This window comes from Pyrgilauda ruficollis, unplaced genomic scaffold (genome assembly GCF_017590135.1).
Source record: "Pyrgilauda ruficollis isolate IOZ18807 unplaced genomic scaffold, ASM1759013v1 scaffold16, whole genome shotgun sequence".
Lineage (NCBI taxonomy): Eukaryota > Metazoa > Chordata > Aves > Passeriformes > Passeridae > Pyrgilauda > Pyrgilauda ruficollis.
The window spans coordinates 539,741-667,228 of NW_024514764.1; the positions used below are offsets into that span (position 1 = coordinate 539,741).

The 127,488-nt window shown below is 50.6% G+C and overlaps 2 protein-coding genes across 3 annotated transcripts in view; both read left to right on the forward strand.

Annotated features, from left to right (window-relative positions):
- Positions 1 to 13,108: 13,108 nt before the first annotated feature.
- On the forward strand, positions 13,109 to 121,377 carry LOC121350840 (voltage-dependent T-type calcium channel subunit alpha-1H-like). 2 transcript variants are annotated; one of them, XM_041462553.1, is made up of 33 exons: positions 13,109 to 13,215; positions 14,741 to 14,874; positions 18,219 to 18,316; positions 20,956 to 21,115; positions 27,155 to 27,467; positions 37,651 to 37,743; positions 39,530 to 40,307; positions 44,856 to 45,271; positions 69,548 to 69,699; positions 71,145 to 71,330; positions 72,349 to 72,466; positions 73,914 to 74,069; positions 76,962 to 77,052; positions 78,377 to 78,585; positions 81,219 to 81,650; positions 82,932 to 83,032; positions 83,388 to 83,511; positions 83,630 to 83,698; positions 83,796 to 83,980; positions 85,862 to 85,988; positions 86,323 to 86,448; positions 86,929 to 87,018; positions 87,758 to 87,971; positions 96,454 to 96,605; positions 99,365 to 99,474; positions 100,234 to 100,367; positions 101,189 to 101,259; positions 107,591 to 107,669; positions 109,468 to 109,589; positions 110,275 to 110,580; positions 114,362 to 114,545; positions 117,822 to 117,988; positions 118,656 to 121,377. In XM_041462553.1, exons 1-33 carry the CDS (start codon positions 13,123 to 13,125, stop codon positions 119,754 to 119,756), a joined length of 6,891 nt encoding a protein of 2,296 aa, XP_041318487.1. In that variant the 5' UTR covers positions 13,109 to 13,122; the 3' UTR covers positions 119,757 to 121,377. The 2 variants fall into 2 exon arrangements, with proteins under 2 accessions (XP_041318487.1, XP_041318488.1); XM_041462554.1 differs by having other exon boundaries at positions 87,758 to 87,950.
- A 5,595-nt stretch (positions 121,378 to 126,972) lies between these two features.
- The window catches only part of B9D1 (B9 domain containing 1), a 4,025-nt gene continuing 3,509 nt past the window's right edge, over positions 126,973 to 127,488 (forward strand). Inside the window, exon 1 of the mRNA XM_041462506.1 lies at positions 126,973 to 127,043. Coding sequence (XP_041318440.1) covers positions 126,987 to 127,043 — 57 coding nt within the window. The 5' untranslated portion in view covers positions 126,973 to 126,986. The remainder of the gene's footprint in view (positions 127,044 to 127,488) is intronic.

A 127,488-nucleotide genomic window follows, 5' to 3' on the forward strand; every position in this document is an offset into this window, starting at 1 on the left:
TGCCCCATTATCCCATCCTGGCTGTGCTTCCCAGTGCTTCTGTGGGACTGAGCTGCTTCCCAGAGATCATCTGAGGCAAGAAAGGCCCAATTAACTGCCCATTCCAGCCCTCACCTAATTGAGAAGAGAATTGAGGGTTATTTTTACTCAGCCTGAAGACAGCAAAATATTTTCCTCGCTGGGGCCAGTTGTTTGGCACAATCAGAGAGGGAGAATCCAGAAAATTCCAGCTGGGAATCATCAGGTCATGGTAGGGATTGAGGGATTCAGTGATGCCAAGCTTGGTGTTACAGCTGCTGCAACATCCTGGGTGGAAAAAAGGGATTTTGGGATCTAACTCGCGGCTGGAAAAAGCAGTGGCAAATTCCCATGAAGCGCTGAGGGGTTTCTGCTGCTTGCAGCTGGATCTGAGGAATTTTTTGGGGAAGAATTCTGGTTTTCCTGGTGGTGATGCTGTTATTGTAGGGTTTGGGTTTTGCTTGAGGCATGGGAATTTTCTGCTGGATTCGCGGTGGGAAGTGGGTTTGTGGATGTCGTTGGTGTGGTAGGAACCTGGAGGAGGACTGGGCAGATCAATCCAAGGCCTGGATGGGCTTGGAGAAACCTGGGAATGGTGGAAGCTGTCCCTGCCCATGGCAGGAGGTGGCACTGGAGGAGCTTTTCCAGCCCAAAACATCCCAGGACTCTCTGAGCTGGACACAACCAGGCTGGGGACTGAACCCCTTGAGATGTGCAGGTCCTGCTGTCCCAATTGGAATTTGCAACGGGAAACATGGAAAAGTCAGATCCTCCAGTTCCAACCAGGAGAGGAGGAGCCTGTGGCTGTTCCCACCTCGTTCAGGGCATGGATAAGGACATGGGAATCTCCTTGGATTCGCTGTTGGATGCCTTGGAGCTGTGGGAGACACAGGGATTGTCCTGTTCCATCCCACATCCCCACAGACTTCTCCTGGCTCCAGAGCCAGTCTGGAACATCTGACCCGGAGTCTGTAAGGACAGCCATCACCTCCAAATCACATCCCCACAGACTTCTCCTGGCTCCAGAGTCTGGAGATCCGACCCAGAGTCTGTAGGGACAGCCATCACCTCCAAACCCCAGTGAGGGCAGGATCTGTGTTCATTAGGGCTGTAATTAACACTGCTAAATGAGCTTGGGGCCCCCCAGGCCTGCAGGGTGTTCAGCAGGGCCAGAGTTATCCAGGTTGGATGAGAAAATCCCAGAGGAGCCACACACGGAAATGTTCCAAAGAACCTGAAGTGTGCCAGGGTCTGCACTTCCAAATGGCCTCGATTTTGGGAGAATGTAGGCTGGGAAAAGCTCCTGGGGCAGCTCAGACCCAGCACTGGGGGCTGGAGCTCGGGTGGGAATTCCCATGAGGAAATTCGGGCGCTGTCTCTGCCACGAGCTCCAAACCTTGGATCCCTGCAGCTCAAACCTCCCAGAATTAACCCAGAGAAACGGGATGAGGAATTCCCTGCATTTATTAATGGCTGGAACGTGGGGTATTATGTTGGAATTAAATCCATGAGACGTGTTCTCCCCGAGGAGCAGCACAAAGCCTTTCCAAGGATTGCCCTGGCGGCTCCTTCCCGGCGCCTCTTCGGATTTCTCCCAGCCTGGCTGTGCTTGGAAATGAATTTTATACCTGACTTATGTTGGGATTTATATCTGAGAAAAGGAGTTTGGCACAGACAGCTCCAGAAAGTTCAGCCTGAGGTGGGAATTGCTGATTGGAGCTCGTGTTTGTGGCTGGCTGTGCTCAGCCTGGAGCTCCGGGAGTCCTGGGATTCCTTCAGCTTTGATTCCCAGCCTTGTTTTAGCTTTGCTCTGTTACTGAGAGGGCAAAAAATCCTGATTTGGGTTGTTCTTCTTGCACACTGAACTCCCCAGTTCCAGCTGACAGCTTGGAGTGATTCCCTCTTGGAAATCACCCCTTGGAAGGAGGAAATGGAGATCATGAACAGTGCCCTGGCAGAAATTGAGAAATTCAGGTTCACCTTTGCTGGGCCACCAATTCCTGTCCTTCTTTGCTTCCTGGGAATTCCCCTCCTGCTCCATCACATCCTCCCCTCCTGCTGCTTCATCCTCACCTTCCATTTCCAGCCCTGCCTGCTCTAAACCTGGGTGAAATCCACAGGAAAACGCTGGTTTAAGTGCTCTGCTGGATTTGGGCCAGCTCTGGCTGGATTTACACATGTGCTTGAGCCAGGACTAAACCCTAAATGCCATCACTCAGGGCTGCAGCTCGACATTAAAATATCCATCAGTGCTCAGAGCAAAAATCTGCTCCCTGCAGCACCCTCAGGATGCAAACGCGTGGGAAGATGGGACAAATCCAAGGATTTCCATCCCAATTTAAAGCCTGGCTCATCCCAGCCTGGCTGGGACCTGTTGCTCTCTGGGGCAAACATCCCTGGAATTTTACAACTTTTCATTTTATTAATTTTATAAATGATGTTTTGGGGGTTTTCCTCGATTTCAGACACCAAACCTGCCATGATCCCTCCCTAAGGAAACACCCCCAGCCCTGGCACTGCCCCTCTGTGCCAGCTGCAGCTCCCTCAGCCCCCTGCTAACGAACAGGGCCTTAATTAGTGGCAGGGCCTTAATTAGCAGGAGGAGGGAGGAGCTACTCCCAAATTCCTCCTGGATCCAACCCCACATTTCTTTACTCTGCTCCTCCTGTGCCGTTTGTGGCAGCACCTGGGAGGATCCTGCAGGGAAATCCTGGTGATTCTGAGGGACCTGAGGTGGGAGAGCTTGGGAAAAAGGGTGGGAAAAAGGGATTTTGTCACCTCTTTGCAGCTCCCACTCCTCGTGTGGCACCACAGCCTCCTTGTTTGGGTTGCAAACGCTGCAGGGGGAGTTTTTTTCAGGAGCTTTCTTTTATTGCTGTGTGAAAAGAAAAAAAGGGGGAAAAAAAAGCAGCCCAATAACTTTTCCATTAATGCCGAGCTTTGGGAGTCTTTTGTTTGGTGGCTTTGTTTACAAAACCTCTTGGAGCTGAGCTCTGTGAGACCTTCCCTTGGAATTAGGGCTGGAATCAAGCTTGGAGCCATTCCAGGCTTTTTGAGGGGAATCCCACGAATTTTGGGGCTTTTTGGGGGGAATCCCATGAGGCTTTTTGGGGGGAATCCCACGAATCCCACCCAGAGAAACGGGATGAGGTTTTCCCTGGATTTATTAATGGCTGGAACATGGGGTATTATGTTGGAATTCAATCCTTGGGAATGGGGCTGGCTCAGGGAGCAGCCACTGGGCCTTGCTGGTGTTAATGGGGAGGAGCTGCTGGGATGATGGATTTTAGATGGGAAAAAGGGGCTTTTTTTGGGTGATTTGTGGAGTGATTGAACTCATTTGTGAGACAGCACCTGATGGGCACAGATATATGGGAATTGTGGTGAAGGAAATCCCATCTCCAGCAGCATTTTTATCCCAGATTCCCCCCTCAGGATGAGGTCCTGTCCTGCTCAGATCCACCTGGATCAGGCCCTCAGTGGGATGTGCATCCCTCTTTTCCATCTGGCTTTTCCTGGAGCTGTTCTCCAGCTTCAAACCTGGAATTTTGCGTTAGAAACTCCACAGCTGAACCTCGTGTGGCCTGGAAATCTGCTGGCTCCTTTCCCTCACCTCCAAAGGGACGGCCAGGGCTCCTTCCTTTCTTCCAGCTGCACCTTGAGATGGTTTTTGGGATTTATTTTTGGGGATATTCCAGTTGGAGGCTGAAGGAAGAGAGCATAGGGAGAAACCCAGGCTGGTGGGAGCTTTTCCTGGTGGGGCCACCCAGGACAGCTCCTGGGTCACAGATGGCTGCAAAAGTCACTTCCAGGGATTTTCCCCTCTTCCCGCTTTGACATCCTGATCCATTTGGAGGTGGGATTCCAGTTCCTGGCTGGGTGGGAGAGAATTCCAGGGGGTCTCTCCATGGGATCTGGGGATATCCAGGGAGCCACAATGCTGCTGGTGGAATATTTTCAGACTGTGGAGCAGAGGGATGGGGAGTCCATGGATTTGTCCTGGTGACAGATTAAATGATTAAATCCAGGAGTTAAATCCACCAGGTGTGATCCATGCACAGCCGGACTGGAGGATCCTGGTTGGATGTTCCATATCCTGTAACCTCCAGAGCTTTGGGATAAAACCATCCCAAATCCTCATTTTCCCTAAATTAATTCATCCTTCATCCACTTGGAACCTGCCACAGATTCAGCTCCAGCAGGGAACCCAGGGATTCACAGCTGCCACTGTGGATTTCTCCCCAAATTCCTGCAGCCACTCCTGGGAGGAGGTTCAGGACCAATTCCCTGGTTTTGGGGTAGACTGGACGTGGGATCTGTTGTTATCTCAGATATCCCTGCTGCATCTGCCTGTGCCTCATTTCCTCTGGCATTTGAGGCCGTGTTTGTCATCCTGGCAGAGCTGGGATAAAAGGGAATAAATCCAGAGGGAGGAGAAGCACAGGGAGAGGATGAAAGAGCGTTTGGGGTGAGGAGCAGGGAAAGGCATTACTCACACAGAGAATTAAAGATCAGGAGCCTGTCTGGGATCCCACAGCAGCCTGGGAATCCCCAGGATAGAAACAACATCTCTGGGATGTGTGGGAATGTGTTTATGTTGGGATTGTGCTGCTGCAGCTCAGGGATGTGTCACAGCTCCTGGGCGGATTCACCATCCCAAATTCAGCCTGAGAAAAGGAGGGAGAACCTGGGAATCCCTGGGAAATATTTATCCAGGAATCCAAACCTCCAGCAGGGACAGAAGTGGGTTTTTTGTGACAAGGAACAACCACCCAAGCAGGAATTCCAGGAGGTTCAGCTCCAGCAGCTCCTTAGAAATTCCTTTTCTCAGTGGTGTCCTGGTGGAAGATTTGTGGGACCCCACACTGGGGGCACCCCATGCCCAGTGCTGCAGGTTCTGGTCCCTTTGGGGGCTGAGGATTGGGGTTCAGGATCTCTGGGATTCCTTGGAGCTTCAGTGGGATGTGTCCAGTTCTTTCCATTCACCAGCTAACCCAAGATGGGAAAACAGGATGGAAAAAATGAGGTTTCCATCCCACCTGGATTTATCAGGGGATGTTCAACCACTCAGCATAAATATGAAGGGTTTGGGGAGGGTGAAAACCCCAAAGAGCCGCGCGGGGATGATCCCAGGTGTCACCTCTGTCCCCAAAATGTGGCACAGGGACCCTCCATCCCCTGCCAATCCCAGCTCACTCCATCCTTGAGGTCCTTCCTGAGCTCATGGGAATTTGAGCAATTCCTGTGTTACCAAGTCAAAAATCACAGCTGAGAATAAAGCTTGGCTTCATTTTGAGCTCGTTTAAATGTCAGCCCAAACTGCCCCTGGAATCAAAGCTGCTTCAATTATCCTGAAGAAATAATTGCCTCTGTTCCTCAGGAGAATGTGCCAGGGATCCCAAGTGGAGCGTGGAGGGTTTGACTGGGGATTTGAGTTTGTTTTTCCCTCTTTTTGTCACTATTGCAGTCAGGGAAAAAAAATAAACCGAGCTCAAAGCCTCTTTGGTGTCCCAGAGATGCTCTCTTTGAACGGAGAGGTCAGTCCATGGGGTTGCAGGGTGGGATAGGTGTAGCCTGGCAGGGATGGATGCTGCTCATGCAAATCCATCCCAGAATTCTGGGGGAATGGCAGTGGAATTTTCCCAGCTGAATTAAAATCAAAATGAAAAAAAAAAAAAAAATCCCAGGATCCTCCTTCTGCCCCCATGGAGAGGGCAGATCATGAGGAATTCCAGGGTTGTAGGATCACAGGAATGTTATGGATGGAAAAATCCTAGAAATCAGAATCCTGCAATCTCCTGGGCTGGAAGGGATCCCCAAGGATCCAACTCCTGACCCTGCACAGACACCCCAAGACCCAGATGTGTCCTGAGGGTGCTCAGGCAGGGAACAGAAAGCTGAAAAGCTCCAAAATCCCTTTTTTTCTTTTGTCCTTTGTCACCTCTTTTAGCCACACTCACTCCCAGGCCCAGCCCAGCTCGGGAGCTGTGCTGAGCTCTGCACATCCAGAGCCAGGGAAAAGCTGGGAAAAGAGCTCCTGGAGCATGACAGGGCCTGGAGCTGGTCCTGCACGAGCCCTGGAAGCTGGGAGCGCCATTCCCGGGGTGAAAAGGGCATTCCCTGTCTGGATCCGGCTTTGGGAGGGATTTGTCTCCCGCAGCCCAGCACGTGGCTGGAGCAGATGTTGTGCTCAGTGCAGCAGGAACGTGGGGCTGCTTTGGATCCAGCTCCAGCCCGGGGCTGGGAATGCTGCCAGCTCCCCCTTGCCGCTGCCCCTTCCCGAAATTTGGGGCCAGGCAGTGCCTGCTTGGCCTTCTCCTGAATTGCAGCTGTAAAAACCCATGATTTTTTTTCTCTGTTGGGTAATCTCAGGAAGGATCATTGGGAATGGCACGGGGTAAATCCATCTGTCCCTGGGGGTGTGTGTGCCAGGAGCTGGCCCTGGGGTGGCTGGGTGGGCACTGGGAGCTGTGCCCTGGACATTCCCTGGGGAGCAGAGGGGGAAAAATCCCTGGGGAGCAGAGGGGGAAAAATCCCTGGGGAGCAGAGGGGGAAAAATCCCTGGGGAGCAGAGGGGGAAAAATCCCTGGGAGCAGAGGGGGAAAATCCTTGGAATGGAGGGAAAAAAAATCCCTGGAGAGCACATGGAAAAAATCCCTGGGAGCAGAGGGGGAAAAATCCCTGGGACAGGGGGATAAATCCCTGGGAGCAGAGGGAACACATCCCTGGGAGCAGAGTGGGGGGAAATCCCTGGGAGCAGAGGGGAAAAGTCCCTGGGAACAGAGCGGGGAAATCTGTGGAACGGAGGGAAAAAATCCCTGGAACAGAGGGGGAAAAATCCCTGGAGCACATGGAAAAAAATCCCTGGGAGCAGAGGGAAAAAAATCCCTGGAACAGAGGGAAAACATCCCTCAGGAGCAGGAGCTGCTCAGGTTGGGTTCGTGCCCAGGTTAAGAGCAAAGGCCAAGAGAGAATCCCAGAATTATTCAGGAAAAACTCTCTGAGATGGAATCAACCCAGCACTGCCAAGGCCACCGGTGACCCTCAAAGCCACCAAATGTCACCCAGGCAGTGACAGCTCAGCTCAGGGGCACGGGATCAAATCCAGGAGCTGCCAGAGCTCGGGGCTGAGCAGGAATGAATTCCTGCTCCAGACAAACCCCGGGAGCAGCTCTGGGTTGACTTTGATGAACATTTCCTGGGAATTCCACACGTCCTGCCTGGGGGGAAGCGTGGCTCTGCTGACCCTGCCTCCAAAATCCCAATTCCTGGAAAGATTGGCATTATTATTGTCCCTTGTTTTGCTCCTTATCACCTTTTCCAGCCACACTCATTCCCAGGGACGTCTCATCCCCAGCTCGGGCTGTCCTCAGCAGTTTTGGCACCAGGTGACATTTGGCTCTGCTTTGTGCTGACCCTGGGGACAGCAGGGTGACAATTTTGGGACCAGGTGACATTTGGCTCTGCTTTGTGCTGACCCTGGGGACAGCAGGGTGACAATTTTGGGACCAGGTGACATTTGGCTTTGCCATGTGCTGACCCTGCCTCCAAAACCCCATTTTCTTCAATGACTGGCATTATTATTGTCCCTTTTTTTGCCCCTTGTCACCTCTTTTAGCCACACTCATTCCCAAGGCCAGCCCAGCTGGGGCTGCTGGGGACAGCAGTGTGGCAATTTGGGGACTGGCTGTGCTGTGTGCTCACCTGGGGACAGCAGGGTGGCACTTTGGGGACCAGGCTGTGCTTGGGGACAGCAGGGTGGCAATTTGGGGACCAGGCTGTGCTTGGGAACAGCAGGGTGGCAATTTGGGGACCAGGCTGTGCTTGGGACAGCAGGGTGGCAATTTGGGGACCAGGCTGTGCTTGGGACAGCAGGGTGGCAGTTTGGGGACCGGCTGTGCTGTGTGCTCACCTGGGGACAGCAGGGTGGCAGTTTGGGGACCAGGTGACACCCCCAGGACCCCGGTGTCACACCAAGCCAAATCCAGCATCACCTGGCAGGGCCTGAAGGGTTCCTGCTGCCACTGATGCTGAGCCAGCCTCAGGATTAGCCAAGCCAGGCTTAATCCCAGAGCCCAGATCCCGGCTGGGGAAGGAGGGGAGATGATCCCGGCTGCAGGATGAGCTCCTGCCCCGGCCCCTCCTGCCCTGGCTGCTCTCCCAGGTTCGTTCTGCTCTGATCTGCTGCTCATTCCTGCTCTTTGCTCCTGGCCCATCCCGCTGCTCCCTGCGTTGGGTCGTGCTTCCTCCTCGGGATCATCCCTGTCCTTTGTTCATCCATTTGCTTTGCCGTTATTAACGTGATCATCATAATTATCATCGTAATTATCATAATTATTAATTGTCATCATCATCACTGTAATCATTATCTGCACTGCTATTTTATTAGCATGTTATTATTCTATATTACTATTATCTCTTATTATGGCTTTTATATTACTTTTGGTTTGTTTTTGTTTGATTTTGTTCTATTTTATTTTATAAATATTCTAAATTTTAAAATAATTTATTTAGACTAAATCATTCTAATTTATAATAAATTATAACGATAAATTATTACAATTTATAATAAAGTATAATAACAAACTATAGTTTATAATAAATAATAATAAATTTTATAATTTATTATATATAATAATACATTATATATATTATAATTTATAATCTATTATACATTTTCTTTTCTCCCCCTTTTCTGCCCCTTTTCTCCCCCTTTTTTATCTCTTTTTTAATTTCTTTCCCCTTTCCTTTTTCCCTTCCCCCTTCTCACATTCCCCACCCAATCCCGCTGCTCTCAGAGGAGCAGGACATCCCTGGAACGCTCTGGAATTCCCAGGATTTGTGTTTGTATTCCGTGCATTACTCACATCTCAAACCACCCAAACTGAAACTTCCCTTGGCGGCTCCTCCCGTAAACATTTGGTTTTTCTTGGAACCAAACTCGGATTTAGGGCTTTGGGATTTTCCTCAGCCTCGGGACAGATCCATAATAACCAGGATCCCGCCAAATCCCAGGGGTTAAAATCATGGGTTAAGTCTCCAAAATCCCCTGAGTGGCTTAAAAATAATAAGATTATGGGAAAACAGTGCCATGATCTTGCTTCTGTTCAGTTCCTGGGTGTCAGGCCTGTGGCTCCAGCCTCTCTCCCACATGGAATAAAAATTGGGATTAGGAACTTTTCAATGGAGCTGCTCCCTCTGGATTCCCTGGGGATTTGGGAATTGTGTCCTTCATTCCAAGCATGGGATGAAAGCAGTGGATTTGTCACAGTGGTGATGCCATCCCAGATTTTTTTTTTTTTAATTTTTTTTTCTGTGTTTATTTCAGGAATATTTGTAGGATTTGGGAGAGGGATGGTGGAGATCCATAATAACCAGGAGGCTGCCAAATCCCGGTGGATTTGGCAGTGGAAAACAGCAGCTTAAAATCCACTGAGTGGCTTAAAAATAATAATAATGTGGGAACATAAATTCCATAAATCCCACATAAAACTGGCAGGGAGCATCAGGAGAGCTTCCCTGGGAGTGCCAGGAATGGAGCCAACATTTGGGGGCAGAGCCTGGGTTTTGTGGCGCCACTTTTAAACTCGGGACTAAATTTCCGTCTAAGAGCTGCTCTGGATCCCTCAAAGAAACCGGGAGCCCCTTCCCAAAGGGAATCAATCTGGGAATCTGAAATCTGGGAATTTGAGCGTGGCCCAGGTGTTCTGAGATGTCTTTTCCCTGGAATTTCTGCCAGAGGAAGAAATACTGAGCAATCCCTTTGGGCTCCTCTCTGCCCCCAGCGCGGATCCCCCTTGGCTCTTTCCCTTCCCAAGGATTTGGGAAGTTTTGCCCGCCCTTCCCGAGCCGCCGTTGCCATGGCAACTGCCGAGATCCCGCTTTTAGGGGATTTGCCGGGAGGATCCCGAGGAATTTGTGCCATCCCTCACCTTCCCTGACTGCCCTGCTGGAAAAGCGCTCCGGGAACATCCCCAAGGACGTTCTGTGGGAATTCCCTCTCCGGTCCTTGATCTTTGTGCTGCTCCAGGACTTTTTTTTTTTCCCCTCCTCTGCGGGTTTTCCCCTCCTACCAGAATTGGATTTTTCATTCCTGATGGATGTTCCGATGGGGCTCTGCAGGACGCTGGGAATCTGATCCCTAATCCCACCCTGCCATGCAGCATCACCCCCCACCCCACCCCAGGGGATTTTTTGGGATATCTCCACGGGGCTGCTGGAGCCTGGATGGCTTTGGGAGGCTCTGGAAAAGCAGGAAATCAGGTTCAATCCCAGTTTTTGGGGCTCCAGGGGTAAGGAAGGGGAAGTGAACAGAAATTCCCTTCAATTTCTGCCGGGAGGGATCTCAGCCCCATCAGGGCAGAGCTCTGGGAGTAATCCCACTCTCCACTGAGGGATTTTCCTGGCACTAATCCCATGGGAATGAAATAGGGCAGGAGCCAGAGGGGCAGGAGAGGAATTTGGGCTGGAGAGGCTGAGGGAGGACGGGAACACCCCTGGCAATCCTGAGCAGGAACTTCTTCCCTCCCCTTTTCCATTCTTCATCCCAAACAAAACTCTTTTTTCCCTTTTTCCCCTCCCCCTCTTTTTTCCCCCTTTTCCTTCCCCCTCCTCTTTTTTCCCCCCTTTTCCTTTCCTCTCCAAACATCCATGAGCACAAATCTCTGGCAGAGCCTTCCTTTTTCCTCTTGGAAAATCCAAACATCTCTGCCATCCTGAAACCCGCCAAATTCCAGCTTTGGGGTCGCAGGGATGGGGACAGCAGTGGCTCTGCCTGCATTTAAGGAATTAAGGACCTGATTTCAGCTCCAGGGACAATTCTTCTCCTGCTGGTGATTATTTAGCCATAAAAAGCACTTTTAGATCAGTTAGGAGATGGAAAAAAGGGAATTTTTGGGGATGGGATGAGCAGAGCACCTGATCAAAGGTCCAGGGAGCTCCGCAGAGCCTTTGAACAGTTCCAAATCCACAGGCTGTGATTTTTGGGACTTTAAAGGAGGAAAAAAAAATGAGCAAATATAATAAAGGAAATTTATGCAACTGCAGGCACAGGAGCCCTGTTTGTAGGGAATTTCACATGGATCCCAGCACTCCATGGAATATTGGGAATGGGATCTGGCTGTCGTTGGGGGTTTTGGGCAGGATTTGGCTCTGTGGATTATCCCTGGGCTTCCAGTTAGGGAAAAGCATCCAAACAGCTCCTAAAGATGGGAAAGAACAGGAAGAAATCATGGAAGGGAGGGAGAAATTAAACTAACATTGGAATTTCAGCTATGGAAAAATCCCATCAGGAGCTTCTCCTGCTTCATTGCCAGGGTGACTGGGATTTTATTTCATTTATTTCTCGGGTTTCCTACATTTATTTCCATTTTGGATGAGTGGGTTTCCAAGCCTGCCCTGTTGGTTCCCAGCTCCGAGGTGTTCCCAGCTCTGAATTAAATTTTATTTAATTAAATAAATTTTTAAATTAAATTAAATTAATTTTCCAATTAAAGCCCCTCTAAAATAAGAACTGGGGTTTTGGGATGAGGTTTTAGGGAGCTGCAAGATTTAATCCCACTGATTTTTGCCTTTTTTTAAAATCTGGATGAATAAGAATGTGCAAAACCAGTTTGAGACCGAAGCTCTGATCTGCTGCAATAAATTTTATCCTGAACAGATAAAATCCCTGATAAAATATTCCTAAGGAACAAACATGGAAGGTTTTTTTTATCCAGAAATTGCTGTTATCAGAAATAATTCAATCTCTGTGCCTCTCTCTGCCTCCCCCAGGTGAGAGTTTGGAAGCACAAAGGTTTATTCACATCCAGATGTTTCCAATTATTTTCCCTAGAAACAGTTCTCTCGTTCCTGCTTAATTTGTGGAATTATTCCATCTTTTTGTGGGATTTTTAATTGTCCTGCCAGCAGCAAACAGCAACTTTGGGCCTATTTCGCGCTGATGCAAATCACCACTTCCTACTTAGACCAATTAATTATCGGTTAATTGAGCACCGGCGGATGCTGTAAGGAATATGAGGGGATTTTGGAGACTGGAGACATCCAGCTGGGAGCCCTTTCCTTGTTTTTCGTGCCCTCTGGATCCTGAACCCCAACATTCCCACCCTTGGCCCCACCAGCTTGGCTCTGTTTTTGTTTTTGTCCGTCGGGATGTGAAATTTGTCCTTCCTTGAGATGTGGGAATGGGGTTGGAATGGGAGAACATAATTCCCATCAGGATGTGGCTCTCAGAGTGGAATCTGTTGTCCCTTGAGTTTTGGGAATGGGGTTGGAATGAGAACCTCATTCCCATCTCAGAGTGGAATCTGTCCCTCCTGGAGATGTGGGAATGGGGTTGGAATGGGAGAACATAATTCCCATCAGGATGTGGCTCTCAGAGTGGAATCTGTTGTCCCTTGAGTTTTGGGAATGGGGTTGGAATGAGAGGACCTCATTCCCATCAGGATATGGATCTCAGAGTGGAATCTGTCCCTCCTGGAGATGTGGGAATGGGGTTGGAATGAGAACCTCATTCCCATCTCAGAGTGGAATCTGTCCCTTCTGGAGATGTGGGAATGGGGTTGGAATGGGAGAACATAATTCCCATCAGGATGTGGCTCTCAGAGTGGAATCTGTTGTCCCTTGAGTTTTGGGAATGGGGTTGGAATGAGAGGACCTCATTCCCATCAGGATATGGATCTCAGAGTGGAATCTGTCCCTCCTGGAGATTTGGGAATGGGGTTGGAATGACAGAACCTCATTCCCATCAGGATGTGGATCTTAGAGTGGAATCTGTCCCTCCTGGAGATGTGGGAATGGGGTTGGAATGAGAACACATAATTCCCATCTCAGAGTGGAATCTGTCCCTCCTGGAGATGTGGGAATGGGGTTGGAATGACAGAACCTCCTTCCCACAACTCCAGAGGGAATCAAGGAGAGCAGGGCTGGCGCAAGGAGCTGGGCACTGTTCTGTGGTGGTGCCCTGGAGCTGCTCTCTTGCTGTGGGGGGCTTTGGAGCTGGGATTAGCCCGGGAGAAGGGTTTGGATGGGAGGAGGGTTTGGATGTGTCCCCTCCCGAGGCCGTGCTGTCCTTAACCCGGTGCCACCTGGTTCGAGCACGTGAGCATGCTGGTGATCCTGCTCAACTGCGTCACCCTGGGCATGTTCCAGCCCTGCGAGGACGTGGAGTGCCAGTCGGAGCGCTGCACCATCCTGGAGGTGAGGACCCCGCGGCCCCAGATCCCTGGGATTTGTGGGATGCAGGGGTGGGGTGGCTGCTCTGGGAGATGGGAGCCCCATTGTGTTCCTTTTTCCCTGGAGGAGCTTTCCCACAGGGATGGGTTTTCCACGAAGCCTGGCCTGTGTGGGATCTGCTGGGGGTCAGCCTAAAGGCTGATTTGGATCTGTCCCAGCCAGATCCTTTCTCTCCATCCTTAACAAGGGCTCAGAAGTGGGAAGGCAGATCCCTCTGGATTCCTTGGACACCACAAAACTCATGGACTCCCATCCCTGGAAGTGTCCCAGGCCAGGTTGGACAAGGCTGGGAGCACCCATGGAAAGTGTCCCCCTGGCAGGGTGGCACTGGATGAGCTTTAAGGTTCTTTCCAACCCAAACCATTCCAGGATTCCATGGGGGGAATCTCCCTCCCTCTGTTGGCTCCATCCCAGCCAGCTCCTGCTGGGATTGCTCTGTGCCATGTGGCACCAGGGCTGCCTTTGCCACTCCATTCCCTTCTCCACGAGGAAACAGCACGGGATGAGCCCATCCCTGCTCTCCTCAGCATGGCAGGAGAAGTAATTTGGGAATTCTCCCCCATTCAGAGCCCCCAGCCCCAAGCTCAGGGGACATCAGGCCTGTCCCCTTGTCCCTCCTGGTGTCCCCTCGCTGCCATCTGCCCGCTGGAGCAGCTTTGGAAGCACATCCCAGGGCATCTGCTGTGTGGGCAGCTCCTTGGCTCCCTGCACATTCCTCGGGCTGGGAATTGCTTCCCTCATTCCCAACCCCAAATCATTGACCTGCTCAGCTCCTCTGGATCCCACATCCCTTGGAGTGTCCCAGCCAAACAGGAAGGTCACTGGGATCCTCCATAGAATCCCAAACTGTTTGGAAGGGACCTTAAAGCTCATCCAGTTCCATCCCTATCCACGCCTTCCCTATCCCAGGTTGCTCCAAGCCCTGTCCAACTTGGCCTTGGAAATTTCCTGACAGGTTTTAGGCAGGAAAGGGTTAGAAAATCCCCATTATCCCTCCCCTGTCACAGCCTGCAGGAGGGACTGGAACCCGGAACGTGAGGTGGGAAAGCCTGAACTTCATTATGGAGGAGTATTGGATGTCAGTAATTAAATGAACTGAAATGATGGAGCAAAATTTCTGTGTAGTTTATTAAGGGAAAGTTGGTTAATTAAGACAAGTCCCTCTCCAGCTCTCCTGGGGCCCCTTTAGGCCCTCGAAGGGGCTCTGAGGTTTCCCTGGAGCCTTTTCCAGGTGAACATTCCCAGCTCTCCCAGCCTGGCTCCAGAGGGGCTCCAGCCCTGTGATACCCTCATGTCTTATCAGGGGATGAACAAAAACTGGGGGCACTTCCCAAGCCCTGGAAAGAGCCAGGAGCTGTGCCAGGGGCTGCCAGCACCCTGCAGGTTTGACTTTGGAGCTGGCAGGTGGCACTTTGGTGACGGGAACATGGAATGTCCCTGTGCTGGGAGCACTCAGGACTGACTGAAATCCTCTTTTCCTGCTCTCCAGGCATTTGATGACTTCATTTTCGCCTTCTTTGCCGTGGAAATGGTCATCAAGATGGTGGCCCTGGGCATCTTCGGGCAGAAGTGTTACCTTGGAGACACCTGGAACCGCCTGGACTTCTTCATCGTCATGGCAGGGTCAGCAGCCCCCTCATCCCTTCACCCTGAGGGCAGGAAAATCCCAGGGACCAAATCCATGCCTTGTCCTCGCTGCTTCTCACAATGCCTTGGGAGGCAGAATCTCCCAAATCTGATTTTTAATTTATTTTTTTTTTAATCCTCACCCCAAAACCACGCTGGGTTTGGGGGCAGGTTGTGAATATCAGGCAGAGCTGTGGGGGTTTGGAGCAATCCTTTAATCCTAACACATCCTGAGCTGATCCAGAGTGTCCCAGTGCTGTTTTCTCCAAAAAAAAAAATCAGCTCAGCCCCACTCCTGCCCCATGCCAGCAGCAGAGTGAGGCAGGGATGGGCAAACAAGGAGAACTCAGCCCAAAAACCCCATCAGGAAGGTTGAAACCTCAGTGGGAAAAGCTGGCTGGGAGTTCACCCCAATTCCAAACTCCTCCTGGTTTACAGCTTCATCCCATCTCCCCCAGCTGCTGGTTTGTGCAGGATGTGTTAATAAACAGCTCCAGGGATGATCCTCTTGCTTTTGACACCACTTCCCTCACCCCCACAGGGAATAACTGAGCAGAGTAAAAGCTTGGCAAAGCTCAAACTTTTTTTTTTTCCCCAGTAAATAAACAGCTTTGGAAAGCCCAGGCTCTCCTACCTGCCCGGTACATCCTGGGAAGGGATGGAAAGCTTTAATTACTGCCTGACTTCTGAATTCCTGCGTTTCTAATGACCAGCCCAGGGTTAATTAAAACATCCTTGGAATATGTTGGGGCGTTTTCCCCTTTCCATTAATGCTGTGCCATCTTCCCTGCACTAATGGGGTTTTGTTGTGCTCCGTGTTATTTGTTTGGAATACAATTAGAAATGGTTTTAATGCCCTGAATAAAACATGAGCTCTCCTGAGCGGAGCTTCCTTGGAACTCGGGTGCAGTTGGAGAAGGAACATCAGGGACAGCAAAAAAAAACCCTAATTATTAATTATTTTTACCTTAATTATGTTTTCCTATAAAGCTGCTGCGGTGTTTAAGGGAGGAGTGGCAGGGGAAGAGCAGGGAAAACTCGGGATCAGGATTCTGATCAAGGAGCTGAGGGTGTTTTTCCACGTTGGATCTGTGGGATGAGCAGAAAATTCCCAGCTCCTCAGAGCTCCCCCAAACCCAGGACAGGCACCCCATGGATCAGCCCTCTGCTCGTCCTCAGGGGCAGCTTTGGCACTGGGAATTTTGCTGTTGGAATGAGGGGGAAAGTGGCTGGTGAGGCCCTTTTGGAGTTTTCCAAGGTTTTTCCCCACCTTCCATGGCTGGAATATGTTTGGGGAGGATGAAAACAGCAGGAGACCCACTGGAGGTGTGGCATTACTCAGGCTGGAGATGAGAGGAAGAAAAACCCCTTCCCTGGCTGACCCCAGACCATCTCCAGATGTGAGCCAGACCTGGGATATGATTTCCCACCTTCCCTGGCCAATCCTGAACCATCTCCAGATGTTTTTTTGGATTTGAGCCATACCTGGGATATGATTTCCCACCTTCCCTGGCCGATCCTGGACCATCTCCAGATGGTTTTTCGGATTTGAGTTGTACCTTGGATATGATTTCCCACCTTCCCTGGCCAATCCTGAACCATCTCCAGATGTTTTTTTGGATTTGAGCTGTACCTGGGATATGATTTCCCATCTCTCCAAGGAGAGGCTGGAGCTGGGAGTGTCCCTGGGGGAGGAGAAGCTGTGCTGAGGGCTGGGATTCACCTCTCACCACCAGCACCCTTCAATCCAGTGTGCTCCTAAAACTGGAGCTGCTTTTAGCAGGGAACTCACCACTGGAATAACAAAGCTGCTTTTTCCAGCAAAGGGGTGGACGTGCTGAAGTTATTCCGCGTTTTTTTGCGACAAGAAGGGAACAAGTGATCAGCAGAGCTTTGTCTGCCCCGTTCTGCCTCCTCAGAGGAGCTGGTTTTCCTCAGGAGCAGCTCCAAAGGGAGCAGGGGAACTACAAAATAAACACAGCTCCCGCCTCCAGCACGGATGGTGTCTGAAGTTCCTTCCAGCTCCCAGAGTCCTTTCATGTTTTCCTCACCCCAGAAATGTTCCCTGGAACATTTCAAGCCCGGTGGAACTGGCGGGCTCTCCGTCTGCAGCCCAGCAGCTGAGCTGAAAGCGTTTCCCCAGCGGCAGGGATGGTGTTCAGGAGAGCTGAAATCCAGAGGTTCCTGGTGCTTCCAGTCCCTGGAGACATTCCAGGCTCCCAGGATATGATTTGGATTTGACAGCTGAAGGTTTGGAGCTGTTGATCCCAAAGACTCATGCCTCTTGTTTTTCAGGGTAGGGAATCACCCACCAAGTTCCAATCCATCCAAAATTCCCAGATCCAGTGGATTTCTGTGGGGCATTTCCAAGGGATTCAGGATTTACAGGTAGAATCTGATAACAGGACCCCACTCTTGGCATCCTGGTCCATCCAGTCCCTGGAGGTCTTGAAGGTTCCCAGATAAGTTTTGGGGTTGGCAGCTGAAGGTTTGGAAGTTGTTGATGGCACAAGACATCCCAAAGCCTTGTGCCTCCCATTTTCCAGTGTAGGGAGTCACCTACTGAGTGCCAATCCATCCAAAATGTTTAGGGGGAGTGGGGAAGAAGAATCAAGGGGAAAATGTTCTTTATTCTTAATAATCAAATGGAAAGCAAATGATTTGTGCATTTTTTGTTGGTTTGGGTATTCAGGTTTGGTCATAGGAGGAGAGAAAAGCTGGGGAGCAGCTCCTTGTCCTGGAGAGTGAGGGAATCATGGAATGGGTTGGGTTGGAAGGGACCTTAAAGATCATCTCATGGGCAGGGACACCTTCCACTGTCCCAGGGTGCTCCAAGCCCCATCCAGCCTGGCCTTGGACACTTCCAGGGATCCAGGGGCAGCCCCAGCTTCCCTGGGAATCTGTGCCAGGGCCTGCACACCGTCACAGGCAGGAATTCCTTCCCAAGATCCAACCTAAATTTCCCCCTTTCAGTGTGAACCCGTTCCCCCTTGTCCCATCCCCACAATCCCTGCCGGAGTTCCTCTCTCCAGCTTCCTTGGAGGTCTCTTCACATCCTAGAAGGAAAATCCTGCTTTCCAAAATGTTCTCCATGCTGGCAGCAAAGGCTGGAAGGAACCTTAAAGCTCATCCCATTCCACCCCTGCCACGAGCAGGGATAACTCCCTGCTCCATCCCAGATTGCTCCAAACCCCACCCAGCCTGGCTTGGACCCCTCCACGCATGCGGAATTGCATCCACGGGATTGCAACCAAGCACCCCTGGGCTTGCAGGCAGCGAAGCCTTTCCTGAGCCCAATCCTCAGCACCCCCTCCCTGAGTGCTTTGCTGTTTTCCCTGCAGGATGATGGAATATTCCCTGGATGGCCACAACGTCAGCCTCTCCGCCATCCGCACCGTGCGCGTCCTGCGGCCGCTGCGGGCCATCAACAGGGTCCCAAGTAAGTGACACCAGCCCGGGCACAGCCCTGGGCAGCGGGAGAGCCACGGGAATGACCCTCCACACCCGCCGGGACTCCTGAGCTCAGCCTGGGAAAACTGCAAAACCTTGGGAATAAATCCACCCCACCTCGATTCCTGAGCTCAGTCTGGGAAAACTGGAAAACCTTGGGAATAAATCCACCCCACCTCGATTCCTGAGCTCAGTCTGGGAAAACTGGAAAATTATGGGAATAAATCCACCCCACCTTGATTTCTGAGCTCAGTCTGGGAAAACTTTGGGAATTACACCCCCACACACCTGGATTCCTGAGCTCACCTGGGAAAATTGGAAAATTTTCGGAATAAACCCAACCCACCTCGATTCCTGAGCTCAGTCTGGGAAAACTGGAAAATTATGGGAATAAATCCACCCCACCTTGATTTCTGAGCTCAGTCTAGGAAAACTGGAAAATTTTGGGAATGAATCCACCCCCTCTCAATTTCTGAGCTCAGTCTGGGAAAACTTTGGGAATAACCCTCCCCACGCCTGGCTTTCTAAACTCAGCCTGGGAAAACTGGAAACCCCCCCACACACACCTGTCTGTCTGCTTTGTGCAGCTAATGAGAGGAAATTAATTAATTTAATTTTTATTGGTGAAAAAAAAGAAAAGCAAAATAAAAGGATATTTCCTGTTCTGTTGGAGTGAGCCAGCCCCAAATCCTGCCTGGATTCAGCACATCCAAGGACAGCCAAACAACCTCCCTCAAAAGGGGTTTGATGCCGAAAAATGTGAGGGAACAGATGGATGTTTACACCCAGGAGCCTTGGAACTTTCTCTCAGAACTCCCAATTCCACAGGGTTTTTTTTCTGGAAAACAAGGAACAAAAGCAGTGAATTGCACAGTGAGGTCCTCAGTTAAAAACAGGGCCACAAAAAAGAGAGGCCAAAAGGGGCCTGGAACCCCTTGGAGCTTTGTTTTCCTAATGAGGTTTTGTTGCCAGGGTTTTGGAAAGCACAACACCAATTTTCCCTTTGGGATTTGGGGTTCCAGAGAAGTTTCCCTCTGGGATTTGGGGTTCCAGAGAAGCTTCCCTCGGGGATTTTGGGTTCCTGAGAAGTTTTCCTCTGGAATTTGGAGTTCCAGAGGAGTTTTCCTCTGGAATTTGGGGTTCCAGAGGAGTTTCCTTCTGGGATTTGGGGTTCTGGGGATGGGGTGGAGCAGAGGCACCACGTGCTGGGCTCAGGACTCCAGGCTGGGATGAGGATCAGGCTCCCTCTGAACTCCTTCAAATCCACAAAACCCTTCACTCTTCCCATGGAACAGGATTTTTAAAAATCCCATTTAAAAATCCAGATAAAATTTACAGCTGGATCAGAAGAGATGAACCTGGTGCTAAATGCAGGGAAACAGGCAGAACCAGCCTGGAGATTTATCCCTGGGATTCCTGGGCTCTTCCCTGGGACCCAGCCAGCACCATCAGCTCGTGGCTTCCAGGCACAATAAATTCACCCACGAGATTCTTTTAGCTCGATGCAGTTTGTTAAGAAAAGAAAGAAGAACCCTGGCCAATAAAAACATCATTTCTATTAGAAATTATTCCTTCCAAACCACTGGAAAAATGGCATTCCTGCAATTTATTCACTTGGCAGGGGCTGGAGTCAGGGATTTTTTTTCAGCAGTGGTCATTGGGTTGGGTTTTTTCAAATCCATTTCATTGCTTTATTTTTATATTCAATTCTATATTTATTTTTATATTCATTTCCATATTTATTTTTATATTTATTTTCTATTAATTTCTATCTTTCTTTTTATATATTTCTTTTTATATATTTTTGGATTTTTTTATTTTTGTTGGGAATAACCACCAGGAATTCCAATCCCATTATTTGGAATAACCACCAGGAATTCCAACCCCCGCTTTGGGAATTAACACCAGGAATCCCAACTCCCTTTGGGAATAACCACCAGGAATTCCAACCCCATTGTTGGAAAATTCCAGGTGGAACATTTGGCGTGGAGACCAGCATTTCCCTGGCACCAGAGGCTGGAGGAACTCGGGGTTCATGGAGATCCTTGTGGGAAGGAGTGGGATTGGTGGGAAGGTCCCCACAGCCTCTGCACGAGGAGGGAGAGGGAGCAGAGCTTTCCCTGGAGGGAGTAACATCCTTGGAGGAAAAGCATCCTGCTTTCCATCCTCAAAAACAAAAAAAAAAAATCAAGATTTCCCCTCCTTTCCAACAAGGAGAGGAGTTCTCCATGGAAAAGGAATTGTCTGTGGTGCAGGCCCAGCTCCCACCTCACCCCAGGCTCCTTGGATTTTAGGGGAACAATTTCTGTGATCCATCAGGGGAGTTTGCAATGTTTACAAATCCATATTTTAACAATTCCTCCAGAGGCTGACGATTCCTGGGAGTGTTTCTCCAGGAAAAATTGTCTTGCAGGTTGTGTGTCCTTGAATGAAAACACCTGGAAATCCCACCCTCTGGAGATTGCTGTTATTCCCATTTCCTGCCAAGCCTTTGGCACTTTCACCTCCCTTTTCAGCCTCAGCATTTAGGGGAAATCACCAAATCCTGATTTTTCTGCCCTGGCTGCACATCCAAGGTGGGAATGGTGATTTCTCCCCATCCTGACGTGGTTCTCCCTTCTCCCCCAGGTATGAGGATCCTGGTCACGCTGCTGCTGGACACTCTGCCTATGTTAGGCAACGTCCTCCTCCTCTGCTTCTTTGTCTTCTTCATCTTTGGGATCGTCGGGGTCCAGCTCTGGGCAGGGCTGCTGAGGAACAGGTGCTTCCTAGACAGGAATTTTGCCATGTAAGTACAGCAAAAGGAAAAATTCTCCACCTTTTTCTTCCTTTTTTTCTCCACGTTTCTCTTCCTTTTCCAGCACGGGATTTTTCTGTCCCCTGCTGGAAAAATCCCAGCGCTCAGCAGGGTCCTTTTTGTCTGGGAAAAAATCCCATTTGTCAGCAATTTCCTGAGGGTTTGTGAATTCCTGCTGCACCTGAAGGACGAGGATGGGAGTGGGCTGGATTAGCTCTGCCTGAGATCCCTGACTCTGGGAGCTGGAGGATTTAGAACAAATTCCCAGCTCTCCAAACTGTTCAGGTCAGCAAGCACACTCCAACCCCTGGCAGGGGCTGGTGATTTGGAGACACAGCTGAAACCCAGAGACAAATCCTTGTCAGGGATTTGAGATAAGAAACTGGATGTGAGAAGCATTAAAATCATTTGGACACAGCTCTGAGCGTGGGGCAGGCATCAGGGATGGGCAGGACCTGGAATCACGGAATTGTTAGGGCTAGAAAACACCTCCAGGATCATCAAACCCAACTTGAAAGAGGCAAATTCTCATTTTTCCAGGCTGGGCAGTTGTGTGGAGCAGCTCCTTTGATAATAAACCTTGATTGCCCTGCTGAGCCCCACCAGCCCTGCCCAAAGCTCAGCTGATCAATTTAAGCCCAGCCCAGGCTCTTAGTCCCGGTTTGGGCTGTGCTGCTGGTGTTTGCTCCTGGAGCTTTTGGCTCCTGAGCTCTCTGGATAAATCCTGGCTCTGGCTCATCCTTTGGACCCTGCTGCCAGACCTGGGCTCTTCCTGCTGGGCTCAGAGTGGGGTTGAGGAGGTGCTGCTGGAGCTGGGATGGTTCCTGGCTCATCCCTGAGCTGGGGCTGTCGTGCCCCTGCCCCTTCCCGGGGTGAGGACACACCTGGATGAAAACCAAGCACAGCCAGCACAGAAAAGCGGGATTTTCCTAGAAAAAAAGTCCTTCCAAAGGCTCCTGTCAGAGATGTCAGCAGCTCAGGGGTGAGCAAATGCCCCAGCCCAGCTCTTAGGGCAGCTCTAACTCTGCGAGAGGAGATGGAGCCTGTAATTACATCCCTGGGTAATCATCCGCTGTCTGCGCTCGGATTGTCTGCGAGACAGGCAGGGATCATCCCTCAGGTCCTGCTCCTGCCTCTCACTGCTCACTCCTGGGGCTCCTCAGCCTCTCCCTGTCCTCTGGACCAGCTCTGGTGGCGTTTATTCCCCCCAGCAGAATGGAAAATCCATGAACCTGCCGTGGGTGCCATTCCACTCCCGATGCCCCAAACCCTCTCCCGCACCCCCAGCATCAATTTGGGCTCACCAAACCCCTCCAGGCTCAGCTCGACCCCGGAGCTGCCATTCCCAAGCCCGAATTGTGCAGTTCCAGCCGTGCTTGGGTGGCCCCATTGCTGTAATTAACTGCAGCGAGCCCCCCTCGCTCTCTTCGAGTCAGGTTTTTAAACGCTCGGTGATTTTCTGCGAAGTGGAGCTTTCAAGATGAACCACAGGGGAAGCGTTCCTAAGCACAGACATTAAGCAGCAGTTATGTAATGGCCATTAGCAGCATCAAAGGCCTCGCAGGATTTTCTTATCAGGGCTTGCTCCTTGTCGGGGAAGGTTTTGGGATGAGCTGGGTTTGAAGGGGTTTGTCTGGGATCGCCTCCTTCCCTCTGGGATGGGTTCTGCCACCCCCCAGCAGCTGGGAGAGATGAATTTAGGAGGCTCTGCCCAACTCCTGTTGTTTATTGTGATGGAAGGTGCTGCATCCCAAAGGAATTTGGGGAAATGGGGTGTCCATGGGGCAGGAAAACTCCAGCTCAGTGTCAGCAGGAGAAATGTGGGGTTTTCTGGTGCCTTCACCCCGAGTGCTGCTGGGTTGGGCTTTTTGCATTAATTTTAAATTTAGAGAAACCCAGCAATGTTCCAGTCCCTTCATTTCCAGCTATCCCTATTTCTTGGAGCTCGGTGGGGAAGTTTTAGGGAATCCAGATGGAACTATTCCCATTTTTTAAAGTCATTTCTGACTCATTCTCTCAACCCAGGCGTCAGGGCATGGTTCCCCCCTGCAGTGGCTGTTAACACACCAGCAGCAAATTGTAAAGGAAAAAAGGGAATGGAATGACCTGGAAAACACTTCAGGACTCCATCTTCCTGCTGTTGGACAGATCATGGAGTCCTGGAATGGGCTGGCTTGGAAAGGACCTTAAAGATTCTCATTCCACCACCTACCATGGGCAGGGACATCCTCCCCTGGCCCAGGCTGCTCCAGTCTGGCCTCAAACACATCCAGGGGTGGGAAATCCACAATTCCTCAAGGCACAGAGGTTTCCCAGCCCTTCAGGGGGCTGGGGCTGAGATTCTGCCTCTTGATTTCCTCTACAGCCCTGGAGACAGGGAAAACCTGAATTATTGGAGGGTCTCCCCTTGGTGCTGCTGCCAAACCCTCCCAGCTGAAACCAAAACTGCTTTAAACAGAGGGTCTGGACAAAATCCAGGGGCCAGCAAGGAAGGGTCCTAACCCCAAATTTTCTGGATGAAAGGAGGTGTAAGTGAGCTCCCAAACAGCTGCTTCAAATCCAGCTTTGCCCTGCTGTGTTCTGCCCTGCAGCTTCCTGAGCCTTCAGCTCTTCATCAGGCATCAGATGGAAAGACTGACTTTGATTTTTGCCATCATTCTTCTTTCCCCATGGAAACCTTTTCTTTTCAATCCCCCTTGAAAGTTGGCAGCTCAGAGTAAAGCAACTATTTTTATGTCGAGTGCATTGTGAGAGAAATTTGGGGACTTTCTGGAGGTGCATTGGGAATTTCTGCTTTTCTCTCTCTGTCTTTCAGAGCTGTGCTGTTACAGGGCTGGAATGAGGTTATTTAAGGATTTTCAGTGGGGAATCTGAAGGAATTGCTGGGTTGTTCCAGGAGTGGGTTGGAACTGGGTCTCTGCTCGTTGGGACATGGGAGAATCTCTCCCTCCTCGCCCAAAGTGATCCTACAAAAGCTGGGATTGCATGGAACAGCAGCTCCAGGAGGGGCTGTGAGCCATGCCAGGAGATCCCGGCACTGGGAGCTGCAGGAGGAATTCCCCAAGGATTCTTTGGTGGGCAGGAGGAAGGTTTGGTGTGCCGGGGAAGGAAGGACAAGCAGAGCCAGCAGCTCCTGGGTGACATCTCCAGGATGGTTTTCTCCCCCTCGGGCTCCTTCCCACCCTCCTGAGCTGCTCCCGGTGGAAATAAAGGAATTGGGTCAGGCCCTGCCCGTCTGGGCTCTTCTCCTGGGGCTGCTCCTGTGGGCTGGGATGCAGAGCAGCATTTTCCAGGCTGGGAGCCTTTCAAGGAACTCAGTGGCTCGGAAGCAGGAGAGGGAAGGGAGCTGTGGAGTGTTTTGTGTTTCTCTGCTGCCTCAGGACGCTTGTGGTGTGAGTTTTCAGTCTTGATTAACTCGGTGTTGTTCTGCCTTCAGCTCCTGGGAGCGGGCTCAGGAATTTGTCTGGAAGGTGTTTAATTGCTCAGCAGGGAGAGCAGGGGAATTCATCCTGAGTTCTGGGCTCCTGCCACCTCCTCCCTGTCCTCCTCTGCTCCCCCAGCTGGGGCAGCTTGTGCTCAGCTGTGCTCAGTGTTGGGATGTGTGCATGGCTTGGGAAAACTTCCCCTGGGGAGGCTGGAGCAGAGGATAATCCAGCAGGAGTGGGAGGAAAATGGATTTTCCTGCCCCTCTGTTGTCCTTCCTGCACATGGACAGGCCGAGGGACAGGGAAATCCAGATGTGCAGGGAGCAGGGTTGGGAAAAGCTGGGAAATCCTCTCTGATGGGATAACAGATCCATCCTGGGGCTTGCCTTCTCCTGTCTTTCCCCCAGAGCTCTCCTGATTAGTGGGTTCATTAGCATTAATGAGTGATTTGTCTCTACCTGTTGGCAAGGAACAGGGAAATCAGGAAGAAGTGGAAGGTCCTGGCAGAACTCATCCATTTATTTGGGGGATACTGGGGATTCCCTCATTCTGCAGCATTTTTGTTTCTCATTCTTGCTCTCCTTCCTTCTTTCCCCTTTTTGGTTTTGCCAGGAAAAAAAAAAAAAAAAAAGGGGGGGGGGAAGGTTTTAAGAAAAATCTGAAATTTGCAGTGTTTGCTGCCAGTTTGGGTCCCTTCCCCCCTCACTGGGTGCTGCTGGAGCTTCCCACACTGTGGGAAGGACAGGGAACAGAGGAAGGCTGGGCACAAAGTGCCCCCCAGGTGACTGATTTTTTCATAGAGACAACTTTGAATTCAGCAATTATTTTGGGGACAGCTGCAAAAGTGAGGAGAGCAGAGGAAAGGGAGGATAAAATCCTTCAGGCAGCAGCAGAACCGAGCCAGGCTTCACCCACTGGGCTTTGTTTTCCTGCTCAGATTTTCCTCCCCCAGCCACCAAACTGCTCCAGATCTTCTCTGTGCAGCTCCTTAGACCCCAGCCCGGGGCTTTGTGTCCTCAGGGAGCCGTTCTTCATCCCAAAACTTCCCAAATGGAGACTCCTGGGAGGCACAGAGCCTCTTGAACTGTGGGTGCCTCATTCCAGTGGCATGGGGACTGATCCTGTAGTTTTGGGAGTTGAAATCACTGCTCAGGTGTCTCCTCTCTGCTCCTTGCTTATTTTCCTGAATTCTCCAGCTCTTCCCAAGTTTTCCTGCATCTCAGTGTGTTTTAATCCTCTGTTTAATCCTCCCTGTGTGTGGCACTGCTGGGTGGTGTCTGATGTTCTCCCAAACGCTGCTGCTGCAGCTCCTGGCCCGTTCTCCAGCCTGTTTCATATGGAAATTTCCTCCCAGGGAAGCAGCTGGTGGGAGGGCAAGGAAAAGGCTTGGGGAGGAAAAACATCTTCCAGGTTTTTGTTGGATCCAAAGCCCAGAAGCAGCGCAGGTGATGTCACAGTTTAGTCTGGAGCTGTGGGGTGTGCAAGGAGGAGCTGCTGAACACAAAGGATTCCCAAATCCCAGGACCTGCTCCTCTTCCCTCTCCCATTCCTGAAGCTGCTGAATCCTCCACACCCACCTCAGGTAATTGGATCATGGAACAGAACCAGATTCCCCAGGGAAGTGGCTGAGGGCTGATTTCCTTCAGCTCTGCCCTGCAGCAATTGTTCTCTCCTTAAAGTGGAGCCGCAGAGCAATTCCTGCTTGGCTCCAGGGTTTTGGGGAGCAATTCCAAGCAATTGTCTGGAATAACACTTGTTAAAGCCAAATCTCTTCACCAGATAGGGACATTTCAGAGAGAGATAAAAATAGAGCTGTCCTGGCTGGAAGAATTACCTGGTTATCTTCTGCCCACATCTTTTATAATGTGTGTGCTGCCTCTCCCTTATCTCAGAAGCTGAGATCCCTGGAGCTGGGAAAACACTGGATAAAGTTGGCTCTGGAGCAATGCAGCTCCTCAGCTGCAGCCTTGAGTGCTGCAGGCTCTCACCAACACTGAGCACAGGGCCCAGAAAGTGCCAGATCTGGGACACAGCTCAGGGAAAAGCAGCTCCTGCCCTGCTGCAATTCCAGCGTTTCCTTCTCCAGGCTGGGACAGAGCCATCGGCTCTATCCAGGCCAGTTCCATCAGAAATGCAGCAAGCACGTGGTTTTCCCATTCATTTTGGCTCTTCCATTTTTTTATGGAGGTACAGAGGGAGTGGGAAATGGCCTCTGGCTGGGTCTGTCCTTATGGGAGCTCAGCCCCTCATCAGAGACATCCCGAGGGATGCATTTATTGGGAAGCTGTTCTGCTACCCAAAAAAATGTCTTCAAATCCTTCCAGAGAGCCCAAAAGCTCCCTGGATTTTGGGAAAAAACCTGCTCTGCTGGGATTTTCTCTCCATCCCCTCTCATTTCATGCTTTTCCCTGCTTTGTTTGCTTGGGGAAACTCAGACTGGTCTTTACTGGGAGATGAGTGTGGCCTTCCAGGCTGTAAAAGAATTTGATTTTAGGGGCTGCAATTTTGATAAAGAGCTAGCAACCAGCACTTTTCCTGCTGCTAAAAATCAGGGATGAACCATTTTTCCCCCCCTCATCCTTTTCCTTTTCTCCCCCTCCTCCAGGACGTACAACCTGACCTTCCTTCACCCCTACTACCGGCCGGACGAGGCGGAGGAGAACCCCTTCATCTGCTCCTCGCACCGGGAGAACGGCATGCAGAGGTGCTCCAACATCCCCAGCAGGAAGGAGTCCAAGGTGGAGTGCACCCTGAGCATGGAGTCCTACAGCCCCAGCCTGGCCAGCCCCGAGCCCAGCAGGAACTCCTGCATCAACTGGAACCAGTACTACAACATCTGCATGGCCGGGGACGTGAACCCCCACAACGGGGCCATCAATTTTGATAATATTGGATATGCCTGGATTGCTATTTTTCAGGTAGGGTTCTCCCAAAAAATGGGATTTTTCCCTGGTTTTGATAGGGTTTTTTGGTTTATTTTGGTTTGGTTTTTTGGTTTTTTTTTTTTCTGTTGATTTCCTGGTTTTTTCCTGGTTTTGGGTTTGTCGTTTTTTGCTCTCAGGAAGGTTTTGGTGAATGCAGCAAAGTTGGAGGGAATTTGCTCAGCCCTGAGTGAAACTACAAATAAATAATGGGGAATGAATGAATCAGGCAATAAATGGTGCAAAAGAGCATTTGGAGAGAAGAAACCTTTATTTTGAAATCATTTGAAAAGAGGGAAAAGAACTTCTGGAGGCAGCAAAACTCATGGCAAGTTCCACCTCTGCAGATCAGATAAATCCCAGGGATTTTTGGGAGCAGGGTCTCCGTTGTTGGAGCATCAGGAAACAGAAAGTGCTGTTGAGATTTCTAAGCAAGATTTAATTTCATGCTAAAATGAAGGAAGCTGGCACGGCTTAGTCTTGGTTTTAAATCACAGGGTGAGCCTGGTGAGCGTGGAATGCTGGAAGGGGGTTCTGGCCAAAATTCCTGAGAGGAAATTCTGCCCCCAGGGAATTTCAGTCTCTTTTGAGGCACTTCAGAAAAGACCAAAGCGTTTCTCACTCAGACTGGGGGAGATTTTACAGGTGATAAAACTCTTCATAAGGGAAGGATTTTCCACGGATTTTCATGTCCAGAGGCTGTGGTTTCCCAGGGCTGCCCCAGCTGGAAGATCTCTGTGTTCTTTCCCATTTTAATGGGCACTTCCTGGTGTTACAGCATTTCTTTGGCTCTGGCTGGGTGCCCTGGTTGATTCAGTCCCCCTGAAGTGGAGGTGACATCTGTTCCTAGAGCACAATTCTCCTTTTAGCTTCGTTAATGAGGAATAATTACTCATCCAGAGCTCTGTGTTTCATTTATGGATTTCCTCCCAGTTCCATGTTATCCATGAAGTTCGTAACTTCCAGCTTTCACCTGGGGGTTGCAAATTGGGGAATGTTTGCTCTGAGCACCTCCCCTGCTCCTCAGGAGCTGCCCTTGGGTCACAGTGCTGGTGCCAGAGGCTCAGAACCAAATCCAGAGGGGCTCAGGCAAATCCCACTGGGCTCTGAATCCCAATTTTCCCATTGGGAAAATGCTTTGGAATTAGTGAGGAAGAGAGGAGCTGCTGGCTGCTAGTGAGTGCTGGGTAAAGGGAAGAGGGAATTCTCCTTTTCCTGCTCTTTGATGGATCTGAGGGATGTTCCCAGGAGATCCCACCTGGTTCCTTTTCTCAGGAAAAGGACACTGAGGAGGAGCAGGAGCTTCTCCAGAGGGGTCCTGCTGCCTTCTCCCTTCCCAAGCCGTTCTCCAGGCTGCAAATCTTCATTCCATTTGATTTCCTCATCCTTAAAAGGCTCAGCTGAATTTCAGGAAGGACCCCCAGCCCCAGGGGAGGTTTCAGCTGGTTCCTTTGGGCAGCACAATGTCTGGCAAAGTGGGATCTTGTGTCCTCAGATGGTTTTGGCAGCTGCCAGGAGGTCAGTGATTCCTTTTAGCTCTGCTCAGGCCATCCAAAGGCTCCAGAGGATTTCCAGCCAAAAACTCTCTCTTCCGTTGGAAGTCAGGGCTCATTTTTAGGAGCTGGGAATGATTTAATTCCAGGTGAAGAGGCAGCAAGGTGCTGGCTCAACCTGGAAGTGGGAAATCATCAGTGCAGGAGGTGAGGTGCTAAATCCAAACAATTGCTGGAAGCAGGGAACATTCAGCACATAAATCCACGCAATTGTGCTGGATAGCACAATTAATAGCTGGAGCTGGACAGCACCAGGTCAGCAGTGGGACGAGGGCTCTGAGGAAGTCGTGCAGAAAGTCCAGCTGATGGATTTAGGAGCTCTGAGCTTCCCTGGGGATCGGTGTTGAGTTACTGGGGTGAGACAGGGCTGCTGTGCCGAGCCATTATTCTGCAGGATAATGAACCCAACCCGTGGCACTGCGCAGGATTCTGATGGGCAGAGAGCCCTGAGGGCTGCCAGATCTCCAGTGGGAATCATGGCAAGCTCGGGTGGCTGCTGGACAGAGATCCCTCAGGGTTTATCCCAAATGAGCTGGGAACTTTGGGTTGTTCAGCCTGGGAAAGAGGGGCCCTGGGGCTGACAGGAACGGGGGCGAGAAACTCTTGGAAAGGGTCTGGAGTGCCAGGACAAGGGGGAACAGCTTCCCACCCCCACCCAATCCAGGATTCCATGATCTGGTGTGCTTTAGGAGCTGTTGAAAGGGAGGGGGATGAAATGAGCGCCACAGAGGCGATCCAGGAGGAACTTTCCAAGTGCAGGAAGTGCCCAGGAGTTTCCAAGGGCAGTCTGATACCGTTCAGACCACGAATAAACAAAAAAAAAGCAGAGTTTTCAGAAAATTCTCAAGATTTCCATTCCAGAACATCCAGCAAACGTTGCCCAAGGATGGGTGAGCACTTTCAGCTGCCAGAACTGAGATTGTAAAAGACATTTCTTTCAGTGGGAGTGACCCTGAACTTCCCAGGACAGGTGACAGCAGGAAAGCAGGGAAATGTGTTGTCCTTCTGAGGAGGAGTCAGAGACAGGAGAACCTGGTGCAAATAGAAAAATTAAAAATAATCAAGGGAGTGGCTGCATCCCTAAGTGCTGTAAAGGATAATTCCTTATGTAATCCTGAAAGTGATTCATGTTTTGCTTCCCCTCATTTGTTGTGCAAGAGGCTAATTCGTGTCTGTATTTGTTACAAAGGCACGTTCTGTGGCAAATTAGGTGAACTAATTAGCTTATTACAGACTAAATGAAAGGAGATGGAACCTAAATTAACTATGAGGTTTGGCATGATATGAAGATCCCTTTATTGCACATGAATTCCAGCCCCAACAATCCGAGCAGTAATTACAGGTATTGTTGTCACACGGCAGATGATGAATTACCCACCTCAACAAAGTCCAATTTAATTGGAATTACTGACAGTCCCAGTGGAGCAACCAAAACCTTCCCACCTCCCTGACCTGCAGCCTCGGGGTGGCCAGGCCTGAGTGGAGAAATCCTGATAAAATAAAAAGGGATTGGGAAGCTGAAAGTTTGGCAGGAAGAAATATTTCAGCTGCTTTGCAAAGCGGAGAAACTTTGAGTGGACAATTTCACGTAGGATTTGTAGGAAAGCAAGGCCTCTACTCACACTTTACTCCAGGGGTGATGCTTCTGGCAAAAGTTGAAGGAAAAAGCCCAGGCAGATCCAAGAGGAATGGTTTTGCCATTGGCTGCAGCACTGTCCAAAGGTGCTGTTAATGCCTTGCCCCTCTGTTGCCCCACTCCCAGGAGTCCTGCAGGTTTTGGGAAAGAACCAAAAAGCTGGAATGGAAGGAAAAGGTTTCCAGCTGTGCCCAAAGTCATTTTGGGGCAGTATTTTCAGGAGCTGTCACACTGGGTGCCTGTGTTTTCAGTGTTTGTTGAGCAGAGAAATTTGGGATTTGGGACTAAAAGGAATTTTTTTCCTCCAATGGCTCAGACTTTAAATTGGAGAGTGTGTCAGCAGCGTTTCTCTGTGCTGAATTTGGCAAGAAAAGAGTTTGGAGCTTTTCATTCCCACTGCTTGGAGATGATGCTTTGTCACTCAACTCGAATCTGTTTTGGATCACCGAAAATATTTCCCTGGAAATGACGGGGTTTGAGCTCTGTTGCTGTTGCTTTTTTTAATTTGGTCAGCCAAATAAACAGCACTTGCTGCATTTGAAGAGCTCTCAGGCTGAATACCCCAGCTAAAAATATCCAGCCCTTTTCAAGCAGCTTGGAGCGTGCTTCCAAGAGAGATTTGTTGCCTTTGGAAAAGCTTTGTTTTGAAGGTTGGGAGGAGTTGTGTCGTGTAGGACAGGGCAGAGAGGCCACCCTGATGCCAGCAGTGGTCCCATAACCTGTGGGGGTGCTGGATGGAATTAAAACCTCCTGTAGAGGTAGTGTGGACTTCCAAACCTCAGGAGTTTTGGGAGAGTTTCATCCAACCTCAGTCATGGATTCCTGTGTTTGGAGGAGGAAGAGGGGTCCTGCAGCAGGCCCTGGCCTGAGCTGGAGTCCAGAAAGGAGAGCAGAAAGCTGCTGGTTGTGAGGAACATCAACAACTGATCCAAGAGAATGGCTGCAGCTGTGCCAGGGAGGATCAGGTTGGATTTTAGGGAAGGGTTCTTCCCCCCAGAGGGTGTTTGGGCACTGGAACAACTCCCCAGGGATTGGGCACGGCCCCGAGGCTGCCGAGCTCCAGGAGGGTTTGGACACCACTCCAGGGATGCCCAGGGTGGTGGTGTTGGAGTGTCAGGGTTGAACTCAGCTCCTTCCAGCTCAGGATATTCCATAAGTCCATAATTCTCACAGGGAAACCTCACTTTGCTTTGGTTGCCCCAAATCTGCTCTGTGATGATCTTTCCCCTGAGCCAAAGGTTCAGCTCACCCTGATTTCCCAGCCTGGGCACCCTGATCCTCCCAGATGTGCTTTGGAATCAGTTGTGAAATCCCCTCAGCTGGAAGCAAAGATCTCAGCCTGCCTTTGCTTCCCTTCCCCTCATGGCAAACCCTTCCTCCCCCAGCTGGGCTCTGCCAGAAATCTGGGATTTGTGGGGCTCACAGGGCTGCAGGAGAGCAGTCAAACCCTTCCCTTTGCCAAGGATCCTCCACACAATCCATGGGGACACGGGATCATCATCCCAGCACATCCAGCTCGGGAATATGGGCCGGGCTGGGGTTTGTCGGAGCAGCAGCTGAGGGAAATCAGGGAGGGTTTTCCTGTGGGATGAGGGCCTTGCATTTTTTAGTGGGAAACAACAGCAATTCACCTTCCCTTTGGAGCCAAACTGGGATTTGGGCTGGTTTTTAATCCCAGAGCTACCATTCCATGAGGTTTGGGGGGACAAACAACAGCATCAGTGACATGTCTGACCTCACCCCACGCTTCAATTCCAAAAATTGAATTCTCAAAACCCACCAAGAGCTGCCAGCACTGCCCAGGCATTGCATTTACGGGAACAGATTTGACAGCTCAGGAGCCCAAGACAGGGAAATAAGCACAATTTCCTTTTTTTCCATCATTTAGGACCACTTTTCAGAGCAGATTCCTGCTTTGCAAGGCTCAATTTATAAAGAAATGACAAGGCCTCGAAGTGAAAGGAAAAGCATCTGTTCAAAGGATGTTACCCAATGTAATAAACCTGTTTTTCTGGCCACAGAGGTTCCTTAACGAGATGTTTCGGGAGGAAATAATTAAAATTGTGACGTTGGCTTCAAAAATAGGGATTTGATTATCTGCCAAGCTCGCTCTGCTGTGGAATATTCCCTGGAATATTCACTGGGCAGTGCTTGGGAGCCAAATCCATGTTGCCCAAGAGGGTGGAATTCAGATAAGAGCCTTTCAGAAATAGAAGCTAAAGGCCTTATAAAACTTCCTGAAGCCATCAGAGTAATTAATAACTCTCACAATTTATAGCACTGGGTCCCATCTTGATAAGTTTGATGAAAATAAAATATCAAAAAGCCTAGCAGCAGGGCCAGGGGAATGAGGACATAAAAAGTAAATGACCCCAAACGCTCACAGCCATCCTCAGAGTTGCTGTTGGGTTCAGGATAATTGATTTGGATGCAGATAATTCCCATTTTTTTTCCCCCCAAAGGACTCAATTTAGGCCAAAGAAAAAGCTGCTGAGTGCAAATTAGAGATGTCAGTCAAGATGAAGTCTTCAAATGTGGGTTTCTCTGGGTTTCCAGAGCTTCTCCTGCCTCAGCCAGGCACTGAGCTCAGCCAGCAATCCTGGAATCAGAAGGAATTTCTGGTTGCCAGAGCTGTATTTTATCAGGATTTTAATAAGGGAGAGATGCTGATTTTGGGTGCTTGCTCAGGGAGGCTGTCACTCCAAATGAAGTTTGTTCAAGTAATCAGAGCAGGGAAATCTTGCCATGAGACAGCTCCAGGCTGGAGTTTTGTGTGCTCTGACTGGGTTCTGATCTTCCCAGGCTCGCTCCACGCGGCAACTTTCCAGCCTTCCCTTGACTGCTCCGTGGCACCTGGAGGTGGGTTTGGAGCTGCAGCCCTGGCACCAGCCCTTGGTGCTTTCTAGCAGCCAGGAATTCAGCCCTTGACTAATGCAAGTTGGAGTCTGAACGAGGTTTTCTCCCCTGGATGATTCTTTTTGCTCTTTGTTATCTGACACTGGAGAAAAAAAAAAAAAAAAAAACGTCCTGCTCTCGAGTCGGCTGCAGCCAAGAACTTGCAAAGATTTTGGCAGAGCTCAAAGGAAAGGGGGTTTATGATGAAAACTTCTCGACACAATAAAAGAAATCGTTCTGTGCAAGCTCTGAAGTGACCCCAGAAAAAGCAGAGTAAGCCTGCTGCCTCCCTGGGAGCACTGAGGAGGTCTGAGTTAATTGCCAGCGTCTTTAATCTCCATTTCCCTCGTGATTTTCACTCTGGAGTTTTAGATTGACTCTGATTAGCTTGCCTAGAAGATCTGATTCTGTCCCCAATTACTCTCCTATAAATCAGACAAGCATCTTTATTACAGCTGATGAAATTACTGTGGCATGAGCAGAGCAGGGGGATCAGAATCAGCAAAGACCTAAAAAAATTAAATCTGATTGGGTTTTGTCCACGCTCATCCTGCTCCTGTGAGTCAGGTGCTTGGGGAGTGTTCAAGCCAAGCATCAGTGGAATCAAAATCTGTCTGTGTGTTCCCCTGAGGGAGTTTTCTGTTAAATTCTGGCAGTGAGGGGAGAGAGAATTGGACAAAACTGAAAGATTTACTGCTGTTAATGGGAGAGAAATTATTTTTCCCAACCCTGGGGAAGGGGTAAAGAACTGGAGGAGCAGGGAAGGACCTGAGCATCACCCAGGAGCTGAGTGGGGTGAGAGGACAGCCCTGCTCTCCTGGCAAGGCAGAAATCTTTCCCAGGTACCTCCTGTGCCCCAGGTGAGGAGCAGGAGCAGCACCTCCAGCACCACCTTGCCAATCATCTTAATTGAATCTCCCAGCTCTGGCCCTGCAGCTGCTGATTTTCCTGTGCCTTGCACATCTTTCCCATCAGAGCAGAATTAGGAGCGAGTTCTCACCCTCTTATCTGGCTGATAAATAATTGTGGGTTGTGTTGGTGGGAGCCTTTGAACTGGAGCCTTTGGAGAGGCTCTGCAGTGGGGCCCCGTGTGAACAAGCAGGGCTTGAGCAGCTTTAATTACTGAGAAGGGATTGCCCAGATTGGGAAGCACCAGGAATGTGCACGGGGCTTTGGGAGACATCCCTGGAAGGCTTGGAAGGGCAGTTAAGTGGATCAATCAGAGTGAGGATGAAGAGAGGAGAAAGTCCTTTCTCCTCAGTGGAAGAAGCAAAGCAGTGCTGAAAAAACATCCACGGGGAGAGATGCTGGAATCCCACAGGGCTTTGGGCTGGGGAAAAAACCCCTCCACTTTGGACAGGGACACCTTCCACCCCCTCCAGGCTGCTCCAAGCCCCTCCAAGCTGGCCTGGAACACGTCCAGGGATGGGAGCTCAGCTGCTCTGAGGAGACACGGGTGGGATCAAAGCAGCAAACCTTGTGCAGGTGCCCCAGTTTGGCTTCCAAAACCAGTAAAAGGCTTTAGCTGGGGGTTTATAGAGCTCTGCTTCCCATTTCCAGGGCCTTGCTGGGGGTGTGCATTTTTCCTTGGATCAGGGGAAAATGACCTCGGGAAGTCCTTGAAATCCAGCAGGAATGAGGCTGGAAGGAGCCCAGCCCTTGCAGGTGGCTGTGCACGTGTTGTCCTGCGTTTCCCCAGAGCTTCGGGATTAAAAACTCTTGCTGGATGTCTGGGAGCTTCCTCTTTTCCAGGAGGGCTGCTGCTCCTGGATCCTGGCAGCCCAGGAATGAATCCCCCAACGTGTCAAACACCAGCACAAGCCCCAGAGGTCTCTTTGTCCCTCCTGCATCCCCCTGCCTGACAAGCGAGCAGTAAATAACACAAATTCTAATTACACCTGGAATATTCAGAGAGCTGGATGAGCATTTTCACCCTCCAGAGGAGGAACAGGAGGTGCTGATTGATTCTTGTGGGAAATGCTGCCTCTCATGCAACAAAAATATCCCTCCAAGGCTTGGTGGGCCCTCAGCGCTGGCTCAGAAGCCCTCAGGTGACTCCTTTTTTTGCTCTGTGTTTAATTGGTGTAATCCATTGGATTTGAGGATTTCCAGCCAAATCCAAATCCAGTGTAGAGGTGCATCCCATATTTTTGGGGTCCCCGGCTTGGTTTTTCATCCCTCGGTGGGAATGGCTGGAGAATTTTCTGTGCATCCAGAGGGAAGGGAGAGAGGGAAAGGAGGGAGGGAACCTGGGCAGCACAACGGGAACAATTCCTGGGTAAGGGGCACGGATTTGGTGTCACCTCCTGTCACCTCCCTCTGTTCTCCCCTGACCCTACAACAGCTGTGGGAGGCTCAGCAGCACACAGAGCCCTCCCAGACAAGGGACCTGCCCCAAAAGGACTTTGTTCTCTGTAAATGTGCTCAGGGAGAGGCAGGAAAGGGCAGGAGGGGTTTGATTGCTGTGCTTTTCCTCACGGATGAACACCCAGGCAGCTTAACTCCTTCCCACCCCGTGGGAATAATGGCACCACGGGGAAAACGGGGATAAAAACCTGCCTTGGATTGATCCCTGGGGTTAATGATGGGTAAAGAATCCTTGGTTTTGTTAAAGCTGTCTGTGGCATGGGATGGAGGGGCTCTGAGGTCCTTTCCAAGCTGAAGCACTCTGGAATTCTGGAATTCTGGGAAGCAAAGCTTTGCTGAGTGCTGGCTGATCAGCGAGGGTGGGATGTGGAAGAGCAGCTGATGGATGTGAGGAGCAGCAGCAGAGGTGGGAGCAGTTTGTAAAGGCAGCCAAGGTGTCAGACCTGATCCCCGCCAGCCTTTAACAGCCCTGACACAGGAAACAGCTGCAGGGACAAATTTCACAAATTATCTCCTCCTTGGCAGATGAGCTTGGTTGGTTTTAGCTGTGCTGCCTCCTCACTCGGTGGGGGTGAACCTCCATGAGCTTCCACACGGGAATAAGGTCAGAAAATTGCTGGGAAAACATCAGCATTTTGAATTGAGGGTGAGAAATCCCAAAGAGGCAGCAGCTGCTCTGTGGGTTCCGATGCTTGTGTGAATGTGTGGTCGTGTCCTGAAGATCCTTATCCAGGAGTTTCCTTCTGTTCCTCGAGTGAAAAAAAACCCAGGGAATTCATGGATTCGTGCCTGACTTCCCTGCAAGGTTTTAATCACTGCTTCAGGGTTTGTGGATCAGCTTTTGGGGCACACCAGGCAGAAAATCCCCTACACCCACCAGGCCTGAGCATTCTCTCCCCACAGCAATTCCTTCCCTGCAAACATGGTTTAAATCAGGGATGATGCCGCTGGAATTGTGGGGTTTCCCAAGACCCCCCAGGCTCACGTGGGGTGGTGAGTGGGGGGATGTCACTGGGAGTGGGTTCAGACAGGAGCTCGGATTCTGATGGAAATCGCACTTCCAGCATGGAATTTCAGCTCTAGTAGCAAGCCAGCACTGGAAGTTTGGGGTATTTTATCTAAATAAAAAGTGTAAATTACGTGGCGGAGCTCGCTTTGCTCTGCACACAGCCTGGGTGGTGTTAATTAAACCCTCAGCTGCTTTTTTTAGTGGAAGGAAGGCTGAGAAAACGAGCCTTAAATCAAGTCTACATTTAATTAAAGCCTCTCTTCCATTCAGATGCTCTCCCACTATGATAGTGGTGGTGCAGTTGGAATGCTGAGCCAGGAGGAATCAACAAGGAAATTGGGTTTGCAGCAACAAAATGAAGTCAAAATGTGGGAATTTTCTGGGTTACATTACAAAACCAGCAACTTGAGGTAAAACTCCAGATCTCTGCAGGGAAAGGAGGGGGTTTTTTTTGGGATTTTAATCCCTCCTTGGAATTTCTTTGCCTCAGAACCAGTGCTTCAGGTGTTTATGTGACTGTTTCATGGTTTTTATTGTTCCAGATTTCTGTAGGAACCTCAGGCCAGTCCTTGGCCACATTCCTTCTCTCTTGAACAAACTTGGGATGGATCCCAAGGGTTTCTGTGGAGGCATGGGTACCTGGCCCTATGGGAAAATTGATATTTAACAACTTTTGGGGTGACTTTTGTCCTCACACTCTTCTTCTCTGTCTCCCTGTAGGTGATAACCCTGGAAGGATGGGTGGACATCATGTATTACGTGATGGATGCGCACTCTTTTTACAATTTTATATATTTTATATTGCTTATCATAGTAAGTATGACCTGGCAGATTCTCCTTTTCCTTGTCCTTGGGGGGTGAAGTTGTTCCCTGGTTTTTTCCACAGGGAAGAACCAGGCAGGATTCAGGGCTTGTCTTCCCACTCTTGGTCTTGTCACCTGGATGTGTCTGTGCCCAAAAATCCAGGTTTTTCCTCCTTTAACCTCCTCAATGTGCCAGAGGAAGCCTCATTTCTTTGGAGGGCCCTCAAACTTTTGAATTTCACCTGGAACCCTTTAAATAATAATGATTCTTGTAGCAGCAGTGCACCTCTCTGAGCTCTCACATTCTTAAAATATCACCCACTGGAGGTGCTGGGGGTTGTCTCCAGAAGCTGCCAGTCCATCTCCACAAGGTTCTGGTTTTCCAAAGGGCACAACCTCCTCCAGGAAGTGGAAAACTGAAATATTTAAGACAGGAGGGGAAGGTACCACAAAGATTTCAGGCAGGACATGGGATGGAGGTGTTTAAAAGTGATTTTGTGAGTGGACAGCACTTCCAGGTAACCCTGTCCTTGTCAGGGTGGGTTTGGAGGCCTTGGGAAGTCCAACCAGTTCCCAGCAGCAGTGGGAAAAGCTGGATCAGAGCAGGGTGAGAGTGCCCTGGAGCAGTCAGGGATTCCTGAGCTGGAGCAATGAGCAGAGATTCACGCTCCACTCCCCTGAGCTGTTCTCTCCAAGTGGATCCATGTGGAAAAGCCAGAGGGTGACTCCTGCCCAAGTCACCTGGAGCTGGGAAAGGCACCTCTGCTGCTTCTCTGGCTGATATTACACTCTGAGCAGCACCACAAACCATCTCCACACAGCTTCCCTGAGCATTCACCAGCCAGTTCCAGGTTCAATCCATCCGTGCCCAGGGCTGGCCCTGCCCTGAGGTCAGTCCCTTTTCACCCCTCAGGACACCAATTTCCTGCTGGGAACATTTGACATTTCCCTCCGGCTGATTTAGGAAAATCACTTTGTGGGCTCCAAAGCTGAGGGGAGGGTGCAGCTTTAGGCCACATCACATTCTTGTCCTTGGGACTTGATTTTGAGAGCTTGGTGTCACCCAAGAACACATCAGAGACTAAGTCAGCCCCTCAGGAGCACTGAGTGTCCTGGAGATGCTTTTCTGTGTCAGGGAGCCACAGGAGCACAAGGTCACAGATCCATGGGCCATGACTGTACCCCAAAATGATTTCACACTCTTTTGAGTTGTGAAATGATTGAAGAAGAGAAGAGAATGTGTCAAACCAGCACAAACTGGACTTGAAATCATCTTTCCCTGCAGGCTGGCCAAATTTCAGGGAAAAGTTCTTTACTGGAAGAGTGATTGGGCACTGGAATGGTCTGCTCAGGGAGGGGATGGAATCACCATCCCTGGATGTGTTTAACAAGACCAAGAGGGGAAAATGTGGCACTCAGGGCCATGGTTTGGTTGATGAGGAGGTGTTGGGTCTTAGGCTGGACTCGATGATCTCAAAGGTCTTTTCCAGGCTGGCTCATCCTGTGATTCTGTGAATGTCCAAAGCAACGTTGTGCTGTGTGTGTTTCCTACACCTGTGTTAGCAAATGTCACTGCTTGGAGGAGAGGAGAGTGGAGAAAGCTGTTGCTAAAATAATTGATCGTGCTTCAAAGCAGATTTACCAGCTCAGGCACAAGTTGACAGCACGTTTGGCGAGCAGCCCTGGGATTTGGCACGTTTGGAAATCCCAGGATTGCCGAGAGCCACGTGCGGCGGCGAGGAGCTTCCCTCACTCCGTGCCATCCCCGCTGACTCCTTCCCCTGTCCTCCCCCCAGGTGGGCTCCTTCTTCATGATCAACCTGTGCCTGGTGGTGATCGCCACCCAATTTTCGGAGACCAAGCAGCGGGAGAACCAGCTGATGCAGGAGCAGCGGGCGCGCTACCTGTCCAACGACAGCACCATCGCCAGCTTCTCGGAGCCGGGCAGCTGCTACGAGGAGCTGCTCAAGTACATCTGCCACATCTTCAGGAAGGTGAAGAGAAGGACCATCCGCCTCTACAACAACTGGCAGAGCAAACGCCGGAAAAAAGTCAACCCCAACAGCGGCGGCGGCGGCGGGCAGAGCCAGCGGAGCAGGAGGAGAATCACCTCCATCCACCACCTGATCCACCACCACCACCACCACCACCACCACCACTACCACATCAGCAACGGGAGCCCGCGGGGGCCTCGTGCCAACCCCGAGATCTGCGAGCTGGAGCTGCAGGTGATGAAGCCGGGCCGGCAGCTGATGCTGCCGCCGCCCGCCTCGCCCAGGCCGCAGGGCCCCGCCGGGGCCGTGCACAGCATCTACCACGCCGACTGCCACGTGGAGGGGCCTCCCGGGGGCTGCAGGGCCACCAGTAGCCCTGTGGGCAGCAAACTGGCCAGGCTGGGCGGCCACGGCAGCATGAACTACCCCACCATCCTGCCCTCCCCCAGCGGCAAGGGCGGCTCGGCGGCCCTGCCCAAAGGGAAGAAGAACGGGAGTTCTCCGGCGGCCGTGGGGAACAGCCCAGGGAGTTTGGGCCTGGATTCGTACGGGAAGCTGCAGCAGCTGGTGGGAGAGCACGGTAAGGGCAACCGAGCTGGGATTTTTTTGGGAGAAGGGCAAATGGCTCAAGAGTCGAGGTTTTAACGGCGGCCCTGCGTGGTGCTGAGGGTTGGGATGGTTGGGAGTGTGCTGGGATAAAATCCTTGGATTTACTTACCATCATGGATGGTCCAGGCCACTGCTGGAGAAGGTTTTAACGGCGGCCCTGCGTGGTGCTGAGGGTTGGGATGGTTGGGAGTGTGCTGGGACAAAATCTTTGGATTTACCATCATGGATAGTCCAGGCCGCTGCTGGAGGCCTCTTTGCTGTGGTTACAAAGTCAGGGTTTGAGCCCTCATGTGCTTTGTGGTATCCTGGAGGTGCTCCTACTGTTCCCACCCAAACCCAAACCCTGGGATTGCACCTCCAGTGGATGCTGGAGCTCCAGCAGAGAACCCCCAGGGGCTGGGAGATGGTGCCTTGAAGAGGATGAGCAGGTGGAATCTGCAGGAGAAGCATAAGATAAAGCAAACTGAGATGTTTAAAACAGGCAGGCACCAAAAGAACTGGAACCAGACACTTCCAGTTCTGCTCTGCTGGGCCCTGGAGCCTCTGAACGTCTTTTTGGCAAGGAAGAGCAGCAGTTTCAGTGCTCAGAGGACGTGTGGAGGGCAGGACAGGAGCAGAGCTGCACATCTCAGGCTTTCCCTGTGTGCAGAAAAAATGTGGAAGTGACTTTTCCTGCACATTTGGGGCTCCATTCAATCTGGGGAGCATTTTGGGGAACTGCTCAGTGCCTCTGTCCCATCCTCTCTGCACAGATGCAGCCACCCCAGCACAGCAAGGGAGGTTTTATCTCCCCTCACATATAAATCACCCACTGAAGCAGTGATTACACGCAACACTTGGATTTCTATTTTATAAAATGTTTTTCCAGTCCTCGTGGCTGGAGCTAAAAGCTGCAAAATACTCTTTAAGCCCTCCAACAGTGAAAAGTCACAAAGATCCAGCTTCTATTTTTTAATCTCTTTAAACCAAACTCGTCATTTGGTTTTTTCAATGCCTGTGTTTTCCAAAACTGTTTATTTGCGTCTGCATGGACACAAATATTTACCCTGGTGATGGATGTGCTGAAAAAAATACCAAGCCTGGCTTGGGGGGGATCACAGGAAAGCTTGCTTGACAGAGAGTTCGGGAGGCTTGCCTTTGTTAATTTTGTTGTTTTTAAGGACCACACAAAAGGGTAAAAGTGGATTGTTTATAGAAACTGCCTCGGGCAGACGCTTCCGAACGCTCGGGAGCTTGGCACGGGGGGCAAGGTTACTGCCAACAGTTCTGTTGTTCAGCAAGGACTTTTTATAAATCACTGCTTCATCCTTAGCTCTGCCAATTAATGAAGGTTTTTAGGAGAATGCGTTTTTACCTTGAGATAACAACCCAGGCTCTGCAGAAGGCTGGAATTGGGAAAGAAAGGAGCAGGAGAGCTGTTGGAGTTAGAGTTTGGATCCTCCTGCTTGCTGCTGGGGTCCTTTTTAGGAGAAGAAAGGCCCAAATCTCAGTCCCAATTGTGACATCCCTGAGCCAACTCAGTGATTTAGGAGATTTTCCCTCAGCCTGGGGTGGTTCTTTGAAAGCTGGGATTAGATTGAGTTGTCATTAATAATGCAATTACAGTGTCCTCTTTCTGCAGAGGGATTTCAGCCCAGAGGATGCCAAAATGCTTTAAACAAATCTCCTGGAATTGTTTTGTCTCTTCCAGAAGTGTGCTCACAGCTGGGAGGGTGGGGAGAGGCTGCTCATCCATCCCCTGAGGGAAACGGGCTGGGGAGGGATTTGGGGCAGACCTGGAGACCCTGTGAGTGCCCAGCTCTCCCCTTCCATGGATCTGCCTCTTTCCAGGCCCTTCTTCCCACCCAGCCACTCCTGCAGGGCTGCATCAGGGTCAGTTCTGCACCAGGAGTGATGGATGTGACTCCCAGGGGTGCTGGATGTGACTCCCAGGCTTTGGGATGATCTTTAAGCGCCAGGGTGGAGCTCTGCCGGGCACAGCCCCCAATTCCCATTTCTCCATCCCTAAAACTCAGCAAAGGAGCCATGAGCAAGAATCCCAAGCTCTCCCAACCCTCCCTCAGCCTTTTTGGGGGAGCAAAGAGCCTTTAATTCTCTGTCTCCTCTCCCAAGCCAACAAGCAGAGCGTGTTCAGTTCAGTCTTGTGCAGGGAGAGCACAGAAGTGCTAATTGAGAGCTTTAAGGAGTTCTAACAGCCTGGGCTCTCCCAGCCCCAGCTGGAGGCCAGGTTGGTGTCTGCTGGGAAGGATGCAGTGGTGGGAGAGAGCATTCTCCTGCCTCTTTTGTTGTGGATTTGAAGAGCTCCGAGTACAGCCTGTTCCCCGTGTTCCCGTGCCCTGCAATGCTGGAGGTTATTTTAGCAGGCAGCCAAGGAGACTCTGGTATTTTGAAGACATCTGCGGCGCCAGGGCTTTTCATATCATTTTTAACACTTTGATAGCATTAAAAGCCATCTGGCAAACCCCCTCCCTGTGCTGCTCCTGGGGCTGGGCTGAGCCTTCCCCCCTGGGCTCAGTCCTGAGCTGGAGCACCGTGCAAGGGGCAAAACATTCCCCGTCCTGGTGGTGGCTGTGACGCAAAGCCCAGGAGCCAGGCCTGTCCTCCAAGGCCCTTCTGAAGGCCACTGATACCCATGTGACATTCAGGCAAGGAAAATGTGTTTTGACTCTTGTCACATCCCGGTTTTCCAGCGAAGGGATGCGTTGGCTTGGTTTGGAGCTGGGGCTGGAATCAGCATTCCTGCTGGGTGAGCTCCAAGCTCCAGGGCTCAGAGCCAGGAGCAGCCACTGCTTTTAGCCTGGGCTCCCCAAAACTGATCCAAGTGGTCACCATCCCACCTCCAGACAGGGACCACGTGGATTTGGCACTTATGGATAAGGTTTAATGAGCTTAGAGGTCTTTTCCATGGTTCTGTGAGAGGAAAAAATTGTCCCTTTGCCTTACGTCCCTGAATCTCAAGGAACTGATGCTTAAACGGAATTCTGTGGGCAGGATCCTGTGCTCATGCCATTAATATCTGGTTGCTAAATATAAGGAGACTGAGAATAAGGTTCCTAAATATGAGGAAACTTAAGGACTGGATTCCTGAATATGAGGAAATAAAATCTGGGTGCCATTCCACCCAAACCATCCCGGTTACTCTTGTCCCTGTCCTTCCATTCCCTGGCTCCAGGACAACCAGCATTTCTCCTCACACCACAAAACATGTGTTTGATTTTAAATCCCCCTGAACGCTCAGCCCTGTGCCTCAGGCAGCGAATCCACCTGAGCTTTATTAAAGGCTGAAGGAGATTGAGGGGACTCGGTGACTCTCCGAGCTGTGATCCCAGCAGCCACCTTTGGTCCTTTCTCCCTCTCCCTCCTCATTAGGAACTAAATGGCAGCAGTGGCTAAATTGGGTGGAACAGCCTGATAGCGCTCAGAGATTGCTAATGATGGAGCCTGCTCAGGGATAATCAGGAATTATGGAAAGGGAGGGATGGGACCGTCACTGTTCCCTCAGCCCAGGACACAAAATGAGGGCCACACTCCATGGAGAGCCTGTGGAGGGGGTAGAGGGTGGGAAAAGGGACCAGGAGGGGAAAATGAGGCAACCACCAGAGCTGCTTGGGAGGATAGATGGATGGAAGGCTTTTTTAGGGTCTGGAGAATAATTCTTGTAAGGAGCAGCTGTAGGGGCTCAGCCTGGAGAAAAGGAGGCTTGGGGGGACCTTCTGGCTCTGCACAACTCCCTGACAGGAGGGGACAGCCAGGGGGGTCGGGCTCTGCTCCCAGGGAACAACAGGACAAGAGGGAATGACCTCACGTTGGCACGTGGTGGCTCACGGTGGCTCCCAGTGTTGTAGTGGTTCTTGGTGCATGGTGGCTTTTGGTGCACAATGTCTCCTGACACACGGTGGCTCTCGGTGGCTCTTGGTTGCCCACGGTGGCTTTTGGTGCACGATGGCTCTCAGTTGTGTCTTGCAGTGGCTCAAGGCCCACGGTGGCTCTCTGTGGTGTCTCGTGGTGGTGACTCTCAGTGGTGGCTCTCAGTGGCTCACAGCACGTGGTGGCTCTCAGTTTATGGTGGCTTTCAGTGGTGTCTCTCAATGACTCTTGGTGTCTCATGACGGCTCTCGGTGTCTCATGATGGCTCTCAGCAGTCTGAGCTCTTGGTGCATGGTGGCTCTCAATGGTGGCTCTCAGTGGTGCCCTACAGTGGCTCTCAGAGGTGGCTCTCAGTGTCTGGCGGCTCTCAGCAGTGTTTCAGCGGTGGCTCTTGGTGTGTGGTGGCTCTCAGTGGTGGCTCTCAGTGTCTGGTGGCTCTCAGCAGCGTCTTGTGGTGGCTCTCAGTACATGGTGGCTCTCAGTGGTGTCTCACGGTGGCTCTTGGTGCATGGTGGCTCTTGGTGCAAAGTGGCTCTCAGCGGTGGCTCTTGGTGCATGGTGGCTCTCAGTGGTGTCTCTTGGTGTCTCATGGTGGCTCTCAGTGGCGTCTCTTGGCGTCTCTCGGTGTCTCACAGTGCCCTTGTCCTCGCAGGTCTCCGCCGGACACCCAGCCGGCTGTCGGGGCTGAGCGCGGCCGGGGCTCTGCCCAGCCCTGGTGGCCCCGGGCTGAGCTGCGAGCTGCAGGACTGTCCCTTCTGTGCCAGCCTCCTGGACGACCCCGAGTTCGCCCTCAGCGACTCCGACAGCAACGGCGACTCCGACAGCAACGGCGTCTACGAGTTCACGCAGGACCTGCGGCACGGCGACCACCGGGACCAGCTCCAGCAGCAGCGGGGCAGGAGGAGGAGGAAGAAGAAGAAGGCCAAGGAGAGGAACAAGGTGGTGAAGCTCTGGAAGGCGTTCGGCACCAAACTCAAGAGGATCGTGGAGAGCAAGTACTTCAACCGCGGGATCATGATCGCCATCCTCATCAACACCCTCAGCATGGGCATCGAGTACCACGAGCAGGTGAGTGACCTCAGGGGCTCCTCAGGATTTGGGGGCTCCTGCAGGGGTGGCTTGGGGCGGCTCTAAAGCAATGTCAGGAGGAATGAGGATGTTCGTGGCTGGAAATGGGGCTGAAGATGATCCCATGAGGAGCAGGAGAAGCCTTCGGGGTGTGGGACACCTGGAAGTGCTGCTGGGGTGTGCAGAGGTGAAATGTGTGTGGTGGATGTGTCTGCTCAGAGCCTGGCTGCTCGTTGGCTGGGAATTATTCATGTAAGTAGGTGGAAATACCTTTGGTCTGATGGTTGTGCTGGAGATAACCCAGGCAGAAATTTCTTCTTTGATCTGGGCCTTCAAATAAGACTTAAACTATTAGGCAAAAAAAAAGCAAAAAAGAACAAGAAATCAGGGTGTCCCTGAAGGCTCCAAACCCTTTAATTTGCTCTCACAGGCTGTGAGTAGGACTTTATTGAAGTATTTGGAGGGAGGGAAGAGGAATGGTGCTGTTCTTCCCAGTGTTGGGACGGCAGGAAGCAGAGCTGGAGCTGAGGACAGCCTGGGACTGGAGGGGGATAACACCTGTGCCATGGGAGAGGGAGCTGAGACAGGAGAGCATCTCCATTTGGTCACCCTGGCAAAGTTCTGTTCCTCTGGGCTTTTCTTGCTTGGAAAAATTGGGGATTTTCCACTGTTTTGTCGAGGCATGCTCGGGAATTTCTCATGTCACCTCTGTGTCAGGTGCAGGAAATGCATCCCAACGAGGCCAGGTCTGTTTTTCTGGGATCAAAGGCATCCAGTGCTTCCCCAAAACCTTCCCTGCAGGGTCATGACCAGGTCAGGGTTATTTTTAAAGCTGCTTCTCCTCTCTTCCATGGTCTGTCTATTTGGGAATGAGGAGGAAAGACACGGCAGCATAATCCACCCAAAGGCAGGAAAAGAGAGAGGCTCTGCAGCTCCTTCTCCATCATTTCCCAGGATTAAGCACTGCTCAGGACCATGACAAAAAACCCTCTGGAGTGCTGCTACTTCATTTTCTCTCCACTCCTGCACTTTAACCTCCCCTATTTTAGGCTAAGACTTATTTTCTTTCAAAAAAAAAAAATAAAACAAAAAAACAGGACTCGGCTAGAACAACCTCAGCCATGCAATGACAAATCAGAATTACAGCAAAGTGTCCAAATCCAGCAGAGATTGAGCTGTCCCTGTCAGCTCCCTGTTGAATCCTGCTTCGTTGTTCCACAAGAAGTTCTAAAATTGGGAAATACACCTTGTCAGTGGCTTCTGAATAGGCCATTCATCCCTCATTTCTGCATGGATACTCTTTTGTCAGGCGGATACAGCTTTGTCAGCCCTTGGATTTTGCCGTGATGGGAGCTTGGGGAAAACCTGAGGCAGGCAGCAGGAGAAAATCCAGGATCACATGGAGTGTGTCCCCAATCAGTCCCATAAAAGCGAATTGGGATAATTACAGCCTTGCTGCTAACAAAGGAGAGCTGTAGCTGGCTGGCTTTTATTGGATTTTACCTTGTAAAAGCTTGGCTTTAGGACATCTCAAAGCCAATGGCAATAAAGATTCCGAAGCTTTTTGGCTGCGGAGTGGCAGATTCCTGCCAGCTCTGCTCACAGGCATGCCCAATAAAAAGGGAGGAAAATGGAAGTGAAACCTGGAAAAGTTCTCCCACGTGCCTGGGACACTGGGATAATGAGGCGTGGAGTGTCAGAACCCAACTTGGTGACACCTCACCCCAGGCCTCTCCTCCCAGCAGTGTCCCAGGGGCTGAGGCACTGTCCAAACCCAACAGGATACAGCTCTGGATTTTGGCACAAAACTCTGTGGCTTCTGTGGGCAAAGTGGGGGGATTTGGGAGCCCCCCTCGTGTGAGAATTGGCTGCAAGGCTGGGGTGGGGCTGGTTCGTGTGGAGAGCAGGAGGAGGTGTCTGGGCAAAGTGTCCCAGAGCCACAGCGTGGTGTTGGGGTGCAGGGAGGGGGAATGGCTCCCTTTGGGGTCATGAGCCTGACAGGAAAAACAGTGGGATCACAGCTTGCTGGGTGCTGCCCAGCATCTCCTCCCAGAGTATTCCAGGTGGGAAGTTCTGAGCCTCTCCAGGCTGTAACCAGGTGTGGGTGTTGCCATTGTTGTCGTCTCCATCCTGCCAAATCCAGAGGCCATTCCCCAAGTTAAAAGGATTTAGGAGCTGCTCTGTGGCTCTCCTCCTTTCCCTTGCTCCCACCAAGCTGTTCCGTTTTACTCCGAGCAGTTTTTAGGGAATCCAGGGAAGCCTGTGCTCTGCTGGTGGCAGCATGGGAAGAGCTCTGCTGGATCCCTGCAAAACACAACTACTGAATCCTGGAATGGCTTGGAATTTTAAAGTTCATCCACTCTGCCATGGGCAGGGACACCTTCCACTGTCCCAGGTTGCTCCCAATCCAACTTGGCCTTGGATACATCCAGGGGTGGGACATCCACAGCTTCTCCAGGAAACCTGTCCCACCAACACTTCCCACCATTTATTCTGAGTGAAACAGCGTCAGCAGCTTCTCTGCTCTTGACTTTCACCACTTTTTTTAGGCCAGTGTCTGGTTGGATCAAACTGCAAACAAACCAGAGCAGCAACCCCAGGGAAGCCCATCCCAAACCTCACTGTCCATAGGGAAATGCCCAATCCCTTTTATAAAATTTACTACTGTTTTTTTGCTTTATTTTTCCTCCAACTTCTCCGTAGTCTCTAGTATGGACACAGAATAGATGGACACAGAAAATCGATTTTTATTGGAGCTGATCAGAGCCAAACCTCAGCACTTTTTGTGTGTGGGAAGGGTGAGGGGTTCTGAGGGGAGATGGAGCAGGGCTGGCTGGTCCTGCTGTTCCTCCTCTCATCCTGGGACGCGGCAGAGCTCTGCAGAGAAGTCTCACGGAGCCCTCTTGAGGCAGTGGAGCATCATTGTCCAGCTCTGGTGGATGAGGGAATCGTGGCTGGAAGGTGCCAGGCTGGAGGCAAAACCCACCGGGCTCCTGGGTCTTGTTTGTCTTTGGAATCACAGAACATCCTGAGTTAGGAGGGACCCACAGGGAGCATCCCGCCCTGCACAGACCCCACAACAATCCCACCCTGGGCTTCCCTGGAGTGGTGTCCAAACCCTCCTGGAGCTCTGGCAGCCTCGGAGCTGTGCCACTTTCCTGGGAAGCCTGGGCAGTGCCAGCACCCTCTGGGGAAGAACCTTTCCCTAAAATCCAACCTAACCCTCCTGTGGGACAGCTCCATCCCATTCCCTGGATGCTGTCCCTGTCAGAGGCAGCAGAGACCCGGAGGAGCTGAGGCTGTGCTGCCACAGCCTCGGGTGCTGCCTCCAGACAAAGAGAGCCCTGGCCACTCCCAAGGCCCCTCAGGACTTCAGTCTGTGTTTTTACGGGAATGTGAAATTCCCACCAGTCTGCTGACCTGGCTGCTCTTGGCTAAATGGCACCACCCCCTTTAGAGCACAGAGCTTGGGTGAGTCATGGAACCATGGAATGGTTTGGGCTGGAAGGGACTTGGAACATCATCATCTCATTCCCCCCACAGGGACACCTTCCACCATCCCAGGCTGCTCCAAACCTCATCCAGCCTGGCCCTGGACACTGCCAGGGATCCAGGGCATCCACAGCTTCTCTGGGAATCTGTGCCAGGGCCTGCCCACCCTCCCAGGGGAGAATCTCTTCCTAACACATATTCCAAGCCATTGTTCCAAACCCTCCAGGGGATCCTGTCCCATGACAGCTCCTTGGGAAGGTGAGGAGACACCAGAACTGCTGTGCAGAGCTTTTCTCAGGGCAGCACAGCCCCTTGGTGGCAGGAGATGAGGGCAGCTGCTGATGGAAAGTGTTTCTTTGGCATTCCAGGCCTTAGGAGCAGTCAGATCCTGCCTGGACATCCGCAGGGTTCAGAGCCAGCTCCACCTGGGACATGGCTGGGAACTCAGATGGTTCCAGGGTGCTGTTCATTACCAGCAGCACAGCTTGGATTTCAGAGGTTAATTGTGTGCCGTGGAGTCCTCCCTGTGCTGTGTTTATTTATTTATTTTTAATTTATTTATTCATTTATCAATGCATCCATCCCCAGCACACGGAGCGCTCCCACGGATGAGGAGAGCCAAGTACAAAGAGGGAGGCGATCCTTGCATTAATCTTCCAGGCCGTTTCAGAACATTGGATGAGTTTTGTTCTGCATTCATTGCAGCTGACAGCTCTCCAGAGGATCTGAGAATGTGCCATGGCACTGCAGCACTGAGCAGGGCACTCCAAAGGCACCACCTTTGGGCTGGGACACCTGGCACAGGGATCCTATCCCAGGATGTTTCCAAGTGGAAAACAGATTCCTTTTTGCCCCAGAGTCAGCATCACTGAGTGCTCTGAGGAAATAATTGCTGTTCCTTCAGCCTGCCTCGATTCCCAGCTCTGTGATTATCCAGGAGAAGGACAGAGCCCCTCATTTGCCCAGGAGAGGTGCTGGTGTTATCCCTGCAGAGGGAAATGATCCACGAGCCCCCCCACTCAGCTTCCCAGAAGAATTCACTGAAGGAGATGTTGATTCTTGTAATGATTCCACATAAAAAGCTCCATTTACATCAAATGGCACTAGAAACGTTATTTTATATTCTCTCCTCAGCAGAGAAGTACAAATTAGTATTTGTTCCAAGCTATTGCTGTTCAAAGAGCTTTTAATTGCTTTTCTGATCCCTCATCCATGGCATGTTTCGTTGGGAGCAGCTGCCTTTGGAGCAGGAGCTGACCTTGAGGTGCACTCAGTGGTCCGTGGCTTGTCAGAGTGAGAGGAGTGTTGGTTTTGAGTAGAACATTTTATTATTCTGGAGTAAGAAGTCATTCTGTGTGATTGAAGGTAGCGCTCGCTTCAGCAGTGACGTCCTGTTTTAGCGTTTGTCAATTTTGGCTTGAAAAATTGGTTTGGCATGGAAAGCTCAGCACTTACTCAGAAAGCAGAGCAGGATTTTTCAGCAGTGTTTGAAGCAAATTGCTGAAATTCCTTTTGAGCTGTGAGTCAATAAAATACTACCCTGAGCTGAGGATCATGCTTTCAGCTGGCAAAACTTGTTCTCTCTTCCAGATTTTTTGCAGGATCCAATTTTCAGGACTCACACACTGGCAGGATTTGAGGAAAACTGATTCCCCCAGCCCAGGCTGGGATGTGAAAATTCAGCCCAGTGTGTTTGTGGCTGTTGCAGGAAGGGTGTGAGACTCAGGAGTGCTTTGGGTTCTGTTTGAGCTGCATTCTGAGCTCTCCCTTCCCTGCTCCCTCTCAAGGTCCCAGCAGTGAGAGGACAACTCTCCCCAAGCCTTGGTTGGATCACTGGAGAACACATCAGTGATGGAAATTCAGCTTTATCCACAACCTGAATTCTGTCTCCGCCTCAGGGAAGGGCTTTTCCTGGGGAACTTGGGGAAGAAAGGGATGTTCTCCATCTTTAGTGTCCCAAGGTGTTTTTATTGCACATCTAGGCCCTCTTGCTGTCAGGTCAGCACCAGGATGGAGATCCCCCCTGATCAGAGCCAGCAGCAGCTCCCACGTGGAGATTTCCACCTGGAAGGTGTCATTCCCACCTCAGAGGGAATCAGGGATCAGAGGCAGGGTAGCAGGAAGTGGTGGCAGGGAAAATCCAGGTGTCCTGGCTCGCTGCTGGACCCTGGTCATGGATAAACCACAGCCTTCCACACAGAGCCTCCTCTCTCCCCCTTTTCTCCAATTTAAGGGCTCCTCCCCTGCTCTGTTTTCCTTCTCTTGGGATATTTTTTTTTACTATATAAGGGAAAGAGATCCCAGAGATCCTTCCCTTCCTGGGCCTTGGAGCAGACAGGAGCAGCACCTCAGCAGGGCAGGGCTGAGGTCATAACTCACCCCAGGCACAGCCAGAGCAGGGGGTGCTTTGCTTCCTCTGGATGTGCTCATCAGCCATGGGAATATCCCAAAATTCCCTCTGGAACTGCAGGCACGTTTCCCAGTGCTCGCTTCCCCTCACTTGTGCCATCAGTTGTTCTCTCTGGTGAGGGGTTGGGATAGAAGGTGACAGTGACAGCTTTCCTTGCTGCCTGCAAACTGAGGGTGTGCTCAGTCCCACAGGACCCCCCAGATGTGTTTTTTTCCCATTTGGATCCATCCCCAGTGCCCGGATCCCACACAACCCCGGGGTGGCCCGGGGCTGGCGGCTGCAGCCAGGATGTTTGAGTTTCAGCTGGCAGGTAAAATAAACCCAGCAGGATCCAGCCCCCAGAAGGAGAGCAGCGTGCTCCTGGCAGCAGCACTCCATCAGGAATGTGTGGAAATCCCAGCCAGCCCTGGGACAGTGGCTCTGATGTGCTCCAGGCCGGGCAGGGTTGGCACCGTGCGGCCGCTTCGTGCAGGGGACACAAGCACGGAGTGACTTCCACACCTCAGAGGGGCTTTTGTTGGGTCTGGGCCTTCTGCTGCCAGCCAGATCCCTGCTTTTCACCTGGGGCTGGCTTTGGGAGAGGAGGGTGAGGGTGGCTTTGTGCAGGGGAGCAAATCCGTGTTCCACAGGCAGCCCCTCGGTGACAAAGGACGAGCTCCGGGGTCTGCCCGGTGCCAGCTGTGGTCAGGGACCCCAGAGATGTCACAGTGCCCCAGGCAGGTCCCTCCAGCAGCTCCCATCCTCCCAGGAGCCTCCAGAAAAAGCAGGGAGAGCAGAGAGGGGATTGTGAAAGGCTGAGGCAGGAAAGCTTTGGCACCTTGGGAAGCAAGGTTGGGTTTGGGTTGACACAGGAGGGATGGAACTGCTGGAACACCACCAGCTGAGGATGTTTCTGCATCCATCTCGTGTTTCCTGGGGGTTTTTTGTTCCCTGAGACCAGGATTGCAATGTGCTCTGTGCCAGGCAGATGTGTCAGGTGGCATTTTAGGAAATATTTTCTCCTTGGTTAAACACTGGAAGGGGCTGCCCAGAGTAGTGGTGGGGTCACCATCCCTGAAAATGCTGGAAAAATCAGTGGATGTGGCATTTCATGATGTGGGTTAGTGGTGTGTTGATGATCTTGGAAGTCTTTTCCAATTTTGGTGACTTTGAGTTATTGTAAGGAATGATAAAATTGGGAATGGGAACAGAGCCTTGCACCTGTAAAGCAGATGAAACCGAGAGAAACCTTGTGAAGGCATGGAAGGAGCAGCCAGGTGTGGATTAAAGATGCTCAGGGTGGCAATGCAGCTCCTTCCCCTGGGCACCTGAGAGTTCCATCCCCACTGCTGCCAACCCAGCCGTGGATTCTGCTCAGCTCTTAACCGGGGACAGGGAGATTTCCCAGAATTATGAATGAAAATGTCACCTTGCAAGCTCCTGCTGGGGTTTGTGTTCCAGGATGGGGATGCTTTTTTAGGAGTGGGGTGGAAAGCTGGTGTGAGAGGAGCGAGACTCTTGGAAATGAGGAAGGTTTGGCATCCCTGCTCGCATTCTTTTTCCAGCTCTATTTTTGTTTGCACTGTCTGGTTTACAGCCCTAAAGACAGCCTGACTCCCAATTTGGGAAAAACACAGTGCACAGCCCTCGGAGCATCAGTGGCAAAGCTTTTTTAGAGCAGGGAGGATGGGCCAGGAGACCACTTTCCCAGGAGTTTTCTCTCCTGCCTGATCCCTGCCCAGATTAAAATCTTCTCTCTCCCTGTCCTTGTCCTCTCCTTGTCCCACACACAGACAAATCTGAGAGTTGTGGTTGTAGTAAAACAGAGAAAACAACATCCAAAAACAAGGAAAAAAAAAAAAGAGTTAATTTTATATACTCCAGAGGGAATTGGCTTTGCTGCAGACAGATGGATCCTGTAATTCCCTGTCTCTGACATGACTATACAAGGATTGGTTCCTTCCTTTGGATTGGGGTGGGATGGGAGGCCAGGGGGTGCTGGCAGCTCCCAGAACTGCACCTGGAGCAGAGCTGGGATCAGGGGCACAAATCCCTGCCTCTCTCTTCCCCAGGCACATCAGGCAGGAATTTCCCAGCTCTGAGCAGCCTCAAACCCAATCAATAAACGGGAATAAATGAAACCGCTGGGGAGAGAACAGGATATGGGAGAGAATCAGCATTTTCCTTTCATTCCTGAAGGCTTCAGGGGCAAAACATCCACCCTGAGGGCATCGTTTGTCTGGGAGGACACAGAGTTGAAAGTCGTTTGCGGAGATGATTTTGGGCCAGAGAACAGCGTGGGTTGCTGGGCAATTATCTCCTCACAGTGACCCGTGTGTGCTGCAGAGCCAGGAGCACGGATCAGCAGCTCGGGTGGCTCTGCAGGAGCTCCTGATGTGCTGCTGCCAGCTCCCGGTGCCCTGCGTGCCACAGTGGGCACGGCCAGAAATCCCAGTTTGTGCCTCTGGAAGCACCAGAGCCAGAGGTGATGCAGGGAACAACTCAGAACCCCCCAAAAACACTTCTGAAAGATACCCAAAAGGCTGCTCCCATTTCTCTGCTTGTCTCCCTGGTTGTGTCCCCCCTTTTCCAGGCTGGAATGATGGGATTCACATCCCTGCCAGGCTCCCAGCACACACAGACACCCCAGAGCAGCAGGGATCACTCCCTGGCTGATGTGGGGTGGGGAGTTTGATGGCTGGGGGATGTTCCTCAGCTCCTTCCTTTCCCAAGAACAGCTTTTCCCTGTTCCTGAGGCTGAGTTGAACCTGGAGGGGGTGATGGACAGGCAGGCTCAGACTCCAGACAGGTAATGAGGGAAGGAAACCATGCAGTGCATGTTTCCCACCCGACTTGCACAAGTCCTTTTGTATTTCAGAAATTTTTTTAAAGCTGTGGCTTTCCTCCCACTTCTTTTTTTTTTCTTTTTTTTTTTTTTCCCTTCCCCTCCTTCTTGCTCGTCAGGGTGTAACAGCAGAGGGTTTCATCCATATCTGATTTTTTAACTCTGACAGGAAACCTGAGTGCTGGATTTATGGCTGCAGCTGTCACTCCTCTGCAAACAGGCAGGGAAATGAAGGTTAACAAGTTTGGGCTCAGGGGAAAGCTTGTAAAACAGCCCTGCAGAAGACTTGGTGTCATCACACCCGCCTGAAGAACTGATATTTTCTGAGGCTCTCCAGCCCAGGGTTATTTATCATCATCTGCAGTGAATATTTTTCTAATTGTATATCTTTGCTGGAAACTCTCGAAACCCCAAATTGAATTCTTTTCCTTTGTTTGATAGGGAGGGGAAATGCAGGCTGGGGAGCCTGGGGGACTGATTTGATGGTTAAAAACATCAGAGTGGCACTGGGCAAGCTTGCTGCAGCCATATGTTCAAATCCCAGGGGTGAGCACTCACCAGGAGGCACAGGATGCTCCAGAACATTTCTGGTGTGTTCTCCAGATGTCCCAATTCCTGTGGCTGAAGGCAGGGATGCTCTGCCTGTCCCCCAGGCTGCCCAGTGTCCCCTGCCACGCTGGCACTGTCCCCTTGTGCTTCCTCACTGCTGTGGCTGAAGTGTGAAGTCCTGGCTGGGTGATTTTAAGGGAGGTTTGCTGAAACGAGACAAAATAGCTCCTGACTTTTGTTTAAATGAGGAATTTGGCCTGGAAAGTATCAAATCTACTGGGGAATGGTGTGCTTGGAGCAGAAGGACTTGTTAGAATATGTGGCTGTGTGTCTTTAGGGTCACTGCACTCTGCTTTGGGCTCTGTGTGGCTCCAGGGAGTTGTGTCAACAGGATGTGAAGTTTTGGCCGTGTCCGGGGACTTTTCCGTGCCTCAGTCAGCCTGGAGAGGAGGAGGCTGAGGGGAAACTCAGGGGATCTGCAGCTCCTGGGACCAGGGAATAGCTGGAGCTGTGCCAGGGAGGGTCAGGTTGGATTTTAGGGAAAGGTTCTTCACTCCAGAGGGTGCTGGCACTGCCCAGGCTCCCCAGGGAATGGGCACGGCCCCAAGGCTCCAGGAGGGTTTGGACACCACTCAGGGATGCCCAGGCTGGGATTGTTGTGGGGTCTGTGCAGGGCTGGATAATTCCTGTGGGTCCTTTCCAACCAGGACATCCCATGATTCCATAATTCTGTTTTGGGAGCCAAACTGGAGCCTGTTCCCTGCAGCTCCGGGGCAGCAGGTCCCCAGTTCCCTCCTCACTCCTCTCTCCCAGCCTTTGCTGCTCTCCCAAACTTCTGTCCTGCCCAGTTCTGCACCCCAAAGGCGCCTTTGGTTTGTTTTTTTTTTTTTTTTTTTTAGCATCTCCACGGGAACCACTTTGGGGTTGTGGAGTGCAGGGCTTGGATTTGAAAAGGAACTCGAGGTTTGGGGCAGGAGTCAGTCCAGCCAGAAAAGTTGGGAGAGGAAGCAGTGGGAGCTCTCAAAGGCAGAGATGCAACAATTTCCTGCCACGTGAGCTCAGGATGAGGCTTTGATGCTAACACAAACTTTATCTGGAGAGGGTTTGGAGGGAGACAGACTCAGTTCTGACTCTCCCACAGAAATCTGGATGAACTCCTCACCTGGGAGGAAGCTGCAAAGCTGCTTTTTGATGCACCAGCCACTCCTGCACCTTGTTAACACATCTGTCTCTCAGCGTGACCTCTCTTAAAGGCTTTAAACGCTGATAGATTAATTTGCTTTTGATGTCTGGGCTAATGAAGTGCTGGCTCTCCTCTGTTTCATTTTCTAGTTGGTGGATTGAGGCTCAGGAGCAGCCGGGATCGGAGCTGGGCTTGACTTGAGGGACAGGTTAATTCAGGCTTGGCTGCCACGAACCCAGGATGCTTCCCTGGCTCTGCACAACCACCTGAGGCAGCTCCTGGCTGGAGCTGAGCTCCAATAAAAGCCACCATTAGTCAGGGAAGGAGGAAATTCCGTGCTGTGCTCAGCTGTGCAGAGGTCAGGGTGCTTCAGCAGCACCGGCAGCCCGTGGTCACCAAGGCGATGCCAGCTCATCGCCATGGAAACTCTCGCCACCTCCTCCAGCCTGGCTTGCAGCGAATAATTGCTCGAGATGCCACAAATGAAATAATCTGGCAGGTTTCAGCATGGTCTGCCCGCTTTGGGAGCCCACGAGGAGGATTTCCATCAGGGCAGGAGTTTTTGGGAGCTCGGTGTTTGCTCAGGGTTGGGGGTGGAGATTTAGGAGGTCATGGAAGCCAGCAGGCAGGAGCTGCAGGCTAAGTTCTCTCACTCCCGCTCTCAAATTCCACCTGGTGTTGCCTGTTCCATCCCTGCCTGGAGGATTTGGATCGGTTTGGCTCTTTCCTGGGAGCAGGAGGTGGATCCGGGCTCGGGAGCAGCCGTGGGGTCTGGGCTGAGCAGGGGTTTGGGGCAGCTCTGGTTCTGTGTCTGCTCCTCGTGGCTCTCCCTGCTTCACTTCTGCCACTCAGAGCCATGGCAGGGCTGGGAAAAACCAGGGAAAAAAAACTTCACTGGGTCATGGAAGAGAGAAAGCAGCAAATGAAATAATCCCAGAACGGTTTGGGCTGAAGGGACCTTGAAAGGGATTTTGTTCCATGGGCAGGGACCTTCCACTGCCCCAGGCTGCTCCAACATGGGCACTGCCAGGGATGGGGAATGCACTGAAATCCTGCTTTGTTTGTTTGTCTGTCCCTGCCTGCCATCTCCTCCCCAGCTGGGTGCGGGGCGTGCAGGGGGTTGGCAGAGCCTGGTGTTGTTATTGCTGCCGTAATTAGTGGTGGGTAATTAGTGTTGGTTAACAGCCCCCTTTGCCCGGCTCACCCAGGCTGAACTAACGACCCCCAAAACCAAACTCACCCACTCCTGCCTGGGGACAGCCTCAGGTGTTCACCACCCTCACAGTAATAGTGAACTGCAATAATTTTAATTAGTGCTGCTGTTATTAGGGCTAATCCAGCGGAATTTCATTATTTTAGCAGTGATTTTATGTCATTATATCAAATTAGAACCACTGATTTTTTTATTTTTTCCTGTATCATTCTGTTCCCATAACAATAAAACCACACTGAAATCCAGGGCAGGCTTGGGGGTGAGGCATAATTCCTGCAAAAGGAAAAATCCCATGGAAAGTCACCTCCTCGGTTAGAAGCCCTGTTTTCCAGACCTTTTTGTTCTTTTCCCAAAGTTAGGAATAAATATGGCAAGAGAAGCACAGTACAAAGTCAGCACAGTGATTTCTGTGAATATTGGTGGTGTTTTCATAGAATTTCATTTCATTGGAGGGGTTTTTTGGTCAAGAAGGTGAAAATGTGGGAGCACTGGGCCATCTCCAGGCTCTGAAATCAGGAAATCCTGGGCCTGGGTAGAATTATGGGATACAAAGAGGTGATGAGGGGCAGGGCTCACTGAGCTCTCCTGCTGCTTTTTGCTCCCACTTGGAAATTCCAGCCTTTCCCTCAGTGCAGTGTCCAGGTGATCCCACTGTGCTGCAGGGCAGCTCTGCCTTGGGGTTCCTCCCTGACCTCTGCTGGCCTTGGAATTCCTTCCTGACCTCTGCTGTCCTTCCCTGCCTTGGAATTCCTTTCTGATCTCTCCTGTCCTTGGAATTCCTTCCTGACCTCTGGAATTCCTTCCCTGCCTTGGAATTCCTCCCTGACCTCTGGAGTCCTTTCCTTTTCCTTGGAATTCCTCCCTGACCTCTGGAGTCCTTCCCTTTTCCTTGGAATTCCTCCCTGACCCCTGGAGCCCTTCCCTGCCTCAGCAGAACAAGCTCCTCTCATCTCAGGGAGCAGGAGGGATGTCGGTGCTTGTTGTTGTTGTTTTTTTTTTTATTCTTGATTTTATTTTTTATTGCTGTTTTCTAATCCTTGTTTTATTCATATTTCTTTTATTTTTTTAATGTTGTTATTTTTTAATGTTTATTTTTAAATTCCTCAGGCACAAGTCTGCAGCTTCTAAATTCCTCAGGCACAAGTGGCCTGCAGCTTCTCCCAGGGGCCACAGAGAGCTCTGCTCCCTGTTGGAGCTGTGCCAGGGGAGCTTTAGGTTGGATTTTGGGGAAGAGTTCTTCCCTGGAGGGTGTCTGGAACAGCTCCCCAGGGAATGGCACAGCCCCAGAGCATGGGGACAACGCTCCCAGGGATGCACAGGGTGGGATTTTTGCAGGGCAGGAGCTGGGCTTTGATCCTTGTGTGTCCCTCCCAGCTCAGGGCATTCCATAATTCCAGAATTCCCGAGCTGAAATGGAGCAGGAGCTTCTGGAGAACCGCTCCTTCCCAGTGCCAGCTGCACGTGCTGGAGGCTGCTGGCAAACACAGCCTCTGCTTTTGTACCTTTTTGTCTTTTTGCTTTCCCTTTCTGATCCTGGCGGATGGGCTTTAATTGCTGCTTTAGTCTGGTGCTGGTGGCTGAAAGGAGGGATCAATAATTCACTGGGAAGAACATCATGGAGCTCCAAGGTTCCCATCTGCCTGCTTTGGCTGCGGGCTGCAGCCCCCTGGGCTCTCACAGCTTTGTGCTTTCCCAGACAAAAAGGAGCTCGGGATGATTGCTGGGCTTGTTTTGGGTTTGCTGGAGGGGAGGAAGGCTGGATTTCCCCTGGATTTGTTCTCCTGGCTGTGTTTGATCTGAGCAGGGAGGAGCTGCTGCCTGGGTTCCAGATGTGGGTTTGCAGATGATCATTTCCGTGCTGTTAAACCTTGGGATCTTCAGCAATTTGGGAGCATTTCTCTCTTTGGGAAGCTGTATCAAAATTGGGGCAGTCCAGTCTTGGGAGATAGAAGGGCTGGAGGTTCCTCCAGCTGTGCTGTCCCCACTGGATGTCCCTGAGCTTCATCAGCCTGTGGAAAACGTGAGTTTCCCATCCTAGGGGATCCTAGGATCCCAAAGGATCTTTTTGATCCAGTGTCACAAAAATCACAATAAATAGAGCTCAGCTCAGCTGGTCCATCCCCAGGCTCTAAGGCAGGATCAAGTGTTGCCATCTCAGGGTGCTCAGAGGTTTCCTGGCACTGAGGAGGTGAACAGCCCTGGTTAATTGGGATTAGCTGGAATTGGGATTGTTCAGCCTGGAGAAGAGGATTTGGGGTCAGTGAATTGTGGCTTTTCAGTGCCTGAAGGGAATCTGCAAGAAAGGTGGAGAGAGATCTTTTACAAGAGCCTGGAGTGCCAGGACAGGGGAAATGGCTTCAAACTGAGCAGAGGGCAGGGACAGATGGGATATTGGGAAGAAATTCCTCCCTGTGAGGGTGGGAAGCTGTGTGAATTCTCAGAGAAGCTGTGGGTCCCTGGAAGTGTCCAAGGCCAGGTTGGATGGGTCTTGGAGCACCCTGGGACAGTGGGAGGTGTCCCTGCCCATGGCAGGAGGTGGCACTGGATGGGCTTTACGGTCCCTTCCACCCAAACCATTCTGGGATTCAGTTTCCCAAAGGGAAACCCATGAAGAACTCCCTGTGCCCAAACACGACACACCCCCAGCTTTTCTCCTCCTGTCCTCCAACATTTTCATTTCCTCCTCCTATTCCAAGACCCTCAAACCTTTTAAAACCTCTCTCAACCTTCTCCCATCTCTTCACATCCCACTTAGGCACTCAGAGGTCGGGTCCAGCCGCCGGCTCCCGTTTTTTTTCCAAGAATTACCCTCTCCTTGAACTCATTTCTCCCTCCAGCCTCTCCAGCTCCTCTCCTGGGCTGCACAGATGACTAAGCCGAGGTTTTTTTTCAAGCACAGACTAAACACATGCCCACCTTCCTCCCCAGCAGCAGCCCCTGCTGTGCTCCCCTGATGTGTTTCATCTCCCGATGCCCGCGGATCACCAAAGTGCATTTTTCAAAGGGTCTCTCCATAAAGCTCTATTAGCAGGGGATGAGTAATGGCTTGACAAACCAGATTTAAGTGGCCCCTTCTGAATCATCTTGGCAGTAATAGGGGGAGTGTGTCCATTTTTTGATTAAATATTTCCAGTGCCATTAACTCGGCCGAAGTAAACAACTTCTATTGGGTTTGCCTGCTAATGACAACCCAAAGGTCTTTGATCCCGGGGTTTCAGAGAGCCAGGAGCTGGATAAAGATCATGGAATCGTTGCTAAAGTGTCATCAAAGAGTTGGGAAATGGTTCTTTACTCTCTCTCTGTGTGCATGTCCTGCCACCTTCAGTGCATGTGGTGCCACCTGTGATCCTCTTGGGATCCTGGAGGATTTTCCCAAGAAAAATCCATAATTCACCTTCATTTCTTGTGCAGATTCCTTCAGGCTGGCTCTCTGTTGCTCCTTTTTGCCTGCAAGGGGCTGTAGCATATTCCATGGGTTTTGTGTGTATCCCAGTCTTAAATATTCCAGCTTTTCATATCCCAGGATTCAGTTCATGCCTAAAAAGAAAAGGTAGAGCCTCATTCTTCTTTCAAATCAATGAGATTTGAGATATCTTCACCCTAAATATAAAGATATATTTATTAAAATGTATTTTTAAAGGATCATAAATCAGTAGGAATGCTGCATTATATTTTAAAAATTAATTCTTTGTGGTTAACCAGCCAAACAAAGCTGATTTCAGGCATTGTGCTGATGACTTTGGGGCCATTAATTATTGACTTCAGCACAGAGCGTGGTCAAGAACAGCTTTGCAGTGGGCAGGAGCCGTGTGGATAGAATTCCTTGTGTGAATGTAATTTTTTTATGGTGAGAGAGAAGCCAAATTTCTTGGATGAGAGTCAGGCCAGGCCCTGCTCTGAGCTGTCCTGGCCAGCAGATCCACTGGTGCTGCTCAGCATATGGATGGGAATGATTCAGGCTGGATGAATTCCCTGGATTTTGGCCAGAGGCTTTTAAAGGAGCCAAGGCCATGCAGGGTGGGATGGCAGCAGAGAGAAACCTGCTCCTATTTCCAGGGAAAAGGCTCCAGTAACAGGTTCTGGGGTGCTGGGAAGAGGCCAGAGCATCTCCTGGTGGATGCTCCTGAGGGTGATCCCTGCACCCAGCACAGCCACATTCCCATTTTCCCTCTTTTTCCTGACAGTGGGAGCAGTGTCCAGTTCTCCCAGCTGCTCCTGGGGCTTTGCTGGAGCCATTCCCTGCTTATTTGGAGAGCTGGTTCCTTCCTGCTGTGACTTCTCATTTAATAACTGAACCTGAGCACTGCTGGCCTGCTTTGGGGCATTGTTTTACAGGGTTTGGGTGGGTTTTTCTAATTTTAAGGCTTATTTTTGAGCCATCTGTCACTCCAAGTGATCCTGCACCCGGATATAACCCAGCTGATTGCCCTGCTTTCCCAAACAGTTCTGCTGATAACATTTCAGATTGCCCTGGTCCTGTCCTCCAGAGGCTGGAGCAGGCAGCACTTGATCTAATCCTGCTTGGCATTTATGTCACTGGAAATGAAATTGCATTTTGCTGAATGAAACTGAGAAATGGGAAAGTAATACCGCAAATATGTTCTGCCACGTGGGATCTCCTGCCAGGGAAGCTTCTGAGGGAAGTTGATTATCCCAGAGAACAAACTCTGCTCTGTGGCTCTTCTTGCAGGACGGGGAAGTGTGGCATCCAGGGATTCTTCTGGAGAGAAAACATTCCCAGCCTGGAGACTGAGAACCCTGGGATGGGGTGGGTTGGAAGGGACCTTAAAGCTCATCCAGTGCCACCCCCAGGGTCACCCTCCACCATCCCAGGGTGCTCCAAGCCCTGTCCAGCCTGGCCTTGGACACTCCCAGGGATCCACAGCTTCTCTGGGAATTAAAGGGAACAATTCCTTCCCAATATCCAAACCTGAACTCGAAGGACTGGCACAAAAATCTTGGGGAGTGCCTGAATTTGGAATCTGGTCACTGCAGGAGAAGCTGAGCTCTGCTGGGTTTGGGTTTTGGTGCTTCCTCCACCCCCCAGTGTCCCCTTGGCAGCTCCAGGAAGGAGCAGAGTTTTGCATCTGGGTATGGAATCATTAACCATGGAGCAGGGAGTTAAAAGGAACTCTGCAGAGCATTAGGAGATCAAGCAGGTCAATTGAAAGGAGGAAAAATTACCATCAGTTATCTTCAATTAAATTGTTATCGCTCCACATGAAGGATCCCATTTAGAGGGAGGCATAAAACCTGAGAGTGGAGGTGACTGAGGGAATAAATTCCCCATTTTTCATTCCAAACCCAGAGAGGGAACATCCATCAGCAGGCACAAGGAAAAGAGATCTTTTTTTCCTCCTGTTTCCAGCCTACTTTGAAGCAGAGCCCATTTGGAAATCTCTCAGTGACACTTTTTTTTTTTTTCCAGGGGAAAGCACAAACTCCTTAACGCCACAACTTTTAGGAGAGGCTTTAATAACAGAGAACCCCTTCTTGAGTAGGACTTGTGCTTCTGAGAGGTTGTGGTTGTGTCTGGCTGTTAAATTTGGGGCAGTGGCACCCCAAAATAGCAAAATATCTCAGTTTCCAGGGCTGGGATATCCTGGTTCAAGTCCCTGATCCCTTTCCAAGGCCAGAGAGCAGAAATAACTTTGAACTGTGCTCATGAGCCTGGGAAAACACCACCCAAACCCTTTTTTTTTTAGGACGTTTTATCACATAAAGGAAGGCAATTCCTGTGGTGTAGATGGACTAAACCAGTTTGAAGTTGATTTTCAGACATGAAGAGTCCAATCTTGTAGTAAATAAACTTCAACCAAATGGTTTACACAGGAGATATTTTCAGATGCAGGAGTTGAAAAGCCCACTTGTGTTATTCCTGGGGTTTTTTGGGTTTGATTTTTTTTTTTAAAGGCAGGGAAAGCAGAGGAGGAAGCAGCCAGGTCTGCAATTGCTCGGGGGGTTCTGCTTGTTTGCTTGGCTGGGTTGTTTACTTACCTCAGAAATATCAGAATTGCTCAGTTTGATCTTTGACAAGCAGAGAAGGAGAGAAAAATAAAGGTCAAAACGGAGCCTTCATCTTCGCTGGGGTGTCACTTACATCCCCTGACAGCTCTGCTTCCTCTGCCTCCTGAAACTCCCTGGAAAAGGAGCTTTTTGCCCAGGCTGCTCCAGAGGCAGGGGAATGACACAGCTGGAAATAAAACCCAGCAGAGTGAGGAGGGCAGGGCAGCCTGTCCCTGCTGTGTGGAACTGAGCACTGAGTGCCTGCCTGGGAGATCCCTCCTCCCCTCTTTCTTCTCCTGGGAAGACTCAGATTTCTCCCTGTGAGGGTGGGGAAGCCTGGCACAGATTCCCGGAGAAGCTGTGGATCCCTGGAAGTGTCCCAGGCCAGGCTGGACAGGGCTTGGAGCACCCTGGGCTGGTGGAAGGTGACCATGAAGTCCCTGGGTTCCTTCTCCTCTCTCTGCATTCTCTGTGGGTTTTAACTCTTTGACATGGGGCTGCAGACAGGTGAACTCTGTCGCAGTGGAAAACCTGGTAATTGGAGAATTATAATTGCCCAAAAATGAGGCGAGGGGAGGAAACAGGAGTGCCCCGGAGCCAGGCAGGGATTGACAGATCATTATTGTGCCTGGTCAGAGCCTCTGTGGGCTGAATGCAACATCTAAAGCAGAAAAGCCAACATAAACAAGTGCTGCAAGTCCCATTGACAGCTTTAGGCTCGGGACTAAGAGCAAAAACAACCCAAGTGCAAAGGATGTTTATGAGACTCAATGTTCTGGGTTTGTTTACTGCTCCTCGGGGCTCTGCCACTCTCAGATCTCCCAGCTCAGGAAAAGTTGAGCTGCTTTGGAGGGGGATTTCTGAAGAAAAACAACATTTTTAACTCTGGAAACCTCCCTGCTCAATCAGCAGGAGGAGGTGGTGTGGAAGAGCCCTTTTCTCCACTGTGAGGGATGCAGGTGTGATTATTTCAGAGCAGAAAGGTGTTCAGTTGTCCTGTTGGGACCGAGCCTAAATTATGTAAAATAGCAGCTGGTGGATGCAGCAATCAAAGGAGATGAGGGAGAAGGTGGGCGAGAGGAAAAAGAGGCACAAAGAGATCCCAGTCCTTGGAGAACTGCAGGAATTCAGGTGCACAAAGAGAATCTGAGGCTGCAAAATCCACCCTTCATTGTCTGCTTGGAGGAGCCATCGATAATTGGACCATGATGAGTTTCTCTTTTATTGGATTCCGTGGTTCCAGCAAGGCTCTGGGGTCCTTGCTAAAACCACAAGTGGCAGATTCTCAGCTTCCGAGGTTTTCAGACCTAAACTATTTAGGAAAGGATTTTTTTTTTTTTTTTGGTCTGTTTATCTGAACTTGGAATGAACTGTTTGAGGTTTGTCCCTAATAAAAGCATAGTTTGGAATCGCTGGAATATTCTGCAGCATAAATATGGCCTTGAAAATGGGCAGAGAGGGGATGTGTTTTGCCTGCAGTCAGGGCTTGCTCTTAGTTAAACTCAAGGATGCTGAAATCTCCCAAACTGATCCCACACAGTTCCTGCCCTTCCCTTGAATAGTGGGAAATTTAATCCTGCAACCCAAGGATTATTTAAATCTGAAATTCTAAAGTTTAGACTCGAATCTGAACTGTTTTGAGCATTCTCTGGGATCTGCCAGTGGGACTTGGGGTGAAACCATTCTGTGCTGGTTTTGGTGACAGTTTCCAGCACGGCCATTCCCATTCCAGCCTCCACGTCCAGCCTGGGGGATCCTCACGCCAGCATTGCCAATCTTCTCCCATATTCTGGGGATTCCTGAGCATTCTGGAACCTCCAGCAATTCCACGTGGTGACCTTTTGGCCCTGGAATCCTGGACTGATGTAAAGGTCAATAATTGCAGCAGCAGCAGATGTGGAGATCCCCAAAGCTCCTGGGAAGTTGTGCTCACCCTCTTTGTGTTTGGAAAAGGAATTTTTTCCTGGTGCACCTTGGAGCCCAATGGAGGGCAGGTATTTTCCCTGCCAGAATTGTTGAGGCTTTGGAAAAAAACTGGCAAAAAGCAAAAACCTCCACTTTAGACCAACTCTTCTGGAAGTGCCTCATTTTGCTGCCAGGCTTTGTCACACATCCCCATCCGAGCTGCATCTCATGACAGAACCACTGCTTGAGCCAAAAGCCTGAAGTTTCCAGCTCTGAGCAGGTCAAAACGAGACATTGCAGCAATTTGAAAATGTTGTTGCAATTTCGTTTTCTCCCAGCCAGAAAGTTGGACGAAAATAATCCTCGCCATGAAAAGCTTTGGTTTCAGCAAATCAACGATTTGTTTCACCCGCAGAAAAAGACTCCTGGAAAAATTCCTGCTCTGGGACTGGCTTTAATTCGGGCAAAATCAACAGTGGCTCCTAGTGGCTGACTGCAGGGGAATGGCCAAATCCATCTTGAGTGTCCCTTCCTTGACCCTCCTCGTGGATCTTTGTTCGTCAGCGAGCGGGAAATTTGTGCTGCGAGCAATAAACCATTTCAGAAGGCGTAAAAATATCCCCGTTTCCCGGGCTCCCGTTGGTGTCAGGAGAAGATAATTGCACTGGAAGGCTTGGAGCATTAGATGTTTGGTTCATCTGCTCCTCAGCATCCTCTCCAGCAATCCCCAAGCTCCCAGCAGAGCTTGGCCGCCGTTCAGGGCCATCCGTCCTTGTCCGTGCCCGGCGGGTCCTGCCTGGTGTCCCGGCAGGATCCCGCTCCAACATCCCTGCTCACAGCTGGTCCTGTCATCACATTAGTGCTGCCTGCCTCCAAACACCATCCCAAAAGGATAATGAAGATCCCTGAGGTGAGATTTTGCAGTGTCAGCCGTCTGTCAACCTTTCCCAGGCGTCCTGCCGTGCTCCAATCTGCTGGATCAGCTCCTGGGCACAGCTGCTGACGTTCCAGGCCACCTCCTTGTCCTCTCCTGTCCCTGTCCCTCGTGGCTTCTCTCCCCTCCCTGACAGATCACTGCGGATTTTCTCCCAGACTTCAACAGGAAGGAAAAGTCACGGCGCTGGAGACAAAGCAAAAAGGGCACAAATTGTCAAAGGAAACTGGGAAATAAATTCAGGATTGGCTCAGTGCTCCACAGGAGAATCTTGGGTTTGCCTAAGGAAACTTGGGATTTTAGAGAGTAACAATGTACAAATTCCTTTTATTTGCCTTATGGTGTTTAGGTTGTTCAGCTTTTCAGACTCAACACTGACTTTTTTGGTGATGACCCTGAGATTGTCTTACCATGACGCACTCAATTATCTTTGAGGTATTTTCCAACCTTAGTGATTCTGTGCTTCTATATCCACATCATTCCAGGATTGGGGATTCTGAAGTGACCACCAGGAAGCCCAGTTTTCGTGATAAAATTGTAACTCTGGGCAGCAGCAAGGGGAATTTGGAGAACCCCACACTAGGTTTGCCTTCAGTGCATGAGGCTGCTGCTCCGTGGGAGACGACGAGGTTCTGGGAACAGCAGTGGGCAGGTTTTCCATGTTTCCCAGGAAAAAAGTGCTGGGGAACAGCAGGAAAAACAGAACAACCCCAGCAAGCTGCAGATTCCTGTCAAGAATGGTGGTGGCTTCTTCTCCTAGATAATCAGCAAAAAGATGAGAGGAAATGGCCTCAGGCTGTGCCAGGGGAGGCTCAGGTTGGACATCAGGAGGAATTTCTTCATGGAAAGGCTGGTCAGGCACTGGAACTGCCCAGGGAGGTTTGGGGTGCCCATCCCTGGAGGTGTCCAAGGAATTCCTGGATCTGGCACTCAGAGCTCTGGGCTGGGGACAAGGTGGGGATCAGGCCTGATGGTCCTGGAGGTGTTTTCCCACCTCAGTGATCCTGGGATTCTGTGTGATTCCTGCTCCTGGGATTCTGTGTGATTCCTCGCTGACAATTATCATTCATTTCCCAGCCTTGCCTGCCACCCACACCCTGTTCCAGGAGCTGTGCCTGCAGGGACACCAGACTTTAATGAGTTATTTTGCTCCTTGTCAAGAATTCCCTCTCCAGCCCTGCCTGGGAGGACCCTGAACGTGCCAGGTCCTGACAGAGAGCTCGGGACGCTGCCAGCACCGTGTCCTGTCCCCACTGTGGCTTGGAGCAGGACAGCCTGGGAGCCTGCAGGGCTATTTTGGGATCAGTCTCTGTGGAGAGCTGCTTAAATTCCATCCCAGAGCAGCCCTGAGCCTCTGATGAGGTTTTTGGGGGTTTTTTGCCTTTCCCCAGGTGTGGTGGTTTCAGTCCAAAACTGGGTGGAAATACTAATTTTGTGGAACTGGGTGGAAATACTAATTTTGTGTAATGGTTTTGGTTCGCTAATTTTATTTTTTTTTTTTAATTCTGATTTAATTTTTAATTTTTAATTCCAAACCATGACACCAGGTAGTTTTGGCGTTGTGAGGCAAAGGAGTAGGATGGATGAGCTCTGCCTGATGTGAGAGAATGGGGCCCTGCTGCTCAGGGAAAGAACTGCAAATTTCCCAGTCCTTCCCCGGTATCCCATGGCAATCCGAGTTTATGGATTAGAACCTGGAGCTCTGAGTGCTCTTCCCCCGGATAAATGGTTGAGCAGCAGACAGACGATTGCAGGGAGTAATTTAGCAGTGAATGATGGCTCATTAGCAGCCCACGGGCTGGAGGGGATGTGTGGGCTCTTCCCAAATCCCACTTAACTCTTTCGCCCTCTCCTTCCACTGCCAAGGGTTGGATTTGCTGAGTGTGGATGTGTTACAGAGCCTCAAGTAGTGCAACAACATCCCCCAAAACCAGCCGATTTTTACCCCCCTAACGAGGGATGGGGAACAAAGGAAATTATTATCAGTCCAGGAGATGAGTCAGATATGAAAATCACACTTTTTCCCAGACAATGTTATTACACTAAGGAAAAGGAAATGAAAAAGGCTCATTTTGTCTCACAAAGGAGCAGGCCTGGAACTTGGTTTCAGTCCGAAACTGGGTGGAAATACTAATTTTGTGGAACTGGGTGGAAATACTAATTTTGTGGAACTGGGTGGAAATACTAATTTTGTGTAGTGGTTTTGGTTCGCTAATTTTATTTTTTTTAATTCTGATTTAATTTTTAATTCCAAACCATGACACCAGGTAGTTTTGGCGTTGTGAGGCAAAGGAATAGGATGGATGAGCTCTGCCTGATGTGAGAGAATGGGGCCCTGCTGCTCAGGGAAAGAACTGCAAATTTCCCAGTCCTTCCCCGGTATCCCATGGCAATCCGAGTTTATGGATTAGAACCTGGAGCTCTGAGTGCTCTTCCCCCGGATAAATGGTTGAGCAGCAGACAGACGATTGCAGGGAGTAATTTAGCAGTGAATGATGGCTCATTAGCAGCCCACGGGCTGGAGGGGATGTGTGGGCTCTTCCCAAATCCCACTTAACTCTTTCGCCCTCTCCTTCCACTGCCAAGGGTTGGATTTGCTGAGTGTGGATGTGTTACAGAGCCTCAAGTAGTGCAACAACATCCCCCAAAACCAGCCGATTTTTACCCCCCTAACGAGGGATGGGGAATAAAGGAAATTATTATCAGTCCAGGAGATGAGTCAGATATGAAAATCACACTTTTTCCCAGACAATGTTATTACACTAAGGAAAAGGAAATGAAAAAGGCTCATTTTGTCTCACAAAGGAGCAGGCCTGGAACTAGAAATGCTCATTGCAGAGCCAGGTGCTGTGGGATTGATCTCCAGGGAGGGAGCAGATCAATCCCACCTTTTCCCTTTTTTTTTTTTTTTGGGAGCCTGGGTGCTGGGCAGGCTTTGCTGCACTCCCCAGGAAAGGAATGGAATGTCTGGAAGCCCGAGGGAATGTGGTGCTGGGATAGAAGAGGGGCATGGAAAAATCTTGGGTTTCAGCTCCATTAAAATCTTGTACAGCCAGAGAAATTCAGAGATCCTGAATGCAGTCCTGGCACTCAGCTGCTGGCACTTAAAATCTGCTGGGTTTAGGAAACACCATCTGGGGGGTTTGGGGGCAATTCCCAAAGGGAGATAAGTACCTCAAGAGACATAAAACTATTGATCCCACTGACTTTATTATTTTTTTTTTCCTAATGCTCTTTGGAGATGTCTGGAAGAAAAATGCTTTGTTTTAGTGAATAGAGCTGATATTCCTATATCACATACAGGAATATCCTATATTCCTATATCACAGGAATATCCTGTATTCTTATATCACATACAGGAATATCCTATATTCCTATATCACATACAGCAATATCCTATATTCCTATATAGCAGCATCCACAAAGTCCTACTGGAGTCAGTGCAGTAAAAGCAGAGTGATCCACGTGAATCCAGGCAGATTCCAGCTTGGATAATTCTATCTTGGAACAGTGAACAAACCTCTCCTTTGCTTAGCTTGAATTATTTTGGATTGGGCACAATTGTTCTCCAGCTGCTCCAGAGCTGGGCTGGGATCCTGTGATCCCAGTAAAACTCACAGGGAACTCCGGGAGGTTTATCTGCTGTTCCCGCAGACAATTCTTTTTCTTCCATGGCTTTCCAGAAGGAGCACAAATCCCAGCAGGAGGAACATTCCAGCCTTTCCCATTTTCTCTGACCACGTTGCTTTTCTGCCTGCAGCCAGACGAGCTGACCAACGCCCTGGAGATCAGCAACATCGTCTTCACCAGCATGTTTGCCCTGGAGATGCTCCTGAAACTCCTGGCCTTTGGGATCTTTGGCTACATCAAGAACCCCTACAACATCTTCGACGGGATCATCGTGGTCATCAGGTCCTTCCCCCACCGTGGCTTTTCTGCTGAGGGTTCAGATGGGCTGGGGAGTGGGGTGGGGATCAGGGATGGCAAGGGAAATTCAGGTTGGATGTTAGGAAAAGGGTTTTTACTGAAAGAGTGGTTGGGCACTGGAACTGTCTGTCCAGGGAGGTGGTGGAGTCACCATCCCTGGATGTGTTTAAAAAAGGATTGGATGTGGCACTCGGTGCCATGGTTTAGTTGGTGAGGAGGTGTTAGGGCATGGGCTGGACTCGATGATCTTCCAAGTCTCTTCCACCTGGTGATTCTGTGATTCCATGTGTTAATCCAGGGTTGGGATGTGCTGTAATTGTGCTGGACTTTTGGATTCCTGTCCTTAGGGGGGCTGTCCAAAGTAAATCAACCTGGCAGATGGAGAGGAAAATCTATTTATGCCACACATCTGGCACTGGGGTGGATTTTCCACTCAAGTGCAGCGTGGCTGGTCCTGGGAAAGGGGTGCTGGGAGTGTCCATACCCCAGCAGTGCCCTCCCTCTCCCAAATGACCCCAGCTGGGCTGGAACTGGGCAAGCAGGAGGGGAAGGGAGGGCCCTGCTCTGCTGTGCTCCCCAGGGGACACTGTCCCAGCCACACCCCAGTGCTGGGATCCTTTCTGATCACCCCTCAATCAGTAATTTGGGGCAAAGAATTCCAGGGAGACAGAGATGTAATCCAGGAGAGTGGCCTTGGAACAACCCTTTGATCCAGACAAGGTTCAAGGTTCTGAACAAAGGTCATTCTGTGGTCTGATCAAACCAACCCTCCAAAATCCCTCTGGATGTTTTGAAGGGAGATAAATACCTCAAGAGACATAAAAACTATTGATCCTACTGCCTTGAAGTGATTTTTTGTTTTCCTAATTCTCTTAAGTGTTTCTGGAAGAAAAATGCTTTGTTTTAATGAATAGAGCTGTGGTGATATTCCTATATCATAGGAATGGATATTCCTAGGACAAAATTCTGATCCACATTATTGCAGTGGTGCAGACATGGAGAACCCAGAAAAAAAGGGAATTAAGGAGGGAATTGACCCCAAAACCAGCTGTAAAGCAGATGAGCTGTGCCACCAGAGGCACAACCGCACCGCTGGCGAGCGAAGCCGCTTCCAGGAGCGGGAAAGGAGCAGGAAAAGGGGAGATTCCCAGGGGGATCAGCTGCCAGGGAGCAGAACTGCTGGTGCTAGCAGTGTCCCCATGTCCCTGCAGACATGGAGAACCTCAGGAAATATAGTGAATTAAGGAGGGAATTGACCCCAAAACCAGCTGTAAACCAGACGAGCTGTGCCGCCAGAGGCGCGACCGCACCGCTGGTGAGCGAAGCTGCTTCCAGGAGGTGGAAAGAGCAGGAAAAGGGGAGATTCCTCGGGGGATCAGCTGCCAGGGAGCAGAACTGCTGGTGCTAGCAGTGTCCCCGTGTCCCCACAGTGTCTGGGAGATCATTGGGCAGTCGGACGGGGGCCTGTCCGTGCTCAGGACGTTCCGGCTGCTCCGCGTGCTGAAGCTGGTGCGCTTCATGCCCGCCCTGCGCCGCCAGCTCGTGGTGCTCATGAAGACCATGGACAACGTGGCCACCTTCTGCATGCTGCTCATGCTCTTCATCTTCATCTTCAGGTATTTTTGGGCTGGCAGCTCTTCCTCGAGGCGTTGTTCCGCTTCTGGGATGGCTGGGTGGGGATAGGGACACGCCACCCGTTTGGGGGTGATGATTGGGAAGGCTGGGCTAGAACAGAGGCTAGAAGAATTAAAGGATAGAACAGAGGCTGGACAGAGTTAAAGGATGAATTAGGGATTTATTAAAAGGCCTCAATGGATACACCTTGGGCCTGGCCAGGGCTACACCCAAGATGAACCAAAATGGTCACAAAATGCACGACCGCTCACAGGGTCTCTCACTTTTGTAAGTTCTGCTCCATTTGCAGATTGGAGTTAATTGTCCAATTACAGCTTTAGGTTATCAAGTCCCATCCTTCTTGTTTTTCTCTCTTCAGCCCACGTTGTTTGTGCTCTTGGGCCTGAGATTTGGATCATTTGTCCTTGTCCCCAGCTAGATGGAATTGTTTTGTCTCCCTGCTCTGTGCAGAGAGCTCACCGTCCCCTCATATGAAGCTCAGAACTGCACACTAAAGCAGCACAGAATCTGAAAAATACAAAAGCTAAACCTGAGGCATCAGGGGGAATTCTCACAGTGGGATATTTACCCCTTTCCAGCCTGTTTTTCATGGAATGCCATCATTCCAGAGGAAAATGAAGGATGCAAAACAGTCAATAATTGCCCCTCAGAGGCTCCTGAGCTGTGCCTGTCACTGACTGGACCATTCCAGTGTTAGATTTGGGGTGGAATTTGTGCAGGTTCCAAGATTTCTGTCTGTTTGACCCTCTAATGCCCCTCAGAATCCTTTGCTTGGAAACTAGGGAGCTGGCAACGTGGTTTGTAATTTTTCCAGACAAAGGAGATCCCGGATTTTCCTTCAATGCAGACAACTGGAATGAAATGTGAGGCAGGAGAACCAAATTGCGGGGTCAAAAAAAACCACTGGGAGTGGAAAAGCATCCATAAAACCCCTGCAATCCTCCGTGCAACCACATTTCACCCAGGTGTTTCTTCCATCTCCCTCTTTCCTCCCCCCAGCATCCTTGGTATGCATCTTTTTGGGTGCAAGTTCAGCCTGAAAACCGACACGGGAGACACGGTTCCAGACAGGAAGAATTTTGATTCCTTACTTTGGGCCATCGTGACCGTGTTCCAGGTAAGCTCTGCGTCCTCAGGGATGTTTTAAGGGGGAACATGAGGAGTTTTTATTCCACGAAACTCTTCCAGGAGGTGTCAAGTCTGGAGTGAAGAGTTATTAGGGCAGAGATGGGTCTAAAAGCCCTGATGGAGAAGAAATCCACTCCAAATCAGCACTGTCCATACCTCTTGTCAGTAAAAGGAGGGCATCTACTCTTATTTTCCTTTTTGCTGCCCGTCCTGCTCCTACTCTGCAGATCTCTGTCTCCTTCACTGCCTTTTGCAAACAATTCTGTGTAACTGGGAGTGACAAATCCCCTCCCAAATCAGAGCTGGAGGTGCTGGGGAAGCCTTGACATAAAAAGTTGTGTTTTCCCCGCAGCCTGGTTTGTGCCTGAAATTTCTGGCAGGTTCCACAACAGAGGATTCAAGGTTAATGCTGTTTCAAGGATATTTTAAATATAAAAATTACTCTTTTGTGTTTCAAAGCTCAGGCTTTAGAATCTGAGTGCAACAAGTGTAAATGAAGTTTCTGAAGGCAGAGTAGCATCACTCAAGGTGGAAACCAGGCCAGAGCCTTCCCTGTGGATATAAATTCTCACAAAGGAACAAGGACAAATCAGCCCCAGCCTCAGAGCTTCCCATTTTTCCCTTCCCAACACACGGATTGCTGCATTTCTCCTCCCAGTCCCTTGGGAAATGCAGCTGGCACAGAGCACAAAGGCTCAGTCCTGTGTCCCAGGAAGGTTATTGAGCAGCATGACTCAGTGCAGCACTCCTGTCCCCAAAGCCACCTTGGTTCAGGGGGTTTGAGGCCGTTTTCATTGCAAGAATTAATGTGGAACACGAGCCTGTCATCCATTTTCCTAAGGCTCCAGGATTTTTGAAGCTGGAGAGTGAAAATCCCTGAGGAAGATCCCTCAGAGCAAAGCTTTGCAGTGATGGGGATTTTTTATTGCCCAATGTTTTTTACCTGAAGGAAACAACTTCCCTGAGGTTCTGGAGCCACCCAGTGTCATTTATCTCATTAAATATCCTGTCCCTTACCCTTTCCTTCAGCTCCAGCTGCCTTCTAAAGAGCAGCCTGAAAGGAGACAAGATCTGAGGCCTCAGGTCTGTTATCTTCTGATGGTTATCAAAGGAGGCAACACCTCCAGGAAATAATGGGATGAGGACAGTGCATCCTTCACCTTGGGATATCTTGGATCTAAAGTGTCCTGTCTGGGCAGGGCAGTGCCAGACCTTCCTGCAGGGAGGGCAGGCTTGGCCAGCAGAGGTGCAAAGATCTAAACAAAGGCAAATTTCCACAACGTGATCCGAAATCAACATGCAAAGAGCTGAGAAAAGCAATTCCTGCTGCCTCATCTCATGAGACCTGCCAGCGGAAAGGTCGGGAGGAGAGGGGAAATGGCAGGATTTCAGTGCACAGAGGAGTGCAGGAGCTCAGGGCTGCCCTTTCCCTGCAGATCCTCACGCAGGAGGACTGGAACGTGGTGCTCTACAACGGGATGGCCTCCACCTCCTCCTGGGCCGCCCTCTACTTCGTGGCCCTGATGACCTTTGGCAATTACGTGCTCTTCAACCTGCTGGTGGCCATCCTGGTGGAAGGATTCCAGGCAGAGGTGAGACATCCAGGTCGAGGGAGGGGGAGAGAGCTGACACACGTGTGGGGATGATCCATCAGGGAAACATCTACCCATGCAGGCAGCCCTACATTTAAATTTAAGGGGTGCAGATGAGCTGGGCTGGGCACTTGAAGCTCTTCTGGATCAATTTCTGCAGCTCTAAGTTTAAATTTAAGGGGTGCAGATGAGCTGGGCTGGGCATGCAAAGCTCTTCTGAACTAATCTTTGCAGCCCTAAATTTAAATTTAAGGGGTGCAGATGATTCATGTTGGGCACGTGAAGCACTTCTGGTCAATCTTTGCAGTTAAAGCCCACTGGATGTGGAATGGGAATTGGGGGACCAGGACTCTGATCTCCTACACTGTGTGATTTAGAAGAAATAATTTAGCATTAATTTTACTCACCAAATCTCCCACATACCCCGTGGTTTGTGTTTCTGCGTGGTGGGACTCAGGCTTCAATACATTCAAAACTTTTACTAAAATCCAAAAAGATTCAATCTGCTGTTTTCCCTTGATAAGGGCTGGTTGCCTTGTCCTGAAGGGAGCTCAGGGTTCTAGGCAGGACTTTCCCCTCATGGTGCTGTCCATGGCTCTGTCCTGTGATTCCACATGTTCCAGCCAGTTCCAGCCCTGAGGACCAGGCAGGATGAGCCCTGTCCCTTGTGGAATATTTAAAGCCAGGAGCACAGCTGCTCTAAAGCTGTTCCCAAGTTCCTGACATTGAATTCTCAGATCTTTAGGATGGCCAGTTCCAGCCCTGAGGACCAGGCAGGATGAGCCCTGTCCTTTCCTTGGGGCTCTGTCCCTTCAATGTTATTTAAAGCCAGGAGCACAGCTGCTCTAAAGCTGTTCCCAAGTTCCTGACATTGAATTCTCAGATCTTTAGGATGATGCTTTGAGGTGCAAGGAAGTTTTCTCCTCTCAGGGATCATTGCAGGGAGCAGCTCCCGTTCCTCCCCTGCCCTCTGGGAGGTTGAACCTGGTGCTGATGTGAAGCCAGAGCTCTCTGAGTGCCTGATTGCTCCTCCAGACAAGCTGTGGTTTCCCTGCTCAGCCCTAATGGCTCCTTTCAGAGCTGTTACAGACCATGATTTAAATGTGTGCAAGCTCTGCTTTTCCCAGCCCGGATTATTCACCCCAAGGGCCAGCAACCACAGGCATGGCATTTGCAGGGCACATTTTGCTCTCCACTCCCATTTATTATCAATCCTGACATCAGGCCTGTGGGCTTGTCACTTGTCTCAGGGAGAGGCATTACACAAAACCCTTCTCAGCTGCCAGGGCTCCTCTCATGCCTTGGACTGAGAAATTGTGGAATCCTGGAATGCTTTGGCTTGGAAGGGACTTTAAAGTTCTGGTTCCAACCCCCTGCCACGGGCAGGGAACTTTCCACCAAAGCAGGCTGCTCTGGGTGCAAACCAAAGGCAAATTCTCGTGGAGCTGGGTTTGGTTTTGTCATCCCTGGTTCTTCTGCTATGCTGGGAATGGGGCAGAATTCTTGTTTTGACCTCTTTGCCCTCTGACAGGGGCTGTTCTGAGCAATCACAGGAGTCTGAGGGGAATTTCTCCTCCATTTGCTCAGGTGTTCCTTTTATTTATCTGGAGAGGGACTCCTGGGACAGCTGAGAGCTGCTCTCAATTCAGAACCATCAGCAGGGTTTCAGCAAGGACACTAAAAATTGTCCTGTGAAGCACAACACACACTCTCAGGCTGATCCCAGCTCCTGATCTGCCTCTGGAGCAAGTTTGCCAGGAGTTTTCCTAGAAGAGAACAGACTTAAATGGCCACAAACCCATTTTTAGTACATTTGTGTTTAGTACAAGTAGCCAGACTTCAAACAGGGCCATAATTGCATATTTGTGTTTACACCGTTCCCATGTCATTTTGAAATCCCCCCCAGAGCTGCTCTGGGAGAGCAGGCAAACCTTCCAAAATTGTGCAGATCTTTCATCCACTCTGCACTGGTGTTTCTGCTGTGAAACAAAGATGAATTGGGGAGCTCGAGCCATTCACTCATCCTGGCTGCAGCACTTGGCAATAAATCACAGCAAAGTGAACTTCATTGCCACTTCAGCCCCTGCCTCTGGAAACTGGGGGGGTTTGTCCAGGCACCAGGCAAGGAGCTGTGCTCCTTTCTCTGGGATCAGCTCCTTAATCCAGCCCTTTGCTGTCAGTTTGCACAGATTTCTGCCATGCTGAGGAATCCAGCCAGAGTCCTGCTGGCATTCCGCTGGAATCCCTCCCTGAGCAAGGAGAACCTGAGGATGGCTCCTCTGTCCCAGGCTGATCATTTCTGGTAGCAGATCTGCCCAGAAGGGAAAACGAGCAGGGCTCCCAGGAGGAAAGGCAGGGTGAGGGTAGCTGTTCCCTGTCCTGAGCTGCTGCAGGGCTGCCAGGCAAACTGGCCTCGTTCCCTCTGCCTCAGGTTGCCAAGAGATTTCCCAAAACAATCCCAGCCAGCACGGAGAAAGCAAATCAGGCTTTCCAGATCTAAGTCAATTTGAAAGTGCTGTCAAACAGGGAATTAAAACCCTCTGACACCATTTGACATCAAACCCTAAGTGCTTTCAGCAGGGATCACGGAGAGAGCAAACAAGGAGCCCCACCGTGCCAGGTTTTTCAGTCATTCCTGCAATTCCAGCTGCTCTGGGATGTTTTCCCTGGGATTTGCTGTTCCTGGAGCAGGCAGGGACATGGTGACAACCACAGCATGGTCCTTTCTGTCCAAATGAGTGAAAACAAGGGAGAGGGACTTGCCTGGGACCATTCCCAGGGTGGTCTCAGAGGGAATTTGGCATAAGCCACCCACGGGGAGCAGAGGTAGCTCTGAGCTGCTGAGGAATCCTAATTAATTGTGTCTGTTAATTACCCTCCTCCTCTCTGCAGGGAGATGCCAACAGGTCAGACACAGATGAGGACAAGACATCTGCCAACTTCGAGGACGAGTTTGAGAAGCTGAAAGACTTCAGAGCAACAGGTGGGGCTTTGTGTCTGCATTTTCCTGGGAATCTGGGAGCTACAGCTCTGCTTCCACAATGAAAGAATCCAGTTAATTTAGCAATTAATCTGATTGCAAAGTCACCAGAGCAGCTCTGCAAAGTGTAGGGGAGGCTAAATGAGCACTGATATTTCCTTTAGACAGATGTTTTTCTAATTTAAACGTTCCCCAAGAATTTTTAGCTGTGTCTCCTCCCTCCTCCTGCACCATTAGCACAGAGTGCTTTGCTGACAGCAATGTTCTCACCCCACTTCTCGGCAGCTTTTCCAATCAATCAAGTTCTCATCTGTTCCTTTTGGTTTCCCACACAAAATGCATTTGGGTGAGGTTTGATGGATGGAAAATGTTGCTGCTCATTTGTGTTCCAGGAGGGTCTGGCAGTCGGTTTGAGGGGAGGCCCACACTGCTCTGGTGTACCAAAAACATGGAATTGGAGGTGACAGCCTTCACTTTGCAGCCAGAGGGGTGACAAAAAGGGATCACACATTTTAACAGTGAATGATGGCAAACAAGAGCCTCTTCAGTTCCTGCTTCCTTTGATTCCCAGCTTGGGCTCTGTGAGGATCCCTCCAAATGCTTCTAAACCAGGATTTGTTTCAGCCAAGGAGATGCTGGTTGTGGGGAGCAGATGGAATTCAGCTGAGGAAGGGGCAGAGCCATTTTTTGGGGAAGCTGAGGCAGAAATCCCTTCCAAGCCGTTCCATAATTCCACAATTCCTTTGGAGGACACTGAGTTCCCAAAGGTCCCTTAAGAGGTCGTGGCGTTCACCCAACGCCTTTCAACACCTTGGGGGGATCTCACTGCCCACAGCTCCACGTGGCAGAGCTCCTGCAGCTCCCCAGGAGCAGTGTCCCCTCACGTGGTGTCCTCTGTTATTGTATTTGCAGGGTGCCCTGTGGCAGGAAGGAATGATGAATCTGACTCCATGTTCTTAGAAGGCTAATTTATTATTTTAAGATACTATATTATATTAAAGAATACTATATTAAACTATACTAAAGAATACAGAAAGGATACTTACAGAAGGCTAAAAAGATAATAATGAAAACTCATTACTCTTTCCAGAGCCTGCATACAGCTTGACCCTGATTGGCCAATAAATCAAAACAATTCACATGAAACAATCACCTGTGGGTAAACAATCTCCAACCACATTCCAAAGCAGCAAAACACAGGAGAAGCAAATCAGATAACTACTGCTTTCCTTTTCCTCTGAGGCTTCTCAGCTCCCCAGGAGCGAAACCCTGGGCGAAGGGATTTTTCAGAAAATATGATGGTGGCACTCTGTCCCCTTCCATGCAGAGATGAAGATGTACTCGCTGGCTGTCACTCCAAATGGGCACCTGGAGGGCAGGGGGGCCGTGCCCCCGCCCATCATCATGCGCACGGCGGCCACCCCGATGCCCACCCCGAAGTGCTCCCCACACCTGGACTCCCTGCACGCCCTCGGGGACTCGAGGAGAGGCAGCAACGCCTCGCTGGACCCCACGGGCTACGACCAGAAGTCCTTGGTAGGTTCTCGTGGCCAGCAAGTGACACAGAGCAGTGTGGGGGTCTTGGTTTCCAGGTGGTGGGATGTTCTGGGGTGGAAGGGACCCACAAGGATGGAGGGAATGGCACTTACAGGGGTTGATGCCACAAGGGTGGTGTTATCAGCACTGGCTGAGCTCAGCTTAGGGTCATTTGGGACACTGGGGACAGGCGTTGCTGGAAAATGAAAAGGGGGATGGTGGAGGTGGGAAATGTGTAGAAAGTCAGGAGGAGAACAGAGCTGGGGCAGGACAGTGACAGCAGAACAGCCAGGGACAGTGAGTCCATGGAAAGGGAAAACAGGGATGTACCAGGATCCCTGGAAGCCTTGCCAAACCATCCCACTGGAGAGCCATAACCTGAATGAGTCCAGCTGCCCCCGACCCCTCAGAGGAGGAGCAGGGATCGTTTCCAGCCACACCAGCCATTTGGGATGTCTTGGAGAGGCTGTCAGGTGTTCTGTGAGGATGAGACCTGCAGCCCCCCTGGTGTTTTGAGGTTGTATCTTGAATTTATGCCGTGTCAGGGGAATGAAGCATTTTCCCTTGAGCTCTGGGGACAGTCCCACAGCCCTGTTGGAGGGGAAATCGATGGAACAAGGGCTGAGGGGATTTGGAATGAGGAGATGTGATGAGATGATCTTCAAGGTCCCTTCCAAGCCAAGCCATTCCATAATTCCACGATTCCTTTGGAAGGCACAGAGTTCCCAAAGAGGCTGTGACATTCACCCGATGCCAGGATCTGGCTGAGCTGCTGCTGTGCCTGCAGCAGGGAGGGAGGAGGGCAGCTCTGGGCACCCAGGGAGCAGAGGCACCAGGCAGAGTGGATTTCTGCTGCTGTTTATCCGTCCCACTCCAGTGCTCCAGAGCTGCGAGATCTTGTTCAAATCAAGGCAGCAGAGCGTGAAGGCACCTCACGCCCAGGCACAGCCACCATCCCCCTTGCTAAGCTGCTTAGTCAACCTCATGCCTTTGAAAAGCAAACAGAGCTGACTGCTGTTTGCCTTGGGCTTTCGTGGCAGTGCGAGCTGCTGGACAGGGATGTTCATCCTTCCCATCCTTTCTCAGGGAGCGTGGCAGTGCCACCAGCCAGAGGCAGAGGAAGCAGGCAGGCTGCACTGAGGAGGAGGAGGAGGAAGGCAGCTTGCCTTGGTTTGTGCTGGGAGGAAGCCGTGGAGGGAAAAGGAGTTTTCCTGCTGGCTTTTCTGTGCTGATCTTAAGCTCTCTCCTCCTGGGAAATGCCTGGTACCTGCCCAAGTGTGCAGACACACACTGAAATTTGTGGAGGAGGAACATTCACTCCACTTCCTCACGCAGCAAATGGGAGGAAAGTAATGGAAATAGGGGCACAATTCCCACCAGGCACTTGAGTGACTCAGGTTCCCTTTGGAAGGCAGGGAAGTTGTGAGCTGAAACTACCAGAACGTGAGCAAAGTTCAGCAAAATGCCCCTTATTGATGTCTTTGGGTTCATTTTTATGGAGAGTTGGTATTGCCAGGGAGTCACCAGGACAGAGGGTTGGAAGTTGTGCTCCAGGTATTCCACCTTCAATGTGGCCCTGGCTGGGTGCTCCCATCTCAAGTCTGGAATCAGAGTGGTGCTGTGTTGGTTTTGCACCCTGGCAGTGATGTTTTAAGAGAAGCTGCTAGCAGTTTCTTTTGTGTTTGACAAAAAACAAAACCAATTAGTAATTAGCGTTGAGAATTAACAATCTGTTAAACTACAGAGAAAGATGACACTCCTTTATGAACACACGTGTAAAATGTATAGATGGTGGGAATTTCCCTCTTTTTCTTTTGCTTTGGAAACAGGCAAACCCACCACATTAAGTTGTGCATTAGCCAAGAAACCTCAAAATAACAACATAAAACCACCACACGGAAGAGGAGGCCGTGACTTTCACCAATCTGGGCAAAACTCCCCAATCTTTTGGGGGCAAAAAACCCCTCCCTCCCTCCCTGTGGGAATCTATAAAATTAGAGGGTTTTGAGAAAGCTGCAAAAGGCAGGCCTCAGAGACAGCAGAACTGTGATTAGAGCTGAGCAGTAGCCATGAGATAGGTCAGCAGAAAAATTATGTAAGGAGTAGAAAAGTAAGGACAAATGGAACAATGGTCTGTGGATTAACACTTGTCTAGAATAACTCCCTAAGCTGCAGAAAAGTATATCTAGCGAGGTATTAGGAAGTTCTAAGCTTAATAATGGAACTCTGTGCATTGTGTCTTAAGGCTTACAAGCAGGTATTGTATTTGAAATAAGCAAGCATTGTTTTAACCAAAGGTGCGTGTTCTTATAGTGGTTGGATGGAACTACTGCCAATATGCTTTTGCTTTGTGTGATTGGTCAAAAAACTTATAAAGTAACCTGTAACATTAAGTTCTTTGCCTGCTGCCTGGGATGTGAGCTGCTGGCATCTTCCCATTGTCATAACCATGTAATGAGACTGGTGCTGGAAAATACAACAGCTCAAGGCACGTTCCTGGCAGTCCCGTCCCGTTCGTGATTTGTACATCGCTCCCGGCAAGCAATAAATGGTGCCCTCCCTGAGGCCTGCCTTTTGCAGCTTTCCCAAAACCCTCTGATTTCATGGATTCCCACACCTGCCTTCTCTCCCAGTCCAGCCTCCGCAGCTCCCCCTGCGCCAACTGGGCCACCAGCAGCACCTGGGGCAGCCGCCGCTCCAGCTGGAACAGCCTGGGCCGGGCGCCGAGCCTCAAGAAGAAGAACCAGTCGGGAGAGCGGGAATCGCTGCTGTCCGGAGAGGGCAAGGGCAGCACGGACGACGACTCGGACGACGCCAAGTCCAGCACGCCGAGCCGACCCTCGCCGCCGCGCCGGGCGGAATCCCTGGATCGCCGCGGCTCCCAGGAGCTGCCCGAGCTGCTGCGGGTGCCCTCCGTGCGGCAGCTGGGCCTGGGCCCCGCCGCCCTGCTGCCCGCCGAGCTCCGCGGCTGCAACGGCAAGATGGGCCACGGCGCCGCCGAGTTCTTCCTCAGGGTGGACGCGCACAAGGAGGACGTGCTGGACTACGAGGATGACGTGGAGGATGTGAGTGCTGAGGCAGCTGGGGGCTCGTGGGTTTTCCCTTCGTAAAAGGATGGGTGGAAATCGGGTGGAAATGTGTTATCCCGAGCTGAGGGATGGGCCTTTATTTCCTGGAAGATTCCTTTTTTAGGAGATCTTTTTAGGCCTGTGTTGTATTTGCTCGTGGGTTTTCTGTTCCTAAAAGGATGGGTGGAAATCGGGTGGAAATGTGTTATCCCGAGCTGAGGGATGGGCCTTTATTTCCTGGAAGATTCCTTTTTTAGGAGATCTTTTTAGGCCTGTGTTGTATTTGCTCGTGGGTTATCCGTTCCTAAAAGGATGGGTGGAAATCTGGTGGAAATGTGTTATCCCGAGCTGAGGGATGGGCCTTTGCTTCCTGGAAGATCCCTTTGTTAGGAGATCTTTTTAGGCCTGTATTGTATCTGCAGGGAAATGCCCCGATGAAGGAAGGAATAATGAATCTGACTCCACGTTCTCAGAAGGCTAATTTATTACTTTATAACACTATATTACATATATTCTATACTATACTATACTAAAGAATACAGAAAGGATTCTTACTAAATGCTAAAAAAACAATAATGAAACTTATGACTCTTTCCAGAGTCCCAACACAGCTTGGCACTGATTGGCCAATGAGTCAAAACAACTCACACCAGAATCCAATTAAACAATCTCCAAACACATTCCAAAGGAGAAAAACACGGGAGAAGCAAATGAGATAAGAATTGTTTTCCTTTTCTCTGAGGCTTCTCAGCTTCCCAGGAGAAAAATCCTGGGCAAAGGAATTTTTTCAGAGAATGTGAATGCCACAGGCCTGTGACAATCCCATGAGGTAAAACTTCCTCTTTTTTTCCAAAAATGTCTCATTTTTGGGCCAATTGGGATTGTCCCCCTCCAAAATGAGCTGCAGATACAACAGGTGAATGGCTTTACTCACAGGAGCTGTTTGGTGTCATGAAAGCTTAAAAACAGATGTTTTCCACTTCACTTTTTGGTTGCTCGAGGCCTTTTTGGTTTTGGCACAACTCTGTATCTCCAAAATGACACCTTCCCAGAAGTCTTGCTTTATCCTGTCCGTCTCTTCCCTTTTCCCACCCTTTCCTCCTTATTTTCTTGGACAAATGTGATAATGGCCACCACAGCTCTGTCCCAAAAGCTGTGACCGCCTACAGACGCAATAAAAAGCCATTTACTGCCCCCTCCTTCCACAAAACCACTGTGAAAGTTGAAGAGGCAGGAAAATAAAAGAGGAAGAAAAGGTGTTCCTTCTTTTTTATCCAGAGTTATTGCTACCGGATCCGCAAAGCCCTGGAGCCCTACAAACCCCAGTGGTGCAAGACTCACGAGAACTGGTCCCTCTACGTGTTCTCCCCACAGAACAGGTAAGAAATTCCAGTGAAAGTCCAGCCCAGCAGGTGTCTGAGGTAATGGAATTTTGCCTTCCTAGCCAGTTCCCCTTGGAAAAAATCCTTCAGAGTTTTAGAAATCCAGTTCCTGATTTTGAGGTGAAGTTTTCAGTTCGGTGTGGGCAGAACTGTGTGGTTCACCCCGTTACTGTCAGTGGTTTAGCCAGCATTAGTAATAATTAATAATTAATTATAATCGTGGCTGAAGCCTGTGGAGATGCTGCCTCACCACCTGGGCTGGTTCTGGTGGCACATCAGCAGGTGAGCTTTGGGGAAGAGCCTATTCCTGACCCAAACTTCTGAAGGATCTGTTTTTCTCACCTTTCTCCAGGTTCCGAGTGATGTGCCAGAAGGTCATTGCCCACAAAATGTTTGACCACGTGGTGCTGGTCTTCATCTTCCTCAACTGCATCACCATAGCTCTGGAGAGACCAGACATCGACCCCCTGAGCACAGTGAGAGGCATTTCCTTCCTCCATCCCCCATCCAGATCTTCATCTCCTCAGGACCAGACCCTGCAAGATAAATGCTGGGTTTCTAACTCGTGGCTCTTTGTTGTTCTGTGTTTTCCAGGAGAGGATATTCCTAAGTGTCTCTAATTACATCTTCACTGCCATCTTCGTGGCTGAAATGATGGTTAAGGTAATTAGAGCTTCATCCCATGGCCCAGAGCAAATTCTGGCAAAGACCAGAGCATGCCAGGGTGAAGATTTCAACGTCTCCCTTCTCCTGACTGCAGGTGGTAGCTCTTGGCTTTTTCTCTGGGGAGAACACGTACCTGCAGAGCAGCTGGAACGTCCTGGATGGAGTGCTGGTCTTTGTATCCATCATTGACATCATTGTGTCCATGGCATCAGCAGGAGGAGCCAAAATCCTGGGAGTCCTTCGTGTGTTGAGGCTTCTGCGGACCCTGAGACCTCTCCGGTATGGGCTGAAAAATCAGAGTTTGGGAAATGCACAAGGTCTTGCTTAATAACACAAAAAACTGAAAGACAACAAGGGTAGAAACATCTTTGAGGATCTCTAAACTCGGTGAGAGACTGTTTGGAAACAGTGAAATGAGTTCAGATCCTCTTCTCCAGTTCAGGCTGGAGTTTGGAGTGAGAGGTGTTGTCAGAATCCAGGGTGAGGGCAGTCAGAGCCTTCTCCACACTACAGCGTTATCAGCCCTTCCCAAATCCTTCTTTCACTGCACAACCCCACAGGCATTCCCCAGCAAAGAGGGATTTGCAGTTGAACAGGTGCTGATGAGGATTTGATAAGCTCCAGCATCCTTCTGAGGATTTGATAAGCTCCAGCATCCTTCCCTGCTCTCCTGACCCTGCCAGACATCCCTGCAAAGCAGCTCCTCCCTCAGCCAGGCACAGGAGGGCAGAGCTTCCAGTGTTTGAGAACAGGAGTAAAGATAATTTGTATTTTGGTTATGATTATGCAATAAAGAGTGATAATGCTTGGGGGGGATTTGGATCAGTTCCTGTTCTGGTTTCATCCTGCTTGGCAAGAAACAGGAGCCCTTTTTTTTCTGAAATTTCAGGGGAATGAGACAGTCACCTCCAAAAACCTGGAAACTTTCTGGGACAAAGCCATGCTGGTGAGAGTGATAGGAAGAGGGAATGTTTTAGACCACAAGAACAACAGCTCTTGGTGCTCTGTGTCACCTTAGTGACCAGGAAATCAGTGTTTCTGGCTCCTTGCTGTTCTGCTGGTGGCACCAGGGTCCCCTGGCAGTGCTGGCTCCCCAGGACACCCTGGACAAGTCACCATATGTGACCCACAGAAGTGGGAACAGAATTCAGGGCACGGGCAGTCCATGAGGAAAGGGGAGGGGGAAAGAGAGAATTGGTCTTTGAGAATAACTAGGCCAGATCCTATGAATAGAAAGGAATTCATCACCTCTCACCACGGCCTCACTGAGCACAGGATGGCTCCAGGGACCACTCCTAACACTTTGGAGGTGCAGTTCAGTCTCCACATGATTTCTCTCAAACAAGGCCCTGTGGAAATGCTGCAGCACAAAACGCTTTTCTCTGGGCTTGGCAGGCACAAGGCATCACTATCCGTGTGAGCTGCAGCTCCCTGCAAGGACTCACCCCCCTACAAGCCCATCCTAAAAACAACTTTGATGTTTTTCAGGCAAAACTCCCACCTGGCTCTTCCTAGGAAAGCTTGGCTTGGGCTGGTTCCACTGCCACATCCCCAGGGCAGGGCAGTGCATTCCCCAGGCTCTCCTCCAGGAAAACAACACTCCTGCTCCTCCCAACACCCCAAAGCTGCCTCAGAGCACACCAGGAATCTGCTTCCCAACGGGACTGACCCTTTGGCTGCGGAGCTGCTGATCACAGGCTCCTGTTAGCTAAGAGCCAGTTCAGGAACTAATTAGGAAACAAATTGGAATTACTCTGTTTGGAAAGTTGTCATGGCCACTACTGCAGGAGGAGCACCAGATGTGCTCTCCAGGCCCACTGGGAAGGCGTTCACGTGTTGGGAGGGGAAGGAGGGTCCTGCCTGTGTCCCTGTGCTGGGATCAGAGCCCTTGGAGGGATCGGGCTCCTGGAGTGAGGTACAAACCTCCCACAGTGAGAACTCTGTGATATCCTGCCCCCAGGGAGTCTCCCCTCCTCACTCTGCCCAGCTGTCACTTTGAATTCCATCTGATGGGATTGGGAATGTTCTGGTTGTCTGAAGAATTCCCTGCCTGCAGGTAGAGGGTTGGGCCAGCCTCAGAGAGCAGAGGAGAAGCAGCTGGGTGATAACAGGACGTGCATAACAGTAAAAAGCTTCATTGTCTTGTCTTTTTTTTTCCAGAGTCATCAGCAGAGCCCCAGGTCTGAAGCTGGTGGTGGAAACCTTGATCTCCTCCTTGAGGCCAATTGGGAATATTGTTCTCATCTGCTGTGCTTTCTTCATTATCTTTGGGATTTTAGGGGTCCAGGTAAAGTATTTCCCTCTCCTGTAAGTGACTGCTGCACAAAAGAAGCTGCTTTTCTCACCTGCTGGGGTTGAGGTGGAAATAATGAGCTGAAATGCCTCCAAAGGAAGATTTCAGATTGGGAAGAAGAGCCAGGCTTTAGGAGAAATGATCCAGGGTGGGGTTGGCAGCTGCTCCCAGCAAGGATCTCAGGATTAGGAGAACAGACAGACCTCCCTGATGAGCTCTACTGCAGGAATGAAGGATAAATCAGAGAACAGACTTTTCAAAGCTGCTTACTTTTTTGTTCTTTTTTTTCTTTTTTTTTTTTTTTTTTAATTTGTGTTCTCAAATGCAGCTTTTTAAAGGCAAGTTCTACTACTGTGATGGCCCTGATGTCAAAAACATTACCACAAAGGCCGACTGCACCAATGCTCACTACAAATGGGTCCGGAGGAAGTACAACTTTGACAACTTGGGGCAGGTAAAGTCCTCCCTGCAGGGTTTTCTGTGCCAGCTTTTCATGGGTGGACACTTGCAATGTGTGGCTTCAGGAGGGTGTGGAGCCTCCATCATAAGAAATTTCCAGAATTGATGTTGCAGTTGTGTATCAGTGGGTTAATAGTTGCACTTGGTGATCACTGGGGCCTTTTCCATTCTTGGTCATTCTATGACTTTATCTGGAAATCTTTGTACCCTAAATGTGTAAAAATGGATCAGATCAACCCTTGATCTCTTGCCACAGTTGTACAATTCCTTGGTTTTAGGAGTGTAGTCCTAAAGCCTCTGCTTTGGGATGCAATCCCTCTTATTCTCTTATTCAAAATTTCTTGCTGTTCTGTTTGCAAATGAAGAAAATGAAGTGATTTACATGGCTGAAAAGCAGGCCAGGCCATAGGAGGAGTTGGCAGCTCCTTCTCTGGGGACTGAAAGGCAAGACCAACCCCTTCTGTCTGTTTTCCAGGCCCTGATGTCCCTGTTTGTCCTCTCCTCCAAGGACGGCTGGGTGAACATCATGTACGACGGGCTGGATGCCGTGGGCATTGACCAACAGGTACCTGTCCTGCAGAGCCCACCTGTGCTCCTCTCTCCAGCCTCAGGCCTGGACATTCCAGGGTTTTTGAAATTCCAAGAAGGAGCAGAGCTGTAGAACCTCCTTGAGGTTCCTTTTGCTCATTGAGCTGCCAGTTTTCCATTTTTTGGAGTTGCTTTTCCATGGCTGCTCCACATGTAGGACAAGCTCTGACATGTCCTACATCAGAAGATGTAGAATGAATTAGAATGAGGGTGCTTGAGGATGGGAAACCACCAGGAATGTTGTGGAGAAGGCATTCAGTTTGTGAGTTTCGTGGCGTTTTCCGTGGGAAGTCGAGTCTCGCATGAGTAGGACCCACCCAGAGCCACAGTAACACTTTGGTCTTCATTTCCCCCACTTCTGAAGATCTGGTAACAACTGAGAGACATTAAGCAGGAGCCCACATCTGAAAAAATTTAAAATCTGGAGCCTATCTTTAGCTGAAACAATCTTGCTGGTGGGATGATGCTCATCCACTGAGATTTAGCTGAAGCTGTGTGAAAGACCAAAATAATCAAATCCTGTAAGGCAGTTTTGGGTGAGTTTTATACCAAACAGCAAAATTTTAGTCAGTGAGAAGGTGAATGAGAGGAAAACACTTGGGAAAAATCCTCCTCCCAATCCTCCCCTCCTCCCCACACACAACTTGTTGCTCCAAAAAAACTGACTCAACCCACCCGCTCTGTGCCGCTTCTCCCTCGTTTTTCCCTCCCCTCAGCCCATCCAGAACCACAACCCTTGGATGCTGCTCTACTTCATCTCCTTCCTGCTCATCGTCAGCTTCTTCGTGCTCAACATGTTCGTGGGGGTGGTGGTGGAGAACTTCCACAAGTGCCGGCAGCACCAGGAGGCGGAGGAGGCGCGGCGCCGGGAGGAGAAGCGGCTGCGGCGCCTGGAGAAAAAGCGCAGGAGTAAGGAGATGTACCTGTCTGGTCGGTAGAGTGCCTTACAAACCAAAATCTTTCTGAGCCCTGCCTGCTCCCAAAGCAAGATTTCTTTTTGGTTTTGGTGGTTTTTTTGTTTGTTTGTTGTTGTTGTTGGGGTTCACGAGGTTTGTGTTTCGTCGTTACCTCTTTGGCGGTGCCTTAAGGTTCGGGCTGGTGACACCTTGGGATTGTCCTGGTGGGAAATGTCACCTTTTCAACTGGCTGGGGGGAAAATGCTCCTCCAGCAGAGGTCTCTCTGCAAGGCCATGCTGTCCCAAGCACCAAGGGACACGGGGGTGAACAGTTTCCCTGCTCCCCCTGTGCCTGGAGGCCACTCCGAGGCTCCCCCGTGCCTTAACGCGCCGCCTGCATCTGAGGATGGTGGTGGGCTTTGATTTGGGGATTCTTTTCTCAGCTGAACCAGTGCTGATGCTGTCTGGGAGTCCTGGAGCATGGCCCCGCATGCCACAGACACTGCATGGGGGCATGGACAGAGCCAGGGGACAGCAGGGGAGCCCCAGGGTGGGGCTGCAGGGAGAATTCCTGTTGGGAGCATGGCCATGACACGAGATGCTCGTCCCATTACAGGCTGGGACTCAGTCCTGGGACTCATTTTGTCCTTGGAACACTGGCCAGGGGCAGGGCCATTAGCCAAAAAAAGGCCTTTAGCCAAAATTTCCTCCTCAGTGGATCTCATGGGGACCATCAGACCCCAAAACCACCTGAGCCTGGGCTCCTTTCCTACCCCAAACCTGCCATTCCCACCTCCCCTGGGCAGGCTGCACCTGGGAGGATATTCCCAGGAAATCTGCCAGGAAAGCATTCCCAGAAGTCTCAGTGAGCAGGGAGAGCCAGCCAGGCATTTTTGAGAGGTGAGCAAACCTGACTTGGCCACTGAGATCAAAGCTGAGCTTAGTCAGAGGTAGGGCTGAGCTTTTCTGGCCCTGGTTGCTTGCAGCAGTGCTGTGACTCTGCCTGGCCATGTCATCTCCTGGAAGGACCAAACATTGTGACAGATGGCTTGTGTCCCACACATCAAGCCATGGATATCCATTTCCAGCTGGAAAAGCAGCCCAGTTCCAAGGACACAGCACAGGCTGTGCTGGGAGAAACCCCATCCCATTCCCTGCTTCCCTCCAGGCCTGGGGCAGGAGCTGTGTCCCTCACAGCCCCTCTCCTGCTCCTCTGGTGCTCCTTGGTAGAGCCAGGGGACACCTCAGCACTAAATGGTGGCACTGCTGTCCCCACAGGACCTTAATGACACCACAGGGAGGGCCAAGCCCTTTTGATTTTAGCCAGTTGTGAGTGCTGTGCCTGGCTCAAAATGAAATCCAGCTCAGACACTGAGTCTCCCCAGAGCTTTCCAAGAGTTCAAATGCAATTTCCTTCCCCTTTTCCCATTTTGCTTTGGGAGTGTGAGGGTGGAAATACTGAAGGCAGCATTTCCAGCACAGGGAGGAGAATCAGTTTTAGGGTCCCAGGGGTCCTCCTTGTGCAGCTTCTGCCCCAATGTGCTGACCTAAAAGACATTCAGATAAACTCGAAGTTTATATGAAATTTAAAAAAAAAAAAAAAAAGGACAATTTTAAGCGTCCTTTGAGAGAACAGGGGCACAGGTATGGAGGCACAGCTCAGTTCCTGATTAGGAAATAAATCTTATTAAAGCCTGGCTGTGACTCCACAGCTCAGACACAGAAAGAGCCAGTCCCTGTCAAAGTGATGGACACTGTGACATTGTCCCTCTTTATCCACCACCTCCAAGGAGCTATTTCAGCCCAGCCATTGCACAGATGAGCCTTGTAACATTTCATGGAGAGCACACAGGGAGGAGGACAGATTTCTGGAAGGGGATCAAGTCAATAGAGCAGATGAGAAGTGAAACATTTGGCCATGTGCTGGGCTTCCAGAAGGTTCCCTGACAATGTCTGGCTCTACCTGCAAGGACAGCTTGGCATCCAAACTGGAGCTGTTAACAAGGTGAACCCAAATATCTGCTACACTCTGGGGAAATTGCTGTTTCCATTTCAGGGGATGTATTTTTGTTTCAACTGGGAGGGGTTTGAACCTCCTGGGTGATTTGGGTGACTGATGGATTTGATGAAAAAACCGTGGCAGACTCAGAAAGATGTGAGCTGTGACTGTGGGCAGTGTGTGTGTGCTCGTGGAGCTGTGGGATCTGCATGGTGACAGCAGCTGGCAGCTTCCTCTGCTTCCATGTGTCCCTTCCACTGCTTCCATGTGTCCCAGCACTCTGTGTCACCCCTGTGGAGCAGCCTGGTCACCCCAGGGAGAGGAGGGAGGAATGTGGGAAGGCCGACAGTGACCCCTGCTTTGACCTCAGTCAGCATTCCCAGCGTTGGGCAGAGCAGGAGAGGAGGAAGAATTTGTGTTCTAACAGGAGGAAAATCCAGCCTAGGCCACAAATGCACCCTCTGGGCTTGCTGTCTGCCTGGCACCTTGTCTGTGTGTCCTGTCCCCTGTCTGTGATGTCCCCTGGTCCCCTGGGGATTGAGGGCTGGGGGATCTGTCCTTTCTGCACACACAGGAATGCACCACGGAGCTGTGGCAGGCTGGGAATGGGTTAAACCTCAGCTGGGTGATCCTGGCTACCAATCCCAGGCTGGATCCAGGATTTAGAGCCTGGCAGAGGAATTGTTTCATGGAGAACACAGCCCTGGGAATGGGTTAAACCTCGGCTGGGTGATCTGGGTACCAATCCCAGGCTGGATCCCGGATTTGGAGCCTGGCAGAGGGATTGTTCTGTGGAAAACACAGCTCTGGGAACGGGATAAACCTCAGCTGGATGATCTGGGTACCAATCTCAGGCTGGATCCAGGATTTGGAGTTCAGCAGAGGGATTGTTCCTGTGACACAGCACTGGGAATGAGATAAACCTCAGCTGGGTGATCTGGGTACCAATCCCAGGCTGGATCCAGGATTTAGAGCCTGGCAGAGGGATTGCTCCATGGAGGACTCAGCCCTGCAGCTGGACCCAGCTCCTTCTCAGGTGGGATGGGAACTCATCACCTGCTTTGGGGTGATTTTTCAGCAGAACTGTCCCTCTGAGCCCAATTCTCTGCTGTCACCACCTCAGATCTTTCCAAAACATTTCTTCTTTCCCATCTGAAGGCCAGTTTGCTGAAGGGATTGGCAGCAGGTTCACTCTGCTCAGGGAGAGCAGAGGGCAGGGGGTGAGGACACTGAGAAATGCATTTGATGTGGTTTGAAAGGCAGAACTGCTCAGTGAACTTTTTTTATGTGAAGGGAAAAAGAAAAATCAAGATAAACCAGAATATTTTTCCTGACGCTGTCCCTGCTCCATCCATTACCTCCAAGTGCAATTTAACAATCCTGCTGCTCTCAGCCCTTTAATGAGCTTCTCAGAAGACACAGACCCACGGCAGCCTCCCCAGATTGAAGGTTTTCATTAAAAACACGTGGAGCAGCTTGATCTGCTCTGCCTGTGGGATCCAAATCCAGCCCTCCTGGATCTGCTCAGCTCTGGCCTTCAGAGGCTGCAGGAGGGTCTGGGTCACACTGGGGGCTGAAAGCAGAGCAGGAAAAGCTGGAAAAGCTGGAAATCACAGCTCTAGCTGGGAGCAGAGTGCCTTTCATTGTCCCTTCAGGAAGACCCCAAAAATTGAGAATTCAGAAATACTTTTCCCTGATTTCAGCTTTATGAGAGGAGAATGGCCACAAATCTGTTCCTCTGAGGCTTTTCCCACCAGAAAAGAGCTGAATTGTGGAAGTATGAGGGAAATTTTAAGCCCCAGCAGAGATGCCTTTCAAAGCAGTGACTGGAACCTTTCTCTAGAGGGTGGCACATGGTGATATTTGAATTTAAACAGCCTCTCAGTGCCACAACCCTCTCTGTATCCAGCACAATCACTTGAGCTGGAACTACAATTTTAGGTGCTGTATCCCTGAGTGGTCAGAGTTTCCAAGCAGGGAATTCTCAAACCCTGCTGCTTGTTTTTCCAGGCAGCTGCAGGTACAGAGCTGCTCTGTTCCAGGCATGAATAACCCCATTAGGGCTTTCTAATGTTTCATGCAGAGCATTGTAATGGAGGAGCTGGAGCTGGGAATTGTAATGCCAACTAAAAATGCTTTTAAGCCAGGGGAGGACGGGGCTTCATTAATTTCCGTGTCAGCAGAACCACAAGCAAAGTTGAAATACTCTGCAGAGAGGTGAGATTCAAGTATTAGCCAGCATCTAAAAGCTAGGGGGAGGAAAGGCTGGGATTTTCCTTTTTTTATCTGTTTGATGGTTGCTTTTTTCCCTCCTGCACTTCCACCAGTTCAAACCAGCAGCTGAAGGGAAACTTGTCTGTGTTTGATGGAGGGAGAGCTTTTACAGAGCACAGAGTGCCAGGAGAAGGAGAATGCATTCCCACTGCCAGAGGGTTCTGGGATATTGGGAAGGAATTCCTCCCTGGGAGGATGGAAAGGGGGTGGGATGGAATTCCCAGAGAAGCTGTGGCTGCCCCTGGATCCCTGGAAGTGTCCAAGGCCAGGCTGGGATGGTGGAAGGTGTCCAAGGTGTCCTTGCCATAGCAGGGGTGGAATGGGATGGGCTTCAAGGTCCCTTCCAACCCAAACCATCCTGGAATTCTATGAAAATGGACAAAAACCTACAAGAACCCAAACCTGCCCAAGCAGGACGGGGCTTGGAGCAGCCTGGCACAGTGGAAGGTCTCCCTGCCCATGGCAGGGGTGGCACTGGATGGGCTTTGAGGTCCCTCCCACCCCAAACCATTTCCTGGTGACAGAAATCTGGCAGCTGGCTGATGGCAGCCTGATCCCAAACCCCATTTTCCCAGAGAGCCCAAGGCACAGGTTGTGTTTTGCCTGCTGGGATCAGCAGTGGATCCTGGCTTCCCCTGGTGGCTGTGCCCACATCCCATGGAGCAGAATCCTCCTCACCCAGGTTCTCCCACAGATCCCACGGCTCTGGTTGTGCCAGCAGCATTGGGGGTGTGGGCAGTGAACCCTCAACACCATTTGGGGGTTAAAATTCCCTCTAAGAGTTAAAAACGTGAACTGGGAGGAGCCCAGAGCTCTTTGCTGTGCTGCCAACCCTGAAGGGTTTGGGAATGCCCAGAGCTGGGGCTGTGGAGCCCTGGAGCTCTGCCTGTCCTGCCAGAGCTGTGTGGGGCTGCTCTCCTCTGCTCCCACCCTGCTGCAGCCCCTCGGCCCTCCTGGGACCCCTGAGCCAGCCCTGGCTGCTGGGCACTTCCCTGGGCACTTCCCTGGGCTCATCCCTGGGCACTTCCCTGGGCACTTCCCTGGGCTCATCCCTGGGCACTTCCCTGGGCACTTCCCTGGGCTCATCCCAGCTCCCTCTGGGCACATCCCTGGGCACATTCCTGCTCTCTCAGGGCACATCCCAACTCCTTGGGCACATTCCAGCTCCCTCCAGGCACATCCCTGGGCACATCCCAGCACCCAGGCACATCCCTGGGCACATTCCTGCTCCCTCCAGGCACACCCCAACTCCTCAGGCACATCCTGGCTCCCTCCAGGCGCATCCCAGGGCACATTCCTGCCCTCTCTGCCAGCCTGGCATGGGCAGCATCTCCTGGAGTGGACATTGCATGGGGTCCCCCCGAGCATGGCCCTGCTGCATGTGGTTATTGTCACCTCTGTCACCTCCACGCCAGCTCTCCTTGGATGTTTTCCCCTGCTGGAGTTCCTTCCCTGTCCCCTCCTGTGCCTTTGGGCTGTGTGCATCCTGAAGGAGCCAGGCTTCACCTGGAGCTCCCCCGGGTTAAGCCTGTCCTAAGTTTTCCCAGCAGGAATTTGGGCAGGGCTGAGAGAGACCTGTGGGAGCCCTCTGTGCTGTAGGACAGAGCCACCTTTGGGCCTGGCTGCTTCCTCCTTGGTTTTTCCTCTCCAGCCCATGGACAGAAGGAGCTCTGATGCTGCCAGGGAATTTAGATTTTCAGCTCAGTGCCTGACAGGGGAAAATGTCTTCTTGTGATTCTCCTTCTGTAATCAATTGATAAAACAGAATAAACACCTGATCTTTTGCTGAATGATGAATAAATCAGGAATTTGGGCAGGTGAGGGGTGGTTAAAACCACCTGCAGCCTCTTTTCCTTATGTGCTGCCAGCTCATCCCTACTCATCTCCTGAAATCCATTAATCAACCATTTATCATTAATAAATAGTCCCTTAATATTACTTTTAACTATTAAGGGTATTCTCAGACCTCCCAAGGAGTTACTTGCACTCACAAGAAGACATTTCCCTAAAAACAATAAAAAAAAAAGGACAAGGATGTTGTAATCCTGAAAACACATGAAAGCACATCGTACAGGCTGAAATAAATATTATACTGCAATGTTTTTATTATTATTTTTCAGGCAGGCTGAGCTCAGTAGCACAGACAGCCCCAGCAGTCCAAGATGACTCGTAGGATTAAGGCACATGAAAGCAACAGAAAAAAAAATGTATTCAAAAACAACTCTGGTTGCTTTCATCTTGTTTTTCCACACCCCTTAGCAGAGCAAGAAAAAAAGCCTTGGTGACCCTGGTCAGAAGGAAATGTTTTTCAAATGCCTCCACTGTACTTTTAACTACCAGGAAAAAAAAATGTAGTTGAAAGGGAGCTGCAGATTCTGTTTCCCTTTATCCAATTAATTTGAAGGTTTTGGATTCTGATCTGGCATCAGTTGCACCAAACAAAAAAACAACTCCCACTTTTCGAGAGTCCTTCCATCTGAAAGGTATTAGCAGGATGAGAGGAATGGGAGCTGGATTTCAGGAGGGCACTGAGTGCTTCTGAACTCATTTCCCTCCTTATTGTCAAGGTGAAGCAACTTCTGAGCTCTTCATGCACTGAAAGCTGAATTTGCTGAAATATTTGCAAAATCCCCTCTCTGTGAGGAACAATCCTGCTCTGACTTGGTGTGACCTCGGTGTCTCTTCCACTTGTAAAATCCACAGTAATGCTGCCTTGGCCTCGTGTAAACTCAGAATATTTACATTGCTGCAGCTTGAAAGGAATTTGAGTGCCCACAGCCATCCCTGTGGTCACACTTTCATTGGAGAGAGACACAGGCAGTAAATGCAGTCCTGGGGTCTAAACACTCTCCTTGGAACACTCCCAGGAATTTGGTCACAGGCAGAAATTTCCACATTTTGAAGAGAAAGAAAGGAGGAATGACAACCAGAGGCAGAGATATAAAATTCATGTGGATGGTTTTAGACGCAGCCATGCCCTGAGCCCTAGATATATTGTTTAATTATCTGTTTTATAAATATAAATGTATATTTCTTTTTCCAGAGGAGCTTGTGCTGGTTGTCCTGGCAGAGCCAAGCGCTTTGTGGCTGTGTCCTGTGTGTTCCCATCCCTCAGAAATGCCCTGCTGCTTTTCCTTAGGCCTTCCAAAGGCCCCAAAAACCCTCTGGAGCTCAGGGCATGTTCTCTTCCCACCTGGGCTATTCCTGGCACCTGCAGGATTGGGAGAGATGAGCGCTGCCCCAGCTCTGCCTCCTGCAGCTGCAGCTTTGCTGGGTTTGAAGCTTCCCCCTCGCTTTGGGTCCCGTGTCCATCGCGCTCCTCCCCTGCCTCCCATGCCAGGAGGAGACTGTGGGACACAGGGAAGGACCTGGCTGGCACCAGAGTCTGCTCATCCCAAAAAACCCACTGGCTGTGGTGGGAGGCGGGATCACACAGGGATCACTCAGGGATCACCCAGAGATCACTCAGGGTCCATTCAGGAATTACACAAGAATCAGGAATCACTCGGAGATCAGTCAGGGATCACTCTGGGATCACACAGAGATCACTCAGGGTCCATTCAGGAATTACACAAGAATCAGGAATCACTCAGAGATCAGTCAGGGATCACATAGGGATCACACAGAGATCACTTAGGGATCATTCAGGAATTACACAAGAATCAGGAATCACTCTGGGATCACACAGAGATCACACCGGGATCACTCAGGAATCAGTCAGAGATCACTCAGAATTACTCAGGGATCACTCAGGAATCACACAGGGATCACTCAGAATTACTCAGGGGATCACATAGGGATCACACAGGGATCACACAGGGATCACTCAGAATCAAAACAATATACTCAGGGATCACTCAGGAATCACACAGGGATCACTCAGAATTACTCAGGGGATCACATAGGGATCACACAGGGATCCCTCAGAATCACTCAGAATTACTCAGGGATCACACAGGGATCACTCAGGAATCACTCAGAAATTACAAAATAATCAGGGATCACTCAGGGATAACACAGGACTATTTCAGGAATCACTCAGGAATCTCAGGAATTACACAAGAATCAATCAGGGACCGTTCAGGGATCACACAGAGATCACTCAGGAATCACTCAGCCACTCCCCATGGTTTGTCCACCTTTGTTCTCCACCCGTCTCCAGCTGGGAGGTGACTTCGGGCCATGCTGGTGGCAGCAGCCCTGCAGCCCCCCTGGCTCATGGCTGTCCCCTGTGTCCCCACAGAAGCCCAGCGCAGGCCCTACTACGCCGACTACTCCCCGGCCAGGAGGTACATCCACAGCCTGTGCACCAGCCACTACCTCGACCTCTTCATCACCTTCATCATCGGCGTCAACGTCATCACCATGTCCATGGAGCACTACAACCAGCCCAATGCAGGAGCTGCCCCCAGCACGGCTCCCCTGGGAGGAAACTGGCCATGGGGACATTCCCAGTGATGTTTTAGGGGTTCAGATTTTATATTTTCCATTTATTTGTAATGCTGTTATTATTTAGTGTAGAACTCTACACTCTAGTGTAGCAACTACAACCAGCCCAAGGTAGGAGCTGCCCCCAGCACGGCTCCCTTGGGAGGAAAGTGGCCATGAGGACATTCCCAGTGATGTATTAGGGGTTTAGATTTTGTTTTCCATGTATTTGTAATGCTGCCGTTCTTTAGTGCAGAATTCTAAACTCTAGTGTAGCAACTACAACCAGCCCAAGGTAGGAGCGGCCCCCAGCACGGCTCCCTTGGGAGGAAAGTGGCCATGAGGACATTCCCAGTGATGTATTAGGGGTTTAGATTTTATGTTTTCCATGTATTTGTAACGTGCAGTTCTTTCCTAGTGATGTTTTAGGGGGTTAGATTTTGTGTTTTCCATGTATTTGTAATGCTGCCGTTCTTTAGTGCAGAATTCTAAACTCTAGTGTAGCAACTACAACCAGCCCAATGCAGGAGCTGCCCCCAGCACGGCTCCCCTGGGAGGAAACTGGCCATGGGGACATTCCCAGTGATGTATTAGGGGTTAAGATTTTATGTTTTTCGTGTATCTGTAATGCTGTAATTCTTTAGTGTGTAAATCTAAGCTCCATGTGCAGTGTGAGCTGCTGCTTTCCCATTTTGGGCAGACACAACAATTCCTCTCCAGGCCTGGCAATCAAGGACACCTCACTGGCTCAGACCCCAGAAATGTAAACAAAAGTGAGTTGGGAGAGCAAACTTGAGGAAAATTACTTCATTACCTAAAGCTTTAATTGGAAGATTAACTCCCAATATGCAAATTGCCCAAAGTTATCAAAGTGTGAAAACCCCTGACCTGTGGTCTATTTTTGGGTGTAGCCTTTGTCTGCCCTAAATGCACCCAAAGGCCCTTCAATAAACAGAAACATTGTTTTTATCCCCTAATTTTGTCTAGCCTCTGGTTTTAGGTAGTCCCAAAAAGGCATCCCCAGTTTTTGGGGAGCCTCAGCATTCTGATCCAGCTCTGCCATTTGGGAGTCCCTGCCTCAGGCAAAACATCCATTTCCCTGCTTTGGGTAAAAAAAAAACCCAGCTAATGGAAAGTGAATTAAGCTTTTACCAGGAAAAGACCAATCCAAATATTTCCTCCCCTGATCCCAAACCTGACTGAGCCTCACACTGGAAATCAGTCCAGAGTTTTAGAACATTCCATTAACAGATATAAACTCGGAGTTATGGCATGCAGAGTGTTTCTTTTCCTCAATGAATTCTGAATAAACCAATTTAAAAGTACAATCCTCACTTTTTTAATGTATTATAAAATCATTCTCCCCTCAGAGCACCTTTGACAGAAATCATAGGGGCTGACACATAAATTTATATCAATTTATACATTTTCCATCTACAAATTTTCCATTTGGTTGTCATTTATGAAGCTCTGGCTCAGCATTTACTTTTCCAGCATTGCATGGTAACCTGCAAATGCCTCCTGGATGCTGAGCCAGAGGACAACCTGTGTGTGTGTTTTACACCAGGGCAATTCCTTTGTTTCCCATGGAAGTGTTGTTTATCCAGGTTAGGTTTTATTTACTCTTGGTTTACGTTCACTTAACACAGAGTTGTAAATCCAAATGCAAACGGTCACAAACAATGGCAGAAGTCAGGCTCAGGCTTTGGATGGAAGAGGAAATTGTCCTGTGGTTTTTAAGGTGCCATTTTATTTTAGGTACTGGAACGAAAATAGGGATTGTTGCCAACACCTAAGAAACTTCCAGCTCTCATTCCCAAAAATCAGGGCATGGCCATGCCCTGGTGACCTCACTGTGTGAGGTCAGGCATCACACAGAGGGGACAAAAAGAGCTTTCCTGTGCCCTGGGGTTTCCTGCAGCCTCCTCTGTTGCATTTATTTCCATTTTTGTCTGGTTTGATGCTCACAATTCCCATTTTTTATTGGAAATTCAGAGTCCTGCTCTACACTAAACTAAACCCCCCTTCCCTCCCTCCTGTCCCCCAATCCCTCCCCACTCCAAGAGCTGCTCCCCCCCACCCCCAACTGTCTATTTTAAGGCCCCACAAGATTCCTTTGCTATTGTTGGCCCCCAGCTCCAATGAAATCCATTATAAACACTCATCATCCCCAAGTGTAAACACTGTGGATTCCTGACTTCCGAGGGCGGCTCCGGGGACAGCGGCAACGTTGCACCAAATATGGACACGCTTTGCCCAGCTCTGGAGATGTCCCATTTTTCAACAAGGAAAGGTTTCATCCATCTCCAAGGTTTATTTATTTTCCTCAGCTTTTTAAGCAAAGCCTTTGTCCCCCAGGGCTGGAATCAAGAAATGATCCATCAAGGCTTTTCTTCTCCCCAAGGCTGGGCACTTCAAACCCAGGAATCTTCAGGAGATGGGGAAGGGGTGAATTCTTTCGTGTCTGGCCCAGACTGAACAATTTGTGCACTGAGCTTGAACCTGACATTTTTTGCAGAACTAATCTCAGTGCTTTGGAGGGTTTTGTTTGACTCAGGGGCTAAGCCTTTATTTGAGTTCTGCTGGGTGATTTAGTGAGCTCCACGAGCCTTTATGACTTTATTCCTGAAATTTCTGTGCTCCTCTCACCCTGCTCCCTGCCAGTCCCTCCATGGGGGTCTAGGAAGGGATAACTGGGCTGGCCTAACTGGGATCTGTCTTTCCAGTCCCTGGATGAAGCCCTCAAGTACTGCAACTACGTGTTCACCATCGTCTTTGTGTTCGAGGCACTGCTCAAGTTGGTGGCCTTTGGTTTCCGGAGGTTTTTTAAGGACAGGTGAGAGCATTTTGGACCCCTGTGGGTTTGGGATTCAGGGCTGGACTGACCCAGTTTCAGAGGAGATGTGGCAGCACTGTGGTGACACGGGAAGAGCCCAGGGCAGGCTCTCAGTGGGTGCAAACTTTGTAGTGTAAGAACTAAAAATTCTAAGAACTTCTGGCGGTGCTTTGCAGGAGGAATTCAGGAAATCTCCCCAAATTCCAGATGCATCTTTTCCCCCAGTATTTCCCTTTCCACCAGGCCTGAGCAGCTCAGCTTAGAGGTTAGAAACACTTCCCAGTCAGCTGCCAGTCACTTCCCAGATTTTGTGGCTCACAGGATGTTTGTGCCAGCTGCTCTGAGCTGGTTTTGTACCACCTAAAAATCAAAGACCAGATGATAATGAGGAGATGTGTGGGAAATGAATTTGTAGAAAATTTTTCAAACTTAATAAGAAGTTGATATAGTGTATATTTTTGTATAAACTTTGAGATAAGAAATATTGATTTAGAAATATTACAGAATAAGATCGATATTGTTGAGAGAAAAATAGAAATAAAAATAAGTTTTAAAGGATGGTTTTATAAAAAAATACTTATTACTTTGGAGAAATAGAGCTATAAAGACATATTTTATTAAAAATCAAGAGGAGTAATTTTAGATAATTAACTTAATCCGACAAAGATTTGGGATTTCAGCGTTTGGGATTTGCTGGTGCCTGTCATTAACATAAAACATGTACAATTTGAATTTTGTTTGTCCTTCCTGTCTCTGCAGGTGGAACCAGCTGGACTTGGCCATAGTCCTGCTGTCCATTGTGGGGATCACTCTGGAGGAGATCGAGATGAACGCTGCCCTGCCCATCAACCCCACCATCATCCGCATCATGAGGGTGCTCAGGATAGCCAGAGGTGTGTCCTGCTCTCCAGACACCCCAGGAAATCCTTTGGATATTTGTCCTTCCAGCCCTGCTGGGTTATTTCCAGTGGGGAACACGGAATGGCAGCTCAGAGAGCAGCTGGGGGTTCCATGGGGTTTTTCCAGTGGTATCTGGGGTTGGGTTCTGATTCCAGCCTGGGATCCCAGAGCTTTTATCCTGGTCCAGAGCAGGGTGGGAAGTGATGGCAATTAGGGCTTGGGAAGATGCTCTTCACTGGAGAGGTGCCTCCCGTTTTCCTGCCTGGGCACGTTGGGGTGAGTTCTTGTAGGGTTTTGTCCATTTTCATAGAATTCCAGGATGGTTTGTGTTGGAAGGGACCTTAAAGCCCATCCCATTCCACCCCTGCCATGGCAGGGACACCTTCCACCATCCCAGCCCGGCCTTGGACACTTCCAGGGATTCAGAGGCAGCCACAGCTTCTCTGGGAATTCCATCCCAGCCCCTCCCCACCCTCACAGGGGGGAATTCCTTCCCAAAATCCCATAACCCTCTGGCAGTGGGAATGCATTCCCTTTGGGACTGACAGGGGGATGTTCAGCCCTGCTGGGAGGCAGAGAACTCCCCACGTGTCCAAACAGCAGCAAGGGAGATTGAAACCTGCAAGACCTGAACCTCGATTTCTTGACAGGGGGGATGTTCAGCCCTGCTGGGAGGCAGAGAACTCCCCACGTGTCCAAACAGCAGCAAGGGAGATTGAAACCCTCCCTGCAAGACCTGAACCTCGATTTCCTCCCTGGATTTTCCCTGCAATCCCCCCCAGCCCTGCTGAGCAGGATTTGCTCCTCATTTCAGTGCTGAAACTGCTGAAAATGGCCACGGGCATGAGAGCTCTGCTGGACACGGTGGTGCAAGCCCTGCCCCAGGTAAGCCCCCAAAATTCCTCCATGCCCAGGGTGCTCCCCTTGGGGACAGAAGTGCCTTTGGGGCCTGGGGACAGCTCTGTGTTTGGTGGCCTCCAGAAGCCACCTGGGGAGGGTCTCAGCTTTCTCCAGGCCATGGGAGTGGAGTTTTGCATGGCTCATCCTGGAGTGTTTGATGGGAGAAGCAAAATGATGGGAAAAGAGTTCCCAGAGAGCAAAGTCCTGTAGGCAGAGCTTGTACAAACCTCAGATTTCACTGGCAAGTGTGGGGAACACCAGGAGGGACAGAGAAGGATGCTGGAGAAAGCACTGGGAGCTCCCAACTCAGGAGTTTAATTTGGGAGGCAGGAAAAATCACAATTATTAACAGAAGTGCTGCAGCCTTGGAAAGACAAACAAGGGAGATGCTTCTGAGGGTAAAAATCTTGATTTGGGGTCACCAATCACCAAATTCTCCTGAGCTGCAAGAGGAACTTCCAGACTTCCAGACCCAGGGAATTTGATAGGATCCTGCAAGTGTTCACTTCCTGGACCCCCTTTTTTATGGATCTGAGAAAAGGAAAGAAAGAAACTTTTTGCTGGTTTTCAGTCCTCCATCAGAATTCCAAGGTATTTGGGTTTTTGGTTTTTTTTATTTTATCCTTTTTAAGGTGTGTTCTGCTCATTGGTGGGTGTGCTGGTGTGAGCTCTGATGGTTCAGTGTTGGAGTTAACTCAGATTAACCCTGCCAATCCCAATTCCCTGGATCCCAGGAACAGCCGAGGGCAGACCCCACCTGGGTGGGAGTCTCCTCCAGAGGATGAATGGCCACAAGAGACCCAGCAGAAAAACATGGAATTACCCAAAAACACCCCTGGAACTCAGTTCCTAAGTGCAAAGCAACCCACAATCTATTCCAGGAGAGCTGGAAAAAGGGGAATTTCTTTTCCTTGCAGAGACACCTTTGCTTTGATCATCATTGCCATGAAGATGGTTCTAACCCCAGCATTTGCCCTTTGGCATCCAGATTTCCTTAAGGATTTGGGCTGAGGCTAAGGCAGGGATTTACCAACCTGACCCCTGGGCTGGCATTTCAAGAAATCCTTGAATTTGTGTCTGTTTGTCAATTTACAAAGCATTGTCACCACAGCCCACATTTTCTCTCCCTCCTTGTTTTCTGTCCCCTCCCCAAACAATAGGGTGGCTCCTGGCCAGGTTTTTGGGTTCCTTGGGGTGTTCTTGCAGTTTGCATTCCCAGCAAGGTCTCTTGTCAAGGGAAAACCCCAGGGATATTCCGAGCAGATCTCGTGCAGATAAAAAAAATGCCACTTTGGTCTCCAGTGAAGCTCAGAAAATGAGAAGGGAATTTTAAGGAGAGCTCTCTGACAACCATCACTCTTCATAAAGCTGCAGCTTTCATTTCCAAGGCAGGGCATGAGTTCCTACCCTAATTAAATTAGCATCCTAAAACCACAGCTGGAAAATCCTCATAGAATGTGGTTTCTAAGTGACAAAAAAAAAAAAAAAAGCTCATTTAATGTTTATTCATTCAGGTTTGGGGGGAAATTCTTTGTCTGGTGTGTGGAGAATGCCCATGTATGGGCTGACGATGACAAGGAACTGTCACTGCATTTCTGGGGGGTGATTTTCATCAGCTTTGGATTTGGTTTTTATTCAGCAATTTGACTAACACTTGGAGAACCAATTATCCCCAAATTTGGGGGAATGTAGCATTTTGATCCAGGACTGTCACAGGATTAATCTCCTCTTTTGGGATTTCACACTGAGCTTGAGCTGCTCTTTTCAAAGTGTTCCTGCCCTGCTCCTTGTGTGGTGACCTCTGCTGCCAGGTCAAAGACCTTCTCCTCCACCTGATCTGTGGGGAAAAATGAGATTGAGAAGAGAAAAAAAAAAATTAGGAGAGGCCACAGAGACAAAAAGAATGGTCAGGGAATGATCTCAGATTCTCTGCCCACCTTCTCCATGTCCTCCCAATCCCTGGTTCTTGTTTTAAGGACTCAGTGTTAGGGAATCAGCCATCCCCTGTTGATGGAATGCATTCATGTTTACTCTTCTTACTAAAAAAAATATCTGGTGAGTTTAGTCTGAATTAGCAAGGTTTGGTTTTTCACTGGATGTAATTTTGCTTTTTATCTATAGCACTTCTCCTTTTTGGAGCACTGGTAGATAAAATAATCTCCTGCAGTCTGGAGAACAGGAGAGCAGTGAACTCCTTTAATCTCTCGGCGTGGAGCAGCTTTTCAAGACCTGCTTCAAGTGTTTTCCTCTTCTTTCTGAGCTCCTGCTCATTAAGCTCCATAATGAATTACACCACTCATCCATCACTGATCATTTCCTTGCTCCTGTGTCTGGTGGCTGCTGGGTTTGGAAGCAAGGGCTGCTCTCTAAGGCTCCTGTTTGATGGTTTTCTTTTAGTCCTTTTCCCACTCCCAGCTTTCCAAAGTCACTTTTTGCATCAGATTTGGGGTATTTTCCAAAGTCCCTTTCTGTATCAGATCAGGGTTCAAATGCTCCTGGTGGAAGTGCATCCCCCAGCAGTCACTGCTGAGCTGCCTCAGCTCTTCCTGGTGGGGAGGACAACTGCAGTCCAGCCCAATTCCCACCCTCCAGCATCAATAAGATGTGGAACTTCCCTATCAGAAGATCTGGGTTGTTTTCCCTTCTCTGGTCTCACTTGATCACATTAATTCCCTGCAGGCTGTACAAGAGACTCCTCTCTGTCTTCACCAGCTTGGAACTGCCCCCACAGGGACTCTGTGCCAAGAAAAGAGTGAAAAACTCCTCATTCCAGCAGAGCCCTGAAGGGCAGGACCTGAATTTGCCCCTGCCCAGGAGTTTGTCTCCTCTTGGTACTGTAATTCCTGGGCTTATCTCAGTTTGAGCTCCTGGAGAGCTTTTCTGCCATTGTCCCACAGCAGCTGGGGGACAAAACCAACAACCTGCCCTTGCCAGCCCCTGGATCCCACAGGGATGGGATCAGGGAGCAGGAATGGGAATGTGTGAGCAGCCAGCACTGGGGAAGATGGATTTGGGGAGGTAGGGAGGTGTGGGCTGTGCTGCAGAGATCCCTGAGGGACCCCTCAGTGACAGAGTTCCAGACGTACAAAAATCCTGCAGGCTCCTGGAGCTGGGATCTGTGGGGCTGAGGGGACACACAAAGGGGACCTTGCTCAGGTCAGCCTGAGGTGACTTCACCCTCCAAGGTTCTGGCTCTCCACCAATGCTGGAATTCTCACAGATGGCCTCTGTTTTCCAGGCAGATGTGTCCATTTTCTCCTGGGCATGGTGCACAAACCAGGCTGTGTTATCCCACTGCCAGCATTACTGCCTTGGCTGGAGAGTGCTGGAAGGAAGATGGGGAGGGATCATGGCCTTGGAAAGGCTTGGCAGGAGCTTAATTTTATGAGGAATTGCTCTGGACAGGCATCCCAGGGGGCTGAGCTCATCAAAAACAGAAATGCCAATGGATGTCAGAGCAGGAGGAGGCTCAGGAGGAAGTGGCTTCACCCAGAGAGGGGCAGAGGAGACACAAATTCCATCAGTGCCTCCCCAGAGGCAGCTGGGTGTGTGGAGAGGGAAGTCTTCCCTTGAGCTGAGGAGGTTATTCCTGGGCTTTTGCAGTGGTAGGGCCCAGATCCAGCTGGGATCCACTGGGAGAGGCTGCAGCCCCTCCTGGAGGCTCTTCCTGCCCCTCTGGGTGGCACGGAGGACAATGCCAGTGTCCCCACAGCACCCCAGTGCTGCCAGCCTGCCTTCCAGAAGAGAGGGTCCAGGAGAGCCACAGATACTCACCAGCATCTCCAGCTCTTGTGGCTTCTCTGGGGTCCTCAGGGCACCAAGAATATCTCCAAAATGTTCTTTATCTGTGCTCCTGTCCCTGCAGGCACAGCTCCCCTTGGCACTGGATTCCAGTGCCTTCCTTTTCAAAGGCCATCCTTTGAAACTTGTTTCTAGTTCCATTTCTCTCCCAACAATGTCTGTCCTATTCCATGGCATTCCTAAGCCAGCATTTCTTATCTCAAGGTTTGCATTCAGATGCACACAGTGTGAGCCTTCTGTCAGGCTTTGAGAATTCCCTACAAATCCATTTCCCACATCGCCCCTGATGGATAGCCCCTGGCTGCCAGAGACAGAGGATATCTGGAGTGTTCTGTGCCCAGGTTGAGGGGAGCTGTGGACACCAGAGCCTGGACTGAGCTGCTCAGTTCTGCTGGAGCAGAACCCCTCCTGAGGGCCTGCTGGGGCTGAGGCTGCTGCCAGAGCTGGATTTCTGTTCCTGGTGGAGCATCCAGCACAGGCTGGATCCCAGCTCTGGAGAAAAGCTCCTGCCCCCTCCCATTCCCTCCAGCAGCATGATTCATGCACCATCTCCTCCTGACTGCTCTCAGTAGATCTCAGAGTGCTCAGAGACATGGATCACGTATCCCTGAGGTGATCCCAAAGGGAACTGGAGTTCCAGGATGGGAATGGCTCACCAGGGTCACAGACACCCCCAGGCTGTGCTCAGCCCCTGACCCAGCTCCTGCTCCCCAGCACATCCCTGGGAAGGTGCCTGGGTCCTTCTCCATGCCCAGGCCTTGGTGGAGGCCATGGGCTGAAGAGGACATTTCCTTTTCCTTTTCCTTTTCCTTTTCCTTTTCCTTTTCCTTTTCCTTTTCCTTTTTCCTTTTCCTTTCTCTTTCTCTTTCCATTTTCCTTTCTCCTCCTCCTCCATCTCCTTCTCCACCTTCTCCTTCTTTCCCTTCTCCATTCCCTCTTCCCTCTCCTCTTTCTGGAAATCCAGATAAAACCTTTTACAGATAACCTGGTAATAACTCCCACTTTACCCTCAATTCTTTGGAATTTCATCAATGCCATAAGTTTCCAGGCTGATTTTTCAGGCATTAAAATACTCAGGCTGCTTAGAGCAAAATCCAACACCCTCTTCTGTTACCTCAGCCTCAAAAGTTTGTTTATCAATTTTATTTTAATTCCCTGTAATTATTTGCTCGTTTGCCTCCCCAGCAGTGTGTGTGGTGTGCTTGTGCTTGTGCCTGCTCTTTCTAATGGCTCCCAAACCATCAGTGGTCCAGCAGACAGGAGCAGCAAAAGCTATTCCAGAAGGCAGCAGAGGCAGATGAAATAACCCAGCCCAGCCATCCACATCCCTGTTTTATCTTTATTATTCCCTGGAGGATTGTAATAATGTTAGGGAAATTGCAGAGCCAGTTTAGGCTTTACAGCAATTACAGCCTGCACTGGGTGATTGGACTATTCCCATTTGTTTAATATAAAAAAATCCCCTCTTTCATCAGCAAGAGCTGTGTTAATTTTATAATGACAGATATCACACTGATAAACTTTCTGATTAAATTAAAGCACAGTCCAAATAACCAAAAAAATCGGTGGCTGTGCCACCTCAGAGAAGAAAACTCTCCCAAACTCAGAGTTCACTAAAATGCACCTCAGAGATCAGAAATCCCTGGGCCTGACTGCCTGGATCACCTCCTAGCTTCTTAAAGCATAAATAGATGTTTTTAGGTGGTGCAGAGAACTCTTTGTCTCAGTTAGGAGCTGCTAACAGAGAGATTAAAGTGGCAGCAGAGATAAATGGGAGCAGGTGGGAGCAGGTCAGGTCACTCTGCTCTTCGTGTTCTCTGCCTGAATCACCAAAAATCTGCTCCAGGAGACGTTTTTGGGGCTTGGATTCTGTGCTGGGATGGGATCCAGCACGGAGAGCTGTGATGCTGCTGGTGTGAAGAGCTTTTGTGCTGTTTTCATGTCACTTGTCACCCCCTCCAGCCGCCCTGGGGGCTTGGAACACCTCCAGCAGCACCTGGAGCTGCCAGTGCTGGTGTTTGGGATCAGGGTTTTCCTGTGGGACACAGAAAGCTGAAATCTGGGAAGCTCTTCTTGAGAAGGGCCTGTGAAGGAAAAGGCTCAGGGAGTTCTCCTCTCCCTGGAGCTCTGCAAGCCCTCCATGCCAGTGAAACCTTTGGAAAGCAGCTCCTCTCCTGGCCTGCTGCTGTCCCAGGAAAGGAAAAAGCCCCAACCCCAAGGCAGAGCCCAGGTGCCAAAGCAGCCCTGCCCCACAGACTGCCCTGGGGTGGCCAAATTCCAGACTGGAGGGTGATGGAGAAGCTGCTGCTTCCCCCAAGGGCATTTCTGCTCCTTCCCCCACACAAAGAGCCCCTTGGAGCAGAACTCAGAGAGGGACCAGGCTGCTGGTCCCAGGGGAAAGCTGATTTGCCTCTGGCCCCCCCATCCCTGCTGTGCTTGTGTTGAAAATGTGATGGAGTGATTTCATTCATGACCTCGACTTGCCTGACCCTTGTTCTGCTTTCTCCTTGTGTAGGTAGGGAACCTTGGCCTACTTTTTATGCTCCTGTTTTTTATCTATGCTGCCCTGGGAGTGGAATTGTTTGGCAAGCTGGGTGAGTAATGGGCCCGAGGCCGCTCGCTCCATCCGGTTGGTGTTTATTTGGTATCTGCCTGCTTCCTTTTCTCCCTCTCTCTCTCATTCTCGGGCCTTCCTTAGCTTCACACTCATGTTCTGAAGATGGAAGGTTTCTCTTGATCTCAGGGTCACAGCTGACACACGAGGATGTAACACAGAGCCTTTCTGACACACACACACACACACGTTCAGGGCTCTGGCCAACGCCACCCTTGGCTGGAGAGGAACTCTTTGCTTTTTAAATATCATTGCCCAGCATGGATTTGTTCAAGTTTGCTACTGGTGACAGAACACGAGTCTGCAGAGCTGGATGGGGGTCAGATTCCTGCTGGAGAGATGCCACCATAAACATGTCCCTGCTCACAGCTTCCCCCACAGCCCATCAGTTCTCTGCACTTGGCTGCCACTGCTCCTCCACTCCCAGGGCTCCTCTGCCCCCTGTTCTCAGCATCACCAGCATCACCTTCCCCTCTCTCCATCAATCAGGAGGCATCCAGTGCTTCCTTCTTGTCCAGCATTAATTAATCCTCCAGTCTGAGGACACTGCAGCTTCTCAGGAATGTGCCCATCACTAAAATCAGAGCAGAACCCGGCCTTGCCCAGCCTGGAAAATGCTGTTGGAGGGAGCTGTGTCTGCATCCTCAACATTTCCATCCCAATTAGAGCTCCAGGAGCACCAGAAGGCCCTTCCTGAGCAGAGTTTATGGCTGTCATTAATCCCCTTTATGAGCCCAGCCCTCTGCTCAGATTACAAGTGCCTGAGAGCAGAATAATTCTTTCAACCAAAACCAAATTATTTTTCAGTCTCTCACAAATTCCGGGGAAGGAATTAGTTCTGCACTCACCCTGAGTGAAACAGTGTGGGTTTGTATTCCACCCCTGGAGTCACGGGTGTGTTTGTTCAGTCACAGGGGTGAAAAATGGCTTTTCTGGTGTTTCCACACACACCTGGGCAATGCCAGCCCAGGGAACCCCACTGGGGCAGGACTCTGCTTCCCAGCCCAATTTAATGGGAATATTCCTTCCTTTCTCCTGATCAGTCCATGCCAGCCACAAGAACCATCAGCCCTCTCTCCCCCAGGACTGGTCATTTGTGGGTTTTTCTTGGATTTTTTTTGTTTTTCCTTCCAATTTACCTCAGAATAATTACCTAAGACTGAAATGCCCAACCAAGAGCCATTGCTGCCTGTCCTAATGGATATTTAACGAGGCTGTGTTTTATGGGAAGATGGATATTTCATATGTTCAATTTGCATTCATTAGGCTATTAATTCTCAGGGGGAAAATGTCAAATTGCTCCACTTTATCTCAGTGAAAATATCCCTCGTGGTGGATGTAAAAAATCATCAAGGCAAGGGCGCAATCAACAGGAAAACAGACAAAGGAGGCTGTAGAGCAGGAGTAAAGAAAATCACAGAACTCAGAAGGAATGGTTTGGGTTGAAAAGGACTTTAAGGCCCGTCCAGTGCCACCCCTTGCCATGGGCAAGGACACTTTCCAATAGCCCAGCTTGCTCCAAACCCTGTCCAACGTGGCCTTGAATGTTTCCAGGGATGAGAATTCCACCACCAACATTTCCACACTTCCTGGTGTCCTGTCCCAAGGTTTACCAGCTGAAAACACCTTTCCCCCTGTTCCTCCTGAGCAGGATGCCACCACCCCCTGGTGCCACAAATCCACAGGACGTGGCTCAGGGTGCCCCCCCCAGCTCTGGGGGCTGCTGTGGGTACTGCAGCGTGGCTTGGCTGATGTGCTGCTCCTTCCCTGCCCCACAGATTGCAGTGAGGAGAATCCCTGTGAAGGCCTGAGCCGCCACGCCACCTTCACCAACTTCGGCATGGCCTTCCTCACCCTCTTCAGAGTGTCCACGGGGGACAACTGGAACGGGATCATGAAGGTGTGTGCAGTTTCTGGGTGCTTCCTCCTCTCTGGAGAGCTGTAGGTACAGTTTTCAAACGGATTCAGGCAACTCTTGGGTGGAAACAAAAATGTTTCCTCTTAAAACATCAAAATTAGTCTTCCTAATAGAAAAGCCAGATGTGTTTTGAAGATTTGTCCTAAGTCTCACCCAGCCTGAAGCTTTGTTCCTGGATGTAATATTTAAGGACAATTATGCCAGTGTTTTGACTGGGAGGAGTGCCAGATGTGTTTTGAAGATTTGTCCTAAGTCTCACCCAGCCTGAAGCTTTGTTCCTGGATGTAATATTTAAGGACTGGGAGGAGTAACCATGTGCTCTGTGTGCTGTGCCTTTGGGACGTGTCACAGAATCACAGGATCATGGAAGGGTTGGGCTGGAAGGGACCTTAAAGCTCATCCAGTTCCACCCCTGCCATGGGCAGGGACACCTTCCACTGTCCCAAGTTGCTCCATGCTCTGTCCCACCTGACCTGGAACACTCCAGGAGATGAGAAATCCAAAACTTCTGGGCAACGCATTCCCCTCCTTGTCGTTGCTGTAATTCACGACCCCCGTATTTCCTCTTACCGGTTTCAGTTGTGCCCTCTTTGTGTTCTCTTGGTGTTTCTGCCCCTGGGGCCCAAGCAGAGGCTCTCTAATGCCTGCCCTGTGCCCCGTGCTGCAGGACACACTCCGGGAGTGCACGCGGGAGGACAAGCACTGCCTCAGCTACCTGCCCGTCATCTCCCCCGTCTACTTCGTCACCTTCGTCCTCATCGCCCAGTTCGTCCTGGTCAACGTGGTGGTGGCAGTGCTGATGAAGCACCTGGAGGAGAGCAACAAGGAGGCCAAGGAGGACGCTGAGATGGACGCTGAGATCGAGCTGGAGATGTCCAGAGGAGCCGGCGGGAGCAGGAGTGGGGCCGTGGCCGTGGAGAGCCGGGCGCTGCACGGGAACCTGGAGCACACCAAGGGCAAGCACCAAGGCCTGGTGAGAGCTGGGCTGGGGAGGGATGGATCCCACCAGCCTGACAGCAGGTCCCACACAGAGCCAGAGGGACAGGACTCAAGGAGCTGTCCTAGCCCCTACAGCAGGGATGTCACCACCACCCCATGTCCTGAGGCAGCTCCCAGGGCTCCTGGAGGTGGAAGGTGCTGGAAACCTTAACCTGGCCATTATTCCATAGGAGGGCTCAAAGTCCATCTCTCTGTTTCATTCTAAGGTTGTGGGTTTAAAGTTCAAAGCCATAAAAGCCATGGTCCCTGTCCTGCTGTCCCAGCCAGTCCTTGTCATTTTTCAGGGCAGCAGGACTGACCAACCCAAAAATCCTGGGAATGCTGGCACTGGGAGCCCTGGCACCTCCAGCATGGGATGGGATAAATTCCCTTCACAGGTTCTGTTTAATCCCACTTTGGGATTTCCAGAGAATCCTCCAACAATTCAGTGCTGCTGTAAACCTGCAGCTCCCCATTGATCTGCTTAGGACATGGAGAACTTGGGAATTATCAGAGCCCCTCAGCAAGGAGCTGGAGGTCCCTGGGTTGATTTTTGGAGGTGCCTGGGTTGATTTTTGGAGGTCCCAGGGTTGATTTTTGGAAGTCCCAGGGTTGATTTTTGGAAGTCCCTGGGTTGATTTTTGGAAGTCCCAGGGTTGATTTTTGGAGGTCCCTGGGTTGATTTTTGGAGGTCCCTGGGTTGATTTTTGGAGGTTCCTGGGTTGATTTTTGGAGGTCCCTGGGTTGATTTTTTTTGGATGTTCCTGGGTTGATTTTTGGGACACTGCCTGCTCTCTGATCCCTGTCAGTCCTCCAGGAAAACAATCAGAAGTGCAGGGGGAGGGAGGGTGTGAGATAATTGTCTGAGCCCATGTCAGCAGCCTGTGATTAAGAGTGAACATGGAACTGCTTTGTCACCACGATCACAAATAAATGTACCGCGAAATCAGTGGGGGCTTGGAGATTAAATTACATTAAATTAGATTTTTGTGAAATCTATCAGACTCCATTAGGGCGAGGAGAAAGCTTTGGTTACACAGCGATGGGGAATTGGCTGTTTGAGTGTTGCTCCTGACAAACATTCCTGCAGGGAAATGCACAGGTTGCTTTTCTAATTGAGGGAAGAGAGGGCACATCCTTTCACACAGGCTGGGAGTGCAAACAGTTCATTCTCCTTGGGTTTTCCTCATCTTCCAGTACTCCCAAGCACATCAGGAGCCAGGCAGAGCCTCCTTTTAACCCTGGAAGTGATGAGGGGGAGAAGTGTCCCCTTCATCCTCCCACCATGTCCTGCCACCATCCCACAAAAGCCCAGGCCACCAGGCTGAGGTGGCTGATGTCCCACCCATCGCGGTGCTGTGCTTTGGGGCTGTGTCTGAGCTGTCCCAAACCTGTCCCTTCACAACCACAACCTTTCCAGCCTCTGTCCTTTCCAGCTGGGAAATCCCAGAGCAATCAGCCCTGTGTGGGATAGGAGTGAAATCCTCTTTTTAGCCTTTAAAATGTGCATTTGGTGTGACTTAGAATGTTAAACCCAGAGCTGCAGGCAGAGTTTTTTGTTTGTGGAGAAAACAGTGTCAGGTTTGATTTTGTTGTTGTTATTGAAAGAACTTGTTTGTGATACTGAGGAAACTGAGGCAGGGAGGGATCAACACCTCAGGCTTCCAGCAATCCCCAGAGCTGGGGTTTCAGGCGATGCTCCAGGGAAATTCCCAGCAAACCAGAAGGGCTTCAACCCCCTCTGCTCCCAGTCACCCCCCATGCCCAGGTCCCATCCCAATTTCCAGGGTATGGGATCAGCCTCTGGAGTGCAGCAGGTGTTTCCCAGCAAGGAGGAGGAGCAGCAGTGATGTCTCCAAACCATCCTCACTGTCCTGAGCAGCTCTCCAGGTGGGAGCCAACAAATTTCCCATCCATGGTTCATATTTCAAGCCCTCATTTCATTTGAAATTTACCCACGTCCCTAATTCAGTCAGCTCTCAACAGTTGAACCCTTAAAAATTGAAGTGGCTGGTGTCAAGAAGGGCTTTCTGTTCATTTGTCCCAGCCACAGCCAAGCTGAGCTTTAGGAGCCAAATCCTGAGATCCTTCTGTTCAGGTGCTGAGACCTTTTGTTCAAGGAGCTGAGCAGGAGCCCCTGGCTGCCCCCAGCCCTGGTGATGCTGTGCTGGAGGAGCTGATGAGCTGGGATGACCAGGGACCAGCTGGCACTGGCTGCTGAGGCTTCCATCCATCAGCTGAGAGCCCTGGGTGGCTCCTGGGCACAGCTGGCAGAGCTGGATGCCAAGGAGCTGCAAATACCTGCTGGCCTCTCCTTCCCAGCCAAGCTCCACATGGTAAAAGCATGGAGTAATTCATCTTGGGGTGTGCACCTTCAGGGAGCTGAGGGAAGACATTTCTAAGCCAGAAATACAAGTTAAAAACCAGATTTAACCAGATCCTCGGTGAGCTCCAAACCTGAGGGATCTCAGGGACAAGTTTTGCTGGCAGAGCAAAGCAAAATACATTTAATTTAAGACATACAGCTGGGAAAATGGTTTCTATCAGTCACTGGGAGGCTGATGTGAAGGGAGAACCAGAGGGATTCACTGTGTTTGAGATAAAAGGGGAAATTGGAAGGGGAAGGTGTCCAGCCAGGTCACAGGGCCTGGCCCAGGGGCTCCTGCTCCCCCAGCACTTGAACAAGTCCTGGCATCACCTCTCAGCTTCTCCATCAGCACCTCAGGGACATCATTTGTGTCCCTAAAGCTCCCTGTGACCCCAGGATGGATTTGCTGAGCAGGGTCAGGTTTAAGGTTTGTGGTGAGCTCTGTGTGGGCACTTCCAGCCAGACCCCTTCCAGTGACAGCAAAGAAAAATCCCTTTCCTGCCCCCAGACAGGCTCCACACCCCCACCCTCCCTGCCACAGTGTCTTCTCCTTCCCTCTGCCTCAGTGGTGCCCAGAATGCCCCAGGTTTTAGGAGAGAGGCCTCGAGGTTTGCAGTGGTGTAGATGTGTTTAAATGTCTGCCCTGTGAGGGTGTTTTGGGGAGGATTTCCAGGAGGACTTGTTTTGGCCCCTCTGTCCTCTGTCTGAGGAGAAGGATGTCACCCTCAGGCCTCCTTTTCCTCTCCTTGCAACATCAGATCAGGAAAATGTGAGAAATGCTGCTTTTTTCATGTGTTTAACAAATGGGTTCCTTTTTCCTGGCCTTTCCTTTCTCTCTGAGTATCCAAGAGTTGACTTTAGACAAAAAGTTGACCTTTTTAGTGGTGGGTCATTGATGCCTCCCTTTATTCCAGCCACATCCTGAGCTCTTCCCTCAGTGTAACTCGGGGTGAGATCCCAGAGGGGACACCAGCACAAGGCTAGGAAGCAAAAAGGGAAGGAATTCCCTGTAGTTCCCCACTGGGGTGTGTCACAGCAAGGGGTCCCCAGCCAGGTAATAATTAGCATTGACCCCATGATTCGCAGAAGGCTGATCAATCATGTCTTTATTAAAAAACCCATTGCTCTTACAGACAGTTACGATACAAATTGACCTAACTGGTCCTTTAATTAAAACACCATCACCGTGGGTTAATTAGGAAACCACCCTTTGACAAACAAGTCTCCATAACACGTTCTACATGTTCACAGCAACAGCAAGTGAAGATAAGAATTATTCCTCATTCTTTTCTCTGACCTTCTCACAGACTTTTCCCAGGACCATGCCTGGGGAAGTTGTGTTTCTCTCTGTGGCCAGAGAGCTGCTGCCACAGGGGTGATGCCACCTCCCTCTCCCGTTGCTCTGCAGGGCAGTGCAGCCTCGCTGAGGGCCCAGGACTCCCAGAACCTGCTGACAGTCAGGAAGATCTCCGTGTCCAGGATGCATTCCCTGCCCAACGACAGCTACATGTTCCGGCCCGTGACCCCGGCCACGGCCCCGCTGCCCCTGCACGAGGTGGAGATGGAAACCTACCCCTGCAAAGCCCAAAGAGGTACCACCCTGGCAGATTCCTCTGCTCTGAGGCAAAGTTTTGGGTTCCTCACTGCAAGAAGGATGTGGAAGGGCTGGAGCGTGGCCAGGGAAGGGGATGCAGCTTGAGGGGGTCAGCTTGGAGAAGCTCAGGGGAAAACTTTTCATTCTGCACAAATCCCTGAGAGGATGGGGCAGGGTTGGGCTCTGCTCCCAGGGAACAGGGCCAGGATGAGAGGAAACAGCCCCAAGTTCTGCCAGGAGAGGTTTGGATTGGGTATCAGAGAAAATTTCTTCGCTGGAAGGGTGTTGAAGCATCAGAACAGGCTCCCAGGGCAGTGCTGGGGTCATCATCCCTGTGGATCTTTCTGAACCTGTGTTCAAAAAACCTGGGGCTTGATTTAGCACTGGCCTTGGCAGTGCTGGATTAATGCTTGGGATCCTTGGTATTTTCCAATCTTTACAACTCCATGATTACAACCACAGGGGGTTCAGTGGGGAGCAACCAACCCAACATGGCCTGAGCAGGGTTCACTCCCACGTGATTCCAGCAGCACCACAGTTTTCTTGATGCTTCCCCACATCCTGCAAAATTCCACGTTTCCATCACCTCCCCAGCAGCAAGCTCAGGTGCTTGGGGAGAAGCAAAGCTCCCAAGCACAGGTATGGGTTTTTAGCTGAGGGGAAGGGAGCTGTGCATTCCCTCTGACTCCTGCCTGCAGATCAAAAACATCCCCGGAATAAAAGCCAGGGTTGGGATTGCTCCCAGCACAATTCCTCGTGTTTCAGGCAGGCTGCAGCCTCAGGGCAGTGCCTTTCAGCAGCACACCTGGAGTTCAGAGCTGCAGGAGTTCCTTTGGCAGCAGAAAGATCAGAAATCACTCTCTGGTTCTTCCTGGGCCCAGCCTTGTAATGAATGTCATGGAGAGACCCCATGGAAAGACCCCAAAATCCAGGAATCAGGGAGCCTTTGAGGGGGCATTCATCCTCTGCATCCCAGCACATTTCCCTGAAAATGCCTTTCTGTCTCTTCTGTTGAGCTGCTTTGAAGGGGACATTGTTGGAATTTTGGATGTTGAGAATTTTAGACTTTTTATGTTGATAGATTTTGATTTTTAAGAGAGTATTGTATTTAATTTGAAGTTGTAGAGAAAGTTTTAAAAATTAAACTACAGAACTGAGATTATGAGTGTGTAGTTTGATTAGAAGTGTACAATATTATGTAGTGGAAAATTTAGAGTTAAAGGTTTTAAAATATAGTGATATACGTAAAGTAAAATAGAGGTTTTAGGGTGGAGGTTGGGTTTTTTAAATTTTTTTTATAGGTTTGGATGGTATTCTGTAATTGGTCAGAAAAGTTTGTATTGTGGGATATGAGGGATTAGTTATTAGGTTAAAAGTAAAAATACAGCAGGAAATCGATCTGAAACACAATCTCTGCCTCCCCAAAAGCACACCTGCTCCTGGAGGGGCTCCCTAGAACTTTTCCCAGCCTGGTTCCCTTTGATCCAGCACGGTTTGAAATGCCAGAGCTGCCCAGTGGGTTTGCACACCCTGATTTGCTCTGATTTCCTTGGGAGAAGGAACTCTGTGTTTGTTCAGACTCTCTGGGAGCCAGGTCCTGCTCTCTGCTCAGTGTTTATTATTATTTCACCTGCAAATTCCTCGGGAAGGAAAGAAAACAGAGGCTGAGTTTCATGGGCAGCCTCCTGGGGCTGCTTTTCATCCCTGGAGTGGCTGTAAAGCAGGATTTATATCCACATAAAACTGCTGGGGTGTTGGCAGGGCTGGGTAGAGCCCACCAAGGATTCTCTGATGTTTCATAAATTCCTCAATTTCTCTCCAAGAGCACTGGAGGGGTGGATATGATGGATATCATGAATATGACTTTTTTACCTGGTGGTAAAAGCAGCAGCACCCCGAGCTGTGCTGCTCCTGAGCTGCCCAAACTCTGCTTCAGGTCACAGATCCATAAATTATATCCAAATAAAACTGAGCCCATGGAGACTCCCATGAGTGTTTCCACGGGCTTCAGGATGTCTGATCTTCTCCCAACACTCCACTGACCACACAGTGAAAATCTTGTGGGATGAGCAGATCTCAGGATATTTTGGTTTTAGATGCAGTTTGCTGATTTCCTGGAAAAACAAGAGAAAAAATATCCAGCTTGAGAGATCTTCATGCTCCTGAGCATCCAGTTTGGTGGGAGTTTGGGTTTCCCATATGAGAGCTCGATGGAAAGTGTCCAACAGGAGGAAATTCCAGCTGAGGACAGGGAGTAGAGCATTGGGTCTGGATTTTATGACCATGTTTGTGACAGACTTTATGCCAGAGTTTTTCTGCATCATAAAAAGCATTTTATAAAGCCTGGAATAGCACATGAACAGCACAGGCTCAGCCTGAAATTCTGGGTCTAGGAGAACCCAAAAAAAACCTGGGGAGAAGCGAGGTGGGGGTGGGAATTCCTTCTGTGGTGTTCTGGAGAAACGCTCCAAAAGAAAAATTATTAAACACTCACTTTTCTTTGTCCCCACCAACAAATGTGTCTGTGAAATTCAACTGTGATGTGTCTGGATGGCTTTTGTCAGGGGTTCAAGTTCCCTGACCCCTGGGTGAGATCTCTTGGAGTGATGGATAACGGTGTTTGTAACATGGAGCTGGGCAGCGCTGCAGGAACAGACGCTGGGTTTCAAACTAATGAGGACAATAAATCCTGCAGCCAAAAACCAGAGAAGGTCTTTCAAACAACTCCCAAGTGCAGTAAAGCAGCACCACGGATGGGCTGGGGAGGAGGGATGGCCTTCAGACCCAGCCTGGGAGGCTTTGGGAAGAGAGAGATTCCAGGCTGTCCACAGCTCAGCGCTGTCAGAGCGCTGGGAGCAGCTCCTGGTGGGACCATGCTGAGCTGAGCTGAGCTGAGCCTTGGGGACAGCCCCTGGTGCTGGCTGGGCTGGGCTGGGCTGGGCTGGGCTGGGCTGGGCTGGGCTGGGCTGGGAGAACTGCCCTAGGCTGCACAAGTTGTAGAATATCTTGAGTTAGAAGGGATCCACAAGGATCAGAGCCCTGCACAGACACCCCAACATCTGTGAGCTCCCTGCCATCCCTGCTGAGGTTCAAAGCAGCAGACAGAACAAGGGAAAAGGTTTTTAATCCAAGGTTTATGCTGAAATTTGCATTTCAGCCAGACCCAACAGGTTTTTCCTTCTCCCTCCTGTGTTTATGCCCCTCTTGAAGCTTCTGCCTCAAACCTTGAGAGCCCCCAGGCCCAGCAGTGACTTCTCCCTCTGTCCTGCCCTAGGATCCATCACCTCCATCCGCTCCCAGCCCGTGGTGGGCAGCTCCTCGCTGCGGGTGCCCACGGAGGCCGCGCGCTGCCCCGGCCACGACGGGCGGCACCGCTGGAAGGGGCTGGCCCCCCACGGCACCCCCCGATCTCCTGCTCTCAGCAAGCTGCTCTGCAGACAGGTGAGGGGCCACCAGCAGCCAGAGGTAACTCCTGTCTTGTCACCTGGCTCCTTTCCCTTCTTTCCCAGTCCTATCTTGTGTTTCTTTGCTTGGAGCTGAAGTGGAATTCTGGTTTCAGAACGAAACGTGCCATAAATTTTTATATATTCCCAGCAAATGACATGTGGGCAGGCCATTTTTTCCCTGCTTCCATCTTCATGGCTGTGCTATTCCAGGAAAAAAGAGCTGAAGCATGGGGAGAAGATGCCAAATCCATTTTACCAGTGCTGGGAGAGCCCTCCACTGTGATGGGTTGTGCTGGCTCAGGATTTGGGGCTTGAGCAAGACCAAGGCCCAGCAGATGCCAGCCCTGAACATGAAGGCTCCTGCCAGCTAAAGTTTATCCTCTTGTCTGGGTCTGACACGGATGAGGTGGGCTGTGTTAGACCCACAAACCCTTTGCCTCGTGCCATGGGCTCCCCATCCCTGTGAGTGTCCCAGGCCAGCTTTGATGGGGCTTGGAGCAACCGGGACTGGTGGAAGGTGCCCGTGGCAGGCTGTGGAAGGAGATGAGCTTTAAGACCCCTTCCAACACATTATAGTCCTATAATTCTGTGTCCATCACTGGAGGTGCTGCTGCCCAGCACATCCCCAGGTTCTCACCCCATTCTCTCCCCTCTCCTTCCAGGAGGCCGTTCGAACGGACTCGGTAGACGGACAGACTCCGGAGCACAAAGACAGCGTGCAAGCAGAGCCTGGAGAGCCCCAACCATCAGCAAAGCAGCCCCAGAGCACCCTCACCCCCAGCCCTCTCCATTCCCCTCTCCCAGCCACCCCTCCACGCTCTCCCCCATCCTCCCCACACCGGCCCCTCGGCCCCCTGGCACGGAAGCACACGTGTGGCCAGCACAGCGTTCCCAGCCGGCCACCCAGCCCCGGCAGCCCTCCTAACCCCGAGGGCTGCCAGGGCGAGCCCTCAGACCTGGCTGACGAGGAGGTTCGGCACATCAACAGCTCGGCCAAAGACTGGGCAGAGGAGCACTCGGACCCCGGCAGCCGCTCCACCTCGCCCTTCACCTCCCCGGTCCCGTCCCCCGTGCCCCTCAAGAACTGCAGCACAAGCAGCCTCTCCCGCAGGGAGAAGGACTTGAAGAAGTTCTACAGCACCGACACCAAGGGCTTCCTCAGCAAGCCCAGCTGGGCCGACGAGCAGCGGCGGCATTCCATCGAGATCTGCCCCTCCGGCGGCGCCGCGGACTGCGGCTTCCAGGAGCCCGCCGAGGACAAGCAGCGGCCCCCTGGCCACGTCCAGCCGGAGGCCGACTACATCCACGGAGCCCGGAGGAAGAAGAAGATGAGCCCGCCCTGCATTTCTATAGATCCTCCCATGGAGGATGACGGGGCGGCGGCCCCACGCACCAAACCCTCCGAGAACACCCTGCTGCGGAGGAGAACGCCGTCCTGCGAGTTCCCGGCCTACCGAGAATCCCTGGAGCTCCCGGAGAGCCGAGGGGAGCACCTCAGCATCCCCAACTTCTCCTTCGAGCAGCTGGACGGCGGCTCCTTGAGCAGCCTCTCGGAGCTGCTGGACAGCGGGCAGTCCACGCCGGCCTCCGTGGACTCGCGGCCGGACGCTGAGCTGAAAAAACAGGATCACTTAAAAACTCAGCGGGGCAACGGCAAAGAGAGGGGCAAAGAGCTGCTGGGCACTGCCAAGAGCCCCCTGCACAAGCAGGACTTGGGCCCCGTGACTGTTGCCACAGAAGAAGGCACAGATGACCCAGTATAGCTGCTGGGATGGGGGACAGGGGGGGTCTCAAGGGCTTGTCACCAGTGTGGGGGTTCCAAAGCGAGGGGACCCAGCGGTCAGGGGTGGCCGTCACCGGGGCTGTCCCCTCGCTGCCGTCACTCGCTGGGGAGAGCTGTGGAAGTTTGCAAAAAAACCACACACACGCACGCACGCACACACACACACAAGTGGAAAAATGAAAAAGAAACCAAACGAGCGGCTGGACGAAAGTGGGGATGGGGTTTTGGGGGGATTTGGCAAGAGGTTTTGGGGTTTCTTTTCTAAGGGGAAGGTGGAGTTGATGCAGGGGTGGCTTCATTCCTCCCACGCCGCTCCGTGGCCTCGATCACATTGATTCGGGTCTGAGGTGGTGGTGGTTGGGATCTGGGGGGGACTTCTTGGGGTTTTGTTGTTTTGTTTGGTTTGTTTTTTTGGTTTTTTTGTTTTTTTTTTTTATTTTAAAGATGCTCAACTTTTCCTGAGGCACCTTTTTGAGCTGTCACGTTACGCTGGAGTGCCTGGGAGCTGGACATTGTCTGTATATCAGCAGTTCTATAAATAAAAATTCTGTATTTGTGAGCTACAAAATGAGGAAACAAACAAACAAACATAAAAAAAAGTGGAAAAAAAAATAGACCCACAAAAACTCTCTCTTCATAATGCACATATTTTTATAGAGAAACAGAGATGCTGTTTTTTGCATTACATGGGTGGTGTTTCCTTGGGTTTTCTGTGGAATTAATTATTCCAGCCATTCATTTTCCAAATGTTTCTCCTCTTTCCTCGCTTCCCTTCCCTCCACCATCACCCCACCAGCTTCTTCTCACAGCTGATGCTTCTGACGTCTTGCTCATTTTCTTTTGTACTTTAGAGGTTGTCCTAATTACAGACAAAAAACCAAATCACTACTGAATTGTAGCCAGTGCAATAATAAGTTATTCATTCTTCTCGTCTGTCCAACTGTCCTGTTGCTTTTTTCCCCCCTTTTTTTAAACTGAAATTCAGGTTAAACGTCGCAATAATCTGAACAGACGTGCACAAAGATGGTTTCTTGTGTTACAAAGAGAAAAAACTAATGAAAAAAAGGAAAAATAAATACATTTACAGAGAGATTAAAAAAAAAAACTGAACAAATAAATAGTAAATTATTTAAGAAATGTATTTTGTTTACTGCAGTTCTAAGTAAATTATTGATACAGTGTGTAAAGGTGTAAAGAGCTGTCGTAGGTGATGCTCTTCGTGAGCATTTAAGGTGATGATTTGTCCTCCTCGTGGCAGAACAACTCCGACCCCTCGGGGCAGTTTGCACTCCCTGTCCCTCCCTCCCCATCCCTGGACACATTCCCTTCCCAAGGCCCTTCCAGAAGCCTCTAGAGGAATCCAGGTCACCTTCTAACAACACTTTGCGGGGGTTTTTTTGCAGCTTTTGGGGCCGGTTTTTCTTTTTTTACCCTCCTTCCCCACCCCTCCTGCAGGCCCTGTGTCCATGGCCCAGCTTGGCCACGGGAAATAGGAGCAGGAAGGAGCCCGTGGACACCCAGGGGGGAACAAACCCATCCAGTCGTTTCCGTTTGGTTCCTTCCTCATATTTATGCCTTCACATTTATCTTCTGTTATCGATGCATCCATTACTCCAAAGGAAATGTATCTTGTTTCACATCTATTAAACTGTATAAACTGGAAGCGTGGCCTCCCTTTGTGCCGCAGCGGGGGGAGCCCAGCCGTCCCTCCCGCTCCCAGAGCTCGGCATTCCCTGAAAACTCCTTCCTTAACCTCTCCGAGCTGCAGCCCCCCGGGTGTGAAGCATCTCTGCTGGAGCTGGAGGCTTCTCCCACCTCCCCCTGAGCTCAGAGAATCCCTCACCTCACCTCCATATGTTGATCCGGCTGCTTCCGAGGAGCACCTGCGCCGCTGTAATTAAGAGTCATTTAGAATTATTGTAAATAATGATTCTGTCTCGGTGGGATAGCAAGGAATTCCAGAAAAGAGCCACAAAATCCATGATTAACAGTGCTTTGGGGAGGATGGCAAGCTGCTTTTGCTGCAGTTTAAGGAGAGGAGGTGAATCCCTCTGCTCCAGGCTGAGTCCTGCCTGGAGGGGTGGGGGATGCTCCGGGGTGTCCCTCAGCATCAGGGGACACTCAGGGTGTCATTTACTGCTGGGATTATTTAGCTTTGCTGGAAAAGGCCTGAATTCCCTTTTGGCCCTGTGCCTGAATTCTCTTCAGGGGGAAAATCCTCTCGCCACGGGGTTGGTGGCTGATGGTGGTGATGGAAAGGGGTGGAACAAATTGGAAGGGCTTGAGGCCGTGGCAGTGTCGGGAATGAGTTGGGATATTTACTCCTGGTTCTGGTTCTCTCAGCCTGCCACCCTTCCCAAACCCCTCAAAGCTCATCAGGACCCAAAACAACCCCATGAGCCTGGAGGAACATCCTGGCAGCGTGGGGAGAATCAAGCTCAGACTGAATTTCCCAAGAGCAGAGAGTGACCGTGGATTGCTCCCTGATGCCTCTTTTGGGGACACTCACCTGGACTTGCAGGTGCAAAACCCCCCCAGCTGCATCCCCAAACCTGGCCGTGGCCAGAGAAACTATTTAACATCAGCAGTGTTAATTTTGTTGATTAAATCTCTGCAGCATTAAGCTATTTCCCCCTGGACTGTCTGCAAGCCTCGCTTAAGATCGGAAGTGAAAAGCACGGGGTAAATGCAAGTCATGATTATTTAATTGGATCGATTTCTATTTTGCATTTTTAATGGCCATTCAGTCCTGTCCATTAATCAGCCAGACTCTGCCCCAGCACTCTCCATTCCAGCAAACCCACAGGGATGGGCGCTGTGTCCATCTGGGCTGGCCCAGAGCCACCTCAGCACCCTTGGAGGAGCAGGAATCAAACAGGGATTAAAAACCACCATGCTGAGGAAGGAAACCATCACAGGGGCTCTGCTTCAAGGGTAAATCTCAGATGGCATCGATCTGAAATTCTCTTTGTCATTCTGGGGAGGGGAAAAAGCTTTAAAAAATACCAACCACCAAATCTGACGCCATCCTGGGTGCAATTAGCCCAGCCTTAATCTGTCAGAGCTGTGAGATCATACAGGTTGCATGAATGCTAATAAGCATTTGATATTTGTACAAGCTTTCTGGGGATGAATAATTCAATTGACTTCATCCATTAAATTTCCCCTATTAAGTTTTCAAACCATGGCTGGGTTTTAATGGCTGGGGCCACCTCATCCTCCAGACGAGGGGCCTTAATTAGGAATTTTAGCACACCCTGACAGAGCCACAGGAGCTGAAATCTCTGTGGCTCTTTTGGGTTTTGAGCAGCTCATGTCTCTCTGCTGGAACCCTGCTGAGCCCTGGAATAACTCCAGCTCACACCAGGTGGGTGCTCCATCCTCTTCCAGCATTGTGGCTGCTTCAGCCCTTCCCACGGGGTCAGCCCCTCTCTGGGGGTTGGGAAGGAGCTGAGGGGCTGCTTGGGATGGGGGATGTGCAGTGGCACTGATGCACCCCCTGGATTTTGGCACCACTCAATGATTCTGTGGGTCCCTTCCAACTCAGGACGTTCTATAATTCCACGATTCCCTGGCATTCACTGATGCAGAGATGTCACCAGGAGTGTCCCATGCCCAGCTTGGGCTGCTCCTCATGCCAGGACCCTTCACCTGTGTCCCTCACTTGTAGGTCAGCCTTGGGTTGGTTTTTTTTTTCCAGCTGTGGATGTTGGGCTATCCAGCGAAAAATAAATCTGTTCACAATGAAAGGGAGAAAATGCCAACGACCCTCATTAAGTCACACCACAGGGAAGATCCAGATTAATGATTTGAATATTTGATTGAAGTCCCCTGGAGCAGCTTCTTCTCATTCTGCTTTGCCCCACGTGGAGGCACAAGCTGCTGAGGGCCCGTGGCCATGTCTGCAGGGTCTGTTGGATGCATGGAAAACAGAGTTCCCACCTGAGTTATTCCCAAAAAATGCAGTCACCACAGGACACAAGCAGGAGGGCTCCATGCCTGGCAAGAGAAGGAGTTTGTTTACCCTCCCCTCTTCTCCCTGCTTTTATTCCTTATGTCCCTATCAAATCCAACTGTCCCTCTGGGCACCGTCTCCCCGGGTCTTCCTCACCCCCTCCCCTCCCTGCCTCTGTGTCAATTTATTCTGACTGGCTCATTAATTCATTTTGCTCGTTAACCAAAAGAAATCTCACCAATGATAACGAGTTCCAATACAAATTAATTCTTCAGGGAAGACCAGGCACTTCACAGCTCCTTGGCAGCGACAGTGCCCAGCAGGGCCCCTGGCATGGGGCTGGCAGCCACACGGACACAGGGATCGTCCCTGGAAGTGTCCAAGGACAGGCTGGACAGCAAGCTGGGATAGTGGAAGGTGTCCCTGCCTGTGCCAGGGGGTGGAATTGGATCCACCAAACAACACAAATTACACACAACCTTTCCAACATAAATCATTCTGGGATTCAGCCACGGAACAAAAAACCCACCTGGCTTCACTCAGCTGCCTTCCCACCACCAGGTAAGTATATTCAGCAGGAATTACAGCAGGAATTACAGCAGGAATATTCCCTTGTGTGTGCTGCCTTGAGATCCCACCCATTCCCTGTTGGATTTGAGCAGCAGGAGCAAAAGGCAGGGAAGACAAAGGGCAGGGAAGCTCCCTGCAGCCTCCTGGCAGGCAGGGATGAGTCAACGCTGTGCAAACAACTCTAAAAATACAAAAGCTTTATTGCAGATTAATGACACCATCAAATGTACTTCACTGGCCATTTACCAGGTGTTGATCATAAATATTTGGGATTCGAAATAAACTTTTGTGCTGTGCCACTGTGGAGTTGTTTGTGTGCCTCCCACCCTCCCTGGATCAGCCCTGGCGCTGCTGTGATGGGGCTCGAGCAGGTAAGGCAGACAAAGGAGCTGCTCCCGCTCCCTCCCTGCAGCACAGGGTGTCTTTCCACTCTGCCTGCCCTGCCCAGGGCTCATCCAGAGGCAATTCCAGGGAAAACCCAGGGAAAGGGCTCACCACAACTCTCCAGCCTCCCTGGAGCCGGAGCCAGGCAGCCTGGGCAGGTCACAGTGCCTGGGTTGGATTCAGAAGCTCCCAGTGCAGAGCTCCCAGCAATTTGGATTTTTTTTTTTTTTTCATTTTTCCAGCCCTTGGCTCTTGCTGGGAATGAAGCAAACATAATTCCCTCAGCTGTTCCACTCCGTGCCTCCAGCACAGAGGTCAGTGCTGCAGGAACACTGGGAATGGCTCTCCAGGAGCTGGGATCCAACCTGGAAGAGGTGACAAGTCACTGATCAGCAGGAGCGTGTCCTTCCTCCCTGAGAGGATGACTGTGGCTCCAAACACCCCAGGGAGGCTTCCTGTGAAAATCACAGGATCAGGACAAGTCCTGGAGAAGAGGAGAATGTTTTAAACAGCCAGGAGAAACAGCAGCATCGCTAAGTAACACCCATGGGGTCACCGCCATCCACAAACCTTCATCACGCTTGGAAATCAAACTCTCTGATGGAGCATTAATTAAGTTTTCCAACAGGATAAAACCACTTCCTTGCTTGGGATTTCACTCTGCTCACAAAGATTAAAAATACAGCTAATTAAAACAAGGCTGGCATGCAAAGAAGGGAAGAATAAAAAGTCTTGCTACGGCTGGGAGGGGACAGAGTCCTTCCAGATGCAGGTACAGATGACTCACGGCTGCTGAATAACCCCCCTGCTGTCTCTCTGCCATGGGGAAGGTCTCCTATTGCTGGGAGAACTCCTCCAGCAGCTGTATATCACCTGCCAGGCAACAAAAATGCCTTGAAATTGGCTCCAAGGTAGCTGGTAGCCAAGTGCAGTGTTAATTAAACAGCCTCACTAGCTGCTCCAGACAGCTGCTCCAGAACTACTCTACTTCCCCCCCACCCCTGATCATTTTCAGTTCAAATGAATTATTTTCCCTGAAGCATTTCTGAAGGGCTGTGGAGAAAGGATAACATTTCAGGCATTCCCACCCATCCCTCCTGCTTCCCTGTCCCATTCTTCTCTTGGCCAAATTTGTTTGGTCTGGAAAACTGAGTTGAAATAGGTATTGACAGAGAACACATCTACTGAAATGTGGAAGGGCTCCCTCCACTCCTCCCACACTTCCCCAGAGGGTCTGGCAGCAATGAACCACCCCAAAAATTCCTCATGGAGAGGGGAAGGTGGCCTGGGATGTGGAGAGGAGGAGGAGGATGAACCACAGCCAGGCTGGGCAGCCTCCATGGCCCTGACGTGTGCGTGTGGGCAGCAAATTCCCTGGCACAACCACGGTCCTGATGGGCCAGCACCGTGTCACCAGTCCAGAACTGTCACAGCATCGGGCCAGCCCCGTCCTGCCACCCTCAGGCCATGGTCACCATCAGAACAAGCCACCATCACCACATCTCAGCGCGTGCAGCTCTTGCAAAGCCCCAGCACGTCCATCCTCCTTATTTACACACCCAACTCCTCCTTCCCTTTTTTAATTAGAGCGGGATAATTAACGCACCGCGGTGCTGTTCACAGCCGGCGGTGTGAGGGCATTTCCCCCGCCCTCCGTGGCTCAAAGCCGCGCTGCTGAGGGCGCGGCGGGCCCCTCGCCTCACGGCTGGGGCTGAGCCTCCCGAGAGCTCAAAATCCACCATTTCCCTCCTTCTCCCTGCCAACACCTCCTGCTCTGGCCCTTGCCCGGCAGCATCATCTAGTGGCCATGGTCTCCACGCATGGAATTGTAGGATCGGGAATATCCCGAGCTGGATCATCCCAGGCGATGCTGGCATCCCGTCCGGCCCCAACCACCCCAAACCCCCGCCCTGTGCACCCCTCAGACAGCTGTCCCTGAAGTTCTGCAGCTCTGGGGCCGTGCCCATCCCCTGGGCAGGCCGAATCACCTGTTGGGGTTGCTTTAGGATGAACTTAAATAATAATAATAATAATAAATAAAGTTCTGGACACGTGGCGGTGCGAGGATAACGGGGCAGCGCTGGGCGGGCTCAGCGGCTGAGGGGAGCGGGTAGGATCCGCCCGGGGACACCCGTGCCGTGGGTTCCAGAGGTGGGGTGGCCGTGTTTTGGGGCGATTTTTGCGTGATTTTGGGACGATTTTGCGGATCGGGAGCCCCGCGAAGAGAAGCGAAGCGCGGCGCCGGGGAAGTTTGGTCGCTGCGCCGCGCCGTCCGTCGCCACGGCAACCGGCGTGCCCGCCATGGCGGCGCCCAGCGTGTTCCTGCTGGCCGTGAGCGGCGAGATCGAGAGCGGGGAGGTGCGGGAGGGCCGGGGACACCGCGGGAAACACAGCGGGACAGCACGGAGGGGTGGGGGGATCGCCCTGGCCCGGTCTCGGTCTCGGTGCTGCGTCCGCCCGCGCGGCATGAGACTCTGCCCCCCCTGATCCTGGCCGGCCTCAGCCCCAAACCCAAACCATCCCCAAACCTGCACACCCTGACCCCAAACCCAAACCATCCTCATCCCGCCTCAGCCCCAAACCCAAACCATCCTCATCCCGCCCAACCCTGCACACCCTCAGCGCCCCCATAACCCTGCTTGGCTTCATCCCCCTTAAGCCATGACTGTCTTAACTCCTCCCAAACCCATCCCAGCCTCGGTCCCCAAACCCATCCCAGCCTCATCCCCCAAACCCATCCCAGCCTCGGTCCCCAAACCCATCCCAGCCTCAGCCCCCCAAACCCATCCCAGCCCCGCCCCCC

Excerpts from the sequence above, each read along its gene's own strand:
- LOC121350840 (XM_041462553.1), top strand. The coding sequence starts at position 13,123 with ATGCTGGTGATCCTGCTCAACTGCGTCACCCTGGGCATGTTCCAGCCC. Across the intron at positions 37,744-39,529 it reads ATTTTATATTGCTTATCATA|GTGGGCTCCTTCTTCATGAT; the intron begins GTAAGTATGACC and ends TCCTCCCCCCAG. Across the intron at positions 101,260-107,590 it reads TGGTGCAAGCCCTGCCCCAG|GTAGGGAACCTTGGCCTACT; the intron begins GTAAGCCCCCAA and ends CTCCTTGTGTAG.